This window comes from Thunnus thynnus, chromosome 4 (genome assembly GCF_963924715.1).
Source record: "Thunnus thynnus chromosome 4, fThuThy2.1, whole genome shotgun sequence".
Lineage (NCBI taxonomy): Eukaryota > Metazoa > Chordata > Actinopteri > Scombriformes > Scombridae > Thunnus > Thunnus thynnus.
Window position 1 is genome coordinate 7,611,643 of NC_089520.1, and position 144,179 is coordinate 7,755,821.

A 144,179-nucleotide genomic window follows, 5' to 3' on the forward strand; every position below is an offset into this window, starting at 1 on the left:
TGCTAAAACAAATATCTGTATGCACTCTTTTTGTCAGATTAATACAACTGTGTACACACATTGCTGTTTTATAGATCTTAATCATAATGCAACTGGCACAAGTCTGATTTCCACTTCTACAGTTAGCATAGCCCCATCGGTGACCTCAGTACTTCATCTGTTATTCTGTGGAAATGCATTTTACTGTTGGCAGATTCTTACATAAATGAGAGGAAAATTTGAACTGTAAAGTAACTGAACTACTTACAACCTCCTGTAGTCCATGAATGAAGCTGGATGTCAGAGCGTTTCTTAAAATAAATGAGATCCAGGAAATGACAGACTCAAGTCACAATCATCTTATTCCAGTTGATTTTAATTATCAAATGTACATAATCTCAGAGTTTAGTTTCACATTAACACACCCATTCCCTAATAACAAAATGAGAATTTTTTTCCCCCCGTACAAAATCCTCTAATCCCTTTAGTATCAAAACTAGCAGTAATTAGGCAACAACATCCAGATGAGGCATAAAGACAGAGGTTTCTGTGGGTTTTACACACAAACCAAAAAATCTGACCTCTAATTACGCAGCTCAGATCTGATTTTGAATGTTTTATTTTAACATTTTATACCAAGAGTATAGCTGGTAGAACAATACTGTGGATGCTAGATAAACTTTCATTAATAACAATATCAAATCTAAATCCAGGTCCTCTATATCAGAGGGGATTTGAAGCAGATCAGAACTGAGCCACAAAAGTTAAAAGTCAGATTTGTTCATGTAAAAATGCAGCTGAAGGAACAACAGAGAACAGCAATAAACTCAGCATGTATAGTAATTAAGTAGTCTGTCGTACAGTGCAGGAAACAGCAGTGTGAAGGCAGCTTAACAGTCATTGATTTGTTATGGCAACATGCACTCATGGGATTCTGGGAGCTAACGTTCAAGAGCAAGAAATCAACAATAAACATCAGTAGTCTCGTATAGTTTGACCCTTCCTGTCAGAGTGAGTCCGGTCTGTTTGCACTTTAAAAAAAGAGACCTCAAACTGACAATAAACCAAACAGAAATCTCCAGTTTTCTCCTTTTTTAATTGAGATGTTTAGCCATTTTTGTTCTGTTCACAGCACTTCATAATTTAGTTGAGAAAAGTTCTGCAAAAAAATCTGGTTACTATTGGCTGGTTCCCTGTGGCAGGTGGCCAAGCAGAGAAACCATTAGCTGGTCATTTGGCTCCCTGGTACACAATCAAACCATTAAGAAACCTCACAGAACTCCAAGTTAAATATGTCTTTCGTTTGTTCCTGGCACTGTGTAACCTCCTGAAGGAAAGTGCTGTGTAATTCCAGTTTTTTTTTTTTTTTACTCATTTAAAAAGGTTTGGCTCCACTCGTCTCGGTCCAGACTTTCTCCAAATCCAGTTTAACATTTTGGAAACGTGCAGAGACACCAAGCTGATGTGTTGGGACGTTCTAATCAACCGACTTCTTGTGTAAAATCAGCAAACTTTAATTTATCATCATCAAGTGTAAAAAAATATCATCAAGTGCAAAATTTGTCAATTGATAATTTCAGGGCATCAAAAAAACAGACTAGATTTTCCTCCCTATCAGGTCGTGTCTCCCTCTACTTTCTTTACAGCTCCAGTTTTAGGCCAGATTATAATCTGCCACTTTTACCATTTTGCCTCCCTGATTCATTGCAGAAGAGTCCAACTAACTAACTAACCAACTACCAAGTCTCCATTCACTGATGTGTTTTTTTTTTTGTTTGTTTTGTTTTTTTTAAATGTCTTTTGCATTTTTGCTTGTTTTTATAGAGCAGTTTGGAAGGATGAAAAATGTCTCAACAAGTAAATCAATTGTGTCAGGAGTGTGTCTCATTTGAACTGAACACATCTGAAAGCAAAATTAGCAGACAAAGCTTTGTTAAGCAACTTGTTCACTGGACAGTTACTTGCAGTCCAGCTAATGTGTCCCCTTTTATTCAAACAGGGATGCAAAATGGTACAAGAGGAGTGACAGTGGGTTTTCTTAGTTCATCATGGGACGGTGACTTGGAAGGGGGATCCAGGGATGTGGTCCTCGCCCCATTTGACCACCAGGACGTAGCTGCCCCGCTCCTTCAGCAGGTAGCTGACGTTGTACTGCAGGTTGCCCATGTGTTTGACCAGAACCTCCTCACAGGGAACCTGAGGACCGTGTACACCCACCAGGAGCATGTTCTTACCTGTGGAGAGGAGGATAAGGAGAGGACGGGATAACGGTTAAGTAAAGTATCTGACTATCAATCAATTATCCATCTTCTGTTTTAACATGGTATGTATTTTCATGGTTTCATTCATCATTCCTGTCAGTCATAACGGAAACATGGACGTCACCAGACAGATTTACATCTCAATGTATGATTGTTTCCTGCATCATCTTATAGCAGAGGCTGGAAGGGCTGGGTATTGTTTGAAATCTTCTGATACTGTTGCCAATATGACACCTGAGTAGGTCTGGATATTGAACCTCACTACTTTTTTTGGTACCTATTGAGTAACGCAAACAGTCAAGTAATGAAAGCATTGAATGCCTGATCATTATTCTGGATTATTTACTATTCTGTGACCAAACATTATATTCCTCATTCCACAAGGTAGTGGAAGAAAGTATAATTGAACGCTATTAAACAGAGGCAGCTGTTCAAGAACTTTTGATGTACAACAGGAACTATCTGATCAGAGAATCGGTATCCAAGATTATCAATCTGACCAGAACCAGACATTCAATGACAACTTTCAGTACTTGACAGTTTGATACTGTAACAGTCATACAGAGACGTCACAAGACAGTTGAGTCCATTAAGAAAGCAACAAAAGCAAGAAAAGAATCACACAGAATTTAAACAAATCCCAGATTTAACCGAGACCAAAGGTCACACCAAAATTCTCTCATTTATTTCGGTGAAGAAAGGGCTGGATGCATGTAGTATTTATCATTATTACTGTTAAGCATATTAGTTTGTCAGCATGGTATGTTCATATTAATCCCAAAGTCATTAGGATTTATCTAATGTCTGTAGTATAGCCAAAATATTTCACTTAGATGTGTCACTCAAAGTGTTGGATCAACAGGTCATCCCTGCAGCGACAGGGCTTGTGTGGAGAAAAAAAAAAAAAAAATCAAACCTCTTATTTGGAAGATAAAAGAAAGATGAACTTTGATGTTTATGACCTCAAAGTATTTATTTAAAACGTCACTGTAGTGCAGCATTGCTTGTGCCTGCAACTACTTACCTGAGCTGCACACACAAGAAGCTGTGCAGTGAAACAGATGATACTTTTTGTTTTGGTTCCATTAAATTTAGATAACTGGGTTAAAGTTTAAGTTAATGTTGTTGTCCTGTTGTTCCCCTCATGGAGTCTATTAATTTGTAAACTGAAAACAAATCTTTCCCTCCCAACACAAAACATGTCACGAGTTGCTAACTGAACTCTGTGTTCCTCACCGGCTTTGCTGCAGTCGACGGAGAAGCTGCTCTTCTGGCCCACAAAGGCCTTGCTGAGGCCGGGACCTCGACTCAGCACCTTGCTGGCATCAGAGTCGGCCGGCCTGGGCATAGCACTCTGGGTGAAGCTGCTGCTGGACGCCCGCAATACTGGATCCACTGTCAGGGTCGACGTCTCGCTGGCATTGGTTACATTCACCAGTCGAGTACCTGAGAAAGAGGGAGAAAAAAAAATCAGGTATAATCATTTTTATTAAATCTTACTGTGGTAGCTGAGCAGAACCACAAACAATAAGTGAAAAGAAGAAGAAGCTGCAAAAACAGGGATTTAAATAAAAGAAGAAAGAAAATCAAATGAAATACACCAAATGTATTCAGCTCTGTGTTTTTTCATGTTAGGAGGAGGAAAACTACTCATACTGAATGGATGATAAAATAAGTAGCTTTCAGCTTCATGTCACAGTCATCATTGTTCCATTTGCAGAAAAAGACCATGAGATGGGGTTGGAAGCTAAAATCAAAGGCTATTATTATTTTTCACCCATCTGGTATTAATGTTCTTCCAGAGGTCAAGAATGAACTATGCTCAAGATGCCAAATGGCATTACTAATGGAAATAAATATATTTTTCTACATCTGAGAAAAAGTGAAAATCACTGCATTGGAGCTGGTAGAAATATAAGGACGTGACGTCACTTCTTATGCAATGAGCAGTTATCCACAGAAAAGACCCACACAAATAAACCAATCTACACAGAGCCATGTCTTCATCACAAACATCTGGTTTTTAATGTAAGATTATAGTGGTTCAGTAGACTGAAGTTCAACAGAGTGAATTTCACCGCATTACCTGTGACTTTGGCCTTGAAGGGGCTGCCGGTGATGTGGTTCGGGCCTCCATATTTGATGCTGATCAGGTAGTTCCCGGGCGCCATTGGAGTGTACTGCACCTTGTAGCCCTCTGGAACCTCCTGGCAATCCATCTTTACCTTGGACGGACCCTCAATGGTCACGGCCAAGGCCCCAGGGCCCGCCTTAGTGTTGTTGATGATGAACTCTGACTGGGTACCTGAGAGATAAGTTTTATAACTATCAGTCATCACAGTGTTGTGTCCTGTGGTCAGAGCAACAGCTGACTGCTAAACCACAATTTACTGCTGGTGGATATGTGTTGTTGTGTACGTCATGTTAAGCAATATAATTAAAAAGGCACTGAAACATCTATGTAATGTTGTTGATGTACTTTACCAGTCAAAGACACATTTTCTCATTCAAGGGAAGGTGAAGGTGTTTCCAAACTTACATCATGCGGTTATCAGATGTTACAGTAAGTCTTTCCCACTATGACAACTTAACCTGTTAACATCCCATAACATGAACTTTTAAGAACCTGTAATGCTTTGGGGCTACGTTCAGCCTTGTGTTTCACAAATTAGAATTTTTTCGATATACGTCTTTGAAATGGCGAAATTGCGAAAAGGTGCGTTTACATGCGCTGTTTGGTAGGTGTGTACAGTTGCAGGACATACAGCAACAAAAGAAGTGGCGCCAATACTGACTGTCTGTCATGTTTACACACAATGAGTTTTAAATATCGTGATTATTAAATCATTAAAAGTTAGTACCACCTCCTGAGCAGTGCTGAAATGTAGTTTCTGGAACGTGTGTGTGGAGGACGGTAGAAACAAAAGCATAACCCATTACAATGGATACATTACAGGTTGTTAAGTTTCTGCAGTGGAAAATGCGTATTTGTGATGTTGTGGTCTTTTTTTGATGCCGTTGTGTCATTTATTTTGTATCGTAAAGCACTTTGTAACTTTGTTTTTTTAAAAGTGAGGAGGTCAGGGGTCACACAGGTGAACAGACAGACAGGTAAACCCACCTGTCGTGCCTCTCTCCAGTCCAGCTCCATACGCTGAGACCAGACCAGGATCTCCGGTCTGTCCCGGTTCCCCGACTCGGACCTTGAAAGGACTTCCTGGGATGTGAGCGCCGTTGAACTTGACATCGATGGAGTGGATGCCGTTCTCTCTAGGGATGAAGCGGATTGCGTACTTGTCTGGAGGACAGGACAGAAGGTTTGGTTACCAGCAGTCACGATATCAAAGATTTTTGAGACTTTTCTACAATTTTGTAGTGTTTGTGAACAACAACAGGGATTCAGGCAGCGACTTTCTGGCATCTCTGGACCACTAAAGTTGTCGAATGTTGTCTTGAAAACCTGCTCATAAACACAAACCTCTTTCCAGCTCACTGACAGCACACTCCTCCAGAGCTCCGGAGGGGCTGTGGACTTTGGCCTCTATCTTGCCCTGTGCTCCGTTCAGACGCACTGCAAAGGATGCTGGGTGATTCGCCTTCAGACCAGACTCCTACCGAGGTCGGATACGCACACACAGTTAGTGTAGGGATGGACAGTTAACACAGACACACACACACACACACACACACATACATCAACATGTTTATTAGTAGCAGATCTACTCTATTCTGTTATGGTCTCTGCTCTACTGGCATCATTTCTCATGATGCATCTACTCACTGTCTTCTACTCTTACCTGAGCTCCTGTTGGTGCAGCTCCAGCAAACAGAGACAGACGGCCACAGTGTTAAAAAGCAAAGTTAGACGCACCGACACTACACTAGAGTCTTACAGTGTTATAGTACAGTCTCTAGTCTTTATAGTACATCTGCTTCTTAAAGAATTTTACTTGTCAGGATATACACCAACACAGGTACTACTGTCATAAGTTAAATGTTGTAATCGTATTAAATGTTGTGTAAACAAAATCAACTGTACAGGAACACTGACTTAATAAAATAGTGTCCAATGGGCAAATTTGTTCTGTAATCTGATCAAAGAATAGAAGAATATAAATAAAGTTATAAATCTAATCAGGCATTCAAAGGCTTTTGGTTCTTGACTGTTTTAATCTCATTTTCCAGTATTGAGGCTCAATACCTAACTCTGATCACAATATTACATTATTTTAAATAACAGTGTTATATATAAGGATATATTGAATTGAAATTAATTTGAGAAACTGTTGTCATATAGGATAGCCAGATGAGCATGTCTGTCATAAGCTAAATGTTGTAATCATATTAAATGTTGTGTAAACAAAATCAACTGTACAGGAACACTGACTTAATAAAATGGTGTCCGATGGGCAAATTTGTTATGTAATCTGATCAAAGAATAGAAGAAGCAGGTCTGTTTTCGGTTAATGGGCTGAATAAATATCTGATTACATTGATACAAAAATACTGGAAAAAAGCCAATCTGCTCACTAATTTGCAAACAAGACATAAAGAAAAAGGCAGTTTGGCAAAATCTATTTCTGTTGACAAATTAACCCTGCTGTACAATATATATCATCATATCATCCAACACTAATTCACTATTCCAATTAAGTATCAACACAGCCGTGTTTTACCTGTTGACTGTACTATAAGACCCAGATTTAACTAACTAACGAGAGCAGACCTTCATTTACAGCTACAGACAAGAAACAAACTACGGTCTCTAGGAGGAAAGCAGGAGGTCTGCTGTGGCCCGCCTCTGTCTGCTGTAGCCAGGCAACCAGGGAGCTGATGTTGCTGTTGATGGTGATGAAGATGATGATGCTGTTAGAAGCCTTTAAATGAAACACAAGAGAAACACCGACAGTTCCACACCAGACAAAAAGGGATGACCAGAGCCAGGCAAAACGCTCAAGAGAGGGAAGATAAGCTGACATCAGATCTCTAAACTCAGCCAATCTGAACAGCTGTGTAGAGCTATTAGATTACTGTCATTTACTGTAGAGGATGAAAAATCTAACAGTCAAGATAACAATGACTTTACGTCACTACATCACTGAGAATATTCCAAATCTCACTGTATGATTTTGGACTTTTGGTCAAATAATGGTGCTGTCTGTCCAACATCTTAGTCAAGAGAAAGTTATGTCTACAACTGTCGGCCAGATTGCAATTTACTTTTCCTCTAGTTCAACCATCACAACAAAATTTAATGAAAAGTCTCTAAATCTCATTGATTGAGTGTAAAATCTGTCTCTTTCAACATTTCACACAAAAAAGCTGTGTTTGCCTAGCTGTGGTCACACCCATGAGGCCAGTTGCATAAAGAAAATTCAAATACTATAAATAACCTATCTGTTCATCTGCAAAGAGGTTCAACTGACATGGGCTATTTAAGGCTGGCACTAAGCCTCAAATAAAAAAACCCCAAACCAGTCAAACCCTCAGTTAATCATCTCTGTATGGGATGAAAATCTGGCGTGTTGTAATGCTTCGCTCACTAATTCACATTTTTATGCAACTGTGCCCCAGAGCCCCTTAATAAAGGCAGGGCAGGCTGGTTGTGGAGGTGTCTCCTCATGCCTCACCTGAAGACCGGTAACAGTGAGGCGGCGGGCGTCGTTCACTGGAGCGACGACAGGAACCAGGTAGGGGCTGTCGGGTATGTGCTGGTCGTTAAACTTCACTGAAATCTCATAATCACCTGGAGGAGGAGGAGGAGGAGGGTGAGAATGTGACTCAGAGACAGAGATACATCAGTGAACACCTATAAGTAATCTGTATGTTTGTGTGTTTTCTCTACCAGGCTCCTGAGCGATGTAAGAGACACCACAGGATCCGTCTTTGCGGTCGTCGAAGGAGATCTCCGCCCTGCTGGGTCCCTCCACAGCGATGGACAGACCGCCGGCCCCGGCCTCCCTCGTCCAGATACTGAACTCAGCTGGAGAGAGAGAGAGAAGATATAAGAAAACTGCAAACCCACAATTCACAGACCTTTTTCTTCCATATTAGGCCTTTTTGTGCATGTGTGTGTGTGTACCTGGCTCTCCTGCCTGTGCTCCCTCCAGTCCCGGACCTCCTGCTTTCACCTTGGGGGCTCCTCCCTCTCCAAGAGGCCCCACAGTGAACTGGAAGGGGCTGCCCGGCACGTGCATGCCCCTGTACTTCACACTCACGCTGTGCACGCCCATCTCTGTGGGCACAAAGCGCACGCAGTAGGTGTCCTTGCCCACGGCGACCAGCTCGGCAGGCTGACTGGCTCCGGAGGGGGAAGTGACCTCAGCAGTGACGTCCTGTATGTCGATCGCTGTGAGGACAGAGACAGTACGCTGTTTTACTACTTATTTGTGTAATGATATTTACTGTTGGGAAGTTTAATCTGTAACAATCGTAACAATAAATCAATTAGTCCAAGACTGAAGTTGTTGCAGATGCTCATGGTGGAATTACGCCTACTACTAACTGACTTTGTTAGTTTTTACTGAAATGTGTCACCCATCTGTGTACGCTGATATTAAAAGGAAAGTTTTCTGATTATTGTGATATAGTAATTTATCACCGAGCCCTAAAACCAAAACAAAGTAATGCTGAAAACAGATGTGGCAGATTGTCTTAAGCACACACACAAACACACAGCTGCAACTTAATAAAGCATGTTGTTGCAAACCTTGTACTTATAATTTTTTCCCCCCTAGGGCTCTACAACGCACCCTCTACCCTGGAACTGCCCACCGAGCAGCGGGCATCAGCGACCCAAACACCCCTCGCTGCCCTCGCACCCCCTGCTAGCACCAGACCAGAGAGGCCAGAAATGAGGCGAAAGCGCCCAGGAGAGAGGCTCTGATCCTGGGCAGCAGTAGAGGGACGGGCCCCGCGACCGCTGGATCTTCCAGACCACCAGATGGAGCAGTAGGAGCGAGAGGAGGTGTGAGAGAGGAGCTGCCGAGACAAGACCAGGAGGAACCAGCTGACTGGAGGAAGAGGGGGGTGATGAAGAGGAGAGGATGAAGAGGTGGAGGAGGGAGAGAAGGAACGATTGGAGATGGGGACAGAAGGTAGAGGAAGACAAAATAAGAAGAAACTGAGAAAGAGAAGAGGGACGAGGAGAAAGGGAAAGTAGATTAGGACAAAAGAAAAGACAGAAAGAATAAAGAAGAAAAGGAAGGTAGCAAAGAGACGGTAAGGAGGAGGACGGGTGAGACAAAGGGAGGAATGGAAGGGGAGGGAAAGAAAGAGAAAAAGAAGAGAATGAGAAAGGAGAAAAGACAAAACTGACACAGACTACAGTCAGTACAGAGCAGCAGTGAGAAACAACAGACAGAAACCAGAGAAATGTTGGAGCTTCAGACAAGAAAAAGATTTTAAAGGAGGAAGAGCAGCTCTGATGGCGCAGGATGTCTGAACGCTGACATACGAAACATCCAAATACACCGTTTTTACTTTAAGAAGTGTTTACAGGTGAGCAGTTGGATAAAAAATAAGAAAAGAAACACAGCACCTGTCTCATCCAGAAGTGTGTGAATACCTCACAGTAACCACATAAGGAAACTTTTGTGTGTGTGTGTGTGTGTGTGTGTGTGTGTGTGTGTGTGTGTGTGTGTGTGTGTGTGTGTGTGTGTGTGTGTGTACCTGGTATCTTCAGGCTGAGGTCACACACGCTGCCCACACTGGCGACAGACGCCGCCTTCTGTCGTCGGGTGATGCTCTCCCGAATACGACCCTCTCCCGTCACCCGCACGGTGAACGGACTTCCTGTTGACAAACACAGACACACCTTAAATTATTTGTCTGTAAGGACTTATAACTAACATCACCCCAGTGAATACACATACTGGTGATTTGTTCTCAGCGGTACTTGTTCCATGACAGCATGCTAACAGGCTAAACTATGGTGAACACATTATTCCTGCTTAGCATCAGCATGTTAGCATCGTCATTGTGAGAATTGTTTGCATTTAGCTCAAAGCACCACTGTGCCCAAGTACAACCTCTAAGTGTTACTCGCACGGCTTCTGACTCTATTTTCTGTTTTCACAAACAGTGGAGGCTGAAGATAATTGTTAGTTTTTACCTGGAATGTGTTCTTCAGCAAAGCGTATTGAGACGATGTAGTTTCCTGGTTCAGTGGGACAGTAGGTGACTCCACAAGTCCCGTCCTCCAAGTCCTCCGTCTGGATGTCCACCTTACTGGGACCTTCGATGGACAGAGCCAGTCCGCCATAACCTGCACACACACACACACACACACACACACACACACACACACACACACACACACAGTATATAAGCTACCACCGGCTCCCTATCAGCAGAAACATTCATGCTCCTGAATCTCAGCTATTAACTTGTCACAGAAGACAGGAACAATCCTTTAAGTTTATATATAAAAAAAACAAACAAAAGCCGTGGCGGACAGAGACCACCGTACTGACCGGCCTCCTGTGTGTCGACCACAAAGCTGGCGTTGGTGAAGGTGGTCCCCTGGACGAGGCCGTCGCCGTGAGCTTTGACCCGGCTGGCGTCGCCGATCTCAGATTGGACGACCATGATGGTGATGGGACTGTTGGCGACGTGACGCCCGTTCTTTAGGATGCTGACCACGTGCTCACCCACCTCCCTGGGGATGAAGGAGATACCTGAGAGGAGGAGGAGGGAGGGAAAGAGAGAGAGAGAGAGGGGGTGAGGAGAGGAAGAGAGAGTACGAATTTGGAAGAGGAAGTGAGGGGGGGAAAGTAAAAGATTCAAATCAAAACAGATTTCAACACTAACTTTAATGACTTCAGAGCGTGTTTGTTTTTGTGTGTTACCGATGTGGTTGTTGGGCATCCTCTTCAGCAGGCAGGGCTCATCGCGGCCGGACGGCGCCTTGATACTGGCAGTCAGCAGACTCAGGTCCGTCTCATTAATGTCCAGAGAGAAATCCGCCGCTGAGCCCAGTTTGACCTGAGAGCGCCGCTGTTTGTCCTCTGAAACACACATATGACACCACTGTGAGCATGTAGCCAAATTCAGATATTTAGAGATTATATGACGCCATTTACCAAGCACATTCACAGATTAATTTACATTTTAAGAAAATTAATTTTGTAGGCAGGACTGAGAATAGAAGGCTTGTAAAGAGGAGATATTATGCATCACATCCTTAACGGTGATATAATTCTCCACATATCTGTGTGTGTCTGTTGGTGTGCAGACTGACCGGTGATCCTGGCGGTGAAGGGGCTGCCAGCGATGTGTTCGTCGTTGTATTTGACCAGGATGTTATAGTCTCCAGGCAGAGTAGGCAGGTAACTGACGCTGCACGTCCCGTCCTTGTTATCCACACAGCTGATCTCAGCTTTGGACGGACCCTCGATGGCCAAGTCCAAACCTCCTGGACAGACAGACGGGGAGACAGACAGACTGAATATATCTGATACTACTGTAAAATTAAGAGCAAGTAAGTCTCTTACAACCCAAAACCACAATACTTTCACCTCTGCTCTCACTGCTGTTGTTGCTACCACAATGACTACCATCTCTCATACCTTCAGAGGCGTCCTCTGTGAAGACGGTGAACGTGGCCGTCTTCATGGCGACTCCGTAACTCAGACCAGGACCGTAGGCTGTGACGTTGGGGCTACTGGTGTGGTTCACATAGAACTGAAGGGGAGACTCTGCAACATATAAAATATGCCATCATGAAAAAGGATAAAAAAGGGGAGAAAAATGTCACCTAGAGGCTGCAATGTTCATTACACCCACACAGGAAACGTCAAGGAGCAATTAACATTTAAAATGTTATCATCCTCTGGAGAGCAGAACTGATTTTATGGGCTGGCGATTCTAATAGAGCAAACTTAATGATGCCATCTCTGCTGCCATCGATAATAGTTGAGGTGTAAATATAGCTGAAGTGTGTTGTGCTCTGAGGTGTAGTTGCACCGTCAGCTCCTGAGGGAACGACTCCATCACACAGTTGAATATGAACACATAAAACCTCCTTAAGTTTGAGCTCTGTGGAGCAAAAAACCCTTCAACTCAGGTTTCAGTTTCCAACTTCAACACACACACACATACACAGAAATCGCTGACACACAAGAGTAGACACACACATACACAGTAGTGTTTCCATCTCTTCAGAGGACATTACACTGACGTACATTCATTATTTCCTGCAGACTTAAAGACCTAACCTAACCACAAACCAAGGCTTCACCCAAACATTTTTGGATTTACATTACGGGGGACTCGCTTTTCGTTCCCAAAAAGGGAGACGAGTCCCCACAATGTAAACAGATTTGTCCCCACAACATAAGTAACATCTGGTACAAACACACACACACAAACAGACAGATTCTCAGGGTGTGATGTCATCGCTGGTTGGTGGTTAATGGTTTTCTCCTTGTGGCTAAAAAAAGACCAACAGATGCGTAACACTCACTCACTCACTCACCCACTCTCACACACACACACACACACTCTCTTAATCACAAACATGCACACATCACATCACACTGCACACATTTCTTCTATAGCTTATATACAGTCTTAATCTCTCTCTCACACACACACACACACACACACTCCTCTCTATGTTTCATCCTGACTCTGATGTCAGAGCCCAAACATCCTGACAGCAGATTGATGTCTGAGAGAGAAACAGGCTGCAGTTCTCCTTCTGGACACCAGGTGTCTCCAGTCCACCTTTCAAACCCCTGTCATGAGATTTGACTGAAGTGTGTGTGTGTGTGTGTGTGTGTGTGTGTGTGTGTGTGTGTGTGTGTGAGTGTGTGCGCTGACCTGGGATGTGTGTGCCGTTGTATTTGATGTGCATCTCGTGCAGGCCGGCCTCAGTGGGCGAGTACTGCACTGTGACCGTCCCGTCCAGGTTGTCTGTGATCAACGGCTGAGCTGATTTACCTGAAGGCATCAGCACCTCACCTGAGAGAGTTGAAGAGACAAGTTCATGTTTTTTGCATATTTCCATGTGACCTATTTCTGTTATTATTCTGTCACTTATTATTATTATACTTGTTATTAGCATTTTGTTTTATGTACATTCTTTTCTTATTTTGAGGAGGACAAAGAGAAAGAAAGAGTGTAAACCCGGTGCAGTGTATGAGCTGTACCACTTCACTTAATGGCAGAGTAAATGTTGAAAGAGTCTCTACTACACATTTGTTGTGTTAAGAAAACGCATTTTTTGCCCTGTGTGACTTGCATTTTGATAGCAGAAACCAGTTTTATTTCCTGCATCGCCACATTCAGCTGTGGTGACATTACAAAACAAACAGAGAACCTTTAGTCACAGAATTTGGTTCTGAGTTTTACATTTCTGGCGACATGAACACTTTAACCGCGGTCTATTTACATGGACTCTTCTTGTAAAAATAGATTATATTTACATTTCACAAATATATTTCCCTCTGATAGCTTAGTGCTGCTTGGGCCCCGTTCTGGACTGAATCATACACTGCGTGGTAGACAGATGCTTTGCGGCTCTGTGCTGCTCTTTAATGAAGGTGGAAAAGTTAACCAGATGTATATTTACCAAAGCAACCAGTTGTTTCTCATGCTTGAAGCCTTTTTTCTTATAAAACTAAAACATACCGTTTAAAAACTTCAGATAAAGAATTCATCTCATTGTGCAGCTTGTCTAAAAGCACGATTTTGAGTGTTTATTACTCCCCTTGTGGCCACTGGAGGAAAAACACCCACAATTAACATGGATGTTTTTCTCATATTGGCCTATTCCTATTTGAGGCACTAAAGTGGGGTGAAAAAGTTGCCACACTCAACAACAAGACTTGAGATTTATGGGAAGCAGAGGCGCAGTGACGTATATACGCAGGTATACAGTGTATATCCACATCTGGGCAGAGAAATTTACCCTATCCCTAACTAACAATAGCCACAGATACACAACAGTGCATATCTGTCAGATAATGATGACATTGACAACAATTATGAGCTAGAGGGGGGAAAAAAACCAATGAGATGGACTTAACGATGAAAAATAAAGAAAGACTGTGATGTTACCGTGGCTGGGGATGGAGGTGTTGATAAGAAAGTAGCAATAATGCAATATAAAAATACTCTGTTACAACATAAAAGTTGTATTGAAAGTGTCAGCAAAATGTACTGCACTTAAAAAAAAAAAAATCAAAAGTAAATAAGCTTCTTATAATTTAGAGCTGGTGACTGCTATGCTATTATAAATTATTGGATTATTATATCTGATGCAGTAATGTGTAAGTAGCGATTGAGGATTTTCATATTATATTACAGGTTAGATTCAGACATGAGACCAACATGTAAAATTAACATCACATCTACGTAACGATGTGCATGTGTGTGAGGGGCTTCTGTCTGAGTAACTTGCCGACCTTCAACAAAGAGCAGCTTCTTCCTAAAGATTTTAAATAGCAGCATCCAGGACAGTCTCCACACAGCGGATGAGATACGGATCACCGACATAAACCACTTTGCATTTCTGAATCAGCAGATAATATACATTCAGTTCACCAATCCCTCTCTCTCACCGGTGATTTCTCCCTTCCTGAAGGAGAACGGTATCACCATGTCGAACGGTCTGAAGCCGCTTCCGTTAACGCTGCTGCTGTTTGGCTCATAGTTGTCTGTTGTAACCTGTAGAAGACAAACAGACGGAGTTTAACGTGTTATTGAATACTAAAACAACTTCCTGTCCTTCTCAACGACCTGCATTACAAACATGCTGCCGCATCTGCACGGGCATCCTGGGAAGTGTAGTGTGATGGAGCAGCAAGGAGAAAAAGGATGACGAGGCGACTTTGTGATGCAGCCACGGCGATGAAGAGTGCACTGAGGAAGAGGAGAAAGAGATAGAGAGAGAGAGAGAGAGGCCACCACAAACAAACCTCTGGAGGAAAAGACCCCTCGAACACCCCGTAACCATAGCAACGCCTTCTGCAACACGGTTCATTCATGTTACATTGTTAGATGTTTGCTGCGATCCGATTGGCTGAGACAAAAAGAGAAGCGATGACATGGAGGAAGGCGAAGCGGCTGAGCGAGTACACTTTAGAAAGGAGAGAGAGAGGTCAAGGTTTAACCAGCAGCCATTCACCTGCAACAGAGAGGAGCTGTGTGTGTGTTTGTGTGTGTGTGTGTGTGTGTGTGTTGATGTGTGTATTTAGTGCCTCTGTGTGAATGTTGAGCATATCCAGCATGTGTGTACAGTAAACACATTTGTGTGCTATGAGTGTTTGTGTAAGTGTGTGTGTTGTGGCTACTGCTTTGTATATATGTTGCATGGAGCTGCTTGTCTGTTAAAGGGACATTTCACCCAAATAACAAAAACGTACAGGGTGTGTTCAAGGTCGTCTGTGTATATGCAGTAAGCTTGTGCGTGTGAATGTGTGTGTGTGTGTGTGTGTGTGTGTGTGTGTGTGTGTGTGTGTGTGTGTGTGTGTGTGTGTGTATGTATGCGTGTGGTACCCAGGGCTGGAAGCCAGCTCCAGGGGCAGCGGCTTGTTGCTGTAGAGACTTCTGCTCTTGCATCATGGGTACCTCGTCAGTAGCCTGCAGACACAACAGTAAGGGTTAACATCTGACGTCACACACACACACACACACCTATCCACTCCCCCTTTTGTTTGTACACACCGGTATGTGTGGAGGTTTCTCTATAATAAGATCCACCACAAATCATTAAGTTTGCAGTGGGAGTGCTAATTCAAACCCCCCAACAGCGAGTCTACACCAGTGCTGACTTCAGCTAGTAAACAGTATTTCAGACATGCCCATAAACCTTTAGCTACTTTTTTTTTTAAACACTGCCATTAAACTGTGGGTTTAAGTTTGTGTTAAAGTGAAGGTACAGTATGTGTTTTAATAGACACTGAAATATATGGGTACCTCTTTTTTATATTACAGGTGAAAATGGTTTGAGTTTCAGATTGTAAACCATTTGCATTACAGAGACTTTATCCTTCCTTGTTTTTATTTTCTTCTTTTATCCTAATATCATATTTAAATCATGTCCGTTATACGTCATTAACAAAATTTAAACTTCAAGAAAAATATAATGTCACTGTTTTATTTCCTAGCATTAATGCGCGTCTAAAACATTTTCCAAAAAAGCAACAAATTTAGATCAGCACATCCTGACTACTGCACCTGGACCACTTCCTCTGTCTTTTGTTCTTCAGGTGTCAAATGACACAATGCTACATGATGCATAATAAAAGCACAGGGCCAGTGTAGACAGCTGTATTTGTTAAATTTGAAACGTATCTGTTCCATCAGATACATGAGACAGAAAACTGAACAACAGAAAGACCCACACACACACACACACACACACACAGCTTAACAGATGGGAAGCACAATTTACACATTCAAAAGGTTGACAACCACTGCTGTGCCATCGTGGGTAAATCCTTGTCTGTAACCTAAAGGCACAAGGTCAAAGGTTAATTAATCAACCCATAGTCTCGCTTAAAGCTGCATTAATTGATGTTTTGGGAGAAAAAGAACATCACGACTACGATGCAGTGGAGACTTTTTCAAATTCAGTATTATAATATAACAAACATTAATGAAGAATTCATGTTCACAGAGAAGGATTACACAACTCAAGAGGCTGCTAGTTGGTCGCACAACTCCCTGATGTTTTTGGCTATCTTGCCTTCATCCTGATGATGGTAAGATGGCCGAAAAAGCTTGGTGAATAAAGCCTGGTGTACTGGAGAAGAAGTGCGACCTGTTTTAATATTGATTGACTTGAAAGAAAAATACATAGAAAATCTGAAACTATATAAACCCATTTTGGATCCCCAATTAGTCTGTAATAAGCACAAATACAGTGCGGTCTTCCCTTCAAAGCTGCAACAGATAACCACCTCTGCTTACATGAACCCATTTTGGATCCCTAATCACAGTGTAATAAACACAATTCTGCATCCCTGGCTCACCATGACTTTGAAGGGACTGCGTGGGATGTTTTCTCCTCCGAAGCGGACGTAGATGACGTAGTTTCCGGGTGCCGGTGCGGTGTAGAAGATGTCGAAGGTGCCGTCCTCGTTCTCCAGCACCTCAGCCTCCACCTCGCTGCCGTCGGGCTGAACCACAACGCAGCTCACCTTCCCCTTCCCAGCACCCTTAGCGTTCACCACCAGGCCCAGCTCCTCGCCGATGGCCACTGTAGGACCAACACCAGGACCTAAGAGAAGAAAAATGTACTTGATTTTATTTACTATATTTAAATATATTTAAAAGCATCTTTTAATGTTTGTATTTATTTATTTGAAACAGATGTTTTGAGCGGTGACAGACCGGTTACGGTGCACTTGCTGGCGTCTCCAGTTGCTGTGGCGCGGACTCTGTAGGGCGAGGCAGGGATGTCGTCACCTCCGTACTTTATGACGATGGTGTACCGGCCTGCACGGTCGGGGATATAAGACACCCGGTATGTACCGTCGCCGTTGTCATGGATAGTGGGCTGCTTAGGTTTACCATCCTGGTCCTGAGGTAGAAAGAAGAAAGAGAAAGGAACATGTGAGACAGATTGTTTCAGTGTGATGTCTGTTTTCATGTGTGTGTACGATTATGTGTTTGTTACTGACGGTGATGAGCACGCTCAGTTGGCCCTGGCCGGCGTCCTTGGCGTCGATGTTGAACTCTACGGGGAAGCTGGCAGGGACGCCGCTGGTCAACCCGGGGCCACTGGCTCGCACTTTACTGGCATCGTGAGTCGGCAGAACCCGAAACTTGAAGGGACTAAAGAGACACAGACACCGTTACTACCAACAGTGATCCACAAGGAAGCAGTACTGACATTCCCCTGAGCAAGGCACCGACACCCCGACCACTGCAGTCATCAAACTAACTATTTGACTTGACCAGGCCAACTGGAAAGGGAAAGCAGATCTTTATTTTTCCTAAAGACACAGGCAAAATATCTCCATTTTATGTTGAACTAAGTGAACAAAAACAGTCTGCTTTACTGACTCAACAGTACTTTAGGTTACTTCTCAGTTCTTTCTCATGGTAGTTAAAATGTTAAATGAAAAGAATAAAAATATTAGTACACAATATCTCAATGTCAGAGTGTCACAGATTATTATCCTCTGATGCAACAAAGATGCAAATAAACACTAAAAAAAAAAAAATATGTGTGAATGAAAAAATATTCTGATATTCAGATCTAATTTTGGATTTAAACAGATCACATAGGATCCTACGTTTGTGCTGCAGTACTGCTCTGTACCTGCGGGGGATGTCCTCCTCTGCGTATTTGACGGCCACAGAGTACGGACCCTCCACAGATGGCGTGTAGGACACCGTGTGAGTCCCGTCCCCGTTGTCCGTCACATCCACTGGCTCTGCCATGCCTTTGGGAGCGGTGACGGCCACAGCTAGCGGGGCCACGCCTGCCTTCCTGCAATCCACCGTGAAGGACTGTGGGATATTGGCCCTGACCCCTGAACCCACACCTGGACCAGACACCTTGACCTTACTGGAGTCCACCACATCCTTAACTGGAACTTTGAATGGACTTCCTAGAATGAACAGGAAGAAGAAATGTTGGTTTAAGTCACAAAACAAAAGTATCCTAATGGTTGTGGTCACCATTTTATTTGTACAATACTTTGGTTTATGACTAAATACCTGCAAAAGTATCGACATTCCCATCAGCCTCAACTGGACTTTCTTTTGTGCTAATTTTAGTATGTCTGCATGCTAAACTAAGCTGGTGGCCCATGGTAAACATTACCTGCTAAACAGTAACATATTACCATTTTTATTGTGAGCATGATGATATTTGCATGTAATTCAAAGCACCATTGTGTCTAGGTGCAGCCTCACAGAGCTGCTTGCATGGCTGTAGATTTGTAAAGTAATATTGATGCCAAGGTGAAAATAACTGGTCAAAATAATCATGTTATTAATATTTCGAATTGATACAAGCCTACCTGGCTAAAAGCCTAATTAGATAGATATCCCTATTTAAATTAAGATTTGGGGAAAAATACTTGTGTCCAAGGCAGATATAGGTCTAGGATATGTTTATCCTAGCTTAGTGCAAAGACTGGAAGCAGGGGGAAATGCTAGCCTAGCTCAATTATTGTGCTAAACTAGGCTAAACATGTCCTGGACCCACAGGCCTGGAAGCACAGAGATTAAACTGATGATCATCTTCTCATCTGAGAACAAGCTTATTTCTCAAAATGTTGGAATATAATTTAAAAATTTCTCTTTTCAATAATCTAGTTCTTCTGAAAGGAGGCTAAAATTAATCTGGCAGCAACAGTAATTGTAATCTCCTTCATTTCTCTATAAAACTTCGCACTCACTGCTACAGCCAATACAAATTAGGGACATCTTGAATTTTTCTTCATATATCAGATTATATGGCTGTATTAATGCAAAAAAAAAAAATTATACAAAGTGTACCCATGTTGATATCTGTGACTACTGGAATTTTTTTTTGTGGAGGTGATAGTTCTTAATTGTGTTGTTGCACCTAATGTGGGGTTTTGCAGAAATGTCCAATGTATTTTTGTTTTGCCAGACAAGAACAGCTAAATTAGGTGAATTCTGTAAAATGACGGAGTTTCAGATTAGCCATCTCAAACCGGCTCATCACCTTCTAACAAAGACCAACACAAATTAACTGATCAAATAGAGCCATGTTTCAAACACACTTGAGTCAATCTCAAATTCTTAATATAAATGGTCATCAAGCACAGACCCAATTTTAAATAACTTGTTTCCAAAAGATAAATATGTTGTTAGCATATAAAAAATTGTGCACACAAGATACTACTTTGTGGGCACAAGATATTGTTCCCACAAGAAAAACAAATCTTTTCAGAGTTTGGGGACTCTGTACATCGTGTTCTTTACCCATTTACACCATTATTCATTGTCCACTGCGGGAAAATATTGTCCCAAATTCATTCTTTAAATCTACATTAGCATCACTGACCTCTGATTCTCAAATTCTTCAATTTACCGTAACAAGTAGCTTTACTAATTGCAAAAGCTCTATAAAGTTTATCCTGCTGTTACACTCTTTGTAAGTTTGATCTGGGTGTCAAGGTTTTCGGATAATGTGGTTTCTGTATCCTGAAGCTTTCTGCAACACCAGCTGATGCAGACTTCATACAGCAGAGCCACAAACCAACAGCTGTCTATGAAAGGTGTTAAACAAGGGAACACGCTGAGCTTTTCCTGAACAAAGTCAATTAAACTGAGCTGCGGCTTTTCAACTTCAGCCAATAACTTCAACCACATCTTTAAATCATTAAAGTGAAACACTTGGCAAATCTTTTATCAGCCAATAACATCAACATCTTTTTAACATGAACTGAAAAACATTATCCACATCTTTAACATCAGTGGTTGTTTATGGACGGAAACAAGAGCAAAGCCAACAAAAAGTGTTATGAGGGAATAGATATCGTGCCTTTAGGTAATAAATAGTGTATGTGAGATCTAAGCAGATCTGGGTTACATTATTTTACTTTATTTTTATTTACTGTATCCTGCTTTTTCTCATGCTGACAGGAATTCAAAAACTCCATAAAAAGGTTAAAAAAAAAAGAAATCTAATCTCACCAGGAATGTGCTCTCCTCCGTAGGTGATGTTAACGTCATAGAGGCCGGGGGTGAAGGGAACGTACTCAACGCTGCAGCTTCCATCTTTGTTGTCTTTGCAAGACATCTTTGACTCTGATGGACCCTCCACGGTGATGCCAAGACCACCGATACCTGCCCCTCTGGTAAAGGAATCGATACACTCACAATCAGCAATAGTTTGACCTCAAATTAGAGACTTTTTTCAAAACAATAAAATGCTTCACAAACAGAAATTCAACTGTAAAACTCTATATTACCTGGTGATGATGTTGAAGTTGTTGGGCTTGTCTGTCAGGGCTTGTTGGAGTCCAGGGCCGGTAGCCACCACCCTGCTGGGGTCACATCCCTCCGACACAGAAACCCTGAACGGGCTCTTAGGAACCGGTGTGTCATCATACAGAACCTGGACGTTGTGGACGCCTGAAATACACACCAAGACAGGCAGACGGTTTGGTAAAGATTAAAGGTTTATGATTAGTGTATCTCAGTCCTGACTCGTAAACACGTTGGTGCGGGTGTGTTACCGTTCTCAAAAGGAGTGTACTCCACGTCGTAGGTCCCATCAGCCTTATCGGTAACCACGCAGTCTGTCAGCGCTCCGGATGGGTTCCTGACCTCCGCCTTCACATGGTCTCCTCCTCGCCGGCTCAGAGGACGGGCATCCACTGTGAATGCTGTAGTGGCTTCTCTGAAAACAGCTGGAGGAAAGAGAAGTTTATGTTAGTCTGGGTCAAATAAGAAGCAGTCAGGTGTGTATCTGCTGCTGTGTAAAGAGAGATTTAGTTTAGTTGAGGGGATGTAGAGCAGAGGTTCCAAGGCTTTTCTGCATTTTGTGCACAAATTAATGCCTCCTTTCCTCAAACCAGACTCAGATGGACCATACCGCACCTTGTCCCTCCACTCCGGGTCCAAACACTTTGACTTTGGAGGTGTCGACAGCAGGATCCACCATCACTTTAGCGGGGAAACCAGGGACAGTCTTGCCTCCGTACTTCAGCAGCAGGGTGTACATGCCAGAGGTCAGAGGGATGTAGGTCACCGTGTAGGTCCCGTCTTTGTTGTCCACCACTTCCGTCTTAGCTTTCACACCTGAAACACACGGTGCGTTTTAGCATAAAACATTTTAAGGATGATTCCAGTGGTTTCCCCTTCCAGGCAGCCATTTGTTTCAGTTAATTTACAGTTAGTTTTTTGTCAATATAATTTTATAGCTATGTAGATGAGAACTAGGAACTTTTTTTTTTAAAGCCATCACTGATTGTGCATGAATTTGGTTATTTCCTGAAGTTCAGCAGATAACTTAAAAACTCAGATGTCTACATTAACACACCAAAAGCGAGAAATAACAGTACCTGCTTACAACTGCATTAGCTGCATTATAGTTAATATGCTGATTACTGGTGAATGAAAACAGTATTGGTGTTACCAGAGCCTGGTGCAGAGCCAGTGGGACTGGTCGCGGAGGAGTCTGGAGCAGCCTCCAGGGTGAGCTGTCCCGGTCCAGCTCGAGAACAGTCCACATTCACCACGCTGGTCTCTCCAACCTGCACAGACACAAAAAAGCTGCATCAGACTTCAAGCTTTATATAAATTTTAAAAAACGGACAGTTTGTCATTTAACCTGGCAAGATGTCTAAGAATAAATATTATTTTTTGCAAATCAGTAGAGCTGAGGAGTGGGAGAAGAAGTTTTCTTTTAATGATCTACTCAAAGTTCCTCATAACAGACACACTGGAGTCTTCTGGACAATTTAACCACATTAAAGGTTTATGTTCTGACCGTCAGTTTGAATTATTTTAACTTTGTTTCCGAGAATTCATGTTTTTTCTGCTGGTTTGGTATAGTGGAAGTCTCTAAATACTGATTACCACGAGCCTCAGAGAGTCAGAGGATCAAATCAGAGCTCTAACAAAACACATCACCATAATCACTAAATTGATCCAGAATTGAATTTTTATTTAAACTGCTCAATGTTTTGAGGTTTCTAGAAAGAGATTCAGGCCTGTCTATCTGATGTCAAGGCCCTCACCTTGGCTTTCTTTAGGCCCGACCCAGACGCCACCACCTTGGAGGGATCAAAGGGCATCTGGATGTCGGCTCTGAACGGCGAGCCGGGGATGTGGACCTCCTCAAACAGAATGTTGACCAGGTAGTCTCCTGGCTCGGTGGGCAGGTAGGAGACAGAGCAGGTCCCGTCGCCGTTGTCCGAACACTCGATCTTGGCCTCGGTCGGTCCCTCCACCGTCAGCCCCAGACCTCCGGTCCCGGCACCTTTGGTGTCGATGGTGAACTCTGCCGGGTTACCCACCAGACCTCCCTTCAAACCGGGACCGAACGCCTTCACCTGGAAGGAGGAGACCAGAGGAGGCGATAATGGTGCCATGCAGCCGCTTTTATTGCATTTTCAGCTTTTATGTTTATATTTTCTGTTCCTTTATTATTTGCATCTATTTAGTATTTAAGTGTATCTCATTGATTCTGTTTCTGCAGAATATGTTGCTCTTTTTATTATTTAAGTTTTTTAAATTTATAACATTTTTTGCACATTATACAAGTTATTTTTTATTCATACAATTTAGTTTTTGGCCCTTTTGATTTCCTGCTGACCCAGAACCTTAAAACATCCAGGACATCAACAAACAAATACTGTTTTTTCTTTTCAGATGCCACCTATTCTCATTTAACGTTTTATATAAACTGAGAAAAACTTAAAGGAATAGCATAGAAACAAAGAATAATAATAAAGTTTTTCCTTTTAAAACATGGCTCAGATGCTGATGTTACCTTGCTGGGGTCTGGAGGCAGCTGGGCCTCCACAGGGAAGGGGCTCCCAGGGACGGGGTGTCCGTCATAGGTCACGTTGACAGCGTACACGCCCTCCTGTGTGGGGGTGTAACGGACCAGACTGACATCTGCTTTACCGGGCTGAGGCTGCACTTTACAAGGTACCGCCCGCTGGCTGGGACTCAGCTAGTAACACATAAAAAACACACACAGTGAGAAACACTCAAACTCCCACGAATGAAGAAACACGAAAGTCTGTCTTTTAAAGTATAAGTCTGCTGATATTCTGTATAAAGATAAGACATAAAAATTACAAAACATAGTATTTTAAACTTGTATGTTTAATTGAACCCTGAATGTCTCATAGTTTGAGTTTATTTACTTACAAAGGTTTAAAATCAAACAAATATACACAAACAACAAGAAAAAAAAGAATCAATGTGTGTCTAGATGTGCTTATTGATTACCTCTAACTAAATAATATACATATGTAAATATTAAAGAAAAACACTATTAAAAGAAATTAGATTAAACCAAATTCTCTGAGGAAGAAGAAACTCCAACCCAATGAGAATAGTAGTTTCAGAAATTTAGACTCCTGTATCTGATTAAAAATTGACATCTGGTTGTCAGATGTTTGGAAAGATGAAGATTAGATGACTGTCTGGTTGAGTAAGAGTGAATCTGAGAGTGAAAGATCTGAAATGATCTGGAATATTTACCTCCTTTAACTTTATCTCATAATAAAAGTACATATCTGGAAAATGTTAATATCATAAATTGTGAGAGGTCGAGTTTCTTGAAATAGAGGAGCTGAAAGGCAGCAAAGATTTGAGTGGGTTGCAATTCTGGCAAAACATTTTAGGAGCTTTAAGGAGAACTGAGTGAAAAACTGAATAAGTAAATAGACAACACTCACCACCGACACCTCCAGGTGACCTTGCCCTCCTGCTCCCTTGGTGTTCACCGTAAACTCCTGATCCTGACTGACCTCCACTCCTGAAAGACATTCATCGATTTAAAAATAATGTAGAAACGAGTGCTTTAAAAGCCCTTTGGAGGTCACGATCAATACCAGTGACTCTCTGGTGGACGGGTGTTGTCCTGGAAATGTATTCATTGATGGAAATTCCATATTTATTAAGTAGAGAAAGACAAATTTCTTACTTCCATCCAGGTTGTCCACAGTGATCTTGTCGAGGTCCAGCGGGGCAGCGACACCGACCGTGAAGGGGCTCTTGGCGATGGGATCTCCCCCAAACTTCACCACTACAGTCATCTCCCCCTGCAGACACATGCAACATATTGATCCAACGCTTCAACAGTTACTCCCCTGTAAAAACACTTGGTAAGAACACAGGAGGCGACACACAGTCCTTATTGACTTTTGTTGTAACGTCAGACGGGTCGTGCTGCTTTGCTTTCTTTTCTATTTTGATTTCAAGCCGATAAGCATTCACTGGGTTTGTTTTTCCTGTCTTTTCACCATGACTGTGGACAATTTAGGAACTCATGCACAATAAAACTTTCATTTTTATATCATTATTTTGCGCTGATCAAAGCCACAAATCGCAAACAAATCTGTTGCACACGTGTGCATTTGATGTGTGTGTTGCATGGGTGTATATCTGACATGAATTTTGTGCATGTTACACAAAGTTTACATACCTGTCATGGATGTTTGTATTTGAGATACATAGAATATGAAGAGTTTGCTGTGTAGGTGTGTATTACAAATACCCGTTCTACAGGTGCACATTTGACATACCTGTTGTACGGGTGTGTATTTGACAGTATGAGAGTAGTCGTAGTTGTCGATGACGTCAAAGTCACTGACAGGAGAGGAGAAGGAAACATCCAGCGGTGCTTTACCGGCTCCTTTAGTCAACACTGTGAAATGAGTCGGCTTACTGCTCTCTACTCCTGGACAGAGAGAGAGAGAGAAGAAAGGGAAACGCTCAGACAAGAATGCACATGGACATGAATAGTTTGAGGAAAATAAAAACAAACAAGCTTTAAAATTTTTGTGCAAATGGCTCATCTTCATTGCATGTGTGTGTCTGCGTGCCTCGTGTGTCTTACCATTTCGAGCCAGTCCAGGACCCTCCGCTTTAACCTTTGATGCATCGTGAGAGGGATCGACTTTGATATTGAAGGGGCTCTGTGGAACTTCCTGCATGAAAACAGACACATGAATTCAAGAGAATTAGCTTTTAAACTACCACATCACATCCTAATCAGTGTTGTTGTTCATTTTTCCCCAGCGGTGTCCAGGTGTGTGTGTGTGTGCGTACCTTGTCAGTAAACAGGACTTTAACGGTGAGTCTTCCAGCAGCAGGAGGAATGTATTTGACAGTAAACGTATCATTGGCGTTGGGAATGATGTCAAAGTCCACGTCTGCCTCTTTCTCACCGACCATGTTGGCATCACACTTAATGCCCACGCTCACATCACCTAATGTGAGAACGAACACACACAGCAGAGTTGAAGCAAAATGTAAAACACAGTGTTGACAGAGCAGATGGACAACCATATCCTATACAGACATATTTATTCTTTAACTTGCTTCTGTGACAACAAGCTCAAACTAGACCCGTGTTTGTTTCAGTTGGTTTCTATCAAGTGTCACTAACTGCCACAAGGGGGTGCGCTAGATTGTCTTTGTTAACCGCTGCTCATTCATTTCATTCAATCATATCAGCACCACTTTGCCTCTCCTACATCCTACATAGTGCACTACTACAGCCTCTAATGTAAACAATGAACTTAATCACGTAGCACTCGTGTTCCTTACTGAACTGTCAATCACGGCAGAGGAATTCAGAGTATGAGATGAAAGATGAATGATTGAAGATTGTTCAAATGATATCATCAGCTGCAAACTGAAAACTCCAGTCTTTTCACTATCAGATACTAAATGCTGTAGGTGGCGCTAAAAAAGTTTGTAGCTTGATGCTTTGTTGAAGGAAGAATTGAGTCCAATAGAGACCCAGAGTCATCTAAAAAACATAAAAACATTCATAGAAACTTCACAGACAACTAAAATTTTCCACTGTTGCTCCACAAATTCATATTTTTTGCCAATAAAATTGCCAAATATGCCACTTTGGACCAGGCTTCAGAGACAAATGTAGTGTGTGTAGCTCTGTTGTGGAGAGTGTTAGGAACATACTGAACACACAGATCAACAGTGGAGAAATGGGTTATTCTGCAGCAGTAATTTGAGAAGTTTGAATAGACATTTTGCAACTAGAGCTGGGTATTAAATCCCAATATGTGTTTGGTACAGTCAGACATGGACCTTTAACGTTGACACCAGGCTTTCTCCCATCATCGATCTGTTGTGTACATCACATAAATCAAATCCGACTGGGCGCCATTTGAAGCAGCAATCGGTGCAATGTTTTCTCCCTTTTACTCTAAATCAGACTAGAGTAGCAGACTTTAAAAGTAACTTAAAGCTTAAAGCTATAATAAATATTTTTCATAATAACATATCGAGGTGAAATGTCAGAGGCGTTGCTCGTGGTGATGAACTTATCAGCGATTCTGCAACTCCGCTCAGCTTCACAGAGTTTTATAGCGAGTTTCTGCTCACTGTTTAGCTGTCCAGCTGCCACTTTAATGTTTTGGTTCACTCTCAGCGCTCTCAAAGTGTATTTTTTGGCCACAGCAGGCAGCTGTTTTCAGAGAAAAAGCTCTAAAAACCCACGGTACACTACCTGCTCAGCACCAAATGGCAAACAGACACAATTGGCGACTAGCTGGTGAACATAGTGGCTCCATTTAGCAGCTAAAGAGCCAGACATTTCCCCCAGGAGGTGGTAGAGAGCAACAACAGAGCTAAAAAGAGAGTGAATATTGGACTTACATTCACCAGGTGGAGAGAAACATGACTGCACATGAATGATAATGTTGCTCCATAACTGTTGGATGTGGAAATGCTAACAAGTTCAACATATCAACTTCAAAGGTGATGATATGTCAAGTGTTGTGTTCACAATTTGTTTCCGCTGCCCTCAAGTGGCCAAAAAAAAAATCAGTTAATGAAGGTTTACATAAAGAAAAAGCAGTTTAATTGCTAAATGTTTTCAAAAATGTAGTTAATTAATAATAATCGATTTTGAATAGACTCTTTCTTTTGAGGACATTTTTGAAAGCTTTGTAAAATCATGACGGAAAATAGAAAAATAACATTTGTGAATACAAAATGTTCCCATCATAAATATTACCACACTTGATTTAGTGCTACCTCCTGGGGGATGTCGGGTAGGTAGTGGAAAAGGCCTTCATGTAAGCCAGTAAAAAAGGCACTTCTCAAGCCATTACATGGCCGGTATAGACATTAAAAGGAGTGTTGGTATGTAACTACAGTTCTATGAATTCTGGATGACTGCCATATTTATTATCTGGGTATTAACACAGCTAAAACACGTCCGGTGTAGACAGTCAGGGGGAAATAGAAGGACACTAGAGCAGCGATCTGACAGAGCTGCAGAGGGGGTGGAAGTGTCAGTAGTTGTGTGGCAAAGGGGGGCCTGTCTGGGTTTGAATTCATTTTTTTTTTGAGATATGTGAAGGGTGCAAGCTGAAGAGGGACTAGTTAAGTTGGTCTTTGTTCTTGGTTTGTGTAAAAACATGATGCCGTGTAATCTTGACAAAGAGTGTGTCGCTCCGCTCAGGAAGGTCAGAGTGATGAATTTCCTGTCAGGATGTTTCTGGCTTGAGATCATCGCCAAGACATACCAGGGAAAGGAGTGTGTGTGTGTGTGTGTGTGTGAGTGCAGAAAATATAAAGAGTGAATGTTTGTCTGTACATGGCAGAGAGACAGAGAAGTCAACAGTGGTGTGTAGAATGTGTAGACGTCTTTAAATGTGTAACTTCTTGTGTGTTTCTCTGACACAGATGGAAACTGCTGTCACACCAAATAAAACTGTCTGTGGGGATTTACTGTCTTAATTATTACTCTGTGTGTGTGTGTGTGTGTGTGTGTGTGTGTGAATGGTGTGTGTGTGTGTGTGTGTGGGTTTTACCGTCTCCAGCTCCTGAACAGTCCACGGTGAAGTGTGTGGGCTCGTTGGCCTTCAATCCGGTCCTCTCCACTCCGGGTCCGAAAACCTTCACCATGTTGGGGTGGCTGCCTTTACCCACATTCACCTACAAGCACCGACAGGACATTACATCACTTATTTTCATTTAAAAGAAAGTTTTTGAAGTTTTTTCCCTAATGAGATCCTGCGGTGTTTAAAAAAAAAACACAGCAGTTAATCAGTTTTTTTCCTCATCATCACAAAGAATGAACACTTAATATGGAGTGCAACAAGGCTCCATACTAGATCCACTACTAAGTATACTATATATTACTTAATACAACATATTTCAACACATTTAGAAATATATTGTACTAAGCATCAAAACATCTCTTTTGACTTCATTTCATTAAACTATATTGATAAAGATGAAAGAGAGCAATGCAGTTTAGGTAAGAATGGTAAAATTTTAAACAGTAAAACTGTTTGCACAGATCATTGAACAATTATTGACTCTTAATCTGCATATCATAGAAATATCATACCATAGAAAGTGTTTTTTTCCCTTCTTAATTGATTCAGGGAAGGCACAGATATACAGCATCAAGAATTATAGATATTGTATCTCTCAAAGCCCCTACAAGTGGTACCAATGCTAATGAATCAACATGCAGTAAACCAGGCTGGTGATACTCAGTCTTGATCATGTTTTTAAAAAAAACCCATTAAAGCTGGAGTGCAGGACTTTTACATATAAATGAACGTCTGTTACATTCAAGCCCTTGCCAAACGAGTTCACACAATGTTGATTAAACATTCACCACCAGATAAATCTCTCTGTGTTTCACAGTATACAGAGTTTTTAAATCTGCTGTCTGGTATGACATTCACGCGCTGGTGCACAGGTAGTGATGCATTTTACACTAACCAGCAATGATTGATTTCCCCTCAGATATACCGGGGAAATTATGTCATGTCTGGCATCCGACCCATCTCGACTGGTGCTCGGACCACAAGGCATACTGAGTATGAGTGACTAAAAGCTGTAATTTTTGCTGTAGGACTGTTAATGTCACTTTATTAAGTTTTAATATTTTTTCAGGCAAGAAAGTAACCTTTTTTTTTCACGATGCTGGGGTGAGACCAGCCAGTCGGCATACGTCATATCGTACGTGTCTACAGTGTTTTTGTGATTATTTTCACCGCCAGAAGGGGGAGACAAAAGTTCTGGACTGCAGGTTTAACAAGGTACAATTAAACAGCTTTTCTAAATGTAAACCTAAAATGATGTGTACACCAGAATTTAAGATATGCATTTATTGTCTTGGTCAAAAAACAACACTCAGACGTTTCTTTAGTTTCTACTCCGACAAAGAGAATATGCTATGCTATGTTAGCTCACGTTCTAACTACAACTTGCTACAAACTGCACTGATAATTGATTTTGAGTCTAAACTTGATCTCAAGAAGTAAAAAGCACTCAATAACAGATTAAAAGAATAGTCAGATAAAAAACAACAAAAACAACTGACACAGAAATCCAAACTATGTAACCAACATCTTTTTTGTTTTTTTACAACTGTTTAGCGCAGCCGTAAATAGCAGCAATAGGTAACTGTCCCTGTGTGATGGTATCAGTAAACTAGTCTATGATGTTTTATACACAAGCTTATCAAACATCGATCTTCACTGCTATTTTTCTTTTCAAGATTAGTTTCTTTTTTATTTGGTCAGCAGCAGCTATGGTATAAAAGCAATACTTATCACTTACTCAGCACACGCAGCTACAGAATGCTTTATGTACACATGTAGTGATTTATGGTCAGTGTGATGTGTGTTTAGTCAAAGTCAACTGTCTGTTTCCTGTGTTTCTGAGATCCAGAGAAACATTAAAGTCATCATATTTCTTTCAAATGAAGTAACAAAGACAAATTCTGAAGAGAGGAAGTCAGAATTTCCACTGTAGCTACTTCAGCATTTCTATTTTTGCCAAGCTTGAAACATGTTTCATTACTAATTTCTATTTTAATATTATAAGTTATATTATTATGGATCATAAAATCCATATTTCTGGTTGATCCTATGTATTAAAATATAATATTACACCAAAATTTTAAATATGTGAAATCCATCATCAAATTATTAAAGATACTAATAATTTTAATAAACTACCAAAATGAAAATTAAGACATCATTAATGTTACAAAAGTCAGCAAACTCTAAAGCAAATGAACCAAACAACACAGTAAAACATTTAAATGAAACGTCAGAATTTATTTTGATACCAATTAAGTTTCCACTGAGGTTGGTTTAAATTAATGTAAATAACTTTGGATTTTAGTACAGCTGGTGATTAATGTGAGTTTCAGTCAACATGCTGGTTACAGATTTAGATTCAGTTCATTGCTGTTAGACAAAAATGCAATCATTAAGAAAATAATTTCCTAAATTGACCTTTGTAAAACTAATTCAGGAATAAAAAAAGCTAAAAGTTTTTGCTTTAAAGTTACCCAGTGATTCAACATTTTACACAGATCAAAAGTCAATAGACTGATACATGAAAAACTAGAAGCCAGACTGGAAAGTGCATAGCTGCATCTACACTGAACATTTCTTTAACGTATAAAGCTTAAATGCAGCTTTCTCATTATTTTAAGTTTGTTTATCAGCTGTCTTCCAAGTTTGTTTTTAAGAGGGTCCCCCCCAAAGTTTTATCAGTCAACCTAACTGCAGTCAAACCTCACACCATCCTCACAACCAACAAGATGATTCAAACATCCAGAGATTAACTTATTGAAGACGCAGTGACTATTCTGAGTCACTGCACAAGCTTTCCAGAACATGCTAGCATGAGTCAGCCATTGTTCAGTTAGAGACTCGGCTAAATCATCTCAGTTTGTTGTAGAGACGCATGTATTTGTATCATCAATTCCTGTTAAACAGGCTGCAGATAATGCATCTTCCGAGGAACAGATTATACTCTCGCAAAGCAGGTCAACTGCACACATTCACGTACCAAAGTCAACAGAAGTTGAACTACACATGAAAGCTCTGGACAGATTTACTTTACCTCAGTGAGTGAATCAAGTAACCATAGCAATTCCACTGCAATTAAATGATTTCACTCTGAAATTTCACTATAATAAGTGCTGGTATAACTGAGCCTGTTTGGCTGCAAAGAACAATAAACTTTTGTCCTTTTTGTCTCGGAGAGAGTGACTTGGATGGTTTTTCTTTTTAATATCTTAGCTATTAGACAAAGTACCAACACTACAGTAAAATCTTTCTTAGCAAAAGTAACAATGTCGTTCTTTAATACATCGAACAACATCTTTAAAATCTGCAGTCATGTGATGTTTGCCATCAAAGCAGTGACTATAAGTAAATAAGTCAGGTTGGGTCAGGTTTCCACCATGATCCTCTCTTCCTCGCTGGCTTCTTTCCTTTCCCATTTTTAATGAAAAGGTGTCACTGCTGTATGTTCACAGCCTAACTGAGAGCTGGGTGTGACTATTTACTCTCTTATTCATCTACTGTATCAACATTGAAGTTGCAGAAAGGTGCAATTGGTACCAGGCAGCCTGCAGGCTGCTGCAGCTCACAACAAGCCTGCTGAATCATCACTGTGACATCATCTCTAAACCTGGAATTATACTTAAAGACAAGTACAAACTTCCCGGGACCAGCTGAAATGATTTGTGGACCAGTACAAATGCTTTTGAACTTGTAGAAAGTCAGAACAAGTACTTTAACAAGTTTGTTCCATTGCAAAATGTTTTTCTTACTTTGAAAACTGAGAAAAGCGCTGTGCAGTATAATAAAGCCAGTGGCCAGATCTTAACTCTCAAACAGTTTGATCTTATTTTTGAGCAAAAACTATGTGTAATTTTCTTGTAATTGCACAACAAAATTTTCATGTGGGAAAAAAAATTCTTCAAAACTACATCATCATCATCATCATCATCATCATCATCATGTTCTAACTCTCGGACTTTGTACTTCTGTCGTCCCATCAACTCAAAAAGAGGAATGCCAACTTTTGAGGCCTGACGGCATTTTAATGAATTCCTGAGCAGCACTCAGACATGTCTCCAAACATATCTAAGGCACATTGTCAGTTTCTCGTGAGACTTGTTTCCCCTGCGGGTGAAACTTTAACACTTTATGACAAACGGGGAGAAGGGAAGACAGCTGATGAACAAATTAAAACTAACAGTAATAACTACAAAAATCTACCAAACCGTGAATAAAAGAAAAACACTTTTCTCCATTCAACAGAAACAAATTTTCTTCACACAAAATATTGATCACGTGCTGTTAAAATGACAGCAGAACTTCACTTATCTGAACCTGTCATGCTTCCCAACTCAGTTTTAAACATCTGTTATTTGACTAGAACATTTGGAGCCAAATTATTTCTTTCATGACTACACCCAAATGTTTTACAACTTACAAATCTGTGTTACAAACTCATCTCTGCACAAACATGTTTATACTCTCTGATTTATTCTACTGTCAGTGCTTCAGAAGATTCTTTTTTTTACAGTCAGTGCTAAAGAATTGCTGATAGGATTCAACCAATTTAAAATCATTTATTCGATCAGAAAAGTTCAGATTAGTGAAGTTCTAGTGTATAAAGTGTTAAAAAAATTACAAAAAGCAAAGTGTGTTACAGTGCATAATCAGTGGATACAGTGCAGGACGGGTTAGTGCATGTGGTGGTTAAATAATTTTCAGTTAAAATCAACATCAAACATACCTTTAGTTAAAAAATATTTTAAAATGTATGATTAGTGAGGTTGTAAAAGACAAACCAAAGGTTGATACAGGTTAGACAGACAGGTTACAGTGTGGTTAATGAGTACGGTGAATAAACTACTACATATAAAATGCAAAAAAATAATCAAAATACAATAACGTTTGTTAAACATAGAGGTTGTAACTACTTTTTTGATCATATCAGTAAGCAATAGTGAGAGGCAGACATGTTTTTTCAGTCAACAAAAAAACTTTAGGGTGTTATTAATCGGTTAATTTCATATCAGAAGATGGTTTGAAATGAAAGTCTGGACAATTTATGTAAAACGTATTTCAGTTCAGAGATTTACCACAAACTAACATTTAGATGTCAAGTGTTCAAGCTACTATTACTGCACATAACGAACCAACCAACCTGTGTTCAGTCAAACTGTTGTAACAAAAACGACGAAGGGCTTCATGACCTCTGTGACGACCACACTGAAGACAACACAGTCTGAGAACTTTTGATTCTTGAGCATACTGCAGACCTGACCTTTAAGAACTGATGTTTCTGTCTGTTTTCTGGGCTTATCAGCTTCTTAACTAGCTAGATAGTAGCAATAGTAACTGTCCAGAAAAACATTCATTACACATCTGATTAGCAAACAAGGTAATATCTGGTAGCAATTAATTAGTCAACATTAGTGCTGTTTTTGGCTGCTGGTTAGTTGGCGAGTTAACGGTCTGTTAAATGTAACAGTTATTAGAACATTTTGGTCTGTTTTATGTTTAATTTGATGAGAAGATTTTAATCTCATGTCTGTTTGTTAAATCCAGAGCTGGAGCCAGGACATGGCTAGCTTAGCTTAGCATAAAATTTTACCAGTAACACCTTTGTATCTTATTTTGTTTAAGCCGTGCACAAACAGTATGAAAACATATTTTTGCTTTTAAAAGGACAGTTATGTGCTAGAACTATTTCTTGACAAACAACAGTGTATCCCTCCACCCAGCACTTCTGTGCAGAGTCTCCTGCTAAAGCACAGGTTGTTAGATACAATGAACCATTGAATGTATATAAAAGATGGACGTCTTGACAGCTCCCCAAAAGTGAAGCCAAAACATCTCGATCGCCCATTGGCTGCAGTATAGGTCATAAGTCCCACCCTCCTTGTTAGCAGAGCGAACGTGAGCCAAACCAAAAAAATCACATCAAATAAATGTTTCCCAAAGATGCTTCCTGTAATTTTAGGTAGTTCTCATTATGCTGATGTTCCAAGTGCTCATTTTTCTGATAAGTTTGTTTTTAAATTAAGTTATTTGACGATGTAAAAAGGGGCCGCCGCCCGACTCTACTGCACAGACTCTGGCTCCAAATGATGTCACACAAGCAAGATGGCAGCTAGGGAAAGGAGATATTTAGGCTTCACTTTTGCACGGCGGTAGGAAGTGGAGACACGTCGTCCATATTTATGTACAGTCAATGGTGAGAACAGGTTTTGGTTTTAATCTGTGTGCGGGCACGACTAAAGACTTCAGGAAGCTGCACACAGTTATTTCAGTCGACTGTTGTTCAACAAGAAATTTTTCAAGGACATAACTAAAAGCCGTACCTCTCCTCGGTGTATGTAGTGATGATTATCAGAGGCTTCTTAGTTTTACTGCTTGCGCCTGTATATTTTGACTGGACCGTCTCGACATTTTTCTTAGGAACAGTCGGCTCTGACTGGACAAACTCGACTAAAGGCTCTGACTTGACAACCGTGGTGCTTTCGGACTTAATCGGATCCTCAGATTTGGGAGGGATATCACCTCCTGTTGTAACGGGGTGCTGTGATTGGCTGCTTACCCTGAAGGGGCTGTTGGCGATGCTGACTCCTCCCCAGGCGATGGCCACGGTGTGTTTGAGAGGGCTGGTGGGCGTGTAGGAGCAGGAGTACAGCCCGTTACCTTTACTCCTCACCTTCACCTCCACAGGAAGTCCCTCTGCATCCTGACAGACAGGAAGACAAGACAGACGGTTTAAGCTATGAATATTTCATCAAATCAGACCCTGTTTTTGACACCATTTATGGTCTTTATAGCCATTTAATTACATTCTGCAACTATCTCTCTATATATAATAGTTTGCAGGGTCCGCCACATTCCAGCACTGGATTAAAATTGCCTTCACATTTTTATTAATTAATTTTGTTTGTTTATTTAACACGGACCGTGCAGATAAACATGGTTACATACAGATAAGCAATGCAACAGATGTAATGTATACGGGGCATCTAGCTGAAGCTAATTTGCAGCCCCACATGCACGAGGGATTTACAGGAAATGATGCAGGATGAAGCTAATTATATAAATCATGTAAGCATGACTGTTTTTAATTTTATCACAAGATGGTTCGAGACTTCACACGTGAAACAAAAACACAGTCGTGGTGTTGTTCTTTGTAGTTACTGTTGCGTGACTTTGATGTTTGACTTGGATGAAAAGGAGACGCACGGTGCTGAGTGAGGCCGACAACTGCGGAACATCTGTATCTGTAGCATGTTTGATGGATATTATTTTCTGCTTTAGAACGTAATCCACAATAAAGCAGTCGGCAAATTGACTGTTGTCTCTCTCTCTCTTTTTATCTCAGTCGCCAATGCTCACAACTCATCCGTTATCAGATCATCATTTGTCAATACGTCCCTTGAAAAGCGGAACATCCTGTTTTCTGCGGTGATCATCAAATACTGATCATCATTTCTGAAATTCCATTTACTAAATGATCACTAAATCAAAAAAAAAAATATTGAGAGATTAATCTATAATGTAAATAATCTTACTAGCAAACCTGACATATAATTGTTAGCATTATTACAAAAATCTGTCTGCTGTAAACGAGACACACACATACATACAAGATAATCCACATCTGCATCATCAAACACATCCAGAGAATCAAACCTTTGTTGATTTTAAAGGCGCGTGTGTCTGTATTGATTCTGTATCTTACCTGAGCCATGATCTTCAGAGGTCCTTTCCCAGCATCCTTAGCGTTGACGGTGAACTCAGCGGGCTGGCTGACCAGACAGCCGGTCTTCTCAAGCCCCGGCCCGGAAGCCTGGACCTGCGACCACAAAACCAGTGAAATTCAAATCTCAGTACTGGAACTGGTCTTGTGTCTAAATTAAAGCTGCAACAATTAATCGATTAATTAGTTAGCCGATGGATTAAACTCTAGCTGGTGTCAGCTTCTCAAATGTGATGATTTAATGATTTACTTTGTTATACATGATGGTAGAGTCGATATCTTCAAGCATTTCTCACAATTTTGACATTTTTCAGATTAATCGAGAAAACAATTAGCAGATGAATCGATAATGAGAATTATTGTTAGTTGCAGCCGTCGTCTAAATAGTTAATTTCAGTATACAATGAAGATGTAAATTCACATAATTTTCCAATTTAGCATTTCAATGCTTATATCTAAACACATCTAGAGCTGTAACAATTAGTCAATTCATCAACTAGTTGATCAAAAAGAAACTATTTTGTTGGTTTGATGGTTTCAAGTTTTTAAATCTGAGAATTTGCTTCTTTTTCAAAAATTATAGTTAATTGAATATTTTTGGACTGTATAGGATATTGTGATACAACATTTTTCACTTTTTACTGATGTTTTAAAGACCAAACAATGAGTGTTTGCTAATGGGGGGAATTGTTGGGTCTAAAGAGTACGGTCTAGACCTGCTCTATGTGAAAAGTGCCCTGAGATGACTTTTGTTGAGATTTGGCGCTATATAAATAAAATTGAATTGAAAACAATGAATCAAGAAAATGACTGACAGATTAGTCAATTATGAAAATAATCATTAGTTCCTACACATTATCATATTTCATTGTAAGTATATAAGTATAAGAAGAAACTGGTAACTGAAACTGAAGTCTGGGCTCTTTGTGTCTTGCTGACCTTTTCCAGGTTGTTGTCATGGTTGTCGGGGACGATGCAGGCCATGAAGGGGCTGTGTTCGATGTCCTCTTCGTCGCAGGTCACGTGCACAGCGTATTCGCCGGGCTCCGTTGGCCAGTAACGGACGTCACATGACCCGTCGTTCTGGTCCTCGCACTCGATTTTAGCCTGAGAAGGTCCCTCGATGGCAAAACCTGAAGACACAGCAGGTCAGATGTGACAAGATTCAGCTGGAATATGAAGTAGACCTTATTAAACCTTATTTCTCACCAGCTACTGGATCAAAACCATTAGCTTGATGATCATACAATTTGATATCAGTGAGAGTTAAACAGGGACGTCTCTATTAGAGTCGACAGCAGACGACAAATATCAGCCTGATAAATACTGTTAAACCACAAATAAACCTGATATGAAGAAATCAGAGACTCACCCAGCACTCCGACATCGGTCCCGACAGACTCTACTACAAAGGCGGCAGGTTTACCCACAATGCCTCCCTCCAGGCCAGGACCCCAGGCCCTGATCTGCTGAGACCCCGCCTCCGGACCCACTGACACTTCAAATGGACTGAAACAAAAGAAGCGAGAGCAAATCAGTAAAATCTTACAGCTTTGTTGCTGTTCTGTCTGCAATGTGGAAACATATGTATAAAAAAAACTGTGTGTGTGTGTGTGTGTGTGTGTGTGTGTGTAAATATATATATGAGAGAAGAAGGGTAACAGACGTCACACAGCATGAGCTAACCCATGAGGCTGTCAACACACGTACATACAAACATATAAATTAACAACCTCAGTGCCTCACGGAGCTGTAATCCAATCCTCAGCAGTTACTGGCTGTATATATAAATATATATATATACTTATTTCTGTGTGTGTGTGTGTGTGTGTGTGTGTGTGTGTGAGAACAGTTAAAGTGTGTGATTCTTCATGTGTGTCGCTCTCGGATGGAAACTGGCTTCACACTAAATAAAACTCTGTAGGGATTTACTGTCTGTCATTACGTACCACATACAGATTTTTTTTCCTCCACTTTACGTTTTTTCACAATTTGTCCCAAAATACACGTCTCCACTGCCTCCACCTCATGCTGCTACTACTAATAATATATGTAATTATAATTAATCATAATTATTTGTATAATTCAAACATAGATTGTTGGTCAAAATAGTAATAACTGAAAAAATAAATACAAATTTGTATCTAAAGTAGGTTTCTGCAGTGATAGCGCCCCCTGTATTAATGTTCTCAACTGGGTGTTTACATTAAATTTTTAGTACCGACTATGAATGTTGTGTACTCTAATTTGATTGGTGAAACATCTGTGTGGACGAGCACTTAAAATGGTTTGTTATATGACTTCACTTCAAGCCTAACGGGCAGTTCTGAGCACTTTGATGAATACTGTAGGTCTGAACCAGCTGGAGGTCGACGTTGTCATCCCCGTCTGTAATTTCAGCACTCTGTATGTTACTCTCTGTCCTGATTTCAGTTACTTGACAACATACATAGTATAGAATAGTAAAAGTATAGAAAAGTATATAAAATATGCACAAAAGCAGCTGCAGTATCATTAAAGTTTATTTCCTCGCACAAAAAAGAAAGAATTTAAATTGCAGTTCAACTCTCTGACTCTTTGCTCAGTAGAAACCTAGAACATGATTCTTGTGTGTAACATTAACCCGATGAGCTAAGAGTCAGCACTGGATGAAATAAAACAGAAACCTGCTGAAGGAGAGCTTCTCAAAACCCCCAAAGTTTTGAAGATGGCTTTTTTTTTTCATTGTGGGAACATTTATGTTTCAGAATGTGATGCTGCCTGTACATGTTTCTGCTCCGGATTATGACTGAACCATGTTCAGTCACGGCAAACACTCTTTATTTCTCTGTCTGCTTTCAGCAATCACATGTTGTTCTCGGTCTCTAATTATCATTATTTGATTAAGTATTTACCCTCCGTGCACAACTTCTGATGCATGTTCTGTTTGTCTGAGCGGGGCTACTCATCAGTATTTTAAAAATGACCTCACCGGACCAATTTGTGTTGCTGCCAAAAATCCCTCAGTTGGCTTCTTTTCCCAACTGGATGGCTGCACAGAAATGTGGGGAACTCCCCGCGGCAATACTATAACTAATATCCACACAACAAAACCCACAATCTGCTTAATCTGAGAGGTGACAAAGAGAACAAGAGGCCCAGACTTTAAGTCTTGGTTTCCCTGCGGATCCAACCATTCAGATCAGATGAGGTAATGTGTTGAGGTAATGCATTGAATCACACACATACACACACGCACTAACCCCCTTTTTATATAGAGATCCCATGATATTGCCGTAAAGAAGAGCCGTCATTATGTCGGCTTGTTTTTTGGGGTTTTTTTACACTACAAAGCCGACATAATGCTGCTCTCGTGTGTGATTTTAGATTGCGTTCTGGAAGCAGAGGAGTGACGTGTAACACAACACTGTCGGTGTCCAGTGTGTATAGTCCCATCATGTCGGCTGTCCCTTTTACACAGACGTCGATCCGGCAATGTGACCACCTCCGCTGCCTCTCCATTCTTTGTTCATATGTTTTATACAGAACGGCGAGGCGGGATAACGGCGCAACATTCCCGCCTTGAACAGGCTGTGTAAACAGGGTTTGCTCACCTCTTTGGGATGTGCTGACCCCCCCAGGTGATGGAGACGGTGTATTTGCCAGGACTGCTGGGGTAATACTCATAGGAGAACACACTGTCCTGACTGGAGATCTGCTTCAACGGCTCCTCGATACCCTCTGAAAAAAAACACACACACGCAGATCAAACAGAGAAATCAGCACTTAGATCTCAGTTAAAAGAACATTCTGACATTTTGAAAATATTCTTAGTTGCCGTCAAATGCACAAGACCAAGGTCACGTAACAGGCAGAGGCTTCTTCACCGGCACTGAACACCAGACCCGATGATCACATGTCATTGTCCAGGGGGAAATCTTGTATTAAAGCCTCTACAGTGTGAATCCTACTCACTGGGTCCTTTGACGAGCACCTTCAGGTCTCCACTGCCGGCGTTCCTGGTGTCTACCTTGAAGTCTCCGACCTGTTTCACCCTCATCCCCGACGGCTGCAGACCACGTCCTGTCGCCCTGCACGCCCCCGGCATACAGGCTGGACGGGTGAAAGAGAAAAACACACATGGAAGAATGATGGGATGTTTTACGGTGCGTTCAAGATCGCCATGCTGTCTGTCGAGATTTATTTGAACTCACCAGGCCCCACATCGACAACGAAGGGGCTCTTGGGCACCGCCACCCCTCCGAAGGAGACAGTGATGGTGTGCGGGCCAGTCTGGATGGGCCGGTAGGTGCAGCGGTATACGCTGTCGCCCTTATCCTCCATCATCACCTCCACGCTGTTCTCACGGCCCTGCGGGTCTCTGATCATGGCCGTCACGTCTCCTGTACCAGCTCCTACAGAGGAAGAGGAAACTTTATTCAACAAGTCTGTCTTAGTGATGGAACTTCAGTCAGTGCTTATGGGGAACAGGAAAGAATAAATCTTTTAAATGTGGACACAGTAATGACATCGCTCAAGCTGTTTAAGTGTGTTTCACTTTATGAACTCAACTTTTCATTTGGAAGAGAGATGTTGTGTCATTTCTTCTTTTAAAAGTTATTTAATCTCACTTTAAATGTTCATTCAAAGCTACCAGATGTTCATCCGTTGGTTATACAGTCTACACAGTATACTGTGAGGTAGGACAGTAGCGTATCCTGATGCGTGTCAAGATGCCACTGGTGTGTCTGTTTAAATAGGATGAACTCCAAAATCCAACCAGTATAGTGCTGCTTTGTGCCGGATGGGCGTGACTTTCACTCCATTTGAATTCAACACATAAAACGTCACTTATGCCGACCTGATTCATCATCTCTGTGCGACACGTTAACAAAACACTAGATGTACCGACAACATCACATATAACACAGACTATTGAAAACATTTTTTTACACAGCTTGTCATAATAAAATGTTCTGACGTGGTTTTGCCAACACTTACAAGCTGTAAAAAGATAAAAGTTTATACAGCATTTCTGCCACCTGCTGCTGTTTAATTACCAGCTAATAAAGATTCAACATGATACCTTCCATCTGACGCCTGCACTCCATTCGACCGTGTTTCTCCACCCTTACCGCTACCTTAACAACAGCCTGCACAACCAAATGGAGCGCAGCCATAGAAAACAATGAGTGTGGGCGTTTGCTGCCTGTACGTGTTGCCCTTTATACTACCACACTACTATCAGCTTTAACACTCTTATAGATGGTTTATAGTTTGTGATTGCTCTGCTCGACATTTATTTATTTATTACCATTATCAGAGCCATGACATCATATCTCGTCTCGGAGTCGAGTGATGTGGCACTTTCGTTTGACAGATGATGATAATTTGACCATAACAACAAACATATCCATTTTTCCTCTGGTTTCTGCCATTTCTCTGACCTGCAGTGTAGATGTCAAAGTAGGTGGGTTTGTTGGCGATGTTGCCCACAGGTTCGATTCCCGGGCCTTTGACCGTGACCTTGGTGGCGTCTCCCAGAGCCTTATCTACATTCACCTCAAACGGACTCTTGGGAATCTGCTGGCCTGCAAACAACACTGTCACCTAGGAAACAAAAACAACAGTTACTCAGAACTTCAAAGGCAATAAATTAGAAACTCTTTTTTTTTTTTTTTTTTTTCAATCTCAAGAGAATTTCAAGGGATTTTAGGATGCAGGATTTAAATTCAGAAAACAGCTTGGAATGTGGATATGGATTCCAGGTCTTAAAGTCTTAAAGAACTCCTCTCAAATTGCATCTGAAATGCATTTATTTTAGTATTTTATTCATGGTTACATGTTTACAGAAAAATAAGAACAGACTCTTACTTTGTGAGGTCCCATGACTTGAGGAATGTAGGTGACGCTGAACGTCTTCTTGCCCTCATTAGGCTCCGCTTTCAGCTGATCAACACAACACACAAAACAGATGTCAAACAGACTTGTCATGTGCCAGTTTGAAACCATGGATCATTACAGAGGAGGAGGAAGAGGAGGAGGAGGAGGAGGAGAAGGTGTTTACCTCCTCTCTGGTGCCATCAGGATGGTCCAGGTAGACGGTGACCTGACCCTGACCTGCACTGAATGTGTCCACTGTGAACACAGCAGGACGCAGAACCCTGTTTCCTGTTGGTTCGATACCTACAGATGAAGGAAATCAACAGATACAGTTTAAAAAAACAACAACTTTTTAACAGTTTCAACTCACTGAAATGAATGAGGGAGCTGTGTTTTTTTTTTTTTTTTTTTTACGCAGTGCTGATGTTGGTCTGAACGCGGCCCGTTTCCAGGTATTTCCTCCTCAGGGTTACAGTCCAAGTTGGAGGACGAATGTCGACCTCATCAATCTGCGTGTGTGTGCGTGTGTGTGTGTGTGTGTGTGTGTGTATCAGATATGAGTTCATTCCATTGTTCAGACTAACAGCTGCTCACTTCCTCTCTTTGTCAGACAGACCAATGTTTCCAGTGTTCCCATTAGCCGACACACACTGGGAGGAAGAGGTCATAAACATAGAAGCTCCTGTGGTATTCAATCATCAACCAGATGGCCTTTAAGAAAGTGTTTCCCGAACTAATTTAAAACCTATGGAAAAGTATGTGTGTGTGTGTGTGTGTGTGTGTGTACCTGGTCCGTATGCTCGGGCCTTCTTGGGGTTGAGTTTGGGTTTCAGTGGAGCTCCGGGCTTCAGTTTGGCTTTGGGGAACTGAGACAGGTAGGTCATCACCGACTGCTCGTCCACACTGGGATCAATGATCTCCTCTGGAGCGATCACCTGCGCACACACACACACACACACACAGACACACAGACACACAGACACACAGACACACAGACACACAGACACACAGACACACAGACACACACACAGAGTTCAGGTTTGTTTAATTGTCATCCAATAATATTTGAAGTACAACATCTCATTCTGCTGTGTGTGTATTTTTACAGAGGCCCAGGTAATGATAAAAATAAATAAAATAAAAATAAAAACACAGGACACTAAAACATCTTAAGTGTGCGGTGCATACAGTAAATAATTACAAGTCATAAATAAATATTCCTAGCAAGCAAGCAAGCAGAATTGGCTCAGCTGCTGATTTTGTGTGGCGTGCCACATCATCGGTGAACCGCCTGTGGGTAAAGTCTGGCACACAGCAGGAAAACCACATTCTGGCTTGCTGCACTTGAGCCAGAAAACTGTTTTTTGACTTAATGCCACGAGAGAACCTGAGATGCCTTTATGTGCTTCCTGACTACACTCAGAGTAAGATACAAAAATAAAATGAGAGGTTTCATTAATTAGTAGTAATGATGATAAAAATTACTGACATCAAACAGAAACAGAACATGTTTTTTGTGGTCCTCTCAGGCTAAATTATCTCTAACAAGATGTGTAACTGTCTATACTTTGCAGTCTCAGCTTCACAGGTATACCTGCACAGGACTGTCCTCCTGGTTCTGGTTCATAAAAAGGATTTGTCTCAGTGGATTTAATAGGTCAGCCATTTATATGCCTGATAGCAAAGCTGCGAGCGAACACAGGCACCTATTTACACATTTGTTCCTCCAACCCAAATGGATTACATATACTTTATATCTGTATCTGTAAAAAGACATCAGAAAATATCCAAACTGTAGATAAATATAAGAGATAATTCTTCATGGACTAATCAATAGGAGGGGTGTCCACATAATTTTGGCCATATAGTGTATAATGACTAAGACTCTTTTGAAAAAGGGGGGTGACATAAGTGAGAAAGTATCTGAGTATTTAGAAGGTGCAAGCCCTCTGTGATTGTTTACATATAATAGGATTAACTAGTAATAGTGACCGCTCGGGGGGGAAAAAAAGTGAAGTGACCAAGCTGAGCTCACAGACCATAGCTGAGGCATGATGTGGAGGATGATGAGTGATGGATTTAAGGAGGAAATGTGGTTATGAATGAACTCTGACAACAACTGACGGTCTCTCGGTTCAGTCCAGGACAGTGAACTGGTGTCACACTGGTGTAATTTACAGTCACTGCTCTTTTCTTTTCCTTCTGCTCACGTCAAGTCTTTCTGCTTCACATGCTCTTCTGATAGTGATAAAAACTGATATAAATACCGCACCAATTATTTCCTGGGAATAGTCGTTTGTTACATAACTCATTAAAAAGAACGTTTCCGTTTCAGCTCGCAAATCTGCGGGGCTGCATCCTCTCGGCTTGAGACGAAACAGTGAGTAAAAAACAAACTCAGGTTTGAGCGAGTTTCCTCTGCTGCTGAACAATCAGGAAACCAAACAACGTCTGGGTGAGATGCTGCCGATGACCTTTGACCTCTGGAGAAAAAAATCACAGCAGAGGAAAATTCTTCTGCCTCTATCGGGCTGCGTGATACTGAGAAAATACAGGATGTGCGAAATGTTTGTTGGATATCGCCAAGGTGATAAAAGATGTGAAGCGAGCATTTGAATGTCACCGGATCTGTCTAAATAATACAGAGAGGTGAAATCCGTCCCCCTTCCGCTGGACCACCATGGGACCTTATTTAGGAAAAGATATGCACGTTAGTCAACAGCGAGGACTCGATTCTGTTTGATTTGTTTGATCTGGTAAGATACATTTATGTGCGTCAAGGTGACGGCCTTGTTGGTGTTGGTGACATATATTGTGCAAGACGAGGAGATGTAGTTCACTGAGCAGTTTCACACAAAATTAAATGGTGCTCAACTATTTTTACACTTTTTTTTTTTTTTTTTTTTTTTTTTTTAAAACAGGGAACTTTTTGTAGTGATATAAATTGACAAACATCATGTGTATAATTAATGGCACATTGCAGACGGGATCAAAAAATTATTTGTCTCTCGCTGTTGAGTACCATACATATTTTTTTCCGAAATAAGGTCCCATGATGGACGGCAGAAGGGGAGGGACTTAGACTCTCTATTAGACATTAGCACTATTAGCACAATTAGCATGCCGGGCTTCAACAAACACTAATGTATGCATCTGAGGGAATCTAACCTGCGGGATGCCCAGCCAGTCGTCAGCCAGCTGCATGGCTTCAGTGGCGTTCTCAACTGGTTTCACTGGATCCCAGGTCTCCCAGTCTGGACACAGACCTACAAACGACAGAAAAAAAAAAAAACATAGTAAACAACAACAAGAACATACACACAACAGTATGAGCTCTGCTGGGAAAATACCAAAACAATGAGCTCAAGTTTTGTTTATGCACATGATCAAAAAACACAATATGTAGTGATAAACAAGACCACACCTAGTTTTTAATTTACTTAACCAGAAACCATTTCTTAAAGAAAGAAAAAAAACAACTTAATTAGTTTCAGGGCTTATAGGGTCATATTTTATCCAGTCAGTTAATGTTAATCCAGTTACAGCCTACAGTCTTCCCTCACTGATCCTGACAAAGCTCTAACATATGTGAACAGATAATCGACAGTTCTCTTGTTCCCTCAGACGTAAATATGAACCTTTTTCATCACCAATCACATCATCTTTGGCCTTTCATTCGTATTTTCATTCTGGAAAACATGGTGGCAGTTAAGACAATACACTTTATTTGGTACCTCTAAATAATAAAACTAATGCAGTCTAAAGGCTCTTATACGCTGTGTGAGATATTACAGGCTCATCGCAGGTCACACTGTGCGAGACGGATCCAATAAAATCTCGGACGTCATCTGTGTCAGACTGTAAGATATCCGTTTCATTAAAAAAAAAAAAAAAGACGATTGGCATAGATATTTACACGCCAATGTGGTATCTGTGTGTGTTTGTCTATATGTACTTAAAATACCAGTTTATTCTGTGTCATTTCATGCTGTATTCTGATTTATGTCCATCTCATTTAGATCAATAAAGATGAACAAATATTAGAAACACTTCTCAGCCTTCTGCAATAAAATTAAACAGCACCATAAACTACAGCCTCCAAAATATAAGTAAGTTATTTTAACTTTCTGCTTTTAAAATACTTTATCTTGGGTGGACCTACAGTGATAAACTTGACTGATTGAGTGTCACATGTTTCCTGCCTGAATCATCAACATAAATCAGTTTCTTAATAAATCTGATGCAAGACGACGACCACGCAGGATGACAACACCTCATTTCATGATAATCCATTCTTACTCATTCTTTGATAAATGACAAATCACAACATCATCTTCACACTCCCATAGTTCATGGTACAGGATAAACAGAAGGGTTGAGTCAAGAGCAACTGGAGACCAGTTGTCTGACTCTCTGGTTCTTTTAAATATTTCCAGATCAATACTGTTATATTAATAGAAAACACTGTATGTAATAATATTTTGGCCTCACATACAACTCTACGGCCTTGTACACACACACACATACGGCATACCTGGTGCACAGCTGTCCACCAGTGCTCCCAGTGCCCTGCCGTTACTCCAGTCCTGGCTGAAGTTGGTGATTGGCAGATCAGGGACTTTGTGTTGGATCCAGCCCAGCAGACGCTGTTTAGGTGTCTTTGACTCTGACTGAACACAAAAGCACAAACGTGGTCAGTCACGTCCTGACAGGCGTCAGTATTTGTGTATTTACGGCATATTTGGCTTAATTTTCTCTTTTATTTTGAAATCCAGTTTCATCACTTTGTGTCTATTTTGTCAGAAATAGGACAGAAGTTACCTCTTCATCCTCGCCCTCCCACACTGGCATGGAGATGGAGTAGTGCAGGATCAGAGTCCAGATCAGACCCAGGATCAGTTTCAGGTTCCCGTCCACGATGGCTTTAGAGTCTGAAGGAGAGAAACAGACAGAACTGAAGTCAGATTCACATCCTGGTCTGGAGACAGAACCATGCTGCTCGTGGGTGATCTGGGTTGATGACTAATACATCAACAACTAAACCACAATAACAACAACAACAACACCAACAACAACAACACCACAACCACATTACTAGAAAGCTAAAGAAAAACAAACTGATTATTCGATTATTATCACCAATTATTATTGTGGTAATTATTAAAGAAAACAAGTCAAAACGTGATAATCAATGCCCTCTCTCCTTTATTTTTTTATTTTGATAATTGATTTATCGTTTAGAGTCATTATATTTGTCATAAAATGATAAAACAATCTGGTTACAGCTTCTCAACTGTGAATATTTTCTGGTTTCTTTAGTCCTCCATGATCGTAAACTGAATATCTTTGGGTTCTGGACTGGATGTTCAGGATGTTTTAGGGTGCATCATGGGATTTGGGACATTTTTTGCCATTTCCTGACATTTTTTTAGACGAAACAAGTCATTAACTAATCACGAAAATAAAGGACAGATTAATCTATAAACAGATTAATCTCTAAAGAAAACAGTCACTAGCTGCAGCCCCACTCACTGTACCAGCTGGTACCTCATACCAGTTAACACACACACACACACACACACACACACACACACACACACACACACACGAGGCAATACTAGCTAATCTTTGGCTGCAGCACACAGAGTTCGGAGTGAAGCAGACAAAACATTCCAGTCATTTTTAATCTCTCTGTCTCCATTTCTCTCTGCCATAATAACAAGCTTGTTAAAATGTTTGTGGTGTATTTTTTTGTTTTTTGTCCTCCATAAACAACTGAACGGGGGGTCACATAAAAGAAAGACTACTGCTGGACGGAAAAGTTCCTTTAAGTCTTACAGAGTAAAAAGTAATAACTAACACGAAATGAGGTTACAGGTTATCAGTCCACGTCAATAAACTCCTACATCCTATAAATAGTGCACAAAATCCACTTTTAGAGTCTGTCTCCCCCAAATAGGAAAAGAAAGGGTCCCATATTTTGTAGATCTGAGATGACTTGTCCTTCTAGAAAACGCTTACGGCCTCCATCAGCGTTAATTGCAGGGTAAATCCACTGTGTGATGTTTTTAGTGTTTTTGATTTGAGCAGCGATGTATACAGTTCACTGCTCAGTTTGTTCAGTCAGTAATTTTACTATATCGTAGTATTTCAGAAAAGTTTGTTGATTATAGCAATTACACTGTTTACCATGATACTTTTGGCCACGATCGTAAAAAAATCATAGCATGAAATTTTAATACCAGGATATCCCTAACCACTAGTGTGATTATATGTTGTATAGCTTCGCTCCAAATCGGTCGTCTTTATGTACTTCCTGTAAAGAAAAATGCATGAAATCGATTTCCTTGCCAGATGGTTAATTAGTTGGTTACTAGATGACCTCACTCCTTAAACACACGGCCTTTGCGGTGTGTTTTTTTCCCCCCTGAAGCTTAATAACTCTAATATTAGATTTCATAAGTTTCATAAAAAGCTCTCTTTATTTCAGGTGAGGCGGGGCACCTCCACTACAAAATTCTGCAGGATACTCTGCATGGTTCTGTATATATATTTAACACATGTCGATATAAACAAGGCTATATATCTGTATCCATCGCCTCCCTACACTTCTGTAGTGAATACAGTCAATTTAATAGGAATATAATTCTATAACAGTACTCGCTGCAACATTCACACCTTCAAAGTTACCACATATGTTTGTCTCTGCTTGCTTATGTAACCATGTTGCTGCAAGCTGACTTTCCACACAGCGTATTAAGTGTGTTCAGCAGATATGAGCCATGTATGCACAGTGTGTGTGTGTGTGTGTGTGTGTGTGTGTGTGTGTGTGTGTGTGTGTGTGTGTGTGTGTGAAATCCATCTGGTGAAGCTTAAGGTCTGTTGCACTGTCGGCAGACCAGCTGTGATCCAAACATGTTTCAGCAGCTCTGGTTTAGGTGAGGCTGCTGCCTCACCCAAAAATGACACATCACTGAAATGACTGAGGGTATTCTTCAACATAGTCAAACACACACAGGAGGGGTTGCAACATCCTGCTTTCTACATTCCTAATTTCTCCCTCTTTTACCAACTCAACACACTCATTTATCTCTTTGCCTTTTCTCTCGCTCTCTTATCTCTCCTAAAAACCCCTATCACTCTCTCCACCTGTTTGTTTGTATTACGTCTCGTTTCTCTCCAATCTCTCTCTGCGGTTTCTCCCTCCGTTTCTTCCCTCCTTTCTTTTCCGTCTGAGGTCGTCCAGCCACACCTTTCTAAGTGTGTGTGTGTGCGCCGCCTCTCTAGCAAACATCCTGTCAGTGAGTAGGACAAGTCGGTGGCCTTTACCCTCCACACACACACACACAGAGCTCCACCCATAGCTGAGCTCACTCACTCAGCTTAACGCTAATCAGTCACACTAAATGGGACACTTTCTTCATTGAAACCAGGTGAAGAACTAATAAAACATTTATGACGTGTTAGTTTAGTTAATGCGGTAGACAGGGGATTATTTTTAAACTTAATGTGGTGTTTTTCTACATTTTAACTGATACCTTCTGCCTTATAAAAGCAAAATGTCTTACCTTAAAAAGGTCAGTTCAACCAAATATTTTTAAAAAAAACACCTCTAGTCTAATTACTTCTCTTGGTTTAACTGCTCACGATTAATGTCCACATTAAGGCTATAACCTGTGATGAGGGCTCACTTACTTTGCTTTAACGGGGTAAGGTTGGAAACCACTGACAGAATCATACAGTTTTGTATAGTACACATGTTTTTTATTATGCTTTCCCATCTTGCTAATCACTTGCGCCGCCTTAGATTAATTTAACAACCCCTCGGAGGGTCCTGTGGTTAGGAACAACAGCTTTAATGCTATTTAGCCATGTGAATACGTTTGCTTTTATTTTCCCAGGTTTTGAGACATGTAATTTGAATGAACTGTCACTCTTTAACAGTTGAAATGTTACTTTTTAACCTTAAATTCTTACTTTGTCCCCTTCATCTCAATGTCAGTTCACATAATCATACTGGGAAACTAAACATCGTGTGTGTTTGAGGTGCTGTGACTCCTCCCTAACTTGAATGTGACCCTGCAGACTGCTGCTGTCATTGTATTTGCTGGTTCTGTATATGTATTTATACCCGTGTGTATGTGTATGTTGTGTGTGTGTGTCCTTGCCGACACGGTTTTGTGAGTAACGAGGCTATCGCCATGGTAGCCTATTGTTCCCATAAAGGACGAGAGAGAGATATTGGGGGGGGGGGGGGACAAAGAAAAAATATTTAAATGCAGCGAGAGTCAAAGCAAAGATTGTACAGGAGAAAATAACAAAAACACAGAAAGAAGATTATTTTGTTGGAGAGTATCCTCTGATTTTGGCTCTGTGCTTAGGTGTGTGTGAGTGTGAGAGAGATTTGTGTGTTACAGAGGGTTTTAAATGCTCTAATAACCTGCTGCATTGTTTCCTGCTACTTAAATCCTGATCTCTCTTTCCCTCCATCCTCCTCATGTGACCGACTCAGAGGTCCGGGGACCCAAAAATGGCTCTGCACTCTGCTTATTTGTGGCCCCTAAAGTGACATCAGCAATGATCGTTTTCCTCATTTTCATCTTACGTTGACAGGATTCATGTTCGTCTTGGGGAAGATTAGCAACCACTATAGCAGGAGAAAATGAGGATCCAATAAAATAAAGAAACGGCCAGTTATCTTCTAAAGAGGTCCAAGTAAATTTGATTTAAACACTGATGTAATGTTTTGGGTTTGGTCAAAAAAACACAGCTGATAATACATAACTCAAGGTAAGCAGCATGCTAACATACATCTGGACAGATGGTGCAGATTGACTGGTCTTTTTTAAAAACAATCATGCCAATCATCATGCTTGGAGGACCTAGATAAACACACTTATCTGTGAAACTCACCATTGGAGCCTTGATTTTCAATCTGACCTGATTATGGCAAGATTAAAACAGGTCTAAATGACACTTAAAAGTTTGAAGTAAGAGAATGACAAACATGGACAGACTTCTATGTTTACTAAAACACTGCTGCAAGAATCTTAACCCGAACCAAGAGGAGTGATCAGACCACATCACTCCAGTTCTTGAATCCTTGCACTGGCTACCTACGTCTTTTAGAATCCATTTTTAGGTGCCTCTTTTAGTTTTGAAGTATCTCCATAGTCTTGCCCCCGTTTACCTCAGAAACCTGATCAGAAGATATGGACCTAGGGATCGCTAACAAGTTACCATGCGATGATCAGTTTCTATGTCTCTGACAATCTCAAGGCAGCTGTCTAACAAATATCACTATATATATATGTATATATATATATATATATATATATATATATATATATATATATATATATATATATATATATATATATATATATATATATATTTTAATCATTTTGAGTCATTTTTGAAGAGGAAAATTTCCAACTTCTCTCTTCAAATGTGAATATTTTCTGTTTTCTTTAGTCCACAGTGATATAAACTAAATATCTTTGGGTCGTGGACTGTTGGTTCGGACATTTGAGGACGTCAAATTGCGCTTTGGGAAATTTTTCACCATTTTCTTACATTTTATGGACCAAACAATTAATCGAGAAAATAATCAACAGATGAATAGATAATAAAAATACCAGGAATAGTTAGTTGCAGCCCTAATTACTATACATATGTCACATACATTAACACATACATAAACCCAGATGTATACTTAAAACTACAGTTACACAACACACACAGATGGAGCATGCAACCCCAGAGTTAATGAGCTACCGAGGACATATGGTCCAGATTTTACATGTGATAACAGAGACTTCATTTTGCCCTAGATTCCTCTTTTTTAAAGTATGGTCCAGGTGAGAAACTACCGTGTTTACTGCCCTGCTCTTATTTACTGACATTAGAAGCTCCCCACCCTGTGACCACAACAGTCACCTGTTCTTTCGCTGCTCTTGAGATTTATCTGTCCACAAATCCATTCACAAAAGGTCTCAGTTTAAACCAGCCCGGATCTGCGTCAGATCAACACTGTCTGAGACTCTCAGCTGCCACCACTGCTGCCGATACCTGCTGATTTGTTGACATGTTGTTATGGAAACACAACAAAGCCGAGACAACAAGGACGTTAATGGAGATGCGGGGGCTGGGAGGGTTAAAGTTTGTATTACAAGAGAAAAAGAATGAGTGAACGTGCACAAGGAGAAACGGAAAGTGAGGGAGAAAGATAAAAAGTGTGTGTGGGTGTTAGTGTGTGTGTGTGTGTATATGTGTGTGTGTATGTGTGTGTGTGTGCATGTGTAAAGGTGAATTAGACTGGAACAAAATGCCTTTCTTTTTCTTATCAGCATGGCACACCCTCTCCGGTACAGGAAGTTACATAATGAGTCGCCATGCAGACTGCAAAAATACCTGCTTTGTGATCCCAACAGTCTACAAACTAACCAACCAACAGTCCGGGTTGTTCGTTACCTCACACTGACAACTAACCACCCTGACAAATAACTAGTTAAGAGGCAGATTGGGTCCAGAAAGAAAGAAATAAAACAGTCATATGTTGACCTTGCCACATCAGACCGACAAAGTAACATAATGTGCGAGATGGGGCCCAGAACTGAACCCTGAGGGACTCCACAAGGTCAAAACCAAACACCAAGCTGAACTGAGCTGTGTTGCAGTTCATTCAGAGTTTATATGAGGAACTTTTAAAGCCAACCTGATCTGTGATCTGGTTTCATAGTTATCAGCTCTGAGCTCAATTAAAGATTCAACATCTCTGCAACTTAGACAGCAAGGCCTTATAAATGAAGAAACAGGTACGCTGATGCCTTCTACATGTCAGTGACAACCATCGCACCTTTTCATATGACTCACAGTGATGAGTGCGATTAGCTGTCTTGTGTAATGACTCAAATAGCACTGTGATAGATCCAGAGGTTTAAAGGGCCATGGATGGTTCACTGGACTAGCAAAAAATAAATAAATCTAGTCTCATCTGGTCATTTTATCTATAAATTGTTTATGAATTGAATTTCTAGCTGTATTATGATATGCATCACTAGCATGATATCATTTTACTGTAATGTAATTTTACCGTATTCGACCCTTGTCCAAGTTAACTCAGCCACTTGTTTCCAATCTCACGTTTTCAGTGTGTTTGTTTACCAAACTACTATCAAATCATGGCTTTGTTCCACTGCTTGGATGGAGTTTAGATGATGTCAGACATCCATGCTTTTATTTGTTTTTTTGGACTTCATATTATATAATGAGATTCCAAGTCATTATTTCAAGTTGGATGTTATCATGAAAAGTATTTACCTTTCTAGTTAATTAAAAACACGTTTATAATCTTATGTTTGCCAGAACTGTCGTTCTCTCTATGCAGTGTAAACACATTAACCTGTGAAGTCCAGCCACGCCTCGTGTACAGGTGAGATAAATGACATTCTCTCTTTCAGGTGACTGTAGCTCACTCTGTGTGTTGTGACAGGTAAATATGTGCCCCTCTGTCTTTCTAAGTCTCTCGATCTCATCAAGGCACAACCGCCGTCCCGCTTATGACAAACAGCTGTTCCTTCACATGATGACCACATCGCCGTCTCACAAACACATATGTTCTGCTTCCTACCCAACAATTTACTGCTGCACAGTACAGAACAGTCGACGCCTGAGGCAGATTAGCTAACATACAGCCGGCCACGCCCCCCAAAAAACAGGTTAGATTCAACTTTTTTGTCATTTCATACAGTAAATACCACTATAACGAAATGCAATGTAACATTTGACAGTCCAACGCCAGCAGCCAGAGTGAGGACAGCTCATCTTAAATCACAGTTATTTAATTTTAATTAGTTTAATACGACAACATGTCCTGAATTAACAAAATGTAATAAAACCTCACTCTATAAATGGATTAAAAATCAAATAAAGCCTTAAGTTACTGACTTAGTTGGCACAAATTACCTTATAGATACACAACAAACAAATTAGCACACAACAAGCATACATTTACTGATCGATTGGATCAATAAATAAAGTTTTCCCCAGATGACCAAAGTTAACGAGCTGCGTAGTCATTAATGATCCCATGTATGAACGTTTGAAGCATCTTGAGGCTACTAAGTCAATTTAAAAAAGGACCATACTAGTGTTTTTCAAGTTTTATCTCTGTAATTAGAAATCATATATACTTAACATTACTGCTGACAATTCTGAAATACAGATTTTTTAGCGCATTCTTCCAACTAGTCATTAGTTTTCATTAATTTCCATATAATATAACAATTAGCGGACTAGTTACTTGCTACAGATAGGTCAGTTGTTTCTAACCAGGAGTTCACAAAAAAATCAGAGGGGTCAGATTATTAAAAAGGAGAGGAAAGGGGAAAAAAAACAACATATTTCTCATATTTCTAAAGCTGAAAAATAATTTAACAGGTGGTGAAAGTGAACTTTGGGTGGAAATGTCCTTTAAAAAAAGGAATGCCGGTACCTGCAGTGGCAAACAGGATGTGGAGCTACCGTCCCTCTGTGGGTGTGTGTGTGTACATTAGGTATGACCCATGGCACACACACACACACACACACACACACACACACACAGATTCCACAACAGTGAGATCATATCCCCACCCACCCAACCCCCCCCCCCCCCCCCCAGTTCACCACACACACACACACACACACACACACACACTCTTCAACACCGCCCACCCCACCGAGGATGCAATGGATGGTGGCAAAGGAACAAAAGCCACAAAGACACACCCCCCCCACCAGTCTCTCTCTTTACGCTTCACATTACTCAACAAACACATTAAACACATTTAAACACAATCACACACACACACACACACACACACACACACACAGCCTCTTCAAACTGCTGTCAGTTACTACCACATATTTCACTCAACACACACACACACACACACACATTCCTCTAGGTGTATGACATCACTCCTCTTTGTTGTGAGATGGATCACATGTTAGTAATCCAACAGTGAAGACCATCATCATCATCATCATCATCATCATCACAGTTTAGTAAAGGGCTGGGAAAGTAGAAATCAATATCACAATTTTTCCAATATAAATATATGTCACAGCATGACAAGTGTAAACGCAAAATCACATAAAATAATCAAATTAATGTTTAATGTCCTGAATTATGATGTACTGTACATCAGACAATACTCCTGACACATGTAAAAGAAAAACTTCAGTAGTCCTTTTGTTAGTTTTTAATCCTAATTTACTTGGAATCATGTGTTTGGATGACAACAATAAATGGTATAATGATCATCTATCAACACGATAATTTCCTCTGAAGTTTGATAAATAATAAATACTGAACTTTCACCCAGTTGAACTTGGTAGAAGTCAAAAAGTTTAAGCTGTGGTTCTCAAATTCCTGACATATCTTTGACTCATGAGTGCCATCTTGACAACTACACGCTAACCTACCACAAAATTTGATGAAGGCATTCATGAACCTCAACGGAGGATTTCTCAAGATTTTGTTGAACCAGAACCAGAACTCTAAGATTTCAGGCCTGCCTAGCTTTACTGGTACTTTTGACAGTATGTGAGGCATATATTTGTACTGTACAGTTGGCCTGATGGTGGACGATGAGTATTCTTTCCAAAAAGTCTTAAAGGACGGGTTCACAATTTTTCAAGTCTGTCTTAAAACAACAGTCAGGAGCCCAAATGAACATTTCAACATGTTTTTCTTGCTGTCATCATTCCTCCCGTTCATACTGACCATTAGAAGATCCCTTCATAATGCACTTACAATGTAAGTGATGGGGGCCAAAATCCACAGTCCTCCTTCTGTGCAAAAATGTATTTAAAAGTTTATCTGAAGCTAATATGAAGCTTCAGCATCCAAATGAGTCAAATCAAGTAGATATCTTTCAACGTTACAGTCTTTTTAGTGCCACAGTCCCTCTTTTTGTTACTATACTTCCACCACAGCTCAACATGGAAACACAAAGAGGGAATTTGATGCTAAAAAGAGTGTAAATGTGGGGACACACTGTGGATTTTTGCCCCCATCACTTACATTAAAATCACATTTGAAGGGCATCTTTTAATAGTTAGTATGAACAAGAGGTATGATTACAGCGAGGACTGTTGTTTTAAGACACACTTGAAAAATTGTGAACCTATCATTTAAGTATAACATCTTTTCATCTGCATGTCTAGATATGACTAGAAGAAATATGTTTGGATGAACGGGGATCCTTAAAGCCTCCAGTGAGGTTTTGTAAAAGACTGCAAATCTTAAAATAAACTTTCAAGGCCTTAGATTTGAGCCGTTTCCAGAATAGTCAGCAGTATTCCCCAAAGCATCATGTCGGCACTCCCAAAACTGTGGCACCCACTGATGACATCACCACATGATGCATTGCTGTAATAACGGCGCTGCTTAACAAGAGTCACATGAGTCATGCATCAGCAGCTCAGACGGGGGCGATCCCACCAACAAAAAAAAAAAAAAACCCAGATTACAGACAGAAGAAGGCAAGAGACTCTTAATGTCTTTGATTTGGTTGATGAGGGGAGAGCAAGAATCACAGTCTGTGTCATTCTGTCTCTCTCGCTCTTTAATCTGGACATTGGTCAGACTCGAACAGCTGCAGAGATGAAGAGAGAGAAAGATCAAAGAGTAAGAAAAACTTGGTCTCATGTCTTTTAGACTCATTCACAAGGAATCAAAGAAGTGAATGAACCAAGAAAAATACTTCTGAAAAGTGAATGACCCAAGAAAAACAATTCTTAAAAATGTCCAGTGATGGACCAAGAGGTTAATGTGTAAAGACTAGCATGTAGGAGAACCTTGCCAGATGATCTCATGTTGTGACCCAGCTTGTAAAGGGTCACAGATGTAGCTTGGGGGCCAGATCTAGTTTAGATTTGAACGTTATCAGCTAAGTTTTAAAATTGATTCTAAATTTGACCGCAGTCAAGAGAAAGAACTTTGGCCCGAGCACGACTAAACAGAATTAAAAAGTCAAAACTGCACCAATAAAAACATGTGTAACTTTCTCCAGGGGATGAAGATGATATATCAATGATGAAGCTAGTTCAAAACATCCAAACAGTCCAATTCCACACAATCAAACAGTCAGTTTTTAAGTACTCCATCCGCAAATTAAGCCACCGGTTCAGTTCAGGTCATTCAAAACAAAACAAAAGTCCAAATTTCCACTCTCTGATTTACCGTCAGCTCAACCTAAAAAAATCACAAACAAAACAAAACTGGGAAACATCTCAGTTACTGCAGTCCAAGTTATATATTTACAAATATTTACAAGCAAGTATAATTTCTCAGAACTGTGAATCAGTCAAGTCATTCATGCTGACGGTCGTGGGCAGAAGTGGGCAGACGCCACAGCGTGCTTATAGAAAGCAATAGTGGGCCTTAAATTGAGCTTTGCGGTACACCATGAGTGGAGATATATAAGATATAGTCTTTATTGTCCCGCAGGAAATTAGTTTTTGCACAGACTGTACATATTCCACTCAGAAACATACACAGGACAGTAGAGCTGCAACAGTTGATCAATTAGTCAATCAACAGAAAATGAAATCTGCATCCATTTTGATAATCATTTTAATCCCTTTTCAAGCAAAACTGCCAAATATTCTCTGGTTCTAGCTTCTCAAATGCTGTTTTTCTTTGTTATATGACACCAAATTGAATATCTGAAGGTTTTAGACTGTTAGTCAGACAAAACAAGCAAACTGAAGACATCACTGTGGCCATTTCATAGAGTAAAGGATTGATTGATTCCAGTGTTTCCCCTAGTGACTTGCTTTGGTGTGGCGGCCTCGGGGGGTGGGCTGGGATGGGGGGGACTGAAGACTTAGCAGCCACACATTTCTCTGTTCTCTATTTAGCATCATCAGGTTAGACTAACCCATTGTTGCTAACCCCCTTCACTTTTCCAGCACTTAGAGAAACAACAGATGTGACTTTTCTTTGTCTTGACAAGCTGCAGCGTTTATTTACTGACATACTGGAGTCTGTGCTGTATTTACTGCCAGACTGACAACTTACTGCTAAACTTTTTCCTCTGCTCCGCTCGCATGCACCGTTACTTTTCTACTGCCTGCACTCGCTACGCACACACATTACGTACTGACCTATTGCTTAAAATGGAGCTACGCTACGACGAGTTTCCCAGGCAGCGACGCAGAGGTTAACTCACATTTTAGAACAGCGCTGCACAGAGAGGCCGCCAAACGCTATTGATTTCCAAATGAACGGATATTTGGCGTTATTTTTGGCATTAAAAAAAAAAGGTTTTTTTGGCCTGGCGGGGGTTCTTGTTGGTCTGGTTGCCTGCCAGACCTGTATAATTATAGGGGAGACACTGGATTAATTGAGAAAATAATCAGCAGATTAATTGATAATGAAAATAATTGATGGTTGCAGATTGTTTTTGGATTTGAACCAGAGTAGAGCGCCATCACAGATCCTGTCAAGACTATTAAGCAATATGCTCTGGTCCATTGTCTGATGCTACTTGTTGTAGAATGCAGCATCACAGCAACCAGGAGATCAAATTAAGTTAAAAAAAACAAAAAAAAAACACAAATAAACCAGTTTCTTTTAGGGAAACAGTAGAGACTAAAAAAGTTTGATACTAACAAACAGCAGAAGAAACATGAAAACATAAGAACCACAAGAGAGCTGAGTAACCGAGCTCAGTGGTGCCCTGTCATTAACACACACACACACACACACACACACACACACACACACACACATCTGGCATTACGTCTGCGTGCATAAACAGGACACACACACACACACACACACACACTGAAACACACACACTGCAGCGTTTAGCCTTGCATGACCTCACCCTGCTGGTTCCCAGGCTATGATGTCATCAGACTCAGACTGGCCATGTGGTGAGGAAGAGGAGGATGAAGAGAAGAAAGAGAGGGGGATAACAATGCACTAATGAAACACTCCGGTGGTGCAATTTGTGTGAATAATGCAAGACAAAGATCTATTAAAAAAAAAAAGAGAAGAGAGCGTAGAATCTTTCACTACTAATGCCAAAGTTCTCACATTTTAAATATTGTCTAAATGACACCAGTTGTTAGTTGGAGCCCTTCGTTCTCTGATTCAAATCAGCAACTATCTGATCAAAGAATAAATTAACAAGATTGCAAATAGGACCAGATATTTCAGTCAAGTGCCAAAAAAAAAAAAAAAGAAAGTACTGAATACCCAGAGGTAAAAGTTGAAAAACAATAAAGACAAAAGAGAGGAAGAAAAAGAAAAGAGAAGAAGAAATGGAACCAGAGTGAGTAAGAGAAGCAGAGTTTGGGATGTTTGTAGACGAGCCAGGCTGCAGGAGGCTGACCACGATGATTATCACTGAACAATCCACAGAAAACCCTCAACCACACACACACACACACACACACACACACACACACACAGGCTGAGCTCAACATCACAATGTGTGTGTGTGTGTGTGTTTGGAAGTTGGAGTGTATGGTTGGTTAAATTTAGAGGTTTGTGGTTCGCGTGTGTGTCCGTGTGTTTGTTTGTGTGAGAGAAAGAGCGAGGGGAACAACAGTTTTTTTGTTTCAGTGAACTGTCTGTCTCTCTCTGTCATCTTCTTGTCGGGTTCGATCATCATCATCGACCAAATATTTAGTGAACAGTGACAATGTCCCGAACGCTGCATCATGTCTGCTGCCTCTAGAACCAGACAAATAAGGACTGTGTGAGTAATAAAATTACATTCCAGACATCAAAAGACAGCTCAGCGCCAGAGCACAAAGACACCAGAGACGTGATGACAACAATTCAGCTTCATAAGGGCAGAGACAACAGGACGACTGGTAGGGACAGGTAGGTGTGTGTGTGTGTGTGGAGGGGGGGGGGTTCAAGGTTTTTTTCCGTGGTGTCATCGCCACAAAACAAATTTCCATTCACCATTATTGGGTTTGGTTGGCATCAGCAGACACCTCATAACCCTTAAAGACGCATTAAAACAAAAACTACTGCTGTGCTTAAATGTAGAGCTGCTGATCAATCAATTAGTAGCCAACTATTAAATTAATCGGCAACTATTTTTATAACTGATTAATCAGATTTTTCTTTTTTTTCAACTTCTGTGTTTCCAGCTTCTCAAATGTGAAGATTTTCTATTTTCTTTAGTCTCCTGTGACAGTAAATTGAATATCTTGTGGACAAAACAAGACATTTGAAGATTTCACTCTGGGTTTTGGGAAACAGTGATCAATATTTTTCACCATTTTAAGGACCAAACAACTAATTGATTAATTGAGAAAATAACAGTAGACAGTAGAGTTGGGCGATATGGTCCTGAAATAATACCACGATATTTCAGGGTATTTCTGCTATAATGATATTCTTGACGATATGACAAAAATACTGAAAAATATTTTATTAATTTCAAGAACATACAATTGCAACAAAATAAGTGTTACAGTTTTATATGTCAGCATAAATGTAACAATGTGCCTTCAGATATTCGGTACAGTATGACGTCATTCCGTCACCTAGTCGGACTATGCCATTATCACGATATAATTTGTTTTTTATCATATTAAAAATTATACTAATATTATTGTGAACAATAAAATATGGCAGACCTCTAATTGATTAATCGATAATCAAAATAATCAGTTGCAGCCCTACCTAAATGTTCTTTTTTTGTGATTTGGGTGAACTGACCCTTTAACACATGACTTTGCATTACAGACAGTGACATATATCAATTTTGTAAAATGTGTTTTTATCTGCAACTACATCTGTTCAGAAAGTTGGTGGAACAGTAACAACATCTACCTTCCAGCTTCTACAGCTCACTGATTAACACCAGTTATCTTGTTTGTTTACACAACTCGGACTATTTCTTAGCTCTGAGAATCCAGAAAGTTACTGCTCCCTCTCCAGAAACAGTCCAGTACATAACCGAACGGTCATTTTTACACTTCAGCTTTTGTACAACTAACAACATATAAAGTGTTAATTAGGGAGCTTAAGAGATGCTGGTAGGTGGATTTTGTTACTGTTGTACCAGGCTAGCCTAATGCTATGCTAAGCTAAGCTAACCAGCTGCTGGCAGTAGCTTCATATTTAACAGACAGATAAAGTGACGTCAATCTACTCATCTAACTCAGCAAGAAGGTGAACAAGCGTATAACGATTAATCTATACATTATTTTCTCGTATATATAATTAGTCATTTAGTCTTTAAAATGTCAATAATTGTTTTCCAAAGACCAGGATGCAACCTAAAATGTCTTGTTTAGTTCCGACCAACAGTCCAAAACCAAAAGATATTCAGTTTAATATCATTGAGGACAAAAGAAACTATAAATATTCACATTTAAGAAGCTGGAAACAGACAAAAAAAAAAAAAAAAGAAAAGAAAAAGACTAAAAATGATGAATCGTTTATCAAAATAGTTCTTTTTCTTTCTGTCCATGAATTGATTCATCGTTCCAGCTCATTTCCCTCAAATGTCAAACTAACAGTTACTAAAATTAAACAGTCTGGTGTTAGAGGAGAGAGAAACAGCCAACAGTGTGTGACGTAGGGTAGCTAATGAGAATCACAGCACTGAAAATAATCAACAAAAATCCCATTTAACCATGAAATGTGTTCATCACTTTGATATTAAATAAACATGAAGTCTGACTTCCTGCATTACATTCTTTAAATGTTTCTCAAAGTGGGTTTCAGGTCGACATTTGTTCATTTAAGCTTCACATTGAAAAAAAAACTTTCACAAAGCTGCTGCGTTTAGACCCAAAACCAACAAAAGGAGCTTTCTCTGCAGAGGGGAGGTGTAAGTCTATATCCCTGCCTCTCTCAGGTTACCTTTTCTGCAGCAACACAGGCTCTCTGTCACACACACACACACACACACACAGACTACAGCCTTGTAGCATGGGAGGAGAGCTGATCGAGTGAAAAGATAAAACAACACACACACAAAAAAAAAAGCTTTATTTCTGCATATAGATAAAACATCTGCAAGGTCAACTTCAGACAGAAAAAATCCTGACATGCAGAAATGAGACAAAGAGAATTTTCTTCATGCACTTGTGTATCGTTTTTCCATCCCCGACTGCCGAGCAGTGAGCTGCAGGTTTGGCGCTGCACGATGTGTGTGTGTGTGTGTCCGAGTAGGAAGCTTCGTGATACGGCTGACCTGTCCTCCTGTGTTTTTAAACAGCTTCAGTCACACCTGAATGAGACTTTTGGCAGAGTCGCTACATGTTTTAGCTCCACATGTCACTTAATTGTGTTTTCAGGATAATTTAAGCTACTCAGAAGTGCCATCAATTTGCATGTGAGTGATGTTACACACAGGGTTGCAACTTCCAATTACTTTTATTATTGATTAACCTGCAGATTAGTTTCTGGATTAATTGTTTAGTCTTAAGAAGTCTGAAAAAATTGCTTGTTTTGCCTGACTGGCCAAAAACCATAAACAATTCAGAACCAGCAAACATGCACTTTTGCTTGAAAAATGATCAAAACAATCATATGATTATCAAAATAGTGATTTTTTTTGTCAATCACTAATTGTGACAGCTCAGTATCTGTGTTGTCCTGCCTTTGCTTCCCTCTCTCCAGATTCCTGGGATGGTCCGTCCCCTCCCACCTCATTAAAGAACTGGCGTCACCTGTTTGGAGCCTTTATGAACTGGGCTTTTGATTGTGTTTAGTTTAAACTTTGGTTTATGTTTTTTTATAGTTTATTTAAGTTGAATTATCTTAAATAAATCAATCATTTACTTAAGCTGTCACTGTGTGGAACTTCCCTTCTTTGTTATGCTCCTAAGTGAGTCAGGTATAATAAAAGCGATGATCAACCTTTTAAAAAGACAAAATGACTCATCGATTAGTCAAGAAAATAATCATTAGCTGCAGCTCTAAATGTAAGAGTACAGTATGAGCTACAGTCTGTCACAAGCTAAATGCTACAGCTCCTCACTAACCAGAGTTTAGTGACGGTGGTTAATCCTGAAGTTAACTCCGACCTCCGCCCTGGTTCCCGACCGCAGTCTGCTAGTAGCAGGAACGTTAAATAGCACGTTTCAGACGCAGCAGATACAAACCCTGAAATCATCCCACAGGCTGAATGAGATGAACAGAAGCCATGAAGTTATTTATAACGTTACTTATTTTGATAGTCAAGACGTGAAACAGCAGATTTTTCACATAGGTTTTCTATTTCAAATAAATAAGAGTTTCACAGTGAGGACAGAGAATCTGGTGCTCATTTAATTTACTCATTATTGAGATAAATGTGACAGTTAATGATGATATTGATTTCAGGTGCTATCAGCTAACCCCTGCTGCTAGTTACTGCCAGTAATGCAATTCAAAAAGTGGGTCATGTTATAAATGCTCCCATTTCGACCGCAATACAAGTGACGTGAGCTGCGATCTGGTGGTAATCATTGATCTGATTGTGATCGTTATCATGGTTGTGAACACACTGATCACTTCTACCACGAGTAATAAACGAGCGGTTGACAGTCTGGACTTTGTGTCAGCTGACATGAACATAAGACCCTTCAGTGCTGCTGCGGAGGTTTCAGTTTGGTTCGGCTTCAGTAACAACGTGTGCAGTAAAAGCAAAGACGAGAGCAAAGGTCCAGAAGCATAAATATAACAACAGCTCTGATGTTTCTGGAGGAGTGAAACTGAAGAACTGAAACAAATGAAGAGAAGAAAAAAGTATCTTTATGACTCTAATGAAATGAAAGTGATCTCTGTACTTTAAAGGAGGTTTTGCTCACATCTCTGCACTACAGTTTAGGGCTGCGTCTAATGATTCTTTTCATTATCGATTAATCTGTTGATTATTTTCTCAATTAGTTGTTCGGTCTATAAAATGTGACTCGTTTTGCCCCGACCAACAGTCCACAACCAAAAGATATTCAGTTTATTATCACAAAAGAATAAAAAAACCAGAAAATATTCACATTTGAGAGGCTGGAACCAGAGAATTTTGGCATTTTTTCCCTAAAAAATGGCTTATCAGAACAGTTGGTGATTAACTTTCTCTCGATCGACTAATCAATTAATCGACTAACATGCTACAATAAGAAGGTGAACGTTACACCTGCTTAACAACAGTATGTTAGCGTGCTCGGCTCATATGTTCTTAACGCCAGTTCCGACCGAAGGCCAACCTGAAGCCTCATCTGGGTCACAGCTGGAATTACAGGTCACATGATGCTCAACATAACTTTTTATATCATCATATTTTCAACCTTTAGGGTCAATGAATATTAAAAAAAGTCTCAAACAGATGTACAAGTAAACTATTTTGGCTCCATTCATGTGTTCATGAATAAAAAGAAAGCAGGCAAGGACTCAAAAAAAAAAAAAAAAAAAACAGCCAATCACTGGCTTTGTTTACCGAGGTTGCCGTGACAACAGGTGGAATGTGCTTCATCTCATACTGACCTTGAGACACTTCCCCCCCCCATGCTGTCATTCCCTGCTGTGTGTGTGTGTGTGTGTGTCTCTTTGTCAACACTGATTGTTCTTGTGATTGTATTGTGATTAAAGTAAACAACAACGTTACCAAATCAGTTTCAGATGATTTTTTTCCCTTTAAACCTGGTTTCTGTGAGAGTTTCACTGTCTTCATGCTGGAGAATCTCTGTTTCTTTGTTTATTCAGATCCCCAGTAGGTTAATATACATTAAACCAGCTGAATGCCAGAGTTTTTATAAATTAATTGCATTTTTTGTGTGTATTTTTTACCATACACATGTTTTATTGATGTTTAAGTTTGTTGTTTTCTGCTGTTGTTATGCTTTTGTATGGATCATTATGATGTTGTGTCTGTTGTTATGATGCTTTAGGCTCTAATTAAAACTTCAACAAACCTTAAATGAAGATGTAGAGCACTGGTATTGGAATCAGTATCAGTTTGTTCCATTTTTTTGCCTCACAAGTTTAGTTTTTTTGTTGTTTTCTTTTAGAAGTCGTTCACCATAGATGCCGATCTAACCCCTTTTTTTGGCGATCTACAGTATCTGAATGGTTCAACATGTGTGAACCAACTCTCTTTCAAACGTGGGTTGGATGCAGGTCGTCTTCTGATTGTCTTTCAAGTCTGACATAACTGTTGCTTACGTCAAGTAAGTCTCTTGTAGCTCCAAACCTGGGAAACGATCTGATCTGCTCTCTCATCATTTTGAAAGAAAAATAGCGAGATACAGCGAAGATTAAAAAAAAATGGAAAACTGGCGAGTCCTTTTGTCCTGGGACAAAAATAATATTTTACTGACCGGAGATACTGCAATTAAGACTCAGTTTTGAGGAAACCAAACCAAAAAAAACTACCTCTGTTCTTCTGGTATTTCATATTTAGTATTTTGGATTGAAAAGTCTTTCATCGTCATGCATTCACTGCGCAAAACGGGAAAATATCCAGATCTAGGTCAACTTCAGTGTGTTTGAAACATCAAAAAAAAACAGCATTCAACAATATTACACGCATGACTCAACAGGCACAGACGAGCCACACAGGAGCATAAACATAAACAATGATGTCTTTCCTTTTTTAACAGTTAGCATGTGAGAGTTTAATGCCGCTTTATAAGTCTTTAGCAGTCAGATGTTGCATCTTTTTAATTGACACATTAAAAAAACACCACAAATAAAAAGTTCAACCTGCGGAAACAAATCGCTTGTTTGTGAGCGAAAATGTGAGAAAAATCCCAGACGGCGGATAAAACCAGGCAAACGATTCAAAAAAAATAAAACATCATAACACTGAAATGAAACACATCAGAAACAGAAAGTTGAGTTTCAACAAAACGTATCGAAGCCTGAACTGTAAAGCACAAGCGTGCACACACACACACAGACACAAACGCACACACACACACACACAGACAGACACACACACACTGTGCATGATCCTGTTAGACTGAAACCAAACATTTATCAGCTGTCAGAGTTCAACGAGCCGAGCAGGCCAGAGGCTGCTGTTGACACACAGTGCCATGGCAACCGAGTGGTCGAGAGACAAAGAGAGAGAGAGAGTGAAAGCAAGAATCCGCGCGTGTGTGTGTGTGTGTGTTTGCAGTGTGGTTTCTGGTCCAGCACAGGAGCAGCCTGCCAGTTAGTTAATATATTACAGAAAGTGATGTCAGGTGTACGCAGGTCTGCAACTAATAATTACTTTTATTACCGATATATCTGCCACATGTTTTCTCAATTAATTGATTAGTTGTTGTGTCTAAAATGTCCAAAAATAGTGAAAAATGCCCGTTATAATTACTTAAAGTCCATGGTGACGTCTTGAAATATCTTGTTTTGTCCAATCAACAGTCCAGAATCCAAAAGATATTTGGTTCACTGTCACGTATGATAGAAGAGCTTAAAATCCTGACATTTGAGAAGCTCCAACTAGTAATTATTTGGCATTTTTGTGACAAAAAAAATGAATAAAACAGTTATTGACTCATAGTTCCAGCCTTAGTTTAGACTGAAAATAGTCTTGTGTTAAAAGACAAGTTGCTGCTCTGATGGGTACGTTGTGTTCCAGGTACCAGCGAGAAGATAAAATATGATACAATTTCAGTTTCAGTGACAGATCCATGAGTCTAAAAGCTTTATCAGACGCCAGAGAACTGCACAGCGGTTAATATTTCCAGGAGATTTGAACACTCATACGACAATAATTTCATCCTCCCGTCTCCACAATCGGCAGGTTAACAAAAATAAAATTGTTCATGGCACAAAGAAATCTACCAGGAATGTGTGTGTGTGTGTGTGTTTGATCATCCAGCGCAGTGTCGAGCCATTACTGGGAGCCTTCTGCGTCCACACCCACACTGAAATTAATGAGGCGGCTGCATTTCTTCACGGTGTTGATGTCGGTCTGAACGCAACTTTATCGGCCTGAGAAGGTCAAAACACATCGTTTCCTGTGTGGCAGCAATAAGCCACCAGTGTTTACAGCGACGAAGCTTCTAATGAAGTGGCTGAAATCACTGCTGCATGTTAAAATGTAACAGATATGTTTATACTCCAACCGTCGTCTTCCAGGTTTAAAACACGGTCCGAAGATTCAGTCACAAGCGAACGGTACTCAACAAAAACACAGCCTGGAGGTTCAGCAGGTTAACTCTGTGTGTGTGTGTGTGTGTGTGTGTGTGTGTGTGTGAGGGAGAGAATGAGGTCACACAGTCTGATTTAGGTCAAAAGTGAAAGCTACAGATCCCGTCGGGCCTGTTCTCACTATTTTCACCTGGTTTTTCTCACTTTCACACAGATGTAGGACAAGCAGGGCGAACACCCTTCAGACGGATTTAAATGAATAAATTAAAAATTTCAAGAGCTGTGCGATGGCTCAGTGGTTAGCGCTTTTTTACACTGCGGTTTCTTGTTGGGGTGTTTCTCTAAAAGTCTTGCAGCTTGTTCCAGCGGATGAGTCTAATTGCTGGTGGTGGAGACTGTAATCACTTGTGCTTTATTGGACCATGATGCTTAATATATTGCTGTTTGTGGTGTTTCCCCTCTTTGTCGGTGCAGATTTTTCAGCAGCATTTACTAAAAGGCACATGATTAATTGATTATATAGAAGTGGGGGCTTTAACTCCAGTATAGTGTGTGCCTGCAATATGAAACATAACTGACACTTCAGCTAACTTGTCCTGATGAAGGTCACTGACAAAAAGAAGGGCTGCCACTATCATGAGTTTCATTATCAATTAGTCTGTCAATAATTTTCTTGATGAATCAATTAGTTGTTTGGTTCTGTCGACGGTCCACAACACAAAGATGTTCAGTTTACTGTCACAGAGGACTGAAGAAACCAGAAAATATTCACATTTGAGAAGCTGAGATCAGGGAATTTTGAAATTTTCTTCTTTAAAAAACCGACTCAAAACGATTAATTGATTATCAAAGCAGCTGGCGATTATTTAATAGTTGGTAACTAATGGATGAATTGACTAATTGTTGCAAAAAAAAAAAAAAAAAAAAAAGTGGGTGTGAGCACACAGCTAATTTTAGTTTTACGGTACATTTACTGTTTTGCTTCAGTCTCTGTGTTTCCAGCAGCTGGCAGCTGTTTTCATGCTCTGATAAACTAAGAGTTCACGACCCGTCCAGAACCAAACAGCAAAGTTAGAGACTAGCTGCTGAGGAAAGTGGAATATTTAGCATCTCAGGAGCTGGTGGAGACCAAAGCAGAGCTACGAGGAGAGTCCATACTGTACTGGACACAAACGTGACTCCAGTGGGACGATCGTGTTGCTCTGTGCGTGTTGGATGTGTAAATAAACAGCTGTTCATCAAACAGATCATAAAAAATTCAATATGTGATGTTGACGTTATGTTTACAGCCTGTTCCACTGCATCCAAAAAAATAAACAAATAAGCACCACTTTCCAGAAACACAGGGCAGCGCTAACAATAACTAACAGGTGATTATTAAAACTATAAAAATAATCAAATCATTGACTAAATTATTACCCAACTCACTGTTTCATCTCTACGCAACACATACTTAACAGGCTGAAATCTGTCCTTGACTTAAGTCATGATGCAACACACCTGTCTGCACAAGCAGGTTAGCCAACACCCTTTTCATCCACACACACACACACACACACACACACACACACACACAAGGTTCTGCAATCTCAGACTGATAAAGTCTCAGTTGTTATTGTTGCTTCAAGCTAAACTGCTGCTATGCAACACATAAACACACACACACACACACACACACACACACTCATAAACTGTCACAGTTCATTCACAGATCATTTCACTTTAGCTTCTACGGGTTTTTATTCAATTTACATTTGAGTAACTATAAAGTTTATTCATTTTTTTTTTATGTGAGACACAACCCAGAGTTTTCACTCAAAAGGCAAAACTTCTGCGATGTATTAAAGGACCGTTCTGGTGATTTTGGTAAAAGTCTAGCTCCTGGAACATAAATGAATCACAGTTTTAAGACAGAAACAGCAGAAGTTGACAGATCAGGTCAAAAGGTCAGTTACAGTAACACCAGGAATAAACCACAGCTGGTGGTAATGAAGCAGGGTGGACACACACACACACACACACACATACACACACACACACACACACACACACACACACACACACACAACAACCTGCAGCTTCCTCTTATTCAAATCTCCAAGGAGACACTGAAAGCAGCAGAGCACCGAGGAACAAACACACCGAAGCAGCAACAGCAGAAGACACAAACTAGGAACTGAAAATATACAGACGTCAATAAAAGAAGATCATCTGATATCATAAAAATGTCTCAAGGCTGCAACGATTAGTCAATTAATCGATTAGTTTATCAACAGAAAATGTATTGCCAACTATTCTGATAATCGATTCATCGTCTTTATCTCTGGTTCCTGCTTCTCAAATGTGAATATTTGCTGGTTTCTTCAGTTTTCTATGACAGTAAACTGAATATCTTTGTGTTGTTGACTGTTTGTCAAGACAACAAGACATTTGAGGACGTCATCTTGGGGTTTTGGGAAACAACGATGAACATCTTTCACCATTTTCTGACATTTTAAACAATTAAATCGAGAGAATGATGGTTAGTCGCCGCCCCGATCAAATAATTAAAACACATTATCGAATGCTTTGGTGTGAAATGTGTATCATCTCTAATAAGACACACATGCTGAAAATATTCCTCTGCCTGCCTCAGTGTGTGTTACAGACAAAAGCCAGGGGCCTCCCAGAGGGGCCCTGCACCACAGTTAACCATTAACACACACACACACACACACACACACACACACACACACACACTTTGAAAGGAGACGTTGAGTTACATCACTTTGTCTGACAACATCTCCTTCCCACGCTCCCTCTCCCTCTCTCTGGTGCACTCTTGCCGTCACGGAGGTGAGATATCTGACAAACTATTGTTACCTGTGTGACCGTACTGGTTCCCTTCCAGTGTGTCCAAAACTCCAGATTCACAAAGTCTGACTCACTGTGGTTACAGTATATGGACCCTCTTTTTTTTTTTCCTTTCAGAAAGTGCAAAAGTATTTACAGAGTTCAATAAAATGTACTCAATAGAGTCCTGTTCTTATGTTCCACAGTAAACACTGAGCTGCTCTGACGTGTAGTCGGTTGAGCTGCTGCTGCGCTGAAGTTTTGTCTGGATATTACATATAATACATTACTGCTGCAGACAAATCTAGTAAACGTCAGCTTTATTAAGGATGGATTTCATGTGGAAGACACACACATGAGGCTGTGATGATCGTTACGCAGCAGGAAACACAATTATCAGATGGGTAAAAGCGACTTTATGTTTGGTTCAGTTCAATCAGACTCTGCTGCGTTTGCTTGCTTCGTCCGGTTCGTTCTGGCCGGCGTGAAAGCTGTCAATCGAACTCAACGACCGGAGAGAGACCACCTGAAAACGGTGTGAAAAAGCAGAGCAGCCCAACTGTTTAAGGCCGTTTTCAAACCTTTTAGTTTATCTGTTCTGGTCCCAGTCACTGGACCAGTTTGTGAACTTTGGTTCGGTTTCTTTTCACACAGAGAAAAAAATCCAAGCGAACTAAAATGCATCACTACAGGCCATATGAGGAGTTCACTCTAGTCCAGGTCAGACCTCGATTCATTCTCCAGCTTGTGCTGACGACTGTGATTTCACTCATTCGCATCCCAGCATGCAAAGTACACCTGGTTACAGGAGCCGAATAGTTGGATCGGACTGAGGTGGGATCACATTCCCGCTGCAAAGGAACCGCGCACCGGAGTTTGTTTGGGATCGGACTGAGACCGCATCCTCAAAAGGGTCTGGATACGGTTGATCACTGTGTTTAGACCTGCCCGATAAATCGCACCGAGAGGAACCAGAGTCTGATTCAACTGGACTGAAAACACCATGAGAATAGATCTGCGGTTTCTAGCATGATATCAAAAAGATAAACTTAGTACGGGGAAGTTAATCATCAAATAGTTCTGGCACGTAATTCCCCATAAAACCGCAAACTTATGTTTTACATTCCAGTCTTTGTATGAATTAAACAAACAAGATAAAGCATGTCAATCAGTGAGCTTTAAAAAGGTATTGGCAGGTGTTCTTCTGCTTCTAGTCTTGATGCTAAGCTAAGCTAAACTAACTAAACTACATCTGAAAGGAGAATATATATAATATATAATACGTGTTTGTGCGAATATGGAGTATATGTGGTATAACTCTGAAAGCCTTATTCAGTTAGCACCATGTTTGAGTTGTATGTACTCATAAAAGCCCAAATACTACTAATAACTACAACAAGTCTTCTAAACTAAACACTAAATACATATTTTATCATCATTATCTTTAAAAACAAAACATAAATCAGCATTTTCTGATCTGACTGTCTGGTTTACCTCTGATCTGTCTGGAGCTCAGAAAATGGAAACAGGACCAGTGTTGCCACACTGTGTGTGTGTGTGTGTGTGTGTGTGTGTGTGTGTGTGTGTGTGTGTGTGTGTGTGTGTGTCCCACCCACCCAGTCATTTCCTTTCTACTGTGGAAAATCAAACCTCCCCAGTTTTACATCACTGAACAAGCTCAGCTCATTCCCATCACCAGCCTCAGCGCGTCGGGACGGTTTGATACTCGGGTCGGTTGGTTTTTTCCTGAACCAGAGTTTATCCAGAGAGTTCTGTTCATCTGATCCAGTATGAAATCTGCTGTCCAATCCAGAAAAGCAGTCCTGGTGCACCTCAAAAAAACAGTTGGTCCGGGTTCAAGCGAGCGCTGTTCTGAGAGTCTCTCAGTTCAGATGTGGAAAGTGACTTATTTAGACTTATGGTGAATACTTTTGTTTCAGTCAGACTGAATTTAACTACTTTGAATATACGAGTAAGTATCACAGTGCATGAAAATCCCATGAAAAGACTAAAACCACATCCAGAGCGAGCCAGGAAACAAGAACCCTGAGCTGTGGAGTATTCATCACTCCACAAACACACCTGGACTCACCCACAGGTCTGACCACAGACATGAGATGATGTCACTAATAAAAGCCTGAGATGCGTCTTACAAAAACCACATTGTGTGTGTCCATGTGTGTGTGTGTGTGTGTGTGTGTGAGAATCACTGACGGAGGGCAGAGCTGCAGCAGCACAGATAGCTGCAGTCTGCGTTCAGTCCTCGTGCAGCTCAGCTCACCTTTGTGCGTTGGTGTCTGCTGGCAGAATCTGCTTCTGTGTGTAAAATGAGCTTCAGTGTGTTGGTAAAGTTGACTGTGTGAAGAGTTTTGAAGATGTGGACTCAGCACTGAAGCATGCATGTGACCAATCGTAAAAAAAAATGAAAATGGCAGTGAAAACGGTGCAAATGTCAATCACCATTCCCCACCATTTGACAGTCCAAAAGCCAAAATATATTCAGTTTACTGTCATAGAAGACTGAAGAAGTTGGAATCAGAGAAATACTCGAAACGGTTCATCAATCATCAAAAATCGTCGCAGCTCGAGTTTGAAATCCAGTTTATCTTGACTTTCACTTCATCAGGATGAAGATCAATAAAACATCTTGTCAATCAGAGACCTTGAGTGAAGTCAACATTTTCACTTTCATAATAATAAAAAGACATAACAATGAACACAAAGAGATAAGAGACCAGATCAGACTCTTACATCTCTCCCAGCAGCCGGACAAACACACAGTGATGTTTGAACAGAGAAAACAAAACACACCACAACAGAAAAAAACATCTACATACTTTGCCTCAAGTTTTCTCCCTAATTTATGGAAAAATGAGAAGTTGGAAACGCTGCAATCAAGGCTGAACAGTTATCGGAATTTTTATCAAAATCCCAAAACGGCCTCCTGCAATTTTCAAGTCACAGGAGGCGAAGTATTTGTTAAAAGGAGAAATATGCGTCATTAAACTGTTTTAAATTAAATATTGTTGTGCTGCAGAGACGTCCTGTCCTACACATCATCATCATCTACAGACTTAAGATCCCCGCAAAACTCACATCATAATCATTTTAATATGTTTTTCAATTAAAATGAGAATAATGATGTCAAAGTTAACATTTCCTCTAATATCGCAAAATCATATCGCAGGTAAAAATAATCGCAAAAAAATCAGCCTTAGCTCCAATCAAGTATTTTCATTGACACTTAATACGCAGATCATTTTCTGAATCAACCAATTAAATGTTTGATCTGCAGAATGTAAGAAAACAGTTTAAAAGCCGAACTTAAAACACTTGTTTAATCCAACCAGCGTTAAAAAAAACCCAACGATAAGTTTCCAATCATAGAAAACTGAAACAATCTGAACAAAACTGATTCGATTCATTGATAAACAAATTGGTGCAGATTTATTTTCCTATTTATTCTTTACCAGCTTTAAACAATTTAAGAGGTCAAAAATCAAACAATCAAATACAAAATTTTGAAAACATGATTGTGATCACATGTGTGTTCATTAATTTTTAGACATAATAACAAGCAGCTTGTTAAAGAAAAGTAGTTTTAAAAAGCAGAATAACTGAGCAGCAGACGGAGGCTGAACATGTTTATTCTCACAGAGCTGACAAACCACATTAACAACAGTTGGCTCTGCATGGCTTTGTGAGGTTTTCTATGAGAGGGGGGGGGGGAGTTGGGAGTTGGGGGTGGAAATATTTTCATCCGGTACCCAAACTGAGGAGCCTTCACCTCTCTACGTGAAGCCAGGCTCATTAACACAGGTGTGTCCTCTTTCTGTGGGAGCCAGCTCATTAAAACACACTCTGCTGTTGCCATGTGGAGACTCCACACCCACAACATGCCAAACTCCATTGAGAAATCTGTCACTTTAATGCTGCTCTGGACAACATGATACATTTCAACAGTAATTACTGTGGGAGTCCATTCTCAGACCCGGATGTGACTGGTCCTCTCAGAAACCAACACTAGAATGGAAATGTTTGAGGTGATTTGGTTCCAGTACTCAAAGTCTCCTTTAAATAAATATTAATCCGAGGAGAGAGAGGCTGAAGCAGCATGGTTTACTTAGAAAATGTGAGTTTTTCAATAGAGCATTGGCTTAATTATGGGTTGTGTGTATGCCGATTTGAAAATGAGGTCCTGTCAGTTCTACAAATATTCTAAAAATAAAAATGTATTGATTATAGTGTCGCCGATAAGCAAATGCACGTTAAAGTAGAAGATTTTTAAACACAGTTTGGTACACACATGTGAGCTGCATGTACTGGAGCAAACAGGACTTTCTCGTTAAACCTTAGATTTTAAGAACCGTTAGTTCTTTAATTACATGAGGTACTTTCATTAACTTATTTTGTTTCACATTGAAGTGAGAAAAAACCTAAAACCTCCGGCGGGAAACTTCCATATAAATGAGACCGACTGAACTTTGGTCTCCGGCAAAACTACATGAAGCTTTCTTTATAAAACACGAGTCAAACTTGACTAAATATTCATAAACCTCTTTTTACTTTGACGTAACAGTAGCGCCAACTCCAATTAAATCTTGTTTTTAGTGTTTTTTTCCTCCAGATTACAAACACCGTCTCTCACCTACAGCTAAATGCAGCCAGGTAAACGGCGTGAACCACTTCTAAAACCTGATGTTTTGTAAGAAATACTTATTGCTTTTGTGTGTTACATAAATGCCGAATTAAAGAGTGGAGGCAGCTGATTCAGAAAATGTATGATGGTAATAATATATGATATATCTATACATGTGGAAAAGCAATTAGATTTTAAAATAGTAGATTTTTGAAGGCAGTCCGTCCTTTCTAGGGCAGAGAACCGTGTGTTTGTGGCTTTAAACTGGGAAAAGTGTGGAGAGAAAAAAACATCTGCTGGGACAACTAATATTAGCAACACCAGCACTCATGTCCTGGTTAGACTCTCAATTAACAGTTAAACTAATTAGGGGCCACCGGTTGAGGGTTTTTGATCCTCGGAGAAACTTCCAGACAAATGAATGGAGCGTCGTTACTCACCGACGGAGAGGAAACATCTCTAAAACCTGAGGTTTTGTATAAAATATTTACGGTTTTGTGTATTACATGAATGCCGAATTAAAGAGTGAGGCCGGCTGATTCATAAGATACCATTTACATTAATATAAGATATATCTATACACGTGGAAAAGCAATTAGACTTTAAAATTGTTAATTTATAAAGGGAGTCCGTCCTCTACAAGACAGAGAACCGTGTGTTTTAGGGCTATAAACTGGGAAAAGTGTGGAAAAAACTCTGCTGGGACAACTAATATTAGCAACACAAGCACTCATGCCATGGTTAGACTCTTAATTAAGAGTTAAACTAATTAGGGGCCACCGGTTGAGGGTTTTTGAGCCTCGGGGGAAACTTCCAGACGAATGAATGGAGCTCCGTTACTCACCGATGGAGACGAGCCTTATGCTCTCCTTGTCCAGGAACTCCAGAGCCACCGACACGTTCTCCAGCTTCATCTGCCTGAAGTTGGGCCTCGGGTGGTACTTTCTGTACATCTTCTTGTGGCTGAGGACCTCCAGCAGGGCGATGAGTCTCAGGCCGTCGCCCAAGTCCAGCTGCAGGTCCCCGATCCGCTTGTTGACGCATTTCAGGTGCTCGTTGGTCCAACGGGTGAAGGTGTTCTGCTGGATCTTCTTCCACGGAGCGTCCTCAGCCAGGTCCTTCTCTGTGGCCGGCATCTTTTCTTTTGTTTTTTTACTCTAACGGCTCTTCTTGTTCGGTAGTCTAAACGCTTCTTGTTCGGACTTTGGTGTGAGTGTGACAGGGAGTGAAGCGGTGTTTCCTCTGAGCAGGCTGAAGTTGATCTGCAGACTTTCTGATCCTCACCGAGACTGACTGTTGCTGCTGCTGCGTTCAGGTGCTGCCCCATAAACTCGGACTATTCAGCTTCTAACTGTTCAGCTGAGACGTCAGTGGCGTATTATCGCCCCCCATCGATGAAAATGCTTTTTTTGTGACCTTTTTTTTTAAATTTAAAGATCCCCTCCCAACATGTGTGAAGACATATAAAAATATTCTTCTTGAAACAATAATGTGTGTCTGATATGTTTTTTCTACAAAAAAAGTAAATTACCACTTTAAAATTCTAAAAAAAATGGCATCTAATCCTTCTCACTCATTAAAAATCCCGAATCTATAAATGTGCAAATAGACAGACAGGTGATAAATTAAAGGAAAAACTAACATAAAGTGTCTTAGTAAGGTGTTGGGCCACTCGTTTGGTGTTTTGATGATGATGGTGGAGAGCGCTGTCTAACATGTAGTCCAAAATCTCACACAGATGTTCAACTGGGTTGAGATCTGGTGACTGTGAAGGCCATAACATACGATTCACATCATTTTCATGCTCATCAAACCATTCAGTGACCCCTCGTACCCTATGGATGGGAGCATAGTTATCCTAGAAGAGACCACTCCCATCGGGATAGAAATGTTTCATCATAGGATAAAGCAAAATTCCCCCCAAAGCATAACAGAGCCACCAGATCCCCTCACTGTAAGGGTCAAGCATTCAGACCTGGACGGGTTTTTCCTTTAATTTGTCTGTATTTCATGTCAGAAGTTTGACAGCTGGAGACAAGATGTCTCCAGCTTCACTGTAAAGTCCATTATCAGTGTTTGTGCACTGGAGGCTTCAGGTTTCCACATCACACTTGTGTAAATTGCAAACTGGACGACCAAATTAATTATGATGTCACAAGTCTTACTCATAGGTACACGCCTCAGATATGAGATGAGCTCAGAGAAACTTTCCTCCTTTAGTAGCTGCAAGTGAAAACAAACACATATATCATTCTGCTTCTTCTGAAGGAACAAGAAGAAAAACACATTTTTGGGTGGAGGAGGATTTTAATTTAAAAAGAAAACCTAAAAGCATTTACACTTAAAATTTTAGATGACACCTGGCTCTTGTTTATATGGAAGTTAAATGTACTATTGTGAGGACAAACGCCTTTGTTAAATCAGTGTAATGTGATATAATAAGTATAGTTGTGAGGGACTTTGGTTTGGGGAAACAAGGTCAGATTGATGTCTCTTGTCGCCTGGATTGATTCATCAGAAACCAGACATGAACTCAGTGTGAATCAGCAGCTTTGTGACTGTCAGGCTCATCGATTGATCAGTTTGGTTATTTACACAACAAAAACTTTTAGACTGTCACAGATCAATAAAGTTTGATCTGATCCGCTTCACGTTTTCATATTATATCTGTGAATGAACTGAGCTGCTCCGAAAGAGTTGGTGTTTGTTTGCACTCCTTAATCTGTTGCTCAGGCAACCAAACCCTCCATGACAAGTCCCAACACACACACACACACACACACACACACACACACACACACACATACACACACACACACACACACACACACAGTATACATAACCATCAAACCACCAAATAAGACTTCAAAGAGTGAGACTCGGTGGTGTCTGAGGTTGTGTTTGTGACAATCAGACATCTGAGGACTGATTTGTACATTTTAGACATCAGTGTCCTCTTGTTGTTTCCTAAACTGGTTTACATGAATCACAGACAAGTATTAAGTGATGTGTCAGCGTCACCTGCAGCTGGTTGGAATCCGTCTGTATCACTTCCTCACCGCTCTGCTGGAAAATCTTCACAATATTTCTCCTTTAAAACAATATTTCAGCTCTGATTTCTGTGTTTTCTCCACTTTATGTCTCTAACATACCTGGGTTTTTTTGTTTTTTTTACATTTAATAAGCACACTCAGACATAAAGCTCTTTTTATTCAGACTGTGTAAATTTGTTGCCTGTGGCGTTCAATTACTGTAAGTAGATTTCTAACCTGTTTCATGAGGAACAAGACTTCTCTTTGATGGCAACCGAAAGTAATATCTCATGTTAACCAGCTGCCATCTTTGTCTGCGTCAAGGAAAGATTTGTGAAGCAGGTTAAAAGTCTCTGTTACCAAACACCAGAGATACATGTGGAAGCACATTACCAACAGGAAGAAAGAAGAAATGTGAGGAATCATTAAAAAAAAAAACTCATGGAAAAGTAAAAACTTTTAACTTTTTAAGATACTGACTCAAAATGTTAAATTTCTGGGACATACTTATGAAAAAGTAAATCAAATTCAACTCTGTAGTTGTAATGACAGTGATAGTAGTGAAATACAAATTATGACTTTTGAGTCATAATGTCAAAATGACTTAAAAACTTAAAATTATGAAGTAAATCAAAACTATTTTAGACAAAATGATGAGATACAAATGAAAAACGTTGACTTTTAAAGACAGTTATGAGATACTACATCAAAATGATTACTTTTGATATTTTTAACTTAAATACAATCTGGTAATTATGAAATACTGATATTATAATTCTGAGGTAAATTTGTTTCCTTATGAGACTTTTTTCTTACGATTGTGAATTATGGATCTTATAACTTTTAGATGGTTTTCTTGTGATTATGAGATACTGGTTTTATATGAGTTTTCTATTCATTACAAAACAGAGATCTTATAATTAAGAGATTAATTCTACAAGAAAATAATTTCTTACAATTTTAAGATATTAATCTTGTAATTTTGAAATGTTGTTTTTTAAATACGTTAATGGGATCTCATAATTTTTAAAATCATAATGAAAAATATGATTCTTAAGGTCTATCTGGTCAAAATTGGACTTTTTTTTTACTTTAAAAGTCATAATCATAATATTGACTTAGTATCTTGTAATCTTTATTTACAGAGAGTATTTTTTATCTTTTTTATTCTTTATATTTATCTATTTCTATTTTCCCCTGCAGATAATGTGGTTGCTTTGACACAAGATGTTTCATACAAATATAAGTGTCTTAAATGATTTAAAACGTTTGTTCAGTAGTCGTGTCTTCTATCTGCGACTTGATGTAATCTTCATGTAAAGTCTTAAATGTAAATGTGACGATTAAACAAGAACAATAAATCCGTCTTTCTATTCCATAAATACTTCTGTGATGTTCTTAATTAGTCAGCCTTCATTAATTATCTTTTTAGTAGCAACAGATGTGAGTTCATGCTTTCAGTGAAACAAACAAAAGTTTTCCACCTAAACTGTAACAAATGTCTCATGTTTTCATGTTTTAAAAAAAATCATCTTTTTAATAAACTTTTCCAACAGCGAGAATAAAAAAAAAACTTTTTCTTTTCATTTACTTCTTTTGTTCCTTTGAATGTGTGTATTTCTGAGTGTTTTTCCCTCATAAAAGACAAAATCAATAAAATATCAGTCACTATCAGTCACACTTTCTCAAGTATTTTCTTTCTTCTTTCCAGTTTTCTAATTCAACATTTGACTCTTTATAAAAAAAAAAGAGACACAGACACACTGGACTGTGTGCCAACTATTAATTCCTTCTGCATGTTGCAACGGCCTCGTAAAGATGACATCATGCCCCAGCTGGATGATTGATGCGTGTTTGTCGTGTGAAGACATCAGCTAATATCACACACACACACACACACACACACACACACACACACAGTCGTGTTTTCATCACTTCAGAGGACATTACATTGACTTACATCAATTCCCTGGAGACTTATCTTAACCTTCACATAACCTTCAACTAACCTTAACTTAACTTCACCAAGTCTTCACCCTAAAATTAATGATTTAAATTAAAGGGACTTCCTTTTTGTCCCCATGAGGGAGACGAGTCCCCACAACATAAGGAATACCTGAACACACACACACACGGGTCTAGGCCTGTGTTTAATGGTGTAGTCTTTAGTTCCCTTTATGGCTTTGTGTTTGTGTTAAATCACACATACTGTATGTCCTCACTGTATTTTATTGCCTGATATGTTCATATAAAACTCCATTACTCAATAAGTTTGACATTTTTTTTTATTATTTTTTATTGACAGTGTAATTTTAGCTCATAGTTTTGGTTTTGAGGCACATTTTACTATTTCGGTTCAATGTTTCCAGCAGCAGCAGGCAGCTGTTTTCATCAAACAGGCTCCCGGTGAAAACTACCAGCTCAGCACCAAACTGCTGACAGGCAGCATTAGAGACGACACAGAGGAACATCTGGCGGTTACAGGAGATGAGTGAATATTGGATTTATATTCACCAGGTGGGAACGAACACGACTGTCAATGAATGTTAATTATCTGATCAGCTTCAGCAAATCACTGTACATTCACATCTGTAGTGTGTGTGTGTGTGTACACACTATATTCACATATTTTTGCACCCTTAAAATATCTCCCCTCTGTACATTTTATCCACACTGTAACTCTGCACACAATTACACACTTCATTACTCTTTCTGTTAACTATATTATAAATTACTTTGTGTACCAGGATTCTAACAAATCATCTATATACTTCTGCTCCTTTCTAATTGTTTCTATTACACATTTTGATTCTAATCTTGAGACCTTTTTGTTGTCTGTTCTCACTTACATTTATTTTGCTGCATCAAAACAAATTCCTTCTCCACATGAATAAATTAAATGTGCTGTATGTAGCTAAACGCCACAGCGTTCAATCATGATGTCGACTCTCTGCTTGTTGCCTTTATTTCAACAACAAATCAAACCTTCGACTGCCTTTGAATAACAAAGTTATCTGAATCAGATTAACAGGATAATTTTAGCCTGATGACGTCATGTGAATTTGAATCAGTTGAACCATAATTGAAACCAGAGCCAGGATTGTTTTCATTATCGATTTAATATTTCAGTCTATAAAATGTCAGACAATGCCTGTTATAATTTCCTACAACCAAAGGTGATGTTTTCAAACTGCTTTTGTCTGACCAACAACCAAAAGATGTTCAGTTTACAATCATGTGACGAAGAAAAGCAGCAAATCTTCACATGTAAGAAGCTGGAAACAATGAATGTTTGCTAGAAAATTAATCAATTATCAAAACAGCTGCTGATTATTTTTCTAATCGCTGAGTTGTTTCAGCTCTAACCAGAGCCTTGATGTGTAACCATTTATTATTTATTACAGATGTGTGTGTGTGTGTGTGTGAAGATGTCAGTGAATGAAGACGCTGGAAGCAGGTTTGGTGGGTCAGCTTGCTACAACTTTAATCCAAACATCGCTCTGCATATTCAATACATCATCATCATATCCTCTACATAGCTCCCTCTCATATCTCTAAACGATTTTAACAAAATAAGTCTAGTAGCACATCATTCAATAACATTTTATTTTACAATTCTCTCTCTGTACTGTAGTGTTTCTCTTTAAACATCAGGAATATTTGTTCATTGTCTTTTTTTTTTTTTTTCTTTTAACACGGAGACAAGACAGAGTACACAAACGATGACAAACGTTGCTCAAGAGTCCAGAGTGTGAATCAACACACACTCCCCTGTTCGCCAACACACGCACACACACACACACACACACACCCCCCTTGAAATAATTTAATGTCTGCTTAAAAAACACCTCAGCAGAGGTCTGAAGTGTCAAGTTCAGAGTTGGATCTCACAGCCGCCATGTTGGAGTGATGACAAGAGTAAAAGATTAACTTAATCCTGATGGAAATCTTGTTTTTTTCTATTAATGTAACTTCTCAGTTTGCTGCAGTGATGTACATGTGTACTCCAGGACACTGTGACATCACCGCTGGGTGTGGTTAAAGGTGCGACAGAGCAAACGTCAGACGAGGCCAGACGAGAGAGGCCAGTGAAGTTACTCTTTAAAGACAAACACTGACAGAATTGGCTCTCGAGTCTAAGATGAACTTTGGCTCTTTGTGCTGAACGTCATGTTAACGACGCTACGCTAGCATCGACCTCCAGGTGCCGCTAACCCACGCTGATGTTCAGCACAGTGCTTCCAAACAGGTTTTGCGTGTGACCCTTTAATATAAAACATCTGCATGAGACCCTTCCTGACAGGATGAGTGTCTATTCAATTTATGGGTGATTTTATCATCTCTGACCGTTTCAGTTTAATAATCTTAAAGGCGCAAATAGTGGAACTGTACAGTATTTCACATGAAAAAAAGCAAATATTAGAGAAAAGTCTGAAAATTAATATAATTTTGTGTAGCAGAATTTAAGATAATCAAGGATCCTGACCATGAATGTATTAAGATAACTGGATACGGAGCTGCTGTTCAGCCTTGCTTCACATTTTTTTCCCAGTGGCCACTTGCGGTATTGCGGCTAAAAAATCCCCTGCGGCCCAAAAAGGCATTTTTTTCCCCGTAGACCACCATTATAAAAGAGAGTCTATACAACTGTTGACAGGACACCTCAAACTGCAAATAAGGTAAAATATGACTCTGTATTATAAATTTTTAATCCATCAAAGTTTTATGTCTGTAAAACTTTCCTCAAGCCTAGAAAAGTGATTTTTAGAAACAGCACTGTGCATTTTCAGCGGGCCGCACAGCACGGAAGCAAACCTGGAAACTAGAAACTTTTTTTTTTTGGCTCATGCGCCAGGCGAGCAGTTTTCATTTGACTGAATAGGCGCCATCTTTGAGTCCAGTATCCAGTTCGTATAATACATCCATGGTCTTGAGCTATCTAAAGCTAACAAGAACATGGGAACATGCTGATGGATACATGGTTGTTAGATTTTGAGCTACTCTGTCATGAACTCAAGTGGATATTTTTGACCTGTTAACGGCGCTACACGGATTCATCCTTAACGTCTGAACCGTGAACGCATCCAGTAGTTGAGACTTTTCAGTCTGGATCACAGCGCAGGATCGACTGTCATCATCCTCAGAGCTGCTCATGTGGGTAAAAAAAATCTTCTTCCAGCTGATGTGAATTGTTGGGATGAAGCCACAATAATAATCTTAATTCAAACTGACTCCATTCACTGAAGAAGGCCAAGAGTAGCAGTTGAAAGCGCTGGAGAAAGCTAGTATGACACTGACAGACCTCTGACAGTCGAATAAACCAAGTGTGTGTGTGTGTGTGTATATGTGTGTGTGTGTTTATCAGAGACAGTGTGTGTGTGGTTGTGTGCGTGTCTGACCGCACACATACACAAACTGTGGTGTTAGTTAGTTACATCAGAGGCACTTTGACCCCCTTTTTCTGTGCCCTCAAAATAAAAATTAAAAAAAAAAAAAAAAAAAAAAAAAACCCCACAGAAAATAAATCTGATTTTTATTTTAATAATTTGGCTTCAAGTTTCAACCCCGCCCCCCCTCTTAAAAGGAAAAAATCAAAATGTAGAGAAACACCATGTTAGACATCCAACATGGCCGACTAAAACCAGAACAGAGCAGAGCCGGACTTCCTGAAACCTCCTTAACGTGAACACTTTCCAGCAGACTGAAAATCCAGATCAGGTCGACGGAAACACAAACACGTTCTTTGTCACGTTTGTGTTTGTTTTGTGCTGATAAATCCTGGATGTACATTCGTTATAAAGCAGATTATCATGAAGTACTAAAGCATAATCCTGTTTAGTGATATATGGAGCTGATTATGTCTTTTTATTATAATGAGAAAGGAGAGTCTCACTGTATTTAACCTGCTCATGGTCAGATTCACCCTACTTAAATTTAAACAGATCAATACAGATTTAAGTGACGGCTCTAACCGCAACCTGCCGCAGGTTCGCTGTATGTCAGTATACAATCATTTGACTGAATACAATTTTGTTTAAGAATATGCACCATGTGAGCATTATATTGACTGAAATATTAAAGGTTTTACGACTAGATTATGACAGGGAGCCCCTCTAAACAACACAGCTTCAAGATGAGGTAAAAAGACCCAAAAGCAGTTTTTATTTTGCTTTATTGAGCTTTAGTGGTGCATATAACCAAACAAATTTGCATTCAACACCTGAACTGACACTAACAAACACATTTGGATAAAATTCAACATGTTTATTATTATTATATTAGGCTGTTATTTTAAATCTTTTTTATTCTACACTCACAAGAAAAAAAACAGGACAATCTTTTTGGCATGAAAACTCCAAATATCAGCAGCAACAATCCAATAATAATCCTATCAAGTAAAGAAAATGACACGTACAGATAAATGACTCAAGCTGAAGACCTCAAAGCCTCATTTCTGGGACGCAGCTGAAACCACTGAGCTGTTTTCAGGATTTCAAAATCAGAATGATGGAGGGTTGCAGCCCGGTTCATCCAGAAAGTCTAAACCATCTCTGGCGGAGCTTCAGGCTGGCTGCTAGCAGACATCCAACAGCCAATGAAATCTATCGAAAGATGTGCGCAGATGCTGCTACCAGCGAATGCAGCTTTTGTGGTTTTGAACACAGACTTTTCAGTTTTGAGAGATGAAAGCGGATCATGTTCCCCTGACTGGACTGAGACTGATGGAAAGTGCCACGTTCGCTTCCATCCCCGTTCCGTTTTCTACGGGCACATGCGCGAACGTCACTTCGGGCAGGTTTGCGTGGAAGCTCGGCCTGCTGGAGAACAATTTTGTTACCCAGAAATCAGCAGAGAGACGAAAAAAAACCAAAAAAAGCCCCCACCACAGCTGAGAGAGAGCCGAGAATAAAAACAACAAAACTCCTCGCTGCAGGAAAAAAAAAAAAAAACACAAAAAAAAAAACAACAAAATAAACCAAGAAACATCTGAATCCTCTGTAGAAACCACAACCTTTATATTCCCTCTACAATTATGTACAATTAGACTTTATACAAGTAAAGCAGTGATGCTCTCCTCACAGCGCTCTCTGTGTGTGTGTGCGTGTGTATATATGTGTGTGTGTGTGTGTGTGTCCATCCTAAGTGGAGCTGCTCTTGGAGAGGTTGGGGTAGAGGACGGCTGCCGTCACGGCGACCATCACTGCGATGACCGGCATCCAGGGGCTCCAGCCGCTCTGTCCGAGAGACACGACAACACACACACAGAGACAAACAGACGAAGAAAATCAAGTTAGTCTGCTGCGTCGTCTCCAAGTTGTTGTTTTTTTTTATACTTTAACTCAACCAAGACTGAAACCAGAGAGAATGAAGAAAGAGAAGAAGAAAGAAGATGCAGAAGAGGGAAAGAAAAGTACAGAGGATTGCATAAAAAAAAATAAAAAATATTATAAAAGAAGCCAAAAACATGAAGCCCCCAAAGTCCCAAAGAGGATATTTTTCCTTTCTTGGGCAGGAAGATTATTTATCTAATTGGGGAAGTTATCTAAATAATTTTCAGCTGTACTCCTGACAATCATAAAAACTGACAAAATGGATAAATAACATTTTAGAATAGTAGAAAATGTCTTACAAGACTTTCTTTAGGGGAAATTTTAAGTTAGATTTTAGAGATACTATATTATGAAGCGCGGTTCCTTATTTTTATAGGCGGAGTATTTCTGAAAAGGCTGAATGTTAAATGATTTTTCTGAAGGGGATCATTCAGTCGTCTCTGGCGACTGCACTTGTTTTCCTGGAAGTACTGTCCGTGATTTTGGCAAAGTGTCTCAAAGGAGGAAGTGTCGTTTCATGCAGAATCTTAAACATGAGACTCGAGTCGATGTACCGTTTAAAACTTTCCGTACTGAATAACTTGCATGTCTGTATGATACATTATGACACGGTGGTGATGGTTGGGGGGTTTTGTAGAATACTTTAAGGGTTTCTTTACGCAGCGAGACTATCGGCTTTAACATTAGAACTTCCACTTGTGTAGGTAAAGTGTGAGAAAATCCTTGTGTGCATGATCTGTACAGGTTTGAAGCAGGATTGTGCGACATGATGATATATATCATGCGATGAGAGAAAAATGTCTATCGTTTCATATTATGCTCTGTTGTCTATTTTGTTGTGACACAAATCACTTTACAGCAATATTTTTCATCATTTGAAGTCCATCTTTTGCACGGATTACATCGATAAATTGCTCTTCTTGGCTTTTTACTCCAGAGGATTTTATTGCATTTACAGTAACATAACGAGTTTAGTTGTTGTCAACTTTCCACAGCGGTCTGTCTCCTCTGCTGCGCTGCAAACACACGGAGGATTCAGCCCCGCTGCTGCTGTGCTGAGAAAAAGCAGAGAAGCAGCGAGACGGCGACTATAAATGACAGCAAAACGCAGCAGAGACCGTCTTTATTTATGTTGTTTGCTGCTTTTTGCTGTCATTTATGGTCACGCTACTCTCCTCTGCTCTCGGCGGGGCTGAACCCTCAGTGTGTGTGTGTGTGTGCTGCACACACAGGAGAGACAGTGAAGCAGGTGACGCACTCAAGCTGACGAAAACTACACTTGTTACATTACTGTAAGTGCAATAAAAGCTTAGGGAGTAAAAAGCCAAGAAGAGTAATTTAATTTAATCCACCCAAAGGACCAACTATTTATTCATTGACTTAAAATGCTCTATATCAGGATATGAGATGATTTTGGTCATATCGCCCAGCCCTAGTTTGAAGCATCTAGTGATAGACAGGGCCGAGGTGATGTTTGGAAAAGCTACCTAACACTTCTAATACCTCTTTATAGTGTCTCTGAGTAACCTCTGGGTCACTGCTTCTGCTAAATTATTTTCTGTGAGAAGTTGTCAAAACAAATATACACACACCAGATGGTTTTAACCTCTTCATAACCATGTAAGTCTTAACTCATAATGAGTTCTGTAAGTAGTATACGTAACGAGTGCTCAGGATCCAGCTCAACTGAGATGTGATTCTTCACTTTTGAGGCCGTTTTCTTGGCGCTTTGTAAACATCCGTTTAAACCTCTGCATCTGATGAAGTCAACAACATGTGTTGTGCTTTTATCAGCTGATCTTGTCGTCTGTCAAACCACACAACAGATGATTCCTGCTGAGGACAGTCAACGTTTTTGTGTTTGAGCGTTTCGTTGTCATGACATTCTGAGGTGAAAATAAGACTTTTGCTGTGTTGTGTATCAAACACAGGAAAGCAGCATGGTAGAGAAGCGTATGACTTTATAGTCAATTATCTTGGTCCCACAAGATAATGACTTAAAAACAGAATAATAAATAAATAAATAAATAAATTATATAATCTCTTGGGACTTCAGGGACTCTGTACAAGAGAGGTAGAGGAAAGCAGTAAATAAAAAAGGAAAAAAGAGGGTTAAATGAAAAAAAACACAATTGAAAGCAGCAAAGTAAAGTAGGCCGAGGAGGCTACCTGAGTAGAAAAACAGAAAAGTTACAGACCAGTTTTCCTTCCCAGCAGACTGGAAACACTGGTCAGACATTCCCGAATAAACAGACAAGCAGCGAACAACCAGCACGACACAGGACGAACATGATGGGCAGAATGATGAATGTTTAGAAAATGAAGAAGTGGCTGCAAGGAAAGTTCAAGAGGCTGAATGTAGACAAAAAAGGGAAAAAAACTGCAGTGCAACAAAAAAAAATAAAAAAAATAAAAAAAGGAAAAAGACTTGAAGATCAAAAGATGGATGAGTCAGTGTAAACAAACCACCAAACCTGTACGCAGGTAAAATAAGACAGAATAAAAGGAAAAACATCAGATTAAGCAGCAGACTGGATGCATGAAATGGAAAAAAAAAAACATAACAACAAACCCTGTTTGCAAGAGATGGAGAGAAACAAGGCATGAAATTAAATAAAATGAAAAAAGAAAAAAAAAAAAAACAGGAGCACCAAAACCCTGAGAGTGAGAGGGAAGTGAAGCAGTTAGTGAATGAATGAGGCAGGCTGGAGCAGATGTCATATTAACGGACTTCCATAAAGGAAGTCTGACTCTTTAAGAAGACTCATTTAGCTTCATACTAGTTAGAATCATTCAAAATAAGAGATTCAATGAGTCACATCCTGATTTTTATAGAGACTTGTTGGTGTTTAGACAGCTTTGTATTAATTAATACAAATTTAAACAATCCTGCATTATTTGTGAGAGATTTTATTTTATGAAATTCTCACAATACTTCAGAAAAAAGGTCGAATTCAAACTAGAAGTATATAAAGTATTAAGTACATCTTATCTTAATACTAGCAAATGTCATTATTCTCTGCCCTTCTCCAGTTAAAATAATCAAATTTAGGACAACTGTTATGTATAATAATTAATAATATAAGCTTTGGCCAAAATTAACATCAAGTTTTCTAAACTTTTTTCTCCTTAATTTTGACTTCACAGCCAGGTCTCTTACCACCGGGCTGAGAATCACTGTCAACAATCTGAACGATCTCTCACCCAATACCTCAAACTAACCATTTGACACTTACCTGACAGGCTAAACTGAGGGCTAACATTATGTTGAAGATCATGTCAGGTGTTGTTCTTTTCTTCTTGTCAAGAAATCCCATAAAAAGACCAAAACCAACAATGACTTAAACAGGTATTGTTGTGTATCCAAAGCCTGATATATATCATTTCTCTGTGCCATTGAGCTCCATCGTTGTCCAAAAACTATTAAAAACACATCAATGAGCTACGTTGTTACACTGGGTGACATATTTCTTTGTTACCATGAACACAAACACTGTAATTTATTTTGATTCAAACCCACATACAACCTCCTGCTGTCAGAAATACTTACTAGATCATAAAAATGTGTATTAAGTTTGAAAAGATTCATGTCTCCAGCAGGGACCGATGGGTTTGAGTACCACAGACAGGGAGGGAAGTCAGAGTACTGAGAGACGGACTGACACATTGTTGGTTTTCATCTTTTCATGGGATTTGTTGACAAAAATATATATATATACTGATGATGTCTGTACTTTCAGCTTCTAAGAGCTTTTTTTCTTGAGGACTGATGTTTGAACCTGTCCCCCTTGAACACTATAAACATCAGCAGGCGCTGCGTAGACTGATGTATCCTCTTATAACGAGCATCTGTAGCTGGTGGGGGATCCAACCTTTTAAAGAGTTCGGTGTTAGCCGCGGCAGAGAGGAAGCAGAAGAAGTGTGACTGACAGCCATGCAGTTAGAGCTGCTCAAACCAGACAAAGACAGACCACCATGATGATTATGAAAATGATGACGATGAAGAAGAAGAAGATGATACTCAGTCTTAAAAGGGAAGAGTAGGAGGTGATGAGAGCGTCCTGCTGATCAGAATTCAGGGTTTAACCATCATGTAGCAGCAGTCATAATTAATTAAATCCAAAATAATAAACTGCACATTTATCTTTCATGTGCAATTTAAACTTGTTTCATTTCTTTTTATTTTACACTGGTCCAGTAACTGTAACATATCTGACCTTAATTATTACTGTATCATATGTGTTATTGTTATCTTAATGCCTGGGTGGTAGATCAGGAAAAACAACACCTGCCAAACACCTTTTACAGGAACTTTGGAGGTCAAAGGTCATGACCATGGTTTAGATTTGGCAAGAATAATCATTTCTGCTCCAGGAAAACCTGCGTTGGGTTGAATTTTAGCCAGTAAAACTTAATGGAGCTCTGATTCCAGGGTGTGGGTTCCCACTAAAACCCGACACCCTGAATTCATCACAGATCAGGACCAAGTTTTCACCTCCGTCATCTTTCCTTCCACAGATGATGAACAGATGGAGGCAGCAGAGACAGACAGACATACAGACAGAGAGACAGAGAGACAGACTGATGTCATGTCGGTGTGTACCTTTCTACCACAACTGGCCGAAACACCAGTAGAGCAGAGCCAGGACAAGGCCCATGAATATGGCTTGGACAGGCTGCAATATGGATGGCTAGAGGGGAAGGAGTGAGGGGAGGGGAGGAGGGAGAGGAGAGGGATAAGAAGAAATCAGCCGGCAAATCAACCAAAACCAACATGGAGGATGGAGCAGCTACGGCGAGGGGGGAGTGAGGGAGGGGAGACAGAGAGGGAGAGAGAGAGACAGAGACAGAGAGAGAGAGAGAGAGGGGAGGAGGGGCGGGGGAGTTGGAGGAAGGTAGGTTCGTGTCAGATATCTAATCAGGCATTTCTACAAAGCAACACCACCATTCCTACATATTCAACAGCCACACTGATAAAAAACACCACAGAGGAAGAACTGCCATCCATCACCAGGCTTGTTTTCCACAGCAGCAACTCTTTCCTGTTGGATTTCAGCCCATTAACTTTCGGCACCAGGACACCTCGTTAAGCGCTCTGAAATTGAACCCTACTAGCTGTTGGCAGATAAACAGTCCACTGATTTTAATGAAATATGTCAGTATGAAATGTTCGGAATCTGATCTTTAATAAAAACAAAAAAACAAGAACAGCAAATCTCTCTAAATGAGAGACACAGATTCACATGAATAATACTAAAAACTGTTTCCAGTAAACATGCTAATGCATGGCATTTGTATCTAGTGAAGCTAAATAATGCACGTAAAGGATAATTCCAGATTATTTGGGTCTCATAGTTTTGTCTGTTATTTCTATCAGTAATAAAATACTATACTCATCAAAATAATTGCTGAGATCTGGAAACACTGATATCACTGCAACGTAGTGCGACTAGTGACAGTCAATGCATCCTGGCTACTGTTCTCTGACAATATGCAGTCTAGATGACATGGTTGGTGTGTGTTGTGCTTCAGATAATCAGACAGATTGTAAACAAGCCAAGAATCCGTCCAGATTACGTTTAACCAATTTATTTTAACTGAAAGTGACTACACCTGAAATGTCAATAATAATAATATTGTTAACTGTGATGGATGTTTATAACATCAGTTTGGGTGATAATTCTACAGTTCACCTTGGTTCCCTCTTTACAACCTCATCTCATCTGCTTGTGTTTATTGACCCGTCTATTTGGTGACAGTGTTCCCAGATCTCTGTTATTAAATTGGTGAGTAGAAAGTTATTACTGACAGAAATGACAGACAAATCTCAGACTATAAGATCAAAGTTGCCTAACAGAACTTTTCAAATGCAGGAACTTTCTAAGGGGACCAAGAACCTTTTGGGGGACTAAACCTGTATTTCAACCAGAAGAACCAAGAAACTACATTTAGTTCCAGGTGTAAAAGAAAAAACTTACTTTCTGCTTGTTCAGGAACTATTAAGCAGAGTTCGTAGGGCTGACCATCTCTGATTGGTCAAACACAGACACCACAGCTTCTTCAACTTGTGTATTGCACTGGGTGCCACTAGTACTAGTATTAATATCAGGATAAGGATCGGACGTTTCTCGTTTGTTAAACTTAAAAATAAAGTTAAGTTTTAGTGTCGTTTTCCTGACTAATTTAAAAAAAGAGGGACATAAAGAGTGTGGAAATGAGCCGAGAGTACGAGTGAACGAGAGCGGGAGCTGTGGTTCCAGAGATTAAATTGAGAGAAATAAAACTTTATTTGCAGATAGTTTCATGGCTGTTTCTAAAGCAGAAATAAATAACCGTCATATACTCAGCAGATTGTCTACTTTGGAGACAGATGCTTTTGGAGTTTTCAGTCTCATTTTCCATATCTGCACGTCTCTTTTTCTTTTTATTCATTACATCTAACTCAAACATCAGTAAAAACAAAGACCAGCAGGACGAGTCTGTTGTTTCTTATGTGTGAAAATTGCATTTCAAACACTGTCGTTATTTTATAATCATCAGTCCAATTTGCCTAAACTACACGGTTCTGATGACGATGTGGAAACACAAACAGAGACGTTCAAAAGGGACTTTTTAATTCTTAGTTTAGTTCCTCTGGTTCCATAGTTCCTGGTAGTCAAAAAGGGGCAATAAACCAGAATTATCCTTTATTATTATTATAATTATTATTATTATTATAATTATTCTTTATTTTAAACGTTAAAATAAAGATGGTTCATCTAGTCCTGCGACTCTGGGTCAGGACTCTTTTTTCTGAAATGTTCTGGTGAAACAAAAAAAAACAACTTGAGGAACAAGACAAATATCAACAGTCACATCAACGAAGAACTGAGGAAGAGGACGAGCTGAAGACAGGTAGATGAGAGAGAGAGAGAGGAGAGGAAGAAGAGGGGTAAACAGAGGGTGAAGGCCGCTCTGCCTCGCTGTCGTCCTTTGATTTTTCTGATTCGTGTTTCCTGGAGTTTTCAACGGCGGCGGAGACAAACTAACAGCTGTTATTAATCAGTTCAGGATGAAAAGGCAGGAGAGGCGATGATGTCACATGACGTCACCTCAGCTGGAAGAGCCCAGAAGAGTTTTTTTTTCTTTACCGTCAGTTTAGTTTAATAAAAAACAACTGTTTTCTCTCTAACGTACAGTTTCTATGCTGATTGATGTTTCTGAGCTACAAATCACACTTGTCTAGTTAATGATTATTTTGTTATGATTTGTAATTATTGTTATGAGATTGTGTAGCGGGATTGAAGGTGTGATTGAAGGTTCATTGGGAGATTCAAACAGCAGTGGCTGGTGAGACTTTTTCGTCTTTAGATTTAGTGAGTAAGCAGTGAGGAGGGAGGCTGTGAACTGAAAGTGCTGTGTGGGCTACAGCTAGCAAGTCCAAGACTGCCAACAGTGTCCAAAACAAGTCTGGTGCTTCTCCTGCATTAAAATGTAAGAAAAAAAAAAAACCTCCAAACTGAAAACATCAAGAAAAACAAAACATCTGGATTTAAAGCTGAGCAAACACACAATAAAAAAACAATAACTGTCACAACACAAAGAGTCCATATAGTCTTTGGTCTTTTTAAAAAGGACGTGTACGTGTGTGTGTGTTTGTGCGTGTGTGTGTGTGTGTGTGTGTGTGTGTGTGTGTGTACTCACGGAGCTGGTCTTGTCCTGCAGCAACTTCAGGCTGCTCCTGCACTGCTCCAGCTCCTGGTGGATGTTCAGCTTCTCCTGCTCTGTTCTCTCATAGCGCTGACGGAGGTCCAACAGCTGGGACTGTGTGTCTTCATACTGTATGCACACACACACACACACACACACACACACACACACACACACACACACACACACACACACACACACACACAGCAAATCACATCACATCATGTCTATAAATTGTCAGGTCATCAATATCCATAAGGAAGTGACTTAACAACTTTAAGTGATTGTGTATCCCTCTATGCAGTGTGTGTGTGTGTGTGTGTGTGTGTGTGTGTGTGTGTGTACCTCTTTCTGCAGTGTGTGTGTGCGGGCCTGGGCCTGGTCCAGCTGGCTCTTCAGCCTGCTTTCGTCCTGTAGGTGCTGGTTCTCTAGTGAACCCAGTTTGTCCTGCAGAACATCCTTCCTCTTCTCCAGAGACTCCAGACTGCTGCTGAGGACCTGACTCTGCTCCCTGGTGCTGCACACACACACATAGACAAAAACACACACAAACACACACAAAACATCAGCATGTCAGCAACACCTTCATCAGTCCCTCCACCTGTGATTTTAATAATATAAATCACATAAAACTGTCAACTATCTCCCACATTTGCAAGAGCATGACATTTTTTTAACCCAGCAATTGTTTCTGCAAAGATGGTCAAACTGGAAGAATTCCAACTTCACCAACCACAGCAGCTTTCACCAAAGAAATGACCCAGTTCAGAACAACATTTGGGAGGTTAAAAAGTAAAAAAAAAAAAAAGCCTCAATCTCCACTAACAACTTTGTTTGTTTTGTCTCTAGAACTTGTCTTCTCAGGCAGCTTTGTCCCCAGCTTATGAATGCTATAGTCTATTTCCTGAAACTATCCATTTTGTTTATGGGACTTTCTTACACAGCACGTTAAGAACCACTATGATGAACTTTTAGACAGATATTTAAGGCTGCGAGCTGCCATATGAAGACTGAGACGCCTGTGAAAATGTCATTCTTGAGATCAAGAGATTCTTAAACTCATTTTTACGCTGACTGGAACTTATTACACACTATGATTTGCTTTGAGTACTTTGAATAATTGTATTATTTTACAGATGACTTGTAAAACTTCAACCTAACCACAAAACTCATCAATTTTCCCCTTTTAGTTACTGACATGTCAGAAAAGACACTTATGAGGACACGGAGAGGAAAGTGTGAGAGTGTTTATGATTTTTCCTGCTCGAGCTCCATCTGTTCACTCTCGCTGACCTCATCTGTCTTAAACATTTATTCTGATCTGGGAAATTATGTGTTGAATGGATGGATTTCATTTATTGACAGCAAAGATTGCTGGACCGGAGAAAAACCTCCCCTCTGACCTCACGGGGAAATTCCTACTCACACAGCTCTCAAATATTATTATATGCTCATGTATGATACAATGAAATATGGAGGTTTACGCATGTGGTTTTGAAAAACCTGGTTTCAAACAGGACTTTTAATTTACTGGTGCTGTATGTTTGGTTTCTGCATGTTTATTTCTTATCGCATCCATACAAAAGGTTCAAATGTCACTGAATTTTACCTCGGTGTAAAAACACCGCCTGGCTTTGGGGGCAGTTGATTTCTTTAACTTGCAGTTTGTGGTTTTTACTCGAGCCACAGATGTCCACATGTAGCGTACCTTCTAGACATCATCGTTGATTGAGTGTTTACAGTTAAGGAAAACTGCTGGAAAAGAGCATCTCAGCAGGGATGTGACAGTGAGCTGCAGCAGCTGACATCTGCACTTTTACTGGAATAGTGCATTATAGATGTTTATGAAAAGTGCTGCATGTGGCATCTACACTTTATTGGAAACTAGCGAAAGTTTAAGTCCCACACAGATGAGATCCTGCTGAGCTCTCAGCTCCGATGAAAACAAGCAGTGATGTTTCCTCTCCGTGTAGAAGAGACAGATCTGAACGAGCCTCAGAGAACAGAGGTCCGTTAACCTGCTGACTGCTCGGTCCGGTTCAGTCAGCTGTCAGTCAGCTGTCGTCCCTTCTTCCTATTCTACCTGAATCAGCTGGACGCCACGTTTCCGCCTGTCCTTTCCTTTAATGCTGAAACCAAACTCTGAACCCGTCAGATCCTGCGGACCTGGCAGCGCTGTTGTCAGCTGTCCTGAGCCAGAATTCATCGACTCAATCAAAGCTGTCACAAAGACTTTTAGGTCCAATTTTAAACATTTTGACGTCCAGTTTGACACATTCTTATGCATTCTGGATACGTTTTCTGTTAACCTTTCTGTTTTAAATTAAAGTGTAGTATATTTAATTTAGTTTTGTTATTTGCCATAAAATATTTATTATCTGAACTTTATTATCTTGATTGTTATATATTTCAGTAAATAAATTAATTTAATATTTTTTCGAATTTAGAATTATTTTTTATTATTTTCCAGAACCAAACAAATCAACACAAATCTCCTCTGCACCACTGCACAAGCAGAAACAAAAAACCACAAAAACAGAACATGAAAAAGATTTTTTAATGCTGCGCATGTGTGTGTGTGTGTGTGTGTGTGTGTGTGTGTGTGTGTGTGTATATACCTGCTCAGCTCAGACTCCAGGTGGTGCAGTTTGTCCATAAGAGCTTTCCTTTCAGCTCTCAGGCCGTCACAGTCCTGCTGCAAACACACACACCGCTGCTGCAACGCAGTACACTCCGCTGAGAGAGAGAGAGACAGAGAGAGAGAGAGAGACAGAGAGTGTAGTTATAATTAATATCTAAGAAAATATCAGGACAGCTGTGTGTTTAAAGACAGATATTGTTAAAGGTGCCCTCTGGAGTTTTCTTGTATGTGCTTGTGTTTGTGCAGACAATATCAAGCACTTTGTAAACAATGTTTTTAAAAAGTGATATATAAATAAAGTTATTATTATTATTATTATTATGAGGTTATTGAATACATTTCCTTCCCTATAGAACATTTGCAAAGCAGATTTTTCTAAACAGTTTGAATCTTGCATTGTTTACATCCATGTTTACTAGCTAACAGTCTTCCTCTCTCCTGCCTTTGTAGCGTTCCTTAGAGCTTTACTGCCACCCGTTGATCCACACCATTGGCGGGAATGTTTGTCACATCCGTGTGCTACTAATGATCACAAACTCCACAGGGTAACTTTAATCTTGATTCACAAACAAACAAAGACAGATTGACTTTCATTGGCATTTTGATGCTCCTGCAGTGGAAAAGGAAACCAGCAGATTCACACACACACACACGCACACACGCACACGCACGCGCGCGCGCACACACACACACACACACACACACACACACACACACACAGTGCTCACTCTGCAGCTGGTTGGCGGTGTGCTGCTGCTGTTGCTGCTGTGTGAAGGCCTCCTGCAGCCGGCTGATCTCCTCCTCGTACTTGGCGGCTGTGCTCCTCCAGTGCTCCAGCTCGGATCGGACACCGCCCAGGTCAGCCTGCAGGGCGGCGATCTCGCGCTCCCGCTCCGCCGTGGCCGCCTCCATGGCATGCCGCAGAACGAGAATCTGGCAGCAGAAAAACAATCCGTGGGTCAGAGCGGAGTTGGGTGGAGTAAGGGTGAGTTAGAAGGAAGTTGGAAGGAGTAACAGGGGTGTCAAGAGGAGTTATGAGGAGTCAGAGGGGAATAGATAGGAGTGGTTGTGAGATAAAACGTTACCTCCTCCTGCGCAGAGTATAGCTCATCTCTGGTGCTGCAGATGGTGCTCTCCCTCTGCTCCCTCAGTGCCTCCATGTCAGCCTGCAGCTTCCCAAGCTGAGCTAAACACACACAAACAAAGATTTATAGATTTAAACACATGCATGTGTGTAGTATCTCTCTGTTCTGTATGTGTATGTGTGTGTGTGTGTGTGTGTACTAACTCTGCAGGTACTGGATCTGTTTGGTCGACTCTTCAGTCTGCTGAGAGTTACTCCTCCTCTCCTCCTCCAGCAGAGCTACAGACAGGCACAGATCGTATCAGGTCATACGGTCATCATTTTCATCTCACTAATCCTCTATAATATCATGCATCATGTGATGTATAATGACAGTAATATTTCAGAACGATGTCAGAAACTAATGTCAAATATTAGAGGGGAAACTCACATCTGCTGCCTCCCTGCTCAGTGATGAAACTTAACATACTGAGCGACGGAGTTCCCATGATATGTGTGTGTTAATTAAAGTGGGGTTATTTTTATACTGTTAGTTACCTTGTAGCTCCAGACATTTCTGCTTGCCGGTGTTGGCTAATTCCTGGGCCTCCAGGAGCTCTCTGTGGAGATGGTGGATGACCTGCTCCGTGTCTCCAGGCTCTAGACCGGCCCGATGCAACTCAGCTACTCACACACAAAAAAGCATTATTAAAAAACTCCTTGAAGACATGTTTTAACCATTTTATGCACTGCAAATTAACAATGTGATTAAAAGAATAAAACCTTTTAAAGGAGCTGCAGCCACTAACATACAGTATCTGAACAGCACCCCCCAACGGACAATTTACTGCATTACTGACTCTGTTAAATCACTGGTTTACAGCCTTGATTAACAGGTTTATGGTCAGATTGTACAGGACAGGATAAAAAAAGCAGAGATGAGTTGCCATGGTTACCTTTGAGCAGAGCTACTCTGTTCTGTGGTTCATTCAGCTCCTGGTCGTCCATGTTGCCGTCTGAAACGTACACACACGCACACACACACACACACACACACACACGTTAAAAATCATGTTACCCATATCCCAACTAGTGTTTATATTAAAGACTAAATTTATAAAGGTCTTTAAAAGAACAGCAAAGTGCTTTAAAAAGCCACAAGATAACAACAACAACAATAATATGACAATAAAATGATTAACATGATTAATAGTTGCAGACAACAGTTACAACAGCAGCGTTGAAAATAAGTCTAAATATGTTTTATTTAGTTCTTAGCATTATATTTAGAACCTGATCCATGATGGAGTCATTAGAGTAGATGTTCTACATATTACAGATGAGCAGACTTTAACACTATTGAATGAAAAGTTATTTAAAGTCAGTTTGAAAAGTGTTGTACAAATTAAATGTATTATTATTATTATTAGTTCAAACTCAAAAAGAAAAACCTTGAAACTAAAACAATTAACGACAAAATATGATAAAATAAAAGCTGAGGGAGAGATACAATCACATAAATGAGATTTAAACACTAGATAGATAAATATGTGTGTGTGTTACTGACCTGACGTGTCGTCACTGCTGCGGTCTTTGCTGGGACTCAGAGTGTCTGACATGTCAGACTCTTTGGCATCCATCCCTACACACACACAGAGACACACACACACACACACACACACACACACACACACACACACAGACACACACAGACACACACAGACACACACAGACACACACAGACACACACAGGTCAGCCAGGCAGGGACAGAATGGGTGGGACAAATTTTTGTTTACAGTTACAACTAAGCAATATGCAATGGCAAACAAAATAAAGAAATAATTAAATAAAATAGCAATAACAAAATAACAAGGATTAGAGAAGTTGATAAAGAAGCCAACACACATGTTTATATGTGCAAACCCACATACAAATGTGTGCAGTTCACTGACTGGAGTTATTGGAGTGAATGAGTCGCAATGCTGGTGAAACAGAAACAGCAGCAGCAGTTTGGAGCAGCTTCAGTAACATTCGCTCTGCTACAGTGTGAGGACAAATTTAAGTTTGAACCCATCGTAGTGAGGACATTTCTGCATTGTGAGGCTTTACTTCAAAAGGACTGTTTGAGGGTTAAGACTTTCTTTTAATTAGGGGAATGGGTGGATGATAGATAGATAATTTATTCATCCCCTTGGGGAAATCAAGGTAAATATGTAAATGAGGGTCCTCACAAGAATAGGAAGATAAAAGTGTGTACGTGTTAACATGCAATGATAGTTAAGGTTAAGATTGGGGAAAAGGAAAATGCACTGTGGCAAGGTATGGGAATATAAAAATATGTGTATCCAGAGAAAATGTATTTCTGCGCTGTGTTAAATCCTCCACACATGGCTGCTGGTATGTCTGAGCATTGTGTGTGTGTGTCCACAGAGAATCCAAAGGACAGCAAACAGTCAGACCTCTCACAACAGCAAAGACAGAGGTCCAAGGTCAAAGGTCACTATGGAAGAATTTCTATTTGTCAGCAGTTTAGCTCTTTGTGAAGTCAGTCGATGTAACTGTCCCCAACTGACTAAAAACAACTAAAACATCTCATATTTTATGAAAGCCAGACAGACCTGAGTATTCTGTAACATTTAATAATACTATTAAAGGTATTTTAATAACATTATTAAATAACTGACACAAAATACGATTGTTAGTAAGTTTCTTGAAGATATTTTATGATAAAAGATAACGCAGATTACATAAAAACGTGTATCGTTTCTCACAGGATGTTGAGCTGAGATTGAGAAACAAGCATGTTGGCATACTTCAGTTTGTCATTTTCCACTATGAACATATCACAGACTCAACACATGGTTTCAATCAGTTATAATTAGTATATATTTAGCCTCTGGGAGATAAAGTCTGTGTGTGTGTGTGTGTGTCCTCTACCTTTGAGTCGATCAGGGCTGGCCAAGATGTCGTCTTCTGCTGTCTGGTTGTTCTGTAGGTGAGCATCCATCACTTCTGCAAACACACATAAACATGAACATATGGCTCAGTTCTCAATTTAGTGATGACAGACTATAAATCAGTTTAATGTAATAACACAGCTTTTTATCTTAAAGCTTCACAAGATCAGCCGTCCATTCTCTGTTTATATAGAAACTGATTTTTACATCCATTTCATCAGATTGAGTTTATTTTCTCTCAGATTTCTAGCGTCAGTTCACAGACTGAACTCAGACAACAGAGGGGAATTCTTAATATGTGCTTTTTATTTGAAGCTTAGTTGAGTTCTTACCATCAAAGTTGGCCAGTTTGTGGATTGAAGAACTTACAGTTTCCTTCAGCTGTTTGACAGCTGTAGAGAGAAAAAAAAAAAGAAAAGCAGAAGAATCAGTGAGTAAAGCCAGTCGAAATTTGTTAGAAAACACAGAATCTGAACTTGGATCAATTCAAATCTGTCTCTGCAAATGTTCAATCTACCAATGTACCATCCTCTTAATAAAGCAACCAGCAGTCATACAACCATTTACACTGACTCAGGGTCAGCTATGAGCTGGATTAGTGGCTGGTTAGTACAGATGTTGAGTGTAAAGACTCACTGAACTAATGTTTCACTTTGGTTACTGAAGTTACTCAGTTAAATCAGGTCTTGCTTGGTTTGAAATCGGTGTCAGTTAGCTGAATGAGTTTTGTGTTAAAATACCTAATTTATGGTGCTAATCACAAAAAAAGGGACTGGATGCAGATATTATGTGAAGAAGTACCTCTACTGTGATCTCAACTATACACAGAATACATTAGTTGTCAAGTAAATCACTACAACATGTCAAATATTGACTAATCCAGGTTGCAGTCCGAAGAGAACAAGCCACTATCACTCCAATGGCAACTCACTCGTATATCTACACAATAACATGATGACGTACAGGATATCAAGGACTTTTTTGCCATTTTTGGACAGCTTTTGCCAAAACAAAATATGTACAGGATAATGTATAAAATCCTCTACAAGTTGAAATACAATTGAAAAAAGGACAAATGTAATCCAGAATTAACTTTTCAACTAAATTACACCCAGTTAAACCATTTGCAGAAACCACACATACTGGGCCGCGCTGTTATCAGCTGCTACGACAAAATCTACAAGTCTCAGTTCAACCCCATTTTGATTCATCTCATCCACTTAGAACCATACACTCTTATATGTTATGTCTCCTTGCTGCAAAGCCACATTTTTTAATGTTACTTAATCTGTGTTCAGTTCAAATGGCAGTACCACTAGAGGGTGAAAATCAGCCAGTGGACTGGTCTATGAAAATGTTCACCAACGGCGGCTGATGGAGAAATTCTCCAACATCTACTGCAAACAGCCAGATCAGCAGCAAGTGGGACTGCCAGTGATGTTACTTGTATTGCCACTTGTATGGCAATACAATGTGTCGCCACTTGTATGTAACTGTCAGCTGATGGAAAATGTCACTGCAGCCAACAAACGAGGAGAAGAAGCCATTAAGGTTCAACATCAGCTGATGTTCAACCGGTATCAGAAATGTAGGCGGTCAAAGGAAGTTTCCACAGACTAGATACTTGAACTGTAGCTATAAACAAAGGGTTAATGTTTGAATTGTTTATTATAAATGCTGCTAAGCCAAAATTCGCTCCAACTGAGGGGATGGGAGGCAAAGAAAGGACCAAAATAGAAGGACAACAACTAAAAAATACAAGAAAAGAAATAAGAAGGTTAGTGAATTTACCCAGTGAAAGCCTATTAAGGCAACATGAATAGAAAAAAACATGAAGATCTGCTACAGAAGAAGAAGAGAGGAGTGTGTGTGAGTGATGTTTGAGAAGTTGAGAACCAACCAGTCAGCCGGAGGTTCGGCTTGAACCACAACCACCTACTGAAAACAGTCAGACCATGAAAATGACCAAAGCACCAGTAAAACTCATTATTATCAGACAAGAAGTCCAACAAAAACATCTCCAGCAGCATTAACACAACATTAAAAGAAACATGATGTGGTTTATTCTCAGACTGCCATGAAATTGATAAATCAAACACTTTCTGTAACATCAAGTCTGTTTCTTTAAAAAGGATCAGTTCCCTCAAAATCCCCCCTAAAAAGATTACCTTGCCCTGCAGTGACCTAGCAATGTATTTACAGAAACAGTGTCCTGATTACTCATGATGATCCTCCGACTTTAACAATTTTCAGATAGTTCGCAATACAAACTGCTGACAGTGGGGTCTGTGGATTATTCTGAACAATGGGGACAATGTGGATGAATTGGATGCTTTGCACAATCCAAATGTCATTCATGTTCACTGTATTGAGGTAAAGGCAGAAATCTCTTTGCAAAAAACTGTAAATAAAACCAAAACTATGTGTAAGGATAGATAACACTGGGCATAGGTGAAAAAATGTGTTTTTTGGGTAATTTGGGTGAGTTTATCCTTTAAATGCAACATCTATCTTGTGACATACTAATCTGTATGACTCAAATCAGTTATATCTCACCTACAGACATTGTTGGAAAAATGTTTCTTGAATTGTCAACAAAAGGTACCAACTTTATTTTGAAATGAAAGACGAAGTGAAGTTGCAGTTTACATCCATGTCTGTCCAGACTCATAATATTTATAGTCGAGACTTTGAAGGAATTTAATAAAAAGGTATTAAGTGTATTTTCCTTGTATGTGTTGACATGTTTGGCCAATAAAACTGATTCTGATAGAACACAAAGTTGTTGCCGTGACAGCAGACGATGCTTCAGATATGGACGTTGCTGCAAAGAAGCTACAAATTCTACAACGTGGACGTTTCACACACATCTTCAACCCGGCAGCAGAGAAGATCTAATCATCACAGTTTCAAGGTGGGAACTACGATTAGTGTCACCAATTCAGTATCCAACCAAATGTGAAATATGGTCACAATCTTCTCTTCTGTTCCTGAGTTATGGTCCGTTGAATAACGGCCAGAAAAGTGTTTTTGCAGAACATTATGATGTCACAGTGAAGTTGACCTTTGGGATATAAAATGTCATCACTTCATTGTTTTATCCTTCTGGACATTTGTGTGAAACTTTGTCATAATTAGCGTATGAATTCTTGAGTTATGGCCAAAAATGTGTTTTATGAGGTCACAGTGACCTTTGACCACCAAAATCTAAATTTGACGAAAGGTGTTCCTGAGATACCACGTTCACAAGAGACTTGAGATCATAGTGACCTTCGCCTTTGACTTTTGACCACCAAAATCTAATCAGTTTATCTTTGAGTCCAAGTGGACGTTTGCACAAAATTTGAAGAAATTCCCTCAAGGTGTTCCTGAGATACTGTGTTCATGAGAGAATGGGACGTACGGACGGACGGACAACCTGAAAACATAATGTCTCCAGACATGGCTGTTGACGACGCAGAGGCATGAAAAGTGTCATGTCTTCAAGAGGATCTTCATCTGTCTAGGTTCTAGCTGGGTTTGTTTAACCTGAACACTGAACCACAACCTGCAGTTCTCAATCAAAGAAGGTTCCTCTGGAGCAGAATCATCGGATAGGTAAGGACGGACATTTTCAAAAAAGTTAGGAAATTTTACGATTGATCAAAAATAAAAAAATACTCATGGTAAGTCAAAATTATGTTAAATCAAAAAAATTAGATAAAAAGTGACTTAATCAAAATAATGATATTAACCAAGATAAAATGATGATATTAAGTCCAAATTTTGAGAACACAATTTAGAATTTGACTTGTTTTTAGGTCAGGTTTTTTATGCCAAAAGGTTTGACTTTTTTTTCCTCAAAATCCCCCCCCCCCCCCCTTTTCCTGGCAGCAATGGGCCTCCACAGTTACGTATTGAAAAGAAAGCAGATGTATGTTTCTCTGTATGTGTGAATGTGTAGCAGCATACAGCAGGAATGGATGTTTGTACTCACGCGGACACTCAATCAACTGTGGGATTCTAGTCGAGTCTCCTCCGCTGTTGTTAACATGACAGTTGTCTGATAGAAACACAGAAACTGACATTACTAAAATGACTATAAGAGTGGAGTTGGGTATTTATTTGAGATTTTACTGATTTTTTTTTTTATTGATTCTGCTTATCAATGCCAGATCTTGGCTCCAGTTCTTCATATTACTGGAGAATGGAAAGAAAACATGTTGAAGGCAAACAACATTTTATTTGAAGCAGACTGAAGCTGCCAATTGTCATTTTTGGGATTATTTGTGGTAAGAGATAAAATAAAAATTATAAGTATACTCCGTCTTTCCATGCATGAGTTGAATGTTCACTTGTTTTTTTTTTCTCTGGCTCTGATTTTGAGCCATTATGACATCAAAACTACAGCAGATGGACATCCTCCCAGCATGAAATTATTTGATTGTAATATTTTACTGTTTCACTACTTGCAAGAGCTCGTTTTGGTCTGTCATAGTGTAACAATACACACATGCGTTGATGCATGCGTAGCCAGTTATGTACATGGAAGAGCATATGGTCCAAATTTGGTTTTCTGGAATTAATAAGCAGAATCAGAGAGCATGTTTCTTCATAAATTTAGATCTTATTCCAATTCAGATTTGGCTCTCAATACCCAACCCTGTATAAGAGAGGACGAAAACAGAAAGAGCCCGAAGACAGACGGTGATGGCAGAAGAGATGACGGACAGATACAAGCAGGTAGAAAGCATGACAGAACTCACGAGTTACAGAGAGATAGAGAACTACATGGATAGATAGATGATTGATAACCAAACGCATAGAGAGTAGAAATCAAAGCCATACAAGGCGAGTATTTTCAGACAGATAAAGCTATAACACAGTGGTTCTGGACCCCACAACAGACAGGATGTGGACAGGCGGACAGCAGACAGACAGCTGAGGCACAAAGGGTCGTAAAGTCAAGTCTTAACAAATCCTCTTAAATGTCTCAATAAAGTTTGAGTTCAACATATTGCCAAGAAAAAGTGGAATTAACCAACCCAACAGTTTAAACTGAATTACACAACTATTTCATGAAAAAAATTCATTATTTCTAAATCAGGAAGTGTTTGTGCATCAGAGCTCAACTCCAAAAACTAAAACATGAGAGATGATCTGTTTTACAGATATATTCTGTTGTCAGACTGGAAGCATTCAAGAAATCTGTTCCACACAAAACCTGACCAGTCAAAAAGAGACAAATCCAAAAGTCTCTCCTAAAAAGAAAAAACTGGACTTAACAAGCCATAAGTTAACTGAAGTGCTCCAACATTATCTACAGTCTGCAGAAAAGGAGAAGGACCTGTAGATCAACCCTTTGATCACCTCCACAACACAGCTAGAAGACAATATTTAAAGTAAAATCACGTATATTAGGTCCAATTAAGACAAATAAGCCTTGTAGAGAACGTAACATCATTCACAACTAAGTCATGTATAACCATGATCCAGGATGTCTAACAAAACGGTTGATTGGTTGGCTAAAGCACATTAAGCTACAACTAATAGATTAAAGTGTATTCAAAGTGTGCACTTAAAATGAGACTACAACATAAAGATTAAGATAAAAGACATATTTGTCTGGATCAAAAGCTAAGTTTTTCTATTTTTCTATTTCTGAATAACTACTTTGACAATAAGTAGATTTGGTTGGAATACTGGAGAAAAGATCAAAATTTCATTAAAGAAAGAAAACTTTAAACTAAAGTCGGATTAGGTTAAAAAAAAAATCTCAATACTTTGTCTTTTTTTTACATCTTATTTTTAAGGTTTGATTTTCATATTATTCTATTATATCAATTATAACATTGTATTCTGCATTGTTTAATGTTGTGTAGTTTTTGTTTTAAATGTATCTTGCTTGAACTTTTCTTTTATTGTTCTGCGTCCTATTGCATTGTTTTCTTTTATTCTGTAAAGCTCTTAAGCATAATTAAACCAACTACCATCAGTAGCTTCATCTTCACCAACTGCACCATCATCGGTATCTGTATCCTCCTCATCCTCGTCATCCTCCTGGTTCTCAGGTGTCTGCAGGTTCTGTTTGTCCTCGACAGGCTCCTCTACTGGTCCGTGGGAGACATTGTCGATATCTGTCATGTGACCAGATCAGATATATACGATTTTGTCTAAACTTTACGAGCCAAACACATGTTCAGAACAGTGTAAGAGTCCAAAGGATGGCAGGTTCCTTCACAAAGTGGCTACTGTGGCAAAGTGCGCAGTGAGACAGTCACCTCGAGCATTCATGTTCGGTGTTGTCATTCGATCACCAGAAGTCAATCAGTGACCAAAAAGCTCTTTTTCCCCCAGAAGAAGAAAAACAAAGCGGTGGACAGTTTGGCAACCATGGAAACAACACAGATTATCCAGAAAGCCCAACAAGCCCCTTTCAGACCCGACAGAATGCCACCATGTTCCTGAGACAACCTGTCTCCTGTGAAACAGCCACACGCAGTGTGTGCAGAAACAATCCTGCCATTCAAAAGTCACATGTTTGAAGCCTCGTACAGCCTGGCATTGATTCTGGGGGCTTTTTAAAAAATTTTTGACATAGTGGCCACAGCTAAAATTACAGGAAATGCTTGAGCTTAGAAAGACTTTACCCATACACAATCATCATAAAATAAACTGCTTTAAGAAGGTGCTCTATGTAAGAATTGGCCACCTGTCAAACTCATACTCCAAACCCATTGGGGGCAGCATATCGCCACTCACAAAGAGCTGTCTCCAGCAGTGGAAAGCAACAGCCATGTTAACTCTTATTTTACTTCTATTTATATCACTTGTTTTCTTTGCCACTGAACGTGGCTTCTTGCTGCGGTGGGTGGTGGAGGTGGTGATAATGGTGGTTGCTTGCCAAGAGCTTCAGCCATCATTGTGTTTACTGTTCCATTCATTGACTAACTGGGGGCGGTACCTTCAACATGATTGGCAAAAGGTCAGAATACGCCCTCAGGGCAGCGCTATTTCTTCATCCTCTCATGTTGGACTGAAGGCAGAGTGGACGCTACAGTGACTCACTATCGCCCTTGCAGGTACAAAGTGGTATTATGAGACAGGACGGGCCGGGGCTAACTGGTTAGCATGCTAACTTCAGTAGATATCTCTGCAACACAATACATAGACGCCTTTGACATAATGTCCAAATTGTTATTTCTTCACATTCTGTTGATAATTTTAGCTAATTTTTGAATGTTTTAAATTCTTACATATAGCACCTTTAAATATTTTTTTTCTGAGTGACTTTAACACTAAAACTGGGAAATTACTCCGTTTACCCCAATTTGAGCCATAAGCCAATAAAAACCGAAAAATGTCAACGAGCCGCACCAGGTATTTGGTATTTTCAGCCAGAGAATTATTTTAAACCTCATGCACTACGAGGCCAAAAACGTGCAAGTTGTCGGCGTATGTACTGGGTGAGTATTTCATTGGAATGAATGGGATGTCATCTTGGAAAAACGAGTCCAGTTCTCTCAATACATTCATGGCACAGCCAGGTGTCCTGTCCAAATGTCCCTCAACAAGACACCTGTATGCAGTGTGTGTGATTACACAGGATGACCCAGGATTTTAATTTAATTACATTTCAATGTCAACACCTATTGAATAATTGTACTTATGCACATTACATACAGTTTATACAAATCAGCCCAGCTTGCGCCGGCTTGATCTCTTCACACTCCCTGCACTTCTGCATACATAATGCACATTTGAACGCCATACACATTTTAGCTGAATGACGGATTGCTGGACTGTTATATTATTGGCCAACATGTCTTATCTAGATATTTTGGGTCCCTTATCAAAAATTCTTGTTTAAGCTACATGTTGATGTTAAATATCACACAATATATTTGAACTGAAATATCAAGTATTGATATGGGCCTGAAAAATCCAGCATTGGTCGGGCTCTATGTTTATATAATATACATATTCATGTATATTTTTAATGTATTTAACCTATTTTTATTGCATTGACACCCGGTCAAAAACAAATTCTTGTAAAGTAAGTAAATAAAGTTTGTAATTATAATTCTAAACTGAAAGATTTGTTTCTTTTTTTCTCAAATTTCATAATATTTGAGTACCTCTGTTTAGGTGGATTGTGTTGTAACACTGCCAGTGTTGCCAGTGTGACTGTGTTGAGGTTTCTGAATATAAATCAAAAAATGATCTTGGCAGAAATGTGCGTAATTAACATACTGAGTGCTGATGTGGACAATTCAATTATTGTGTATTCTGAAATCAGAAAAATCTCTCAACTGAAAGTGAATCAACATCACATGTCCCCTCAAACTATCAGAGGTCACCTGAGGGCCGGACATCAAACTACCATAAACAAGACCAAAACAGAAGAAGAGCCAGACTTGATGGACAGAAAGACAGATGAACAAAGAGAGAGAAAAAGGGCAGCGAGCAACAGGGAGTCATGTGGTCGTCATGCAGGAAGTTGTCATGCATCATTAGTGGAAGATGAGAAAGTGAAGTTAGCACCACGGAGAAACAGCGGCGGGGGGGACGTTTGTCCCAGAGCAGACCAGAGACGTGTGGACTCACCCAGACTGTTGTTTTCTTTAATGCTTTTCTCTTGTAGCTGCTCTAACCGCACTGTAAACAACAACAACAACAGCAGAGAGAAGCGTTGACTGACAGAAGACCCAGCCAAGACTCCGCATTGGTCAAAGACCTGTTTGAAACCTGCTACTGGTTGCTATGGCAACTTGTGTTAACCAGGAAGTTAAAGTGATTGGCTTGCAAGGTGCAGTGTGTTAGCTTGTTAAAAGTGAGGGCAGGACTCTGCGTGTGTGTGTGTGTGTGTGTGTGTGTGTGTGTGTGTGTACCCTGCAGGGCGGCAAGCCTCTCATTGGTGAAGTCATTGTCGGCCTGCAGAGCTTCGATGCGAGCCTGGAGAACCTGCTCCTTCTCCTCCATCTCCTCGATCCGCAGCTCCAACTCTCTCTTCTCCGTTGCTCCCCGCTGGGTCAGCTCCTCCTGCCGGCCCTCCGCCGCCTGGAGCAGGAGAGGAGGAGAGAGGGGAAGGGAGGGAGGTTGGGAAGGAGCGGATAAGGGGGTGAGAAGGGTGAGGGAAGAGGACAAAGAAAGGAAAGTGGGACAGAGCAGAAAGATTATTATATTATTATTATTATTTTGTTTCAAACAATCTGCAAAACTACATACATTCAGTATTGAATAAAGTATTATTGCAGGAAGTTAACTCTATGTCATTTCAAGTAATAACACACTCGTACCTTAATTTTGTCAGTGAGCTCTTTGATCTCGTTGACGGCAGCGTTGTACTTGTTGGCAAGTTCCCTCAGCTCATCCTGGCCCCTCTCAGACATCTCCTTCAGATGGGTGCACTCATCCTCTGTGTTACTGAGCGAGCGCTGCAGAACAGCAGGAAGAACAACTGTTTGGTTTCGCCAACACAACAGCGCCATGCCTCAAAATTACAAATAATCATTACGGAGTGTGTGATGCATGTGTGTCCTACCTCCACCTCTGACAGCTTCCTGACCACCTCGATCTTCTCCTGCAGGACTCTCCTCAGTGACTCCTTCGCCGTCGTCTCATAGTTGTGTTTGTCCTCCTGGAGAGCCAAGAGCTCCTTACGGATCCCCTCCTCCGTCTGAGACTGAGGAGAAGGAGGAGGAGAAGTGGATGAAATATTTGATCTAATTTCAGTCTATTTATTGCAGGAGAATGTGTATTTTCTGTCATGACATATTCTGACAGAACTGCATGCGTGTGTGTGTGTGTGTGTGTGTGTGTGTGTGTGTGTGTGTGTATGTGTTACCTTAGAATAAGCCTGTAGCTGGCTGCCCATCACCTCCAGTCTGGAGAGTAAACGGTCTTCATCAATCAGAGCCTGATGGAGAAATACAATCAGTTTACAGCAGTGTTGGACATATCGGCTCGATTCATATGTGCATGATCGAAAGAACATTAACTGATGGATTAGTTATTATTACTTATTACAACCATTTGTTTGCTTTACAGATACACTAAAAACAAAATTCCCATTCCCAAAATAACCACTTTTATTTTGATTTTAAAAATTACATCACTGAAGAGACAAACTGTTGAACTGAAAAAGGAGCAAAATCACCTGAGTAACACCTCAGAGGATGTATGATGACATTTTTATTGTGTTACAGTGCAGGGCTGAAGTATGATAAAGGTGTTTCCTACCTGCCAGCTGCTCTCTGAGGCCTCCTGAGTGGTGGCTAACAGACGCTGCAGAGTGGCTAGCTTCTGCTCCAACATCTGCTCTCTGTGTAAGGCCTCCTGACAGAGAGAGGAAGCAAGAAAGACAGACAAACGAGAGAGAGAGAGCAAGGGAGGAATGAGGCAGGTAATCAATGACTCAAATAAGAACATTAAATCAAGAGGAACAAAAGCAACAGGATCATTTACAGTAAAGAGAACAAGATTTTTAGTTTTATTCTACAAATGTTCTTCTGTAGGGGGCAGGCAAGTTTTATAAACCTAAACTAAACCATGAGTGGAACACAGGAAAGATTAACTGGCACTTCTTTTACATGTTCTTCTTCTTCTAATAATAATAATTTATACCTACTTCTCAGTTTTAAATGTTTTCTGTGCTTTTTTTTCTTTACAAGGAATTTCGTGTGTTCTCATCTCCTGTAATGAATCTGATTGTTGATGTTTTTTATATTTTTATTGGATGCTAAACGCTTTTTGGCGATTTAATCAAGTCAGTTTCTGTGTTGACACCGATCATGTTCACAGTGGTGAAGGTTATTTGATTTATGTGATGAAAAACTTCACACAAATTAAAAAAAAAAAAAGTTACTGCTTCATTATTTTGTAGTGTAGCTCTGCAGAATGACCAATAGGTGTCAGTGCATTACCTGTAGATACTGGGAGAGCTGGAACAGTTCCTGAGAATACATACTGGGAGTGTTGGCTGCAACCTAGAAAACACACACACACAAACACAAACACACCAAGGTAACATATTGACAGTTGTATAGAGTTCAATCAGCCTTGAGTTTAAATTGAAACAGATGAAAAATACACAAAGGTAAAAAGCTCAAGCTGTACATACATATACACACACAACACACACACAGAGGTCAGTGACTCATACAGTCTTCATATTACAGAAACAAAGGGCAGGGAAGAAATACATACACACATTTAAAACACATGTGCGCAGTGTACAAGTATGTGTTATCAGAAAACTCAGTAATAACTGGGATTAACCCTGATCCTACACTAAATTCAGAGGCCTAAAAAACAACATCAGATATACATTATTATCAATGGTCAAACTGGTGGACCAGTGAGCCAGTTGTAAAGGACTACATAACAGTCATCTGTCCCGAGCACATGTCAATCTTACAACAGTAGTTCAAGCACTCAACTCCACTAAAACCACTAAAACTTTTATTTACATTTCAAGTTGTGTATGGATTAAACAAGAAGAGTTGCAAAATGTGTTTATTAGTAAGCTTTTGATTCCAAGAAGCAGGTTTATTTTTGAAACATTTCCCCTTTTCTTCTAGTCTTTATGCTAAGCTAAGCATGTCCTGACTCCAGCTCTGTGCTTAAGACACAGACAGCAATATTCACCTGAACTATGTGGTGAAACTAAACGACATCTAATCTTGTCCAAAAACACCACACATTCTTTATGTGCATCTAGTACATTTCCAGCGTAAGTCAATGTGACAGCCTGGGAGTGTGCGTGTCTGTGGAGACCTGGGAGGCGTAGGGATCTTGCTGTAGGACACTTAATTATGTTAGAGAAGTAGTTCAAATCTAATCACAGCTCCTCCCTGCCACACACACACACACACACACAGAGTCATGTTTCCATCACTTCCGAGGACATTACATTGACTTACATTCATTTCCTGGAGACTTATCCTAACCTTAACCACCACATGTCTAACCATAAACTTACCTAAACTTTAAACCTTTGAGTATTTATCCTAAAATGAATGATTTGCGTTAAGAGGACTTGCTTTTTGTCCCCATACGGAAGGCAAGTCCCCAAAACATAACTGTGTAAACAGATTTACGTCCCCACAACATGAGGAATACTTGGACCACACACACACACACACCCCATCAGCTCCAGCCTACATTCCTCAGACAGGTTACACGAGGCCTGTTGTCGGAGCGAGACACGGAACAGGACGAGGCATTAGAGGAAGCTAACATGATAGTAGTGTGTGGTACGACGCGGTATGTGTTATGGCATGGTAGGGTTTTGCATTGCAGAATTAAAATACCATAGTATAGTATTGTCAGCTGTGTGTTATGAGTGAAACAAGTCCACTGGAAGGACTGGGGCAGGTCTAAGTATGATGTGGTATACGGTCTATAATATGGTGTATGATTTTGGTATGTAGCATAAAAAGGGCTAAATAGAAGGGCTGAACAATCGCCATAAAATATCTAATAGAGGTGAAAGTGGATGTGGCTATGCTCTTCACACTTTAGGTGCTAATGAGAAAGATACAGGTGTCAAGCTGTCACACCTTACATGAGTCTGTGTATCCTTGAGGTTAAACTAACTTGTTGAATATATTTCCTTCCTCATTAAATATTTGCAAAGCAGATTTTTGAATATCTTAAATCTTGCATTGTTTACTTTACATCCATGTTAAATGACACATCCCTCATGAAATACATTCATCCGTGATATAAAGAAAACAGGGAGCCACTTGTGAAAACATTGCTCCGTAGCGCTACTGGTAGTAGAAAACCTCTAATAGCTGCATCAAAGCTAACGGGAGAGTGAGGAAATGTCAGTCATGAAGTCTGCGCTCACACAGTAGAGGTCCAATTAGAGCAAACAAATGAAAACAACTGTGTGGGTGAACCGTGGCTGTGCTGGGGCTTTAAACCTTGTTAAGACAGTATTTGTACTAATGTAGGCCATTATCAAAATTGCAGCTCCTATGGTTGTTCAAAAAAAACTAGAAATACCGCCTCGCAGTTGTTTCCCTCCACCAACCAGTCAATTTTCAATTTACATCCATGTCTGTCCAGACTCATATAATAATATTGGTAAGAGGAGTACGGAGGACTGATAGAGAGCTTCATCACATGGTGCAACAATAATCACCTGAAGCTAAATATCAGCAAAACCAATGAGCTTGTGTTGGACTAACAGAGAAACAGGAGGCCCCTTGTCCTGCTTCTCATCCAGGGAGAGGAAGTGAAGAGGGTGAACTCATACAAGCACCATCTTCATCCCGTCAGCACCGAAGATCTAAACAATCACCAGAGTTTCACGGTGGGAACCAAGATTAACAATTCAGTATCCGACCAAATGTGAAACATGGTCACAATCTCCCCTTCTATTCTTTTGACCTTTGGGATATTAAATGTCATCATGCATCATTTTTATCCTATCAGACATTTGTGTGAAACTTTGTCATAATTAATGTATGAATTCTTGAGTCCAAGTGGACGTTTGTGCTAAATTTGAAGAAATTCCCTCAAGGCGTTACTGCATTCACGGATGGACGGACAACCCGAAAACATAATGCTTCCAGACACAGCTGTCGCCAGCGCGGAGGCATAAGAAAGGCATGGTTTGGTATGGTCTATCATACGGTATACAGTATGATATATTAAGGTATGTGGTGTAGTTGAAATGATATGTGTCCACAGGTTCTGCCAACCTCAAAGCAGCCGGATTTCAACCTACAGAGAGCATCAGATCTCCTGTTCCTGCAGTATCATCATTCAGTTTCAGCTCTGGATAGAGAACGAGACGAATGACCGAAATATTACACTGTTTTTAACTTTGGTGAACAAACATTTAAATAGTTTTGAAGACACTCAAAGGCACAGAGCACTCAGAGTGAACAGTGGGGGGAAAAAAACTTTGCCCTGATCCACATGAAAGACGTCTGTAGTGCAGCAGGAGAAACTAGCAGCGATCCCTGCATTCCTCTATCAGCTGACTACTCCACTCTGTCTGTGTATGTGTGTTAGATATTACACACATAAGTAGTAATTACACTTACACACAGAGACACACACACACACACACAAACACTCAGCTCCATCAATGAGTTGCATGCATACATGTAAATCTGAGACCGAGACAAACAACTTGCACGTGTGGGACAGGACATTAAAGCATCAAAAAAACAACACATATTTCTTCTTACCTTGTCTACAGGTAGTGGTAACGGAGCCTGGATGACACTGAAAGAAGAAGAAGAGAGGAGAAAACTGTTTGTCACCATGGAAACAGCAGGGAGGGAAGACACATGGAGTAACCACGGCGACAGAAGAGAAAAAAAAAAAAAATGTTCTTGAGACAAAAAAAGGTCTTTTGACATCCTTTTTCACCTCCTCTTTAAACACAAGCCTCATCTCAGCAGCACATCAAAACAGTCTGTACAACAGTTGATGTGAAAAATCAAACCTCCACTTCCTCGGCTCCGCGTTGCTTTGAGGACTTTTTAAAATACCTGCGAGGGTTAATTTAGAGCTGTAACTAATGATTATTTTACATGATCAAATATTAACTTAATCAGATTTTTTTTCTTTTAGCCGATTGATTAAAAGACTATTTACATTCCAGGATCAATATCAGCTTAAACTAGAGCCTCAAAAACACTAACACACACTGAGGGAGTGTCAGTTCTCAAGTAGCTGTCATGTTCCTCTTGATATTTTGTAGTAGTGTGATTTTACAACTATTTTAAGACTAAGCTTCACTGAGTTTAACAACAGCTCACACAGAGTCATTCTGCTGCTTATCATGTGCAGACCTGGTAGTGTGGTTGGCAACTAGTTTCAGTCTCAGTTTCAGTCACAATGTTCAGCTTTACATACAAAACATTTTACATAATACAAAATGAAGTTATTGGTAGATTAAAGGTGCAGAATTTTTGTTTAAAACATTAAAAACATAACAAAAATTGTCAACAGAATGTGAAGAAATAATAGTTTTGACGTTATGTGAAAGACGTCTATGTATTGTGCTGCAGAGATATCTACTGAAGTTAGCATGCTAACCAGCTAGCTCCTGCCCTTCCTGTCTCGTAATACCACTTTATACCACAGGGGCGATAGTGAGTCACTGTAACCTCGTCACTCCAAAATGAGAGGATGAAGAGGTTTCGTTGTAGGACTGTTAATATGTCACTTTATTAAGTTTCAATATTTTTAAAGTGAGAAAGTAACCATTTAGATTCCCAATATGTGGTCAGTTTTGGAAATTTGCGCCGACGTTGTCGTCAGGAGATACTGCTGCTGTAGCCGCTGGCCGGGTGAGACAACTGGTCATCTCAGCTGCATGATCCGATGGACTGATCTGTGCAGCTCTTCGGTAATTTACCGCTGGCTCTAATGTCTCTGTAGCATTTTGATATCTTGACGACGCCACAGCACAGATTCACTGTAAACAGTAAGCTTTACGCAATATTCAGTGAGTGATAATTCTATGAGTGGTGGTGGGGTGATGCATTGGGGGGGCGGTGCTTTCTGATGATATGCTGCCCCCTATTTGTTTGGTGCAGGTGGCCACCTTTAACCTGTGGCTACTAAATTTCAGTAGATTGTCGATTCAGGGTGTAAAGATTAATAAATACATATGACACAGCAGAATACAAGAGTCATAGAATCATTATATCGATTTAAGGTTGCAGATCTGAACCAAATTCAGAGAAATCTGCCATAATTTGATACTATTTGTGCTGTTGAACCACAGGCCAGGTGTGTTACAGTATATGACAATAGAGGTTGTTCTGGTTTTTCTCCCTTAGATTAGCTCAAACTATGTGTCCAACCTTGTGGCCACCTTCAGTTTCTGCCCTGCAGAAACACGACCTCTGCCATGTGGAGATGATATTTATCCAAAGTACCGGATCTTACAGCAGCACAAGGTCATACAGATTTGTTTTAGTGGGGGGGTGAAGACCATTCAAAATGTATGTGGAAAAAGCCAGTAGTTCAGTAATGAAGGTAAACTTGACTCTGGATAAAATATAACCAGAGTCTGTTAATGTGTAACTACAAACCAACAGGAAAGGTGGAGACAGCAACGGTTCCTGAGACAACGGAGGACATAACACAACCCGCTTTTAGTAAATCTATGATACAAATGTACTATGTTTTACTCTACACGAGATAAGAGTGTACCAGGTTTCCAACAATATACTTGTTACGCTGCTTGTTAATAATGATGTCAACTGTTATAGTATAAGAGTAACAGTGTGCAGACTACACTCTCAGACAATGACGAGTGACGATTCAACAATAATCTTGATTAACAAAAGTCACAGAAGTACTATTAAACTACATTTCACAAAATAACACACTATACATAAAATTACAAAACATTATAAGCATATAACAACCATAATTCTCCATGTATGTAGGTATAAATGAAACAAAGTTTAAAATTTACTGCTTGTCTTGGCTCCTTAAGACTTCATTTTTTTAAAAATTTTTTTAACTATTTTTGGAAGTTATGTTACTGATTTACATATTACTAAGGTCTTTACTGGTTAAGACATTCCTTTAGCTTTAATGATGCAACCAGATTTAGTAAAGCTGCTAGTTACTAAATACTTAGAGACGACTTAACGCAGTGATGGATTTACAAATAGCTGGTGCAACCCAATCCTGGTTATAATGTCACATAATGTTTCTGCTTGAGGAGAGCACAACAGAGAGACCGAGACAAATAAGACAAAAGAATAAAAAATATTTGCTAGAAATAAACCTCGGCAGTTCTTAATAATTAAAAAAGGCAGCAATGTAGACGGAGAATAAAAGGTTTGGGGAGGGAAGAGTCCTTTAATTGGTAATTGCTGTTTTGCACTCAAGGCCAAAGCTTAAGTAAACCAGACTGAAGGCACTTGAAAAGATAAGCTAATAATTTAAAAGACTTCTGAAAGATCGGGATTTCTGCTGCTGCAGTGTTGTCCTCGTTAAGTGTGACAAACAACTTCCGGAGGCACATCATCCATCACTGTAAACACCAGAGACTTTCTGTTTTATCGTGTTTTCATTACGCTGAGTTGAATGTTTTCATATCAAAGCTCCGCCGCCTGTCGATCACCTGACGCCCCGGGAACAAACAAGCAAGTCTCCTCCAAGAAAAAAATCTTCCTAAATATTTCATCTTACAATCTTCTCTTGTGTCTCACGCAGTATAAGACCGTGTATCTTTTATCTTGTCTTTTTAATAACTCTCTGTGAGCTGTGGTGGAAGATAATTTCAAGCTACATTTAACACGGTAAATGAATAAATGTTACAAAAATCATAATAGCGAAAGGAGTTATTAAAAGCTGGACAGAAGCAAAGGAAAAGTGTCTGTAACTTTGAATAATTTTGAAGAACACAACTACAGATGGTGTAAGACATGAACATCTAATTTTGAATGTTATGAGGGGGGTTTTCTAGAGATAATTAAATAAATTCCAGCAATTCCGCACTTAGTTTGCAGCATTTTTGCTCCAACTTCTTTCTGAAGAAGACTCATTTGTCTTTAACGACTCAATTTTTACTGTGCGGTTCCAACACTTTATGTTTCTGCAACAGTCATTCAGCCGCAGCGGTCCGTCACACTTAAATTTTCATCACCACTGTGCATAATACTGTCTTATTTATCTCTACTTGCCAGCAGCGTTTCTGTTGCTCAAACAGCATCATCACAGCTGGAGGCCCTCCATTCATTAGCTGTGGTTAGCTAATGTTCATATGTGTAAAACTGCTGTAGAGACATTTCACGTGCTTTAGAATATTAATAATCGTTTTGATGTGGAGGCGGCGGTAGCCCTTTATGGTGAAGACACCTCAAGAAGTGCTGACGATGCCAGTGAGCTGAGGTGTGGATGTATCCCTAGCAGATGGTTCAATATGAATCCAGACTCAAGTGGATTTTTATTATGTTTATTATTATAGCTCTGATACAAAAATGATAGATGCGTTTATAACGATACAGTACACTCAAAGCTAATTTGCTACAGTTTGATGCAGCTGCAATTTAATGTTGATAATTGCCAGGTTTAAATGGGATTGGATTTTTGTTTGTTAGTGAATCAAATAGCTCTTTTCAACTGTAGGAACTTAACTGGAGCTTTTAACATAAACTGAACTTGTGAGGCTTGTTGAGTCTGCTCTGTATTTTACAAACAGGGATGTATCAGATACACAACATTAAACAAGATTAAGAGCCTACAGCTATACTAATGGCTTCTCAGGCCCAGCTGTGCTTTGAGCTAACAGATCTTAGTTTAGCATGTTAGCATGCAAACATTTGCTAATTTTCACAAAACATGAACTATAGCTGAGGCAGAAAAGAATGTCAGTTTTGTAGGTATTTGATCATAAACCAAATTATTGGACAAATTAAAATTCTGTCCTGATGATGGTGCTACAAAAAGTCAGGAGATCACCAGAGTTATTAGGATTAATCCTCTGGAGACCATGAATGTTTGTACCAAATTTAAGATGTTTCAGTCTGGACCAAAGGCGGTGGACTGGACAACATTGCCATCTGTAGCAACTAGAGGGACTAAAAAGGCAACAGCGGAACCGATCTCTTCATTTTCAGCCGTTCAAAACACCAACAGAGAGGATAGTGATCTCAGGTTGTGCAACAATTTCCACATACTGGTTCATCTGCTAAGTTAGCCAATATTGTCAAAAGTTCCCTTAATAAAGTTTATAACAAAATAGATTTAGACATTTTTTCAGTTATTGTTGTTCGGAGGTTGGTTTAAAAGACAAATTAGTTTTTATTACATCTCTGATAAAGCCTGGTGAAGAAGTGTGGATCAGAAAACATGAGCCACTATTAACTTTCAGCTGTTGGGAGTAAAAGTAGTTTTGGTTGATGATCAAAAAGAAGATCGTGATGGAGCCGAGCACAGGTGAAGTGGTAAAGGAGGCTCAAACATCAAAAAGTGAAGTTCCACAGCAGGTGTTTTACAGCGGGCTCCGTCCACATCAAGAGAATCACTCGTTTTCAATCATCATCAAACACTCACTGCAGAGATCAGACCCGCACTGCTCCACAACAACACATTTTTTAAAAAAGATGGGAAAAATCCACAGCATTACATGACCTAAATTCACAGCTCTTCAACTATGGCTCACAAGAACATCAAGTCTGCCCACACACACACACACACACACACATACACACACACACACAAAGTACAGCCAGTCCACAGGAATCAGTCATCCACATCAGATTCAGCTGTGTGTGTTTTGCATGCGGTCCAGCAGACACTGATGATGGAAAACACTGGCAGTAGTTTCCATCTGTGCACCGCTCAGATATTTCTACCACTCAATAGGTTTTACAATCACACCACAACATAGACCCGTCCTGAAGTACATTTCGACCTGTCCTGCATACAGCTGGGCATCAAATAAATCTTTTTGGCGCTGACCGAAATATGGTACGTCGATAAAAATCAAAAACAAAATTACATTCAAACCCTTTAAAGTTCTTGTGTGAATGCTTGTGTTTACACATTTAACATTTATTTTGTTAAATGAAGAAACGCTTTGGAGAAAACTGTCTCTATTTCTCAAGAAAGACACAACTTATTTTGGTACCAATATCAGTGCTGAAACCATTGCTCAACCAATCAGTCAATCAAGAGATAAGCAATCAATTTCAAACAAGCAGCTAGAGATGTCACGAGTCAACTGAGGCTCACCGTTGGGGCCGATGTAGATATATTTTAATAGGCCGCTGCTGTCCTGCCTACAGTGCATGTCTGCATTAGAGTGCAGCCCCTCAGTTCAGCCTCGGTCTGAAACAGGATGTTTTAGTTCCTGTCTCTTTAAGATCCCCCCTCATGATGAGCCCATTCTGTTCATGTTGGTTAGCTTCCAGTAGCCGCAACCCTCAGCAGACCCACAACGTTTCTGGAGGCTACATACACAAACAATGGTGGTAGTGTTGTTAGTAGTAGTAGTAGTAGTAGTAGTAGTAGTAGTAGTAGTAGTAGTATTTTTCTTCTTCTTTAATCAATATGGAAACTTCTGAAATCCATCCCTACATGTTCGAGCCCAAATCCAATCCAAAATATGCAAGTGGTCAATGAGAACGACCTTAGTAACCTCCAAATTTTTACAGAAGGTTCCTTGCTCACTCAGACTGGCCTGTTTGAAAATCAATACTCTTCTGTTTCTCATATACGGTTATTAAAAGGACAAACCCGACAGTCATCTGATCGTACAACAAGAAATCAGCTGCGCCGGTTGTTGTCCACCAACCGTCAACCGCTTTAGACTTCCATCTTTATTTTATGACTGGATGTAGATCACTCGGTGCCCTTTATAGAGATACAATAAACTGTTAAATCTTCACATAGTGTTGTAACACTTATCTAAGGTCATAGTAGTCATTAGCTGTAAAGCTCAATAACGAATCAGCAGCATGTGCCGGTCTGATGAGGACCATCTGAGTGTAAAAACACCGGTTCAGGTTCTGGACAGCAGAGACGTTACCTGTCAAGTCTTCTTCCTGTGTGTATGTATGTGTCAGCTTGTGATCCGCCAAAAGGACAAAGTTCACAGTTCAGCCTCTCTCTCTCTCTCTCTCTCTCTCTCTTTCTCTCTCTGTCTCTCTCTGTCTCTCTCTCTCTCTCTCAGCCTGACTCTGCTGCTCCCGTGAGAAAACAGATCCTTCCCTCTTACTTCATTTTCTCTTCCAGTGTCAGAGCGAGCAGCTGATTCCTCTCTACTTTTCCACAACGTGAGTTAAGTCATCCCAATAACACAAACTTTCTTTCTTTCTTTCTACTCTGTGCTCCTCCCCTCCTCTGAACAAAACAGCTGATTTTTCTTCCTTGAACTTGTGCAAGATTCTGTAGCTCCACCCCTCCTGGCACTCACAGTGAGGAAACAAACTCTCCTCTCTACTGCAGCCATGGTTCTTCACTATGTTTATGGTCTGTGAGAGACTACAGGTGCATTAGTGAACTGACCTGGCACTGAACGAGCGGTCGGATCTATAATTTCAGAGCAATGGTTCTGAAAACGAAACGTCCACGTTAACCACCGAACCGTGAGTGTGTGTGACAGGGTGTGTGTTTTAAAGAAATATGGCAGGTGATAACAGACTGATAAGAGAAACAAAGAACCATACTCACCACCAATACGGCGACTGGAGATAAACAATGGTGGTTCAACCTTTAACAATTTGGAGGTTTTACATCTACTGACTGTCTGACTTCATTATGTCAGATGAGTCATATTTACACCTGTTAGGACCATTTTCACAACACATAACAGGAAGTTGCATGTTTTCTGAGCAGAATCTGCAACTTGTGAGACATAATCAATATAGCAAAGTTTAATTTACTACTTGCTCTAACTTCTGATTTGCATGTTTTTTGTCTTGTTCTCCATGTTCTCGTCTCCGTGTCCCTACGTGAGTATTAATGTTAAAGAATGACTTCACACTGAGTAACAGAAAGAAAAAAAAACGTGGTTTTCAAAACTTTCTGGCCACACCCCAAATCAGTGATGTCACAGCAGGTGTTTTGCATTAGATGGAGAAGTATGGGTTTGGATGGAGATTTTCTTTCTTTTTTTTTTTTTTTTTTTTAATCTGGTGCCGCCTATTTTACATAAATCTAAAGGAACTATCTGCAAGGAGCTCAGACTGCAGCTTTTTAAAAGATACTGCAACTGGCTGCTTGTTTTGCAGAGCAGAGTGTTTCCTAAAGTTGAAAAAAAGTTGAACTTTTCAGAAAAGTTCAAAGATTTTCACGTTGGCACCTGCGGTTGTAACCAAAAGTAACGATTGACTCAAGTTTTAAAAGGACACAGATTTTGTCCGACGTATAAAAGCAGGTGTTTTGCTCACACAAAGAGGACCACTGAATCAAACTGTATTTGGCAGACTTCCAAACGGCTAATGCTAACACCGGGGAGCAGAAACATTCTTCAGCTATTAATAATTCTGGTTTAGCTTCACATTACTCTCTCCCCGGCTGTACTTAATGAGACACAGAGCCGCATACACTTAAATACAATAATGAGTAGAGCTGTCCTAGATCGAGGAACAAGTCCCTTTCTGAAATTTGACCTGTTAGAGAAAGTAATTGGTGGAAGGCATCACTGGTGTATAAGCCTATGAAGATGGAAATTAGAGCTGCAACGATTAGTCGAGATTCACAGAAAATTAATCTGCAACTATTTTGATTTTTTTTAAAAACAGAAATGCCAAAATCTATGCTGGTTGAAGCTTCTCAAATTTGAGGATTTTAAGTTTTTCTGTGTCTTACATGACAGTGAACTCAACATCTTTGGTTGTTCAACTGTTGATTTGACAAAACAAGACATTTGCGGGGGTCAAACAGGTTCTAACAGGCTTTTTTCACCATTTTCTGAAATTTTATAGACAAGCAATTAATTGATTAATTGAAAAAAATAATCAGATTAATCGCTAATGAAAACAATCATCAGTTGCAACCAAAGTGCAATTTCCTTCACACTGTCCCAAGTAGGAATGTTTATGATTAATTATTGATCAATTACTATATTAGAATCCATATATTAATGAATATTAGCTATAAATAAGCACATTTGGGCATCTGTCAGGTGTTTTCAGTCGCTGGTCTTTGAATTTCCACACAGTTTGAGTAACGTGACACCAGCGTTAAAACGGTGTTTTTTAAGGTGATGATGATGATGTGTTGGAGGTTTTAGTTGCTATGAGCTGAAGTATGAGTCAACCCCTCTTCATGACAGCTGCTGATTAGTCGGCCATTCCTCTCATCAACAACAAACATTTTGTAAAACTCATCTGTCAAATTGTTTATCAACAAGTTGTTGCAAACGACAGCAAGTCTGTTGTCAGCTCATTTGGTTTTTCTACTTGATGTAAACATTTGTAAGCATAACAAATTTCCAAGGTTATTTCTGGCTGATCATTTATTTGAAATATGTTGGTTTTTTTACCGGTGGTGTTGACTGCGCCTGTGATAAATGATGCAGGAACAGATGTCTTTTAAAAATTAAAAGCAGTGCTTTATTAGTACCTCTCTTGATTTATTACCAAGACATAAAATAATTTCTGAGCACCTGCAGTCACAGTTGTAAATTAGTGCTGATTACTGAAACATTTATTTTTGCTACTATTGAAAACAAGTTTGTGTAAATTTCTAAAAAGGGGATATATGCTCACTTAAGTTTAAAGTTTTTAGAACTACACAGACATTTTGCCCCAGAGCTTAGATTCAACCAGAGACAGAATTTACTTACATGATGAGCTTGAGGTGAGCTAATGCGTTTTTCTTAAACATGTAAATGGCCATTGAGTTTTGAGGAATCAACTCTTCATATGCCAACACAGACAGCAGAACCAGTAGACTTTATTCCAGTCAGCAGGTCACAATGCTTATCGGTGATTTCCAGACAGAAAGCTGGACAGCAGGGCAGCAGATGGCACTGCCCACCGTGGCACTGTGCCCCGGCATCACACACACACACACACACACACACGCAGATTCCACATGGTATCTACAGTAGCCAATCACACACACACACACGGGACTCCAAGTACAGTAGGAAGCTCCATACTGGGTTAACTGCTGGTCTGCTAAAACCCATTTAACTGTGCACACACACACACACAAAATGTTTGTGGTACTATTATTAATATATAATCAACAAAACATCATTCATTCTCCAACCCTCAGCATGAATCTGTGTAAACGTCAAATGACCACTTGACCAAAAACATATTTTTTTCAAAGGTTGTCAAAAAGAAACACCGACACACACTTACACACAAACACGCACCATTTCTCTCACAGCTTCTTAGCAGAATGGCTGTCCTCATCAACAACTAGACTGACACTAATCACATCACTATGCAAGCAGAAATTTGGTGTGTGTGTGTGTGTGTGTGTGTGTGTGTGTGTGTGTGTGTGTGTGTGTGTGTGTAAAAGCATCATTTACAACAATCAGAGAATCATCCGTCAGCCATCAGTAATTGATTAATTCTGTCTGATGATAATGTTGCAGTAACAAATTGCTATCTTTCATTGTGGCCGTCTAACCATGGAGAAAGTTTAGTTACAATATGTGATACCCAGACAATTTGTGAGTGCTTAATATGAAAGCGTCATGGATCAGTGTTAACCAATGAGAATGCTTACTCGCTTCGTCGGCGTGCCTCCATCCCATCAGGTAGGAAGAGTTTGATTGTTGACACGATGCAGCCATGGGTGACTGGAGACACAGACAGACAACCACCACGTATGTTAATGTACAACTCATTAAAGTTTACATCATGTCAACTCATCAACTGGAGAAGATTGTTTACAAGAAGTTCTGCATCATCGGTGAACATGGACGATGTGGAGAGCAGTCCTGCACATCACTATCATTCACATGAAAAAAGTTCATGAACTGCAGCCGTCCTTGAACCTTTCATATTGACATAGTGACTCAGGTTACAGCTAGTGTTAGTCCCCGACTGTTGTGATGCTGATATGGGGGTGCAAAACCTACACATCTGGTGTAATGATTTCACAATTATTCCAATGATTGCGATAATCAACAGAAACACACAGGGAGTAACTGTGTGCATGGCTGCTGCCTTAATCCTCCCCTTCACCAAGTTTCCTGTTTACCCTTTAATGTTACATTTATTTGGCATTTGTCCAAAGTGACTTTCATTTTTTCCAACACACACACACACACACACACACACACACACACACACTGGGATTACAGGTCAAAGTCTTGCCAAAGGACACTTTGGAGGGGTTTGATCCCTGACCCATCGACAGCCAGTCAATGGCCGACCCGCCCTACGTCCGCCCACCACCTTCCACCTCAGACTAGCATCTTGTTTATGGGGTGGTAAGAAAAAATTAAACATGTTTGAAAACTGTTATAGTGTCTGGCACAGCTCACAACAAGGTCAGGAGTTATCCAAGAACAGCTCCAACAAGACTATCCATCATATCATGAATGGCATAAACAAGAAATCCATGCCAACTGAAGAGTTTTGTTGAAAGGATCTAAAAAAAAAAATCACCCCAACAGTTGTATATAATCTGTCCTGAGCTTTAAATAACCACAGCAGTGGGGATTTATCTAGATGGGACAACACATCATCCATCAGGCTTCATGGAACTCTTACTGAGGATATTAGCTAGAATTTGAATTAATCCGGTGTTTATTTTATGTGATGTAATTCTGTGTAATTCTAAATAAAACTATGTTGTATGTTTAGTGATGTGATGTGTTTGGCACCGCCGGTGCAGAGTGGAGTCTTTATGAAGCAATGATCTTCACAGATGAACCTGTGACAGTAGCCTCATATGAATGAAGGTCCAATGCAGGTTAAACTGGCTGCTGGGTTTCCAGAATGAAAGTGCTATTAGTGGAGCTGAAAATTTGACCTCAATATCTGCTCTGCACTGTGTATGTGTACAATATGTAGTCTATGACCTTAACAAAATGTGCCCTGAGGTACCCTGGAGGGTTAGTCAAGTGTAATTATGTCAAAGCTGTATTTGTGCATTATCAACTATACTGGTATTAAAGGAAAGAAAAACCTGTTCCTGCTCTACCTCACCGTAACCTACTTCCTTTGGTTCTTGTTATTCTGCATGTCACTCAGCATTATACACAATTTTTCCAGTATAAAAAGTGTTTGTACTTAAATTACTGGACTTGTAGTACTTGTAGCTGTGTGTAAATATATCGGGCATATGCATGTACCTTTACGTGTGTTCTCAGTGACATCGACGCCAAACTGGATGATGTCTCCGGAGAGGACCTCACAGGGCGGACTCTCCTCTGAGCCACGACTCAACCTCTGGCTGTTGATGAACGTCCCGTTGCTGCTTTTAGTGTCCTGCAGGTAGAACTGAGAGAGAACACAGAGCAGGTGAGAACCATAAAACAATGTAAGACTGTTATAATCTATCATGAAGGACACTGACAGAAGAGAGGCACAAAATGTTAAACAGGATGGTAGTAAACATTCAGCTGCACCTTATAATGAAATTTCACAACCGCCAATAGTCATTTTCAAATTCTATACATCATACTAGTGCTTATACCATTTGACTGCAGCCAAAAGCTGCCATACCCATACCCATCCGATATACTCGGACAACGATACTGTCATGTATCTATATATCTTAATATAGCAACTGCAACACGTTCACAGAAGCAGCGTCAGCCCTCTTAGCATGCTAACATTAGCTAATATCACTGATCACAAAGTCATTACTTTGCAAGTTTAGGAGCCTTTTCCTAACGTGAGGCCAGGTTCTTGAACGTCACGCTGGGAACGCTGCTGCAATGTATTGGTGAAACTGATGGCTTTATGATGAATCTACTGGACTGCTGTATTGGATTCTTGCATTGCCTACTGAAGATCCTTGTACAGTGAACAATAAATAGACTGTAAAGCCTGAAGAATACAGTTTATTACTATTTACAGCCTGTCTAGTATAGGCTAGTATAGGTATTTTGATCATAAACCAAAGTCCTGGCCACATTTTTACCTGATGATGGTTTAAATGGTAAAGTTAGGGGTTCACTGTCAGTAGATTTCATCCTCTGGGAAATATGAATGTCTTCATGGCAATCCATCTGATAGTTGTGAGGCTATTTCAGTCTGGACCAAAGTGGTCGCTGGCGTAGCTAAAAAAAGCACCTACACATTGATGGTATACTAGTGTTTCTTAGGTCAGGACTCCGAGGGTCCATAAACCAGCGTGTAGGCCAAAAACAGCTCATTCATTCATTAGAACATCCATCCCTAAATTCAATTTTTTCAATTCAATTTTATTTATATAGCACCAAATCACAACAAAAGTCATCTCAGGGCACTTTTAAGATGGAGCAGGTCAAGACTGCACTCTTTAATTTACAGAGAGAGAGACCCAACAATTCCCCCATGAGCAAGCACTTGGCGACAGCGGTAAGGAAAAACTCCCCTTTAACGGGAAGAAACCTCAAGCAGAACCCGGCTCTAGGTGGGCGGCCATCTGCTTTGAATCTTTAAATCTGTAGAACTGTTCAATAGACTTTATGATGATGATATCACGTAAAATAAATAAATACATAAATAAAACTTTTCTAGGCTCTGGTGAAGTTTCCCTTATGGTTGAAAATTCAACCATGTCTCTTTCATTCAAGACATCGTGTCAGTCATCCTGTCAAAACACATCTTGAATAATTGTGGTCGATGAAGAAAATGCCTCCTGTTGCAGTACTGCGGTTGGCCAACGGGAAAAACTGACAACAACACTGACTGACACGCTATCCGCTCTATAAATGTACCCGATGCACCAACATACAGTCGATGAAGCAGTTATTTGTAATTTTTGGCTTGGATAGTTTTATGAATTTGTGCCTCCATTTACAACAAACTCATTAATTCTCTCCTCCCATCAGCACTTAAGACTGCATGACAAGTTGTTCATAATTGTATCCTGAGGCTATAATGTAGTTCCACAGCCCGGAAATATACAAAAGACACTAACAACACCGTAACTTTTCACATCATTTACAAGCACTTAGACACAGTCGCACAGCGTGAATCCACAACGATGACAACATCGACCGCAACAGTACACCACAAACTGCGAGAATCACGGCAACAACCCCGTTTCATTCACACATCATTCAGCAAACACATGTGGAAGTCAATTATATAAACACGACACAGACGAGGGAAGTAAAGTATAAACACACACATGCAGATGTCAAGACAGGAAACTGAACACACACACGCACACTTACACACACACACCTGACATTAAAAAAAAGCATGTGTACAGAGAAACAAGTATTAAAAGCTAACATACAAACATAAACCTAATGCAATGACACACAGAGACGCAGTAAGATATAAAATTACACAACACACACACACACACAGTTTAAGCGATCTGATCTGGATGCCTGAGGCCTGTCTGTCGTTCCAGGAGTTTCATTCATCAGCTCTCAGCTCTCCATCATGACTGAAAACCATTGTCGATCTACCAGAGAGAGACACACACACACAGATCGAGCGCTGGAGAGAGGAAGGAGGGACTGAAGGAAGAAAAAGCAAAACAAAGAGACAGCGAGAGAGAGAGAGAGAGAGAAAGACGCACTTAACTGACTGACTGGTTTACTGACTTCACTGTTTATCTAACTGCAGTGTGCTACGAAAAGCTACCGATTCACAGCTCATGATAGCTTACCCCCCCCTACACACACACACATACACACACACAAACACACATTGACAGTTACCTCCTGTCCCCATGGTAACCCAGAGACAGGGAGGGAGGGACCTAACTATAGAGCTTTTCACCCAGCAACAACACACACACATACACACACACACTATGCGTCACATACCTCACATATGGCTCGCACTTATACCTAGTGTGTCTCACATACACACACACACACAAAGAAAAGATGACGTCATCGACCTGAGCAGGCGACTGCTGGTTTAGTCTCGGTCCAGTGAAAGTTGTCCGTCTGTCATTCATCTCTGAAACATCATACACCTTATTTCTATTAAACCGTTTGACATGTTGACTTTTTCTTGATTTACGGCATCGCTAGTAACATGTCACACAGTCTATAAGTAATAATCGACTGACAACAGCAGTGAAACGGTGAGTAAAGCAGCGCTAAAGCCATGTACGGATAGATACCAGCGCTACGTGAAAAAAAAACACAACCCAACAACCTCACTTCTTTGGATGGGACCATTTAAACAAGTCTGTTTACATGCCAATGATTGTAAGAATGTAAACTTGTAGTTGATAAAACCATGAATAAACACCAGCATGGTCCTTTAACAAAGTGACAATGACTGGTTAATTGTGGAATGTGCTGGCTGATAAGACCTGTGGGTAAAAAGCTTACTATGAGGACTACAGAGAAGTTCCCAGAGTTGTTTTGTGATCGAAGACAGCGTTTCATCTCCCTAACATTTTTTAACCCCTAAACCTTTTTTTTTTTTGAAACATACAGGAAGTTCCTTTCATTTCCACAAACAAGCTGTGGGTTTATGCTGAATCACAGTTGCTTCATTTCCTCATTTACCAGACTTAGAAGGCTGACTAAAACATAATTTTGAGGCAACACGGTGCATCATTTTCTCACGCTGCTGTAAATCCACCAGTCACACCAGCAGTCAACCTGCAGTACAGCCTCATATCCTCCTCTGTTCTAAACACCCCGTAATGACTGACTGCTAACTTAAAACTTGTGTGAACTAATGAAGACAGGCAGATTTATTGGTTAGGCTGAATTGTAACCAAGCCACTAGACCAGTTGACTGTTTTTTTTTTTAAATGCTAAACGGAAAGTGAGCTCACCTGAAATGTTGTAATAATCTCTCACTGCACAGGAAAAGTGTGTGAACACAACCACAGTGCGTTCAGTGGGTGAAAGCTGGTCTGTAAACTGTTTATAATGGACAGTTTGGGTAAAATATTACTGTTGACCTTCATTTTATTTAAACCCAGAGGTTTGTTTCCAACCTGTTAAGCAGGATGTGGTCTGCCCAGACAGGCTATGTTCATAACAGAGGGTTTTTTTTTTTTTTTTTAAACCAACCAGATCCAAACTGGGCCCAAAGAACAGTCAACAATCACAGAACTGAGGATGATTTAACATGATCCAAAATGTTGTCGACCCAAGCAGACCCCAAAAAAAAGAGAGAACAGCCTGATGCTCTGCTACATAAGCAGCCAGGGTGGAAAAGAGAAGCGATACGTGTCATTTTAACATGCACGTTTTCCCTGCACAGTTTCATCTCACCTCAAGAAGAAGAAAAAAAAAATCTTTCCTCATGTTGATGTGATCAAAGCTCATAGAAAGTCTGCTTGGTTGCGTGTCAGTGACTGGGAACTGTGTGGACCTGCAAAGACCACTATTTTGTACGCTCCATTACTTTATTTCAGACGTGACTGCTGCAAAATGTCTCAACACAGCAACAGTCATCTGTGGCCGGTTGTTTTGAATGTCAAGCAGAAAAAAACTAGTAAAGGTAGTTGGCTTTTGAACTTAAAGCTCAAAGTCTGCTTGTGTGAGTCTGATCTTCTCACATATTTACTGGTCTTTCTGTCTGCTGCTGCCTCAGTGCATCACTTTTGCTTTCCTTCTCGTAGCTCTAATCCATCTGTGTTTTTGCCTCTGTGTGTGTTCATCCCACTGATTCTCCTACTACATCCATTAGTGATTAATCTCCATCACCATTAACAGTTATGTAACAACAAGCACAGGTTTCCTACCGTCCGGGCGTCCGTTGGTTTCAGGTTTGTATGAAAATCTAAATGTTGCTTAAGTTTACATTATGCTGGCGTGACAATGTCCATGAATTTAAATGGTCTGATGGTGTGATGCGTTCAAATGCTGGTGAGAGACTTTCAAACCCTCAAGATCAACAAAAAAATGGCTCTGAAAAAGGGAGATAATTTGTCCAATCTATACACGGATGCATCACTTTTCATACCAAGCCTTTCCACATCCACTTTCAACCAACTTTCACCACCACCACCGACATTCCTTGCTCTGCTTCCACCCACTAACCGAACATTTCTCGGGGAAACACTGCATCCCTTTATCCCTCTCTGTCGTCCTCCTCCTCCTCTCGTTCTCTCTCTCTCTCTCTCTCCTCCCTCATTAGTGTCAGCTGTGAATGTGAATGCCATGTAATTGTGTTTGGATTTTAATTTGCCCTCAGCCTCCAAAAACAGTGCAAACCATCATCTAGCAGCCAACAGGCATGACAACCACTTAACCAGTCAGCAGGTCAACACATGACACCAGTTTGGTTGGACACTGCACACACATACACATACACATACACACATACACACACACGCACGCAGATGTGTTAATAAACAGATAGTAGCAGTCAGCTGACAGATAAAGTCAGCCTGTATTTATCGAGTCCCGCAGAATCACTCGAAAGAACATGGAAAGTTAACTACGACTAAAAATACTTCCACCTCAGAGTAGAGCTCTAGCGACTTACATCTAGTCTCTGCAAGAGTTTACATCACTTAGAATAAAATTTAAATGAATGACGTCTTAGTTTTTTCCTGAGTACTTGTGTTATAAAGTCAACGCATTCATAAGACTGTTAACTGATATTCATGACCGTTGCACTTTTTTGTGAGTTTTTTTTCTCTTAATGACGCCAGTAGACTTCAATCCTGCATTATATCATCAGCTGTTTAGCCAGCGAACCTTTTTATTCATAACAAGTATATTAAATTTTAATGTAACTTGGTGACAGTAATAAAAACGCCGATGTGTTGATGTTGGATGGTCCTGATCTTTGCATCTATAACCACTTACATGTGATGTGTGCGTTTTTGATTAAGTGATTTCATTTCGTCCTCCTCTGTGCTTGGAGTGTTGATATGATGTTGAGTGATAATAACATAGATTTATATTTCTAACCACATTAGTGGCAGGCCAGTTATTTTACATGCATAGTGTTGGAGCTTTTATGTGCAGTAAACACAGTTACAGTTTTGAGGGATCCAAATCATGATTCTAGGTTTATTTTTCTTGCTACCAATCATACATTAATAGCAAAAAAAACTTGTTTAGAACAGTATCGTGGAATATCATCATCATCGGTTACAAAAAGCTTTAATCAAGTTCATCTTTGAAGAGTCATGAACCTCTTAAGAATGTTCTACATCTTGTATTTCCACATAATCTAAATGTGGTACATATTTGTGTCCTTTCCACCTGCTGGGAACATGTCAGAACAGCTCTGCAGCTTTCCTACATATAGAGATAGTTATAGGAAGTAGAACCAAACATCTGTCACTCCTTGAATCTTCAGCCAGATAGGACAGATCTCTTACTGTGAGGGTCTTGATAAATATATTCCCATGTTCCCTGAACTCTCATAGCCATGATAAAAAACGATGAAGCAACTATGTAAAACCAAAAAAAAAGGAAGAAAGAAGACACTGAGGCTCAAATGGAGTTAGTAGATAGTAGTAATAGAAAAGTAGATACATACTGCATATGAACAAAATACTGATATATCACCCCAGTATCACCCATATTACCTGAACTATCCACCATTTAACAAGTCTGAAAATATCTGTTTGCTGTTTGCATTATGTGTGGTTTTATGTAGTTTGTAAAAAGTAAATCATTTATTTTGAAGATTAAAATTGAAGAAGCCTTATTACATTATTATAATTATTTTTTGGCTTAGTTTGTTAGCTAAAAAACATGTTGATGTTATAAATAGCAGCAAAAGGGGAAGCAAACAATAAAGCAGCAGGAATTAGGTAAACAGAAACTGTAGGAAAAGTACTGGTGTGGTACAGATAACATACTACAGGAATACTGGAGAGTAATGTAGTACAATATAGAATATAATCTATAAGTGTACAGATCAAAGAGCAACTAAGTTAAAATAAGAAGTCACTGCCCCAGAGGTCAAGTGGAAGATCAAACGGCAAACAAAGAAGAAGCCGTTAACAGTTAGTGACAGTAAAAACATGAAGAGGCTCCTTCATGGGGCTGCAGGTCAAAGGATTGGTCACAACACAGGACTGGAACTAAGGCGTGAGATTTTCTCCTTATTTTAATATTAAATGAATCAGCCACACTGATGGAAGTGAGCCATGGCTGGTATGATAAATCTGTTATATTAACACTGTTGCTGAGCAGAGAAAAAGAGGAACAGCAGGCTACAAAAAGACGACGACACTGAATGACTTTTCGATCACGGACTCCATCACGTTGCAGGTTTTCTTCCATCTGTTTAAATAAATGTCCTGTTAGCTTTCACACAGAGGTTTCTTTTCTGGAAAAGTTCCATCTCGACTGTTCAAACATGATGGAACAGTTTTGGATAGTGCCACAGTGCTCACGTGATATTTGGCAACTTCTACATGAGAAGTTATGTATGATGCACATGGTGAAAGATTGTTAAGTACGACATGCTGGTGAAAATTGTTTAGTAAAACGTGCTGCTAAGCTGTCTTGTTATTTCATCCTTGGCATGGAGGGAGAGTATAATGCGCATAAACATATATTTAAATGTTTGACCTCCTCAACATTTCTAAACATAGAAACACTGGAGTCTCCCAGAAAATACAACAATCCTTTAAGTTTATGTCCATGGCCACCAGTTTTAATTATTTCCACTTCTTTACACCTTATTTCAGTCTGTTGGAAATGTGAGTTTTTGATCCTGACTGTGGTGCAGAGTGTCACTATGCTGAACTTGATACCTAAACATGCTGAGCTAGAGGCAGGTTTCATAACTTGTTCATACATGATGCAAGTCGATAGAAGTAATATTTTTCAGAGTGGAGTTAAGTCCGTCTACTCTACAGGTCACCAAGCATTATTTGGAGTTATATTCGGTGCATGTGATTGGCTGCTAAATCAGTTAAAGTATCCTGGGAAAATTAGAAAAGATTAACATACCAATAACAGCTGAACATTATCCAGCCTGGTAAGATAAGTTGTTGTTGTCATAAAGCCAGAAAAACAAAGAAATTAGCCGTTCACGTTGACCAGAATAAACTCCAGCAGACAGGTGAACCGGTTTGTTCTGTCTGGTGATGCAACTCGTACACAGTCTTCAGCTTTTCAACACTTCCTCAGACAAAAAGGAGGATGCTGTCGACACCGTCTGCCTCTGAGAGCTTAACGTTTAGAAGTCACCACGAGCCACCGCAACACATGATGCTAAATCCTGACATGTGGCTAATAAGTTTAGGTTATCTGGATGAATTACAGCAAAGAGACACTGTTTCACAAAGCTATTCTTGAGATGTAAGTCTCCTGTTGAAGTTACCTCCTTAGTAATCAGACTACAGAACAGGAAGAAGGTGACGTTTTCAACAAATTATACTGCCTGGACTCAAAAACTCATTTAATACATGGTATTATAAAAATGTAAAGCTGGAGTGTGGAACTTTTGTCACACAACCCCCGCGAAACGACTCCTTTCCATATCAGAATTTGATCCATTCGCCGCACAAATTAAATGATTTTATCTCCATTCAAGTTAGCAGAGGGCTAACTGGAAGTCTCTGGTGTGCATGCTCCGCCCATGGAGCGTGTGCAGTATCATCCAGCTGGGAATGTCAAACCTGACACCAGATTTAAAAACTCTGTATACTGTGAAAAACAGAGAGATTTACCTGGTGGTGATGGGCTCAATCAGCATTGTGTGAACTCGTTTGGCAAGGGCTTGAATGTAATGTTTAGGTTTAAGTATGACATGACACAGAAGTGCTTAGATGATTGATCTTGTTGGCATCGACTGACAAATAAAGTATCATTAAAAAGTAACTATGACAAAAATGTTTGCCTCCAAGCATTTCCACATGAGGACCACACAAGTAATCTAAGGAATACAGTATCTTATTTGAAAATAAGCCTCATAAAACTAAGCAGAACAAGGAAACCCTCCATGTAGGCTGCTTGGTAGAAAAGCTTCTCCTGCTACTTACAAGTAGATATCTGCTCAGATTCCTTAAAAGACAAAAAACGTTATCTATAAAGAATACGGGTTTGATTTGGATTTAAAACAGCATAAAACTTAGCAAAAAACAAGATTCATGACACAGCAGAGAGGGAAATATTCCAGAAAAAGACTTGACGACATTCATTGGATACCTTTACTGAGAGTAAAAAACTTTTGGGGTGCACCAAATGATTATTTTCATCATCAATACGTCACATGATGACGTGACATGATACGTTTTAAGCGCTCGACGTGACGTTATGTTTTGTCCGTCCAGCAGTCCAAAATCCAATGATATTCAGTTTAGAAAAAGACAAACAGAAAGCAGATCCTCACATGTGAGAAGCTTTAACCAGATAATGTTTGACATTTTTGCTTTATTAATGACTTCAATCGATTACCACAATTGTGAGAATGATTTTCTGTCTATTGACTAATCAATTACATATTTGACAGTAAAAAAAAATCAATGATATTTTGTTTACAAGTTTTGTCGTTTGAGCTACTGGTTCAAGTAGATAATCCATACTGGAAGACAAGAGTTAGTGAATACCATGTGCACTCCTTCGCTCTCTTCCCCCTGACTTCCATTTAGACCTCTAGTGACAGAGCTGAAAATAGGCAGCTGGAATCTGTAGCCGACACAAATGCACACACACACACACGCACACACACACACACACACACACGCATGCACACACTAACACTCACCTTTCAAGGAAACACACACACACACACATTTTGCTGCAGTAATATGTTCACATGCTAACTGATAAAACCCTCTTTCTATTTGCCAGTTGCAGCAACCCGTCTCTTCTAGATATGGTGGCAGGAGTCCAGGTTTAGTCAACTGGTACTTTGCACAGACACACACCGCGATCGACAAACTCTGCCCTGCCTTCTTCTCCATCTACAGCCTCTTACAGACATGCACTACACCCTGGAAATACTCTGTAGGTTTTGCATGTCAGCATCACATCTGAACAGCATCCCAAGTTAACTTTCAGTAAAAATAGTCTGTCTACTTACATCCTGTCAAAGTTTCTCTCCCTATATAGCCATACAAAAAAAACATTTTGTTATTGCAGATTTAAGAGTTGTAATTTTTTTATAACGTGCATCATTAATGCCTTCACGAGCTGTAAGAGAAAGTTTGGTTGCCGACTGTCAACTTAGTTGGTCAACTATAGTTAATTCATGTTAATACTGTGTGTTGGACGAACTACAAATGAAAAGTGGTTGAAAAAAGGTTTTCCTAAAGTATGAAAACATCACTCTGTATCACTTTGTGGTCTGGAAAGATACACTAGAAAATGGACTGCCAGGCTTTATCTACATTGTCTCATTTAACACTATGTCAGAATCAGGTTTAAAGGCAAGTAACTAGTTTGCACATCCAAGGAATTTGCTTTGGTGTTGTGGTGCATAACAATCAAAATAGAAGCTGAGAGAATACAAGTATCTATAACTTGTATCCTATCTATACAAATAAGATTAAAAAAAAAAAAAAAGTACCACAAGTCAAGTAATCAAATAGAATATAAAATAAAAATTTACAATGAAAAATATGTCAAATATATTCTGAACTGAAAAGTGCTGTTAAGGTTTAAAATGAAGATGGATATATATACATATGGATATATATACATACACACACACACATATATATATATTGACCTTGAATGTACAAATGATCATGGTGCAAACATGTAGAGCAGCTGCTGCAGTCTATTAGTTGCCAGCTATCACCAACTATTTCAATAATCACTTTGAAATCATTCTTTAAACCTGCAGTGCAGAACTTCTACATCTAAATGAAGGTCGGTTACATTCAATCCCTTACTAAACCAGTTCACACAATGCTGAGTAAGTCTGTCACCGCCAGACAAATCTCTCTGTATTTCACAGTATGCAGAGTTTTTAAATCTGGTGTGGGGTTTGACATTCCTGCGCTGGCCGGATGAATGCATACTGTCCATGCTCTATGGGCAGAGCATACACAACAAAGACTTCCGCCAGCCGAGCCGCCTGACTTCCAGTTAGCTCTCTCCTTACTTGAATGGGGTTAAAAATCATTTAATGGCGCAGCTCTTCTTGACTTTCCAAGTGACTTTATCAAACCAAATGGATCAAATTCTGATGAATTTGAATTCTGAGTTAAATGAGTCATTTCGCTAGAATTGTGTGGTGCTCAAAACAGTCACCATGCAGCGACAGAGTAGGCTAAGGCGGGTCCTATGACGTAAGCATGTGCCAACACTGTTTTTGTAATTATTCTCACTGTCAGAAGTCCTGCACTCCAGCTTTAAAACAAAAATGTCCAAATTCTCTGGTTGCAGCTCATCAAATGTGAATATGTTCTCGTTTCTATGATAGTAAAGTGAATATCTTTGGGTTGTGGACTGCTGGGGACAAAACAAGACATATGACATCACCTTGGGCTTCGGGAAACAGTGACTGACATTTTGCACCATTTTCTGACATATTATGAACCAAACAACTAACTTATTAATCGAGAAAATAATTGACAGATTAATGAATAATGAAAATAACCGTTAGTTGCAGCCCTACAAACGTGCAAACATTAATACAGGATTGCATTACAGAATTTGGTTCACAGATGAGTAAATAAGATTTTAGAATAATGTAACATCAGCATGTGGCCAACCAATACATTGCTGGGGTAATTTATAGAAAATAATAGCAATTGCAATATGGGTCAGAAAATCTTCTAATCACTCATACTTAACATTGTCAATGCTGCATTGTTGCTTGTAATATTTGTGATGCGTTAGCAAAAAGATTAAAAATAAACTGATGTAAATGAGCTGACTGTCTTTTTTTTGCGTTGTCTGTGCTAGCTTCTTGACTACATATCAGTAGATCTCATTTCTAAGGTTTCATTGTGGTGTCCTGCTGCAGTATCTGGACGCAGTATTCTATCACTGAACACACACATGCACAATGCCAGAGCCGAGACTGCCAGCCTGCCTTTCCTGCCAACAGTGTCTTATTCCTTCACACTCACACGCAGATATAAAAGAGAGTTACAGAGCTGTGTCCTGTCTGTGTAACAGCGTTCCTGTGCTGTGTTGGTATTCAGATTTGAGGCCATTACCAATGTCAACACTGCTCTCCACTGGCTGCCTGATTGACTGAATGATTAGCTCTCCGGTTGTCTTTACCACAAACCAACTACCCTCCAGAGCAAAAACAGACTGGAGAGGCTGGTGAATGATGCTGTATTAAAACCAAGCGCTAACTGGTTATCTCCCCGGATAGCTATATTCTGAGCGTGGCTTGGTCTCGCAGTGATGATGGCACTCTGTTGCAGTGAGGCAGTAGCAGTGAAGATGTATTTTTTGAAGTGGCGGCTTGGGATGGAATTGTATTTTAATTGTCAATGTTTTCATGTAAGCGAATTTATTCAAAAGGTTTTAGGGCTGAATCAACTCCAAAAACACCCAGGTGTGATAGCTACAGAAGTGGCCATTCTAGTTATGAAGCTGTAAGCCTATCTGTTCATAATCAGTTAGTTTGTGCTCACTGATGCTGACTGTTATGGGGCACTTGTAGTCGAGCAGTAACACTAAAGGTACAGGGAGTGAAGAATCTATTCTCCATTTCAGAGTATATCTGGTCCCACCTGAGGCCTGCAGCGATCTAATGACTCATCTACTGTAGAGAGAGAGAGACCGTGTGTGCGGGTGTGTTTGTGTGTGTCCTCATTACAACTTACCAACTAGACTGGCAATAACATAATTTTTTCCCCCGCACAAACAACATCTGATGTACATCTACATGAGGAAACATCCCGGGGGAAAAAGACTGTGACCAGACTGTGACACCGAGGTCTCTTGTTAAGTTTCTCCTCAGGGTGATGCAAGTGAAAAGGACGGGTTACAAATATCAGAAGGTTTATCCTCCGACATTCAAATGTTGGCATGTTAATATGCTAACTTGAAGCTTGTAATGCTAATGTGTGTTTACATATTTCTTTGCATGTTCCAGTCTAACAAATGGACCAAACAACCAGCATTTGCATCCCTAAAGCCACATATAGAAGAAGGCTTAAGAAGCAATCGGGCTGTCACTAAAAAAAAGAAAAAAAATAGTTTGAACAAACAAGAACCAATTCGTCTGTGCCCCAAACCATTACTGTAAAAATAATTTAATACTCCACTTACTCCAACATGCGGAACAATAATTCTAGAGCACAAGTTCCACCTGGGACGTTTTAGCAGTACACCACGTAGCTGTAGCATGCTACATGGATGTACATTAGCCGGCTTAGCCAAGGTAGCCTGGTTACCCCGTAGTGTCGCTGCCATCAGAGTGACAAACCAGAGAGACCCATAACACTGACCAACAAGTGGCCGCATCCAGCTTTGAGCACCATCCGGTCCAGCTCATGATCATCCAAAACACGGTTAGGGTTAGAAACACCAATATGATATATCCAGACTCAATGAGGAATAACGTTTTGTAAATAAGCTTCAGTAAAAATATATAACACAGCTCACTTTGTCTTTGCTACCCTGCTGGTCTTAAACACACCGCGAGTAGCTCAGCTCACTGGTAGCTCATTGGACGAGATGCATGCAATGCAATCTGGTTGTTGTAGGATTCCCCCTTAAGAGCAGTATGGGGAATCCACAACCTTTTTCTAAGTTTTCTCTAGTCATAGGGCACCGTTTTTTTTCCTTTGAGTTAATGTAAACCAATGATATGAGTCATAGTTTTACTTATTTGGAATTACAACTGTTGTCATGGATATTTTCAAAGGTTCAGTATCAGCAGACAATAGCTAATGTCCTCATTAAAAGACATATTTTTGAGATTGTGAAATCAGATAATAACATGTTCCAAACCAACACCAGCCAGGCATCAAAAGCACAAGTATATAAAATGACATGGTTTGTCTTGCCACCTGGCAGGAGGGATATTCACTCTGTGGTGCCCAGCACAGGTTTCTACTTGCTGACTCGTAGTTATACCTGTTTAAACCGTGAGGCTTCAAGCTGATAACACTCTTAAACCATTCATTCATAGTTCAATTACAGTCTGGGGTTCCCCTGCATTCTTTTCACTTCTTAACTCTAAATCCTCCACAGAAGGCTGACCAAATGTGACAAAGTGTTGCAGATCCTGATGTGGGTGGAGGTACTGCATGGGGGCATACAGGCCGCCAGCAGGGAAACATGCAGGACAAAAGAGGACAAATTTAGCTCTAACATCATATCACACATAGCTGCAAAACAACAGCACTGATGCAGCAGTATGTACACTGGCTAGCAGAGTATTTATGAAGCAGGAAGGCAGACGATTCAACATTTTACCGTCCAACTAGCAGATGCTAACCTTTCAGTATAAACAAACTCAGCCACATGCTTCACCAAAGCCAAAATTTGACCAGCAGCCTGTATTAGTTGATATTCTTTACTTTTCACTTTACTTTTTCATGTAACATTCACTAAAACTGGCTGTAGTGTGGACATCAAAAATCTGTTGTTTTTACAGATTAGTGTCAGGGCTCTGTAGGAGTTACCAGGTGTAGTTTTGATGTGTTACAACTACGTCCCCCAGTAGGATAAACCTGGTCTGATCTGGTCAGCTGGCACGTGTTAGGGTTCAGTGTACACATTCACTGGATGAATGAATGACTGGCTGGCTGGCTGGATAGCTCTAAGTGATACAGCTGCGTTACAGAGACCTCCACTGTGAGTCCTAAATCTGGTTTAATCTGGTATGTATCTGTCTGAGCACACCACTGAGTGACTGACAGGCTGTATAGTGATTTCTGGTTTAAGGACAGTTACTGACAGCTACATAGCCGCCCTGTCTTAAGTGTAAACGCGCTTCTTAGGTAGCATTTCAAGGTGGGATATGGACATTTTCCAAGTATTATAATAGGCAAATCAGACATATTTGACTGGTCATAACAGGAACCAATGATGGCTCAGTTCCATTAAGTGTCCCAGTGAGTCATGCTAGGGAGCAGTCATGCACAACACCATGGCCTTGAAACTGATAAACGTGAATGGAATGAAGCCTTTATTCATGTTATCATTTCCACATGCTGTTTTCCTGCTATGACATGTCAATCCTCTGCTTTGAAAAAGATCTATCAAGGCTGGGTTTCATTTATAATGCGAGTTTCTGTGCAGATAGCGAAAAGACATTTTTCTTTCAATACCTTTCTGAAAGTAATGGAAATGTTTTTCCACAAAAGTCTTGTTTCTCCTTCAACAAAGTTCTCAAATGGTAAAGTTCAAGTCTGGTGTCATTCTATATTTTCTTTTATTGTCAACAAATCCATAAAAAGAACAAAACCAACTGTGCATTAGTCCACCTCACAATACTTCCCTAATCTTGTCTGTGGCACTCAGCCCCAAACCCACTGGTTCATACTGAAGACGAAGATCTTTACAAACAGCTCACAAATATATAGTTTCATTTTTTTTTAAAAAGGGTCAGTAATTTCCCAAAACAGCTGGGCACTAGGGCTGCAACTAACTATTACCTTTATTATCAATTAATCTGTTGATTATTTTCTTGATTAATTGTTTGGTCTTCAAATGTTTTGTTCACAACCCAAAGATATTTACTTTACCATCACAGAGGACTAGAGAAACCAGATATATTCACATTTGAGAAGCTGGAATCAGAGAAATTGAATATTTTATTCATTAAAAAATTATTCAAAATGATTATCAAAATAGTTGGAGATTACTTTAATAGTTGAAAACTAATCGATTAATCGACTAGTCATTGCAGCTCTCCTGGGCACTGTAGTTTTTAAGATTAAGATTAGCCTTTATTGTTTCCCATTGCAGCACACACAGCCTCTCCTTATACACACACAACATACCCATATACAATCAAACTACAGTTAACATGCAATATCACACACACAGATCCATATACACCAGAACATACACATCAAGAATACTGCACGATGCCCTACAAGATACCACACACTCCCCCCGATAATCCTTCCCCACCTCATCTCTTACTGTTCAGTAGTTTGACTGATAGTGAAACTAAGGAAAATTTATACCCATTCAATATACAGTTTGGTGACCTGTACCTTCTGCCCGAAGGCATCGGCTCGTACTCTTTGTGAAGGATGTGGTTTGGGTCACAGGTGATTTGAAGGCCCTGCTTCCTCGCTGTCTCCTCGAATATCTCCCGGAGAGGAGATGGGGGCAGCATGCCAACTATTTTCCCATCCCTTCTGATAAGGTTTTGGAGTTGTGATTTGAGTTTAACGAACAGGTTACCGAACCATGTTGTGCTGCCATAACGAATAATAGATTCATAGCTGCCCTGTAGAACCATAACATAATGCTTTTACCTTCTCCACCGACACTGAGCCTTCACAGAAAACCCAGACGCTGACTGCCAAAATACTCCTCTTGATGAGCCCATTGTAACTGAGAATCAAAGTGAATACCTAAGTACTTATATGGTGTTACCTGCTCAACTCTTTCCTCGTTGATTAAAACTAGGCTGTGATCACCAACAGACCTGGGATCGAAGACCATTTCTTTAGTCTTTTTGATGTTTAACATCAGGGTTGTCCCCTCACACCACTGAACAACCTCTTCCATCTCTGACTTTTACATAGCAATGTCTGAATCTTTTGTGAGTAAACCCGAGTATGGCTGTAGCTCCAGTACTTCTAACCTGTACGTCTGAGAGAGTTGAGTTGACTTTCACCTGCTGTTGTCTTCCTATGAGAGGTAGCACCCATGTATCTCAGTGTTCACAGATTTGCCTTTGTTTAAGCCATAGTTTTGCCTTAGTATTAAAAGCTTTAAAAATCAGTTAATGTTTTTATTTCTGATGGCAGGGTATTCCAAATCTGTGGGCCTTTAACTGGAAAAGAGGATTGACCGAATGTTGTTTTGCCTTTCGCTGGTTTACAGTCTCCACTAATTGCTCCCTCCATAGTGGCTCCTTTGCTATTATATTTTAAAATCATTTGACTGACTGGTTCTGGGGCAAGGCCATTCACACACTTAAAAATTGGCTTTATAAATGAGAGATTTATAAAAAATCTCAAAAGGTTAATAAATTATACTTTTTCTGAATGTTACAATATTGTGCAACAGTGTTATTCACTGATGTGTATTTTTAACATTTTAATAGTTTTTGTCAGTATTTATGACAGTCAGTACCAAGACAGTACAGAGGTCTGATACCCAGCCCTACTTATAATCAGGCAGGACATGTGCAAAGCCCCCCCTGAAATGTTTGGGGGTCATTTTGAAGGATGAGTTCTTTGCATTCAACAGCTCCGTGTTGAGTGCATTGGCCCCAAAATAAACTTAAGACTGTGAAAAACAACTTGTACTCAGCATTTTCAATATTTTGAGCCACGACTGTAACATGGTAATATATCTTTTGTATTGTTTCATGGAATGTAAACAAACTTCATCGGGGCTTGACGTAGTTGCTGTAGCAGTAATGATAAATTACAGACAGAAAACTATTAAATATATACCAGATAAACACAACTTCTTTGATCACATTTCAATCTGGGTACAGTTTTTCAAAGTTACGGAGGAAAGACGTAACAACCATCAATGACGGAGCGTGGACAACTCAACTTGACTGCCGGGGGCTGTTTGTCTGAGAAACACTCTGACTGGTCCTCTCATAGGAATGCGGGCTGTCTGATTGGCTGTCTGCTTGTCTTTATCTCTGCTTCTCAAACACAGCGCTTCCCAAACTGAGGTCCCAGGACCTCCGGGGTTAAGAGAGAAGCAGCTGGGTCTGATCTGACCTTTCAATGATGGCTGCTGCTTAAATAAGAACACAGTTCATTATTTCTTTTTTTCTAAGAGCCCTTCAGATATTCATCCCACCAGCTGTGTTCATGTCAATTAGTTCATCCTTCCTTCACAGAAGTCAGTGTCAAGGCAACAGTCCCAGCAGGACTCTATGACATCAGCAGGCTACAATACATAACGTGTAATCACAGTGTTACAGTTCTCAGTCCTTAATCACATTTACGTCTGGCTGCAAAACAATTAAACTGACTGAACAACTGAACATGTTCATTGATCTAAAACATCAGGTTTTGCTGTCAGTCATACAGAATCAAAGTGTAAGGGATCTCTGTGAGTCTCTTCCAGTCTTACAGTAGGACAGAAGACCCTGCTCTGATGTGCAGAATGATCACATCAATAATACAGCAATGTGCCGGATCACTGAGCCGACTGATTGGTTCATCAATCACAGAGCGCGTCCAACCATACCTGTTTCTTTTTCAGTGCACACTTATCTCACACAGACAAGATTGAGGCGAAGGCTGCAGAGCATCAAAGCAGTCAGAAAGACAATGTTACGATATGTACAGTAAAAACATATTTACACCCGTTCTCGTCTTACCTTATTCTACTTTTGCTTGCTAAATGAACAGCGGGATGTCGCGGCACACGCTCTCGGTCACAACGCCGAACGGTTCAGGTGAAAGCAACAATCTTGCATTCAACTGTTTCAACATGGTATTAGAGCAAAGTGAAACTGTCGGCTGTTTTTTTTTAACAAACTTAAAACTGCAGACTCATGTGACAAACAATGTTCTTACTGCAAGAGGAACCTACAGTTGTGAGATATTGGTTAAGCAAGCCAGGTCTTCGTGTGTGTGTGTGTGTGTGTGTGTGTGTGTGTGTGTGTGAGAAAAGAGAGAGAGAGAGCGAATACTGAGCCATTGCCCTTTTTAGTCTTTCTCTAATGTCCATAACTTGAATGCAGTGTATTTTGTATTTGCATTATTTTATTTTATTTATATGCACTCACCCTGTGTCCTAATTGTACACTAAAGACAAATTCTACCCACGTTATGTAGTACTTCAACACTGTGAAAATTAAATTTAAGTGTAAAAAGAGCCTGAAGCATACTGATTTTTTCAGGCCAATATCAATATACCAAGAGTAAAACAAGAATAATAATGCTATACTGGCTCAGGCTTATGTTCTATTTAAAAAAAAAACAAAAAAACAATTGAATGATATATCAAAGATGATGGTAATGATAAACA

General features: G+C 39.9%; 2 protein-coding genes across 13 annotated transcripts in view; both read right to left on the minus strand.

The window, feature by feature from the left end:
* Nucleotides 1–337: 337 nt before the first annotated feature.
* On the minus strand, nt 338–76,248 carry flnbl (filamin B, like). Of its 2 annotated transcripts, XM_067586354.1 has the most exons (49): nt 75,750–76,247; nt 47,145–47,254; nt 46,858–46,993; nt 45,492–45,589; nt 43,111–43,258; nt 42,508–42,626; nt 42,315–42,389; nt 41,888–42,050; nt 40,655–40,855; nt 40,416–40,553; nt 40,055–40,181; nt 37,834–37,970; nt 37,401–37,594; nt 36,444–36,557; nt 35,298–35,441; nt 28,712–28,835; nt 25,971–26,131; nt 25,759–25,849; nt 25,445–25,599; nt 24,844–24,961; nt 24,596–24,675; nt 23,677–23,862; nt 22,922–23,236; nt 22,318–22,435; nt 21,780–21,980; nt 21,416–21,589; nt 21,149–21,311; nt 20,871–21,031; nt 18,517–18,808; nt 17,873–18,026; nt 17,583–17,772; nt 17,222–17,469; nt 15,744–15,827; nt 14,807–14,912; nt 13,065–13,205; nt 11,810–11,938; nt 11,482–11,655; nt 11,090–11,248; nt 10,715–10,918; nt 10,354–10,506; nt 9,912–10,034; nt 8,323–8,589; nt 8,086–8,223; nt 7,871–7,986; nt 5,719–5,851; nt 5,362–5,538; nt 4,327–4,545; nt 3,477–3,686; nt 338–2,213 (listed from the first exon to the last, which is right to left on the minus strand). In XM_067586354.1, the coding sequence occupies exons 1-49, from the start codon at nt 76,039–76,041 to the stop codon at nt 2,026–2,028; spliced, it is 7,848 nt and encodes a 2,615-aa protein (XP_067442455.1). In that variant the 5' UTR covers nt 76,042–76,247; the 3' UTR covers nt 338–2,025. The 2 variants fall into 2 exon arrangements, with proteins under 2 accessions (XP_067442455.1, XP_067442456.1); XM_067586355.1 differs by lacking the exon at nt 15,744–15,827 and having other exon boundaries at nt 75,750–76,248.
* Nucleotides 76,249–81,395: 5,147 nt separating this feature from the next.
* Nucleotides 81,396–144,179, minus strand: part of slmapa (sarcolemma associated protein a) — a 67,379-nt gene continuing 4,595 nt past the window's right edge. For 2 of the 11 annotated variants that reach the window (XM_067586358.1, XM_067586357.1), the window contains 24 exons: nt 125,364–125,511; nt 123,788–123,860; nt 113,809–113,845; nt 110,524–110,586; nt 109,841–109,936; nt 109,446–109,517; nt 109,143–109,283; nt 108,898–109,035; nt 108,490–108,658; nt 108,206–108,256; nt 105,589–105,735; nt 103,596–103,661; nt 99,952–100,011; nt 99,600–99,674; nt 98,229–98,303; nt 97,618–97,677; nt 97,220–97,345; nt 96,887–96,961; nt 96,684–96,784; nt 96,327–96,531; nt 95,576–95,693; nt 93,303–93,474; nt 92,952–93,086; nt 81,396–85,172 (listed from right to left, as the gene is read on the minus strand). In XM_067586358.1, the coding sequence (XP_067442459.1) occupies nt 85,077–85,172; nt 92,952–93,086; nt 93,303–93,474; nt 95,576–95,693; nt 96,327–96,531; nt 96,684–96,784; nt 96,887–96,961; nt 97,220–97,345; nt 97,618–97,677; nt 98,229–98,303; nt 99,600–99,674; nt 99,952–100,011; nt 103,596–103,661; nt 105,589–105,735; nt 108,206–108,256; nt 108,490–108,658; nt 108,898–109,035; nt 109,143–109,283; nt 109,446–109,517; nt 109,841–109,936; nt 110,524–110,586; nt 113,809–113,845; nt 123,788–123,860; nt 125,364–125,511 (2,499 nt within the window). In that variant the 3' untranslated portion in view covers nt 81,396–85,076. Of the gene's footprint in view, nt 85,173–89,871; nt 89,960–92,951; nt 93,087–93,302; nt 93,475–95,575; nt 95,694–96,326; nt 96,532–96,683; nt 96,785–96,886; nt 96,962–97,219; nt 97,346–97,617; nt 97,678–98,228; nt 98,304–99,599; nt 99,675–99,951; nt 100,012–103,595; nt 103,662–105,588; nt 105,736–108,205; nt 108,257–108,489; nt 108,659–108,897; nt 109,036–109,142; nt 109,284–109,445; nt 109,518–109,840; nt 109,937–110,523; nt 110,587–113,808; nt 113,846–120,125; nt 120,166–123,787; nt 123,861–125,363; nt 125,512–144,179 lie in introns of those variants that run through there. The other 9 variants (XR_010928105.1, XM_067586359.1, XM_067586367.1 and 6 more) reach the window with 9 other exon arrangements.

Bases quoted from the DNA above. Each gene is read 5' to 3' on its own strand.
- flnbl (XM_067586354.1), bottom strand. From the start codon at position 76,041: ATGCCGGCCACAGAGAAGGACCTGGCTGAGGACGCTCCGTGGAAGAAG. The intron at 11,249-11,481 runs GTCAGTCTGCAC...TGTGTGTTTCAG, and splicing joins CTTCACCGCCAGGATCACCG to AGGACAAACAGCGGCGCTCT. The intron at 7,987-8,085 runs GTAGAGAAAACA...CTCCTCCTCCAG, and splicing joins TTACATCGCTCAGGAGCCTG to GTGATTATGAGATTTCAGTG.